Source organism: Panthera tigris, chromosome A2 (genome assembly GCF_018350195.1).
Source record: "Panthera tigris isolate Pti1 chromosome A2, P.tigris_Pti1_mat1.1, whole genome shotgun sequence".
Taxonomy (NCBI): Eukaryota; Metazoa; Chordata; class Mammalia; order Carnivora; family Felidae; genus Panthera; species Panthera tigris.
This window is the reverse complement of record NC_056661.1, coordinates 4,520,378-4,658,955: the sequence shown is the minus strand read 5'-3', so window position 1 is coordinate 4,658,955 and position 138,578 is coordinate 4,520,378. Positions and strand designations below refer to the sequence as shown.

Here is a 138,578-nt window from a genome sequence, read left to right as displayed (position 1 = left end):
TGAAATGAAAAAAAAAAAAAAAAACAAAAACAAACTTTTGAACAGTTTCTGGCAGATTGTAGGCACTCAGTTACTGTGTGACTTATTCCTCCTAACTTGTGAAATATGTTCTCGGTGAATAAGTCCATATAAGTAGGTGGTAAGGAGTGAGGGATGGAGGGAGGGAGGAATGTTTTGACACTTGGCTATAAAATCAGTCCGTCCCACTGGTTTTAGGTTATTACTCTGTGGTCAAAGAGAAGCTCTAAACACTGTTACCTGTTCTTTGATGTATGCAAAACAGGCCTATTGAAATGGATAGAAATTGAAAATTAAGAAAAGAAATGGAAAACCCGGGGCTGAAGAGGCCGTGGGTAGATGGATACCCCCATAAACAGCTCACACACAGACATTGCTACACTTCTCTGGAAAGCAAGTTGATACCCTATTTCAGACTCCCATAGTCCACTTCCAGTTACTCATTTGTAGGAAATGACCAAAGGTGAGCACCAGGATTTGGCCCAGGGTTGTTTATGGCCGAACTGTTTATAACTGTTCTGACTGTTGTTTCAGTTAGCTAGTGCTGCGTGACAAATCAGCCCATACACCTAGGGCTTTCAAACAGCCGTGGCTTATTCTCACAATTTGGGAATCTGGATTGGGCTCCTCTGATTGTCCTGTACACAGGGTTTGCTGGGGCTGGAATATCCACCGTGAACATCCTGCAGACACACATCTGGAGCCTCACCCCTGCCAGGGAGGCATCTCTTTCTCCCCATGTGGCTGCTTGGGCTTCCTCACAGTATGGTGGTTTTTAGGTCTCACCTGACAACTGGCTCCCAAGAGAGGAAGCAGAATTTACTTGTCTTCTTCTTTAAAAAAAAAAAAAAAAAAAAAAGTTTATTTATTTATTTTTGAGAGGGTTGGGGGAAGGGCAGGGAGAGGGAGAGGGAGACAGAGAATCTCAAGCAGGCTCCACATTGTCAGCACAGAGCCCGACGCGCGGCTCAGTTTCCCTAACTGGAGATCATGACCTGAGCTGAGATCCAGAGTCAGATGCTTAACCACCTGAGCCTCCCGGGCGCCCCTGAAGCTACCTGTCTTCTTAAAAGCTTGGCCCACACATCACATGGCAGCTCCTTTGCCACCGTCTGTCAGTCAGAGGAAGCCACATGGCCAAACCAAGATGCAAGGAGAAGGAAAGGGGAAATGACTCTTGGTGTGGGACGTGGCAGGGACGCATGGGATGGAAAGAATTGATGGTGGCCGTCTTCGGAGACAAGTCTAAAACACTTACATTAGCAAAGAATTGGAAATGAGTGTTCAGAAAGGGGCTGATTAAATCATATAAAATGTTAAGTTACAACAATTATCAACATTGCCTCCTCTGATCCAGGGTTTATTAGTTAGGCATGACTGTGAGTGCCAGTGACTTAGACCAGATAGAAATGTCTTTCCATCCAAGTGATAGTCTGGAGGTTGGCACTCAGGATGGGCAGGGTGGCTCTTGTACCATGGCGTCTCCAGAAGCCTGCTCCTCAGCCATTTCTAGGGCGGGGCTTTCCCTGTTTCGAAATCGAAATTGGGGCTTCAGCTGGCACATTTCCATTCCAAGAAGCTGGATGGAGGTTGAGAGGAAAAAAAACAGGCAAAAGACGCATGTCAGTCTTTTTTTTTTTTTTTTTCATATAATTTATTGTCAAATTGGCTAACATACAGTGTGTAAAGTGTGCTCTTGGTTCTTGGGGGTAGATTCCCGTGGTTCATCGCTTCCCTACAGAACCCAGTGCTCATCCAACAGTGCCCTCCTCAGTGCCCATCACGCACTTTCCCCTCCCCCCACCCCCCATCAACCCTCGGTTCTCTGTATTTAAGAGTCTCTTATGGTTTGCCTCCCTCCCTCTCTGTTTGTAACTATTTTTCCCCTTCCCCTCCCCCATGGTCTTCTGTTAAGTTTCTCAAGATCCACATAGGAGTGAAAACATATGATATCTGTCTTTCTCTGACTGATTTAACTCATTCAGCATAATACCCTCCAGTTCCATCCACATTGCGCATGTCAATCAGTCTTGAAGGAGGGCCGCCACCCCCCCCTCCACTTTTTTTGGCTACATAGCATTCCATGGATTCCATTATGTATGTATATATACATATATATATATATATATATATATATATATATATATATACACATATACGTATGTATATATAATATATATAAATATGTGTATATGTATGTATATATATGCACACATGTAAATATATCAGCATAGGGGCACTTGGCTCCTATGAGGGTGGCTCAGTCGGTTAAGTGTCCAGCTCTTGATCTCAGCTCAGGTCATGATTTCACAGTTGGTGACTTTGAGCCCCGCATCAGGCTGATGGTGTGGCGCCTGCTTGGGATTCTGTCTCTCCTCTCTGCCCCTCCCCTGCTTGTATGCTCTCTCTTTCTCTCTCTTAAAGTAAGCATAAAAAATTTTAAATATATATATATATATGAGTATATATATTTACTATATATTATTCATATATAATTAATAAATCAATTATATTTAATTTTAATTATTAGATTATTTTATAAGCATATATTATACAATAGAAATGTGAAATTATATATGATACAACTGTAATTAATATATTAATGATTATATAATTAGCATATATTATATATAATATTTAATATATTCATTATATGTATATTTAACCTGTTCCTTGCTGATGGATATCTTCACTGCGATGAAATACATTTTTCTCCTATCAGATTTGTCTTTTATGTTTTTTTAATGTTTATTTATTTGTTTTTGAAAGAGAGACAGAGTGTGAGCAGGGGAGGGGCAGAGAGAGGGGGAGACACAGAATCCGAAGCAGGCTCCAGGCTCCGAGCTGTGGGCACGGAGCCCCACGTGGAGCTCAGACTCACAAACCGTGAGATCGTGACCTGAGCTGAAGTCGGACGTTCAACCGGACTGAGCCACCGGGGCGCCCCTCAGATTTATCTTTTAAAGAGACTCCAGCCTGGGAGACGCCTTCTTTATCCACACTCCCTCAGGAAGCCCCTTGGGGCTCTTGGCCTTAAATACCCGCGTATCTGATGCTTCCTAGGTTCGTCTCTCCCACCCACGTATCTCTCCCAAGCTCCAGACCTCCCTCCCTCTCATCTCCCCTTGGATGCCTGATTAGGCACCGAAATGAACACGTCTGAGAAGAACTACTGATCTTATCCCCCACCCAAAGCACTGCCCCTTCCACCTGCCCCTGCTTGGAGCTGTTCTTCATTTCTGTCGCTTCACGGCCCAGAAGCTGTTGGCCAATCCAGCGGGCTCAACCCTGCACGTCTGCCCAGAGCTCAGCACCTCCCCCCTGGTTGGACCCGCCATCACCTCTCACCCAGACAGTTGTAGACGTTACCTCGTCCTATGTATCCCAGCCCCCACTCCTGCTCCCTTGTAAATTCTGTTCCCTTCAGTGGCTGGAGGAATCGTTTTAGTTTTTATTTTGGTTTTCTTTTTTAATGTGTATTTATTTATTTTGAGAGGGAGAGAGAGCATGAGCAGGGGAGGGGCAGAGGGAGAGAGAATCCCATGCAGGCTCCGTGCCATCAGCACAGGAGCCCAACGCAGGGATCAATCTCCCGACAGTGAGACGACGACCTGAGCCAAAATCAAGAGTCAGAGGCTTAACCAACTGAGCCACCCCGGGCACCCCCACCCCCGGCTTTTTTTTTTTTTTTTTCTTGATGGGTAACTTATGAGCATAGCACCTCCCTACTCAGAGTATGCTTTATGGACCAACAGTGTCGGCATCATCTGGAATCTTGCTCAAAATGCAGACTCCTAGGGGCGCCCGGCTGGCTCAGTCGGTAGAGCATGCAATTCTCGGTCTTGGGGTTGCGAGTTTGAGCCTCATGTTAAGTGTAGGGATTACTTAAAAACCAAACCTTAAATAAAATGTAGAGTCTTAGGGTCCACCCCAAACCTACTGAACAGGAACTTGCATTTTCACAAGATCCCCGGGTGATCCATATGCACACAGAAGCTTGAAAATGCTCCCATGTGATACATTTACTGCTTATTTTGTTTACTGTCTGTCTCCGCTGGTACAATGTAAGCCCTCCGGAGCAAGGGGTTTTCTCTATTTTTTTTTTTTTTCACTGCTATACTTTCATCACCCAGAACAGTATTTGGCACATGGTAGATACTCAGCACACATTTATTGAATCAATGAAGGAATGGCTAATGGCTGGAGAATGGACTGTATGAGGCAATGGTCCAGACGGATGTGCCAGTCAGCATTGCTGGTTGAAAGCAACAGAAATTGTCTTAAGCACAAAGAGAATCTTGTAGATTACTGGAGGTTTTCCAGCATGGGTGACAGTCTGGAATATCCACTTGGAAAAAAATAGACAGAAGGATCCGGAGATCGAGCGTTAGGGACAATTGGCCGAGGAGGTCACAGCCACCTCTGGATGAGCACGAAGTTCCCACTCCCAAAAGAAATGCTTGGATGTTGGAAAGCAAAACAAACAAGCAGACAAACCAATAAGATGAAAAGACACGACGAACGTCTTCTACAAAGGGAGACCTGTGAGGGGATAGGTGTAGCCATTCAGAGGAGAAATGTGGCAGCTTGTGTGAGTAGAATCTAGAGGAGGAGACGGACTTATGAAGTGTTCGTAGGAGGACGTAGAACAGACAGAGCTTGCAGGTTGCAGAATAAATTGTCTTCTAAAAGTCATGCTTCTCCTTTGTAACAGTTATCTATTGCTGCATAACAAATTAACCCAGAATTTAGTAGCTGAAAACAATAACAATAGCTTTAAACATTATCCATAACTTGGGGCGTCTGGTTGGTTCTGTCAGTAGAGCATGAGACTCTTGATCTTGGGGTTGTGAGTTCGAGCCCCATATTGGGTGTAGAGATTACTTAAAATAAGATCTTAAAAAAACATCATCAATAACAATAAACATTATCTCACATAATTTCTGTGGGTCAGGAATCTAGGGGCAACTTGGCTGAGTGTTGTCACTCGGGGTCTTTCATAATGGTGGCCTCAAAATGTCAACCAGAGCTGTAGTCCTATCCAAAGGCTTAACCAGAGTTGAAGGATCCCCTTCTAAGATTCCTCACTCACATAACTCATTCACAAGTTGGATGCTGGACAGACTGGATGTGTAGATACACACGGACTTTTTGATTAGTTGAATGTCCTTACAATATGGTGACTGGCCTCCCGCTAGAGCAAATGATCCAAGAGGGCAAAGCGGAAGCTATAATGTCTTATGCAACGTAGCTTTGCCAGGCACACATTGTCACTTTCAAGGTATTCTAATGGTCACACATGATTCCATGTGGGGCAGGGGACTCTGCAAGGGGATAATACCAAGAGGTGAGCATCATTGAAGGCCATCTTGGAGGGTGGTCACCATATCCTTCCACCCTGAGACTACATCTCCCAGCATTCCTCGCATCTGATGAGCCATTTGATGAGTTTTCATTAATGGACCCTGCAAGGAAACGATGTGTGACACTTCTATGCCAGGGCGCCTTGGAAGCAACTGTGACTTCTCCACTCTTAATCTCCTCCCACAGGCTCTTGCAAAGAAATGAAGTGGCCTGATAAAGAGGGTGGAACCATAGAAGAAGCCCGGGAAGGGAGCCACCTGTCAATTAGGAACACTCCTTTTGGATTTGGATGAGTGAGCAACAAGGTTGCATCATATTTCAGTCATTAGACATTCTAAGGTTTGTTCATTGCAGCAGCTAGTTATTACCTAACTAATTCAGGAATGGATTGAATATGAATGACTGAATTCATTTTTTTTTTCAACGTTTTTTATTTATTTTTGGGACAGAGAGAGACAGAGCATGAACGGGGGAGGGGCAGAGAGAGGGAGACACAGAATCGGAAACAGGCTCCAGGCTCCGAGCCATCAGCCCAGAGCCTGATGCGGGGCTCGAACTCACAGACCGCGAGATCGTGACCTGGCTGAAGTCGGACGCTCAACCGACTGCGCCACCCAGGCGCCCTGAATTCATTTTTATGGGTAAATAAGGTTCACATGTTTCTGGCTAGAGCCATTGGGTGCATGAAAGTGCCTTTTACAGAGACATAGGTTTGGGGGGAAGATAATGAGCTAGTTTAGGGCAGGGTTTCTCCACTATAGCACTCTTGACATTTAGGTTCTGTGTGGTATGGGGTCATCCTGTGCATTGTAGCATAGTAGCTCAGTAGCATCCCTAGCCTCTATTCCCTAGACGCCGGTAGTGTTCCCCAATATGTCAGCCAAGAATGTCTCTAGACATTACTCAGTGTCCCCACTTGAGAGCCATTGGGTTACGACCTGGTAAGTTTGTGCAGCCCATAAATATCCAATTGGAGATTTCCAGGAAGCTGATGATTCTGTAATTCTGGCACCCAGGGAGTATGGAGCAGGTGAGATCTTCCCTCCCCCACCCCGTCCCAAGAATGGGTTGAAGTGAGAGAAGAGGAAGGAGGGCCGGCCAGTCAGAGAAGTAGGAGGGGACCCGCGTGTGGGGAGGCAGCCACAGGTGCAAGGAAGATAATGGATCAAGTAGGGCAAGTCTGGCAGGGGCATAGGCTGTTGAGATCTGGCATCAGTTTCAGAAGCGTCAGATGCTTCGGGGGGCCATTTTAGTGGAGCGGGGGTCATTTAAATGGGGTGTCAGTCATAAAAATGATATTGTGCATTCATTTTGTTGACATGAAAAGACTTCCATGGTGTAACTTTAAAAAATTACTGGAGTTTAAGATACACTCAGTAAAGTGCATACATCTTAACTGTATAGGTCAATGAATTGTTTTTCACATGGTCTACACCTGTGTCACCATACCATGTTCAAGATCTAGAAAGTTCCTTCATGCCCCTTCTCACTCAGTATAGCCTGGACTGTCCAAGATACCACCATGTTTATCCCCTTGATGTAATATCGAAGGGTCCAAAGACCACAGCCCTGTACACTTCTGTTTTTCTCCCCTCTCCTTCCCTGTCCATCTCGTTTTAAAGTCAACTCTACTGAAGTATATTTGTATAATAAAATATACCCATTTTAAGTGTACAGTTTGATGAGTTTTGATAAAGCCGTGTAATGACTACTACAGTCAACACAGAGAACATCTCCATGACCTCCAAAAGATCCCCTGGGTCCCTTTGTAATCAACCCCACCCCTTCCATCTTATCCCCGATCATTGGCCCAATTTTCCATCACTCCAGGTTAGATTTACCTTAACTAGAATTTCATATATGTGGAATCACATAATATATAGTCTTTGGTGACTGGATTCTTTCATTCCCCAATCATTGGTCCAATGATAGCTCACTGCATTTGGTATTCCTATCCAAACAATCCTTTAACTATGCCAGAATCTATAATCCGTGGATCCTTCCCTCCCTTTCCCCTGTCCCCTCACTCGGTTTAGAGCCATGGTCTTCTGTTACAATCGCTCCTTGACATATGTCCTCAACTCCCTCGTCTGCCTCTTCCTTCATCACATTTACGGGGTCAGACTTGGCCTGATTAAAGCCAGCCCTGTGTATACTCCTCACCTGCACCTGGGAAGCCTCATACACAGCCATGCCAACTGGTCTCCCTTGAGATTTTTGACCACCAATTTCCTGCCCAGCAGTCCTATGTGTCCTGGTCCATTCACTTATCCACTCTCTCATATGGTAACATCTCACCTTTCCTTCTCCCCTCAAGTCTTCCTCTTCCTCCTGAATCTCAGTTCTTGACGTTGCCTCCTATCTTCTGCAAAAACAAAGCCACAGAAGGGGACTTCCACAGCACATAGGCTGCCAACATTGCCTTCTTTCTTGTTATCATGACTCCCAGGCTCCCGGCCAAGGCCAACTCTCCCTACCTATATACTGGATTCCATTCCACCCAAGGTCATCACTCTTCTTAAGTGTCTACTTCCTTTTACTACGTCAGATGTTGCTTCTTTTCTTGATTATACCCATTAGCTTATAAACATGTACTAATAGCTCCCATCTTTAAAAAAGGTAGATGCATGATCCCACATTGTCCTCCAGTTATTACCCATTTATTCATTCTCCTTTACAGAAAAAAAAAAAACCAAAAAACAACTTTTAAGAGTTGGATCTCCTCTTGGTTTCTACTCCTCTTTTCATTGTCTCTTGAGCCCACTCTAATTGGGCTTCCCCCTCATGACTCCACTGAGACACCAGCTGTCAGTCAAGGTCATTAGTGGCTTCTAGATGGCCACATTCAAAGACCAGTTTCAATAGCTAAATTCAAAGGTCACACAAGGGAAAATAGAAAATGCTTTGAGATGAATGGAAATGAAGACATATCATCAAAACGTATTGGGGTGCAACTAAAGCAGGGCTTAGAGAAAGATTTATAGCTGTATATGCCTATATTAAAAAAGAAGAAAGATTGGGGTGACTTAGTGGCTCAGTCGGTTAAGCATCCGACTTCGGCTCAGGTCATGATCTCATGGTTCATGAGTTCGAGCCCATGTCAGGCTCTCTGCTGACAGCTCAGAGCCTGGAGTCTGCTTTGGATTCTGTGTCTCCCTCTCTCTCTGCCCCTCTCCTGCTCACACTTTGTCTCTGTCTCTCGTTCTCTCAAAAGTAAGTATTAAGAACATTTAAAAAAGAAGAAATTTTTAAAAATAAGAAATCAATGACCTAAAGTTACAACAAATTCAATGGTCAATCATCATTTCCTTGTGTTGTTTGTCCTAGTAGCAGCTTTTGACACAGTTTATCACTTCCTCTTTTTAAATTTTTATTATTATTTTTTTAAGCAGAGAACAAAGAACTTTATTCACTCACCTAAAATAGCCATTGTTAAAATTTCAAAAAATAAATAGAATTATACTGTTTTAAATCTTATTTTGGGGGGGCACCTGGGTGGCTCAGTTGGTTAAGTGACCGACTTCGGCTCAGGTCATGATCTCATGGTTTGTGGGTTCGAGCCGTGCATAGGGCTCTGTGCTGAACACTTGCTCAGAACCTGGAACCTGCTTCAGATTCTGTGTCTCCTTCTCTCTCTGCCCCTCCCCCTCTTGGGCTCTGTCTCACTCTGTCTCTCAAAAATAAATAAATGTAAAAAAATGTTTTTAATCTTATTTTTTCATTAGAGTAGTTTTGATTTTGTTTATGACATTGTTACTCTTCCATAGTATTTTATTTATTTGTTTATTTATTTATTTAATTTATTTTTTAATTTACATCCAAGTTAGTTAGCATACAGTGCAACAGTGATTTCAGGAGTAGATTCCTTAATGCCCCTTACCCATTTAGCCCATCCCCCCTCCCACAACCCCTCCAGTAACCCTCTGTTTGTTCTCCATATTTAAGAGTCTCTTATGTTTTGTCCTCCTCCCTGTTTTTATATTATTTTTGCTTCCCTTTCCCTATGTTCATCTGTTTTGTATCTTAAAGTCCTCGTGAGTGAAGTCCTATGATATTTGTCTTTCTCTGACTAATTTTGCTTAGCATAATACCCTCTAGTTCCATCCACATAGTTGCAAATGGCAAGATTTCATTCTTTTTGATTGCTGAGTAATACTCCATCACACACACACACACACACACACACACACACACACACCCCACATCTTCTTTATCCATCCATCCATCGATGGATGTTGGGGCTCTTTCCATACTTTGGCTATTGTTGATAGTGCTGCTATAAACACTGGGGTGCATGTGCCCCTTCGAAACAGCCCACCTGTATCCCGTGGATAAATACCTGGTAGTGCAATTGCTGGGTCATAGGGTAGTTCTATCTTCAGTTTTTGAGGAACCTCCAGACTGTTTTCCAGAGTGACTGCACCAGCTTGCATTCCCACCAACAATGCAAAAGAGATCCTCTTTCTCCACATCCTCACCAACATCTGTTGTTGCCTGAGTTGTTACTGTGAGCCATTCTGACAGGTGTGAGGTGGTATCTCATTGTGGTTTTGATTTGTATTTCCCTGATGATGAGTGATGTTGAGCATTTTTTCATGTGTCTGTCAGTCATCTGGATGTCTTTGGAAAAGGGTCTATTCATGTCTCTTGGCCATTTCTTCACTGGATTGGTTGTTTTTTGGGTGTTGAGTTTGATAAGTTCTTTATAGATTTTGGATACTAACCCTTGATCTGATATGTCGTTTGCAAATATCTTCTCCCATTCCACCAGTTGCCTTTTAGTTTTGCCAATTGTTTCCTTCACTGTGCAGAAGCTTTTTATAATAGTAGTTCATTTTTGCTTTGGTTTCCCTTGCCTCTGGAGACGTGTTGAGTAAGAAGCTGCTGCGGCCAAAGTCAGAGAGATTTTTGCCTGCTTTCTCCTTGAGGATTTTGATGGCTTCCTGTCTTATGCTTAGGTCTTTCATCCACTTTGAGTTTATTTTTGTGTGTGGTGTAAGAAAGTGGTCCAGGTTCGTTCTTCTGCATGTCACTGTCCAGTTTTCCCAGCACCATTTACTGAAGAGACTGTCTTTATTCCATTGGATATTCTCTCCTGCTTTGTCAAAGGTTAGTTGGCCATACGTTTGTGGGTCCATTTCTGGGTTCTCTATTCTGTTCCATTGATCTGAGTGTCTGTTCTTGTGCCAGTACCATACTGTCTTGATGATCGTAGCTTTGTAATACAGCTTGACGTGCACACTTCCTCTTTTTTTAAATTGCAGTAAAATATATATAACATGAAAGTTACCATTTTAACTATTTAAAAATTTTAATGTTTATTATTTTTTTTATATTAGAGAGAGAGAGAGAGAGAGAGCGTGAGCAGGGGAGGGGCAGAGAGACAGAGACAGATACAGAATCTGAAGCAAGCTCTAGGCTGCAACCTGTGAGCTGTCAGCATAAAGCCCAACCTGGGGCTTGAACTCACCAGCAGTGAGACCATGACCTGAGCGGAAGTTGGATGCTTAACCGGCTGAGCCACCCAGGTGCCCCTCATTTTATCCGTTTTTAAGTGTACAGTCTATGGCATTAAGTACACTGACATCATTGTGTAACCATTCCCACCACATTTCATTTCTTCATCTGTTGATAGACACTGGGACTGCTGCATCTTTTGGGTTATTGTGAATCATGTTGCTGTGAACACGGGTGTGCAAATGTCTTTGAGACCCTGCTTTCAGTTCTTTTGGATAAGTAGGAGTGAAGTTGCCCTGCATCATGGAGGAATTCTAATTTTAGCCTTTTTGAGGCAAACCATTTGGGGCACCAGGACGAGCAACCTCCCCGCTTTCCTGGGGCTTTTCTCAACACAGGGGATCTTCGCTGTCAAAAGTGGGAAAGCCCCGATCAGTTGAGGCTGGGTTGGCCACCCTACTGGGAACATTTTGTCCTGCTCTGCGCTCCGGGCAGCACTATCTCAACCCACCAAGTCAGTTTCGAGATGGAAACCCAAAATCTTCATGAGTTTTCTGGAGCTGCCAGAGCACCACAGACCGGGGGGTTTACACAACAGAACTGCATGGTCTCACAGTTCTGGAGGCTGGAAGTCTGGGATCAAAGTGTCAGTAGGGCCGTGCTCCCTCTGGAACCTGTAGGGGCGCATTCTTCCTTGCTTGTCCCAGCTTCTGGTGGGGTTTTTTGGCCATCGATGGTCTTGCTTGGCTTGTAGACCCATCCTGTCCCCACATGACATGCCCCCTGTGTCCTTTCATGGTCTCCTCCCTTTCTGTGGGTTTCTGTCTAAATTTCCTCTTTTTCTAAGGATGCCATATGGATTATGGCCCGTCCTGATGACTTCGTCTTAACCTCATCACCTCTGTAAAGACCTCGTCTCCAAATAAGGTCACATTCCAAGGTCCTGGGGAGTTGCGACTTCAACATACTTTTTTTTTTTTTATATAACCGGTATAATCTGATCCATAACTTAGACTTTGAGAGGGGGTGTTCTCCTCCCTCCCTTTGAAAGAGAAGGAACAGGCAGAGTCTCTCCCTTTGGACCACAGTGATCTTGGCTGTGATATTGGAGAGAAACGTTGAATTTCAGGGCTAAACTTGCAAGCCTAAATCCTCTGAACCTTAAAATCTGGCAGAAATCCCAGTTGGCAATATGTCTCCCAAAGTGTCAGTATTCCCCTACAGGTGAATACCAGGAGAAAAAGCAAAAGGTGAGCCTCAGAATAACCATCGAGGGTTATTGGATCTCAGAAGTGGAGGCGGTGAACGGTACATTTTGTGAAACTCTCTTATGGGAGGGAGGAAAAAGGTGAGGGGTCTGGTGAAGGAAAAGCTTCCAAAATGGGGTTGTCAGATTGAGCAAATAAAAATACAGGAGGCCCATTTAAATTTGAATTTCAGATGCACGAGGAATACTTTTTCAGCAGTTTCAGTCCATCCCACGCAATATTGAGGACACACTTGTGCTAAAAATTATTCATGGTTTGTCTTATCTGAAATTCAAATGTAACTGGGTGTCCTGTATTTTATCTGACAATGCTTCTGCAAATAAGTAATGGAGTTAAGCCACATTAGAAGGCAGTGGTGATGGATTTCTTGAAGCCTTGAGGCCACTTAGGGATGTGTCGGAAGCAGGAACAGTTCACATGGCTCTGAGGATGGCTTCTAATGGGGCTTAATGATATCTTCCCTTTGTTGTCCTGGAGTATTGGGATGTAAACAGGAAGGAGACACACTGACCCCAGTGAAAACCCGTGTGGGGCTCTTAGTGGATACATAGTCTCCCCTGATCCTCCCACTGAGATGACCACCCTTCTGGATTTGGTATTCACGATCCCTTTGCTTTTTTTTTTTTTTTAAGACATTTAAAAAAATCATATATGCCTGTCTCCCTAAACCCAAGGCAATATTAAAAATAGTTATGGATCTTAACCCATTAGCTGCTGGGTCGTGAAGAAGTCTATAGGGTCATAGGGACAGTCAGGGTGGTCAGGGATCCACCGGAGTGAGGGAGCCTTGAAGCAGCAGCTAGGTACCAACCAATACTGCAATATTTTAACAACAGATACATCCACACACGTGTGTGAGGCTAGCAGCCCCACCCCAAATATCATTTATTTAATGTAGCCTGATTTTTGCCATTCTATGAATAGATGTACTGCCTTGTGAGATTTTTTTTTTTTTTTTGGTCCAGCATTATCTTGTTGGGAGTCACTCATGTGGATGCATGTCCCTGCTGTTCACTTATGTGTATTCCACTGAATGAAAATGCCATCGTTCATTTATCGAGTCTGCCTTTCGTGAGTATTCAGACTTCCAGGGTTTCAAGCAGCTCTGAATAATCTTGTGCACGAGTCCTGAGTCCATGTGCGAGAGTTTCTCCGAGGAATGTGAACCCAGGAGGGATGTTCCCAGTCACAGGGTATGTTCGTTTACAGCTTTGCTGGATGTGGCAGAGGCAGCCTGCTCCGTGACAAAGATTCAGGCTCCCTTTCCACAGGGTAGAGTTTTCACAGAGGAGCCACTGCTCTGCCAGAAACTACATTTCCCAGCTCCCCTTGCGGCTGGTTGAGGTCACGTGGACTCATTGTGACCAATAGGAAGTATGCTAAAGGGAGGGGAATCCTCCTGGGCTGAGGCGGTTAAGAATCCAACGTGTCTTCCATAGGCTCTCTTTTTCCTACTTGGCGGGGTGGGGGTGGGGGGGGCACCCTGACAACTTCATGCTGGGGATGGAAGTCACATGGTGTGGGGATGGAACGTCACAAGATGGAAAGAGCCTGGGCCACTTAACAGACCGGCAGACGGACAGACAGACAGCCTTCCAGGGCAGAGGCACACAACGCACTTTATGTCTTAAGACATTGAGATTTGATGTATTGTCTTATTCTAGCAATTGGCCTGGTCTGCTCAATAACACACTAGGCAATGTCATATCGTTTTCCAAAGTGGTTGACCATCTCACATTTCCACCAGTCAGGGATAAGAGGATGCTCTCCCCATCCTCATCAATACTTTTGATGAGCCAACATATTTTTTTTTCTTTTTCTTTTGAAATATTTCTGTTGCAACAGAAAAATTGCAAGAATACATTGAACCATGTACCTTTCACCCAAATTCCCCAATCACTTGTATTTTGCCATATTCTCTCCCTCCCCCCTTCCTTCTCTCATCTCTCCCCCCATTTTTGCTATTTCAGGGCAAGTTGTGGACATCATGTCCCTTCACCCTTAAATATTGAAGGATGTGTCTCCTAGGACACTCTCATACATAACTGCAACTCATGTATCAAATTCAAAAATCGTATTGTCATACAATACTATTTCAATATACGGTCAATATTCAAATTTCACCAACTGTTCAATCACGTCCTTTACAACCCTGGGAGTTTTCACATTTTAAACTTTGTCCAACTGTATCTGCAGCCATTACTTACTTAAACGTTGTTTTCAAATGAACTCATTTTTCAAAAGTGTTAATACACACGTTTATTCCCAAAGGCAATTCTACAGTGCTGCCCTAAATGGAGAGCTAGAAAAGTAGATCAACTAGAAAGCAGTAAATAGAAGGCAAGATAAATACAAAGATAAATAGAAAGCAACAATATAGGTCTGTTTATTATCTGGATTTTGGTGGTGGTTTCAAAGGTGTGTGCATATGTCCAGATGTATTGAATGAGAATACTTTAAACATACGAAGTTTATTCTATGTCAATTACACCTCAATAAAGCTGTCTAAAAATCAATACAGAGAAGCCAAAAGGTGAAATTCTAGCCCAGAAGGGGAGACCAGGAATTGATAGAGAGGCTCTGAAGGTACCGGAACACCCAACGGAGGCTCTCTCATTGACCAAAAACAACCGGGAAGAGAAATCAAGAGACTGACTTTCTCACAATAGGATCCAACGCTATTTAAGACCATAAAGAGGTCCCCACCCTTTGAGAAACAGTGTCCCCTCATTGTGTGTGACTCTGGGAGAGATCACTTGAACTTCTGAGAGCCTCTGTTTTCTCCTCCATAAGATCACCCCATGAGGCGAGGTGGGGGGTGCTGTCTTAGCGACTAAGCTACAGAAACAGTTTTACTTCCATATCCTGGGGCTTCTGCGGTATCTGGGGCAATGAAAGGAGATAATGGTAGCACAGTGCTTGGTACTTCCCGACAACATCATTAGTCCAGTCCCACCCAGTGGAAATCTTATGTGAGCCACATATGGGACTTACAGTTTTTTTTCATTATATTTTTTATTTATTTTAAATCCAGGTTAGTTAACATATAGTGTAATAATGATTTCAGCAATAGAATTTAGTGATTCATCACTTACGTATAACACCCAGTGCTCATCCCAACAAGTGCCTTCCTTAATACCCATCACCCATTTAGCCCATCCCCGCCTCCCCTCCCATCCAGCAACCCTCAGTTTGTTCTCTGTATTTAAGAGTCTCGTATGCTTTGCCTCCCTCTCTGTTTTTATCTTATTTTTCCTTCCCTTCCCCTTTGTTCATCTGTTTTATTTCTTAAATTCCACATATGAGTGAAATCATATGATGTTTGTCTTTCTCTGACTTATTTCACTTAGCATAATACACTCTAGTTCCATCCACATTGTTGCCAATGGCAAGACATCATTAATTTTTTAAAATGTTTATTCATTTTTTTTTTTTGAGAGAGAGAGAGACAGAATGTGAGTGGGGGAAGGACAGAGAGAGAAAGGGAGACACAGAATCTAAAGCAGGCTCCAGGCTCTGAGCTGTCAGTGCAGAGCATGATGTGGGCTCAAACTCACGAACCGTGAGATCATGACCTGAGCTGAAGTTGGACACTCAACGACTGAGCCACCCGGGTGCCCCAAGACTTCATTCTTTTTGATTGCTGAGTAATATTCCATTGTATATACATATACTACATCCTTTTTATCCATTCATCAGTCAATGGACATTTGGGCTCTTTCCATACTTTGGCTATTGTCAAGAACACTGCTATAAACATTGGGGTGCATGTGCCCCTTCAAATCAGCATTTTTTTTATCCTTTGGATAAATACCTAGTAGTGCAATTGCTGGGTCTTAGGGTAGTTCTATTTTTTTTAATCAAAAATTTTGAAAATATTTACTTATTTTTGAGAGAGAGAGAGAGAGAGAGAGAGAGAGAGAGAGAGAGAGAGAGAGAGTGTGTGAGCAGGGGAAGGGCAGACAGAGAGGAAGACAGAATCCAAAGCAGACTCCAGGCTCTGAGCTATCAGCACAGAGCCTGCTGCAGGGCTTGAACTCATGAACTGCGAGATCATGACCTGAGCCAAAGTCAGATGCTTAACTGACTGAGCCACCCAGGCGCCCCAAGGTAGTTCTATTTTTAATTTTTTGAGGAACCTCCATCCTGTTTTCCAGAGTGGCTACAGCAGTTTGCATTGCAAAGGGTTCGTCTTTCTCTGCATCCTTGCCAACATCTGTTGTTTCCTGAGTTGTTAATTTTAGCCATTCTGACTGTGTGAGGTGGTATCTCATTGTGGTTTTGATTTGTATTTCCCTGATGATGAGTGATGTTGAGCATTTTTTAGTATGTCGGTTGGCCATCTGGATGTCTTCTTTGGAGAAGTGTCTGTTCATGTCTTTTGCCCATTTCTTCACTGGATTATTTGTTATTTGGGTGTTGAGTTTGATAAGTTCTCTATAGATTTTGGATACTAACCCTTTATCCGACATGTCATCTGCAAATATCTTCTCTCATTCTGTCGGTTGCCTTTTAGTTTTGCTGATAGTTTCCTTCACTGTGCAGAAGCTTTTTATTTGGATGAGGTCCCAATAGTTCATTTTTGCTTTTGTTTCCCTTGCCTCTGGAGGAGTGTTGAGTAAGAAGTTGCTGCGGCCAAAGTCAAAGAGGTTTTTGCCTGCTTTCTCCTTGAGGATTTTGATGGCTTCCTGTCTTACGCTTAGGTCTTTCATCCATTTTGAGTTTATTTTTGTGTGTGGTGTAAGAAGGTGGTCCAGGTTCATTCTTCTGCATGTCGCTGTCCAGTTTTCTCAGCACCATTTGCTGAAGAGACTGTCTTTATTCCATTGGATATTCTTTTCTGCTTTGTCAAAGGTTAGTTGGCCATACGTTTGTAGGAACTTAAAATTTTCTAGTAGCCACATTTGGGAAAGAAAAACAGAACAGCTGACATGATTTCTAATAATATCCTTTATTTAACCCAATATCCAAGACACTATTATTTTAACACATGGCACTTAGCCCCATTTCAAGGGCTTAGCCTTGTGACCAGAGCCTACCATATTGGATAGAGAAGCGTTAGACTTTATTATTATTTGTTGCTTGAAGATTAAGCCTTCTGAGACGTTCACTGTAACATTATTTATAACAGAAAAAGAAAAGAAAATGATAGTGAAGCACCCATTGTGATGCTTCATTTTATGTATCAATTTGACTGATGCCCAGGTAACTGGTAAAACATTTCTTCTGGGCGTGTCTGTGAGAGTGTTTCTAAAAGACATTAGCATTTGAATCAGTGGACTCTGTGAACAGGATGCCCTTACCAGTGCAGATGGACACCATCCCAGCCACGGAGGGCCCAAATAGAAGAAAAGAGTGGAGGAAGGGGAACTTTGCTCTATGCCTGAGAGAGATGCTTTTCCTGCCCTTGGACATGGGTGTTTCTGGCTCTTTGGCCTTCAGACTCAGACTGGAACTCATAGAAGGTCCCTAGAGGAGTGACATCCATAGAGACAGAAAGTCGATGGTGGGTGCTGGGGCTGGGGGAGGGGGTGCGGAGTCGTATTTCTTAGGAACAGAGTCTTGTTTGGGAAGATGAAAGTTCTGGAGACAGATGGTGGGGGTGGTTGCACAAAAATGTGAGTATGCTTGATGCCCCCGAGCTGTGAACTTAAAGATGGTTACGATGATGGGGCGCCTGGGTGGCTCAGTCAGTTAAGCATCAGACTCTTGATTTCAGCTCAGGTCGTGATCTCATGGTTCATGGGTTCAAGCCCCACCTCGGGCTCCGCCCTGATAGTGTGGAGCCTGCTTGGGATTCTCTCTCCCTTCCACCCGCTGTCCTTTCCCCACTCTCTATAAATAGATAGATAGAGGCTAAGATGGTAAGTTTTATGTCGTATGTGGTTTTCTATATGCTTTGAACTATGGAAGGGTATTAATGACACTTAGAGTGAAAAAATTCAGTAACAAACATACATATACCCAAATCTTTGTTAAAAAAATATATAAACAATTTTTTAAGCTGAAAATATCTCAATATTTACAGCACTTACGATGTCCAGACTGTAAAATGATCAGGGGGTTTAATTTTCTCTTTGCTGACTTGTGTTTTCTGTGACGCGCACCTGTTGTGTGATGCTTATGAGAACACGGATAAGAAGAAATCCGTCCCTTTCCTATTGAGGCTCATGGTGGGGGTGAGAGGAGTTAACAGTGGCCTTGCAACTGAGCAGCATGGCGGGGCTGGGATGCCTGATGGTCTTTGTGACCAGTTACCTGGACCAGGTGCGCACTGGCAGTTGACAGAAGCCAAGGACAGACCCCAGCTTCAAACCTGGGGAGGGTGTTGAAGGGAGGGAGAAGAAGAGTGGAAGAGACCTCCCCCCCAATAAGAGCACGTGAGACCTTTGCCCGGGTGAGGGGAGTGGGAGGGATGCCCTTGTCCACCAGAGACAGAGTCCCAGCCCCACCCACAGGCCCACACTGGCCCCTTTCCATCCCCAGCACCTCGATCTCCAATTCTGCCATAAACCCCTGACCTCTTCTCCAACCCCAACCCAGTCTCCAGCCCCTTCCCAAACCCCTCTACACCCCATCGCCCTGTCCACTCCCCAGCCCCGTGCCCATTCTCATCCCCAATTCTGTGCACATATCCAGCTAGCCCGAATTTATTTCACCCCTCTTCTCAGCCCCCAATGCCGCTACCTCCAGACCCTCCTCCTTCCCCCTGTGGTGAGTAGATTAGCGTTTCTCCCCAATACCCACATCCTTGGTACTGAAACTTGGGAATGTTACCTGCAAAGAGACTCTGCAGGATTGTCCTGGTGGTCCCTGTGTCATCCCAGTGTCCTTGGAAGAGGGTCACAGTCAGAGAGAGGGAGGTGTAATGATGGAATCCAAAAGGGAGCAGCATGCATTGAAATGGAGGATGCCCCCCCCCCCCACCGAGCCAAAGAATGTGGGAAGCTTCTAGAAGCTGGAAAAGGCAAGGAATGGATTCTCCTCTAGAGCCTCCAGGAGGAACCAGCCCAGTGGACACCTTGATTTTAGCCCTATAAGACTCATTTCAAACTCCTGATCTGTAGAACTGTAGCATAATATGTGTGTCTTGTTTTAAGCCACTGTCTTAATTTGTAAGCAGCCCCCAGCACTCATACACCCCTTCTCCCAGGCTCTGGCCCTTTGCACACGCTAGCCTCCATCTCTCTCCCTAGCAGAGAGAGAAATCACACACTTATCTGGCTGTGCTGTTTTCCTAGTCGGCTCTGTGCAGGATGATTTCCCAAACTCTCCAGGCTGGACCGGACGTGGGCACCTGTCACCACCTTGCTTCCTGCTGCTAAACCCTTCACTGAGGTCCCTGATGGCCAGATCCCGACAGTTGTACCCTGCCCTGGATTTGAACAGGGAGGGGCCTCAGAGTGCTCAGCACCCCGCCCCCTGCACCTCGCCCCCCCCCCCCCCCCCCCCAGGGACTCAGGCTCTCCGCGTTCAGCTGGGCTGGGAGAGGTGGGGTTGGTATATGTTTGCTCTCCTGGCCCACCTGGGGAGGGGATTTGGGGGCCAGGGCTATGGCTAGACGGTGGGATTCCAGCTGCTCTGGGAGAGTAGAGAGCCACTCGGGCAGCACTTTTAATTCAGGCTCTGGGAACTTATCTCATCTCCAAACCTGGCATCTTTCCCGTCTTCCCAGAGGATCTGGAAGGCAGCTCTCTGGGCACCTGGCAGGGGGTGGAAAATGGAAGCTCTGACAAGATGTGGATAATAATAACAACAAGGAGTATACCAGTGACAGCAGCCACGTTAGGCTCTGGGCTGGGCCCTGAGCACGCACCTCAGTAGTCCCCAAATTTCTGACTTTCACAGACCACCCTCAAGATTTTCATGTTATCTACCTTCTGCCTGAACTCTTATTTATTGATGTTTTATCAGACAAAACCCCCTTTAGAAACCTAAACCATTGGCTTTTTAAAACTGTGGTGTGGGCGCCTGGGTGGCTCAGTCGGTTAAGCGTCCGACTTCGGCTCAGGTCGTGATCTCACAGTTCGTGGGTTCGAGCCCCGCGTCGGGCTCTGGGCTGATGGCTCAGAGCCTGGAGCCTGCTTCCGATTCTGTGTCTCCCTCTCTCTCTGCCCCTCCCCCGTTCATGCTCTGTCTCTCTCTGTCTCAAAAATAAATAAAAACATTTAAAAAAATTAAAAAATAAATAAATAAAACTGTGGTGAAATATGCACAACTTAAAGTTGACCATCTGAACCATTTTGAAACGGTTTGCATGGCTAAGCTGTGGCATAAAGGACTTCCATATAATGGTGCGGCCCTGCCCACCATCCGTCTCCAGAACTTTCACCTCCCCAGACTGAGACTCTGTCCCCATGAAACACGGACTCCCCACCCCCTGCCTCACCCCTGGCTCCCACCATCCGCTCTCTGTCTCTGTGGACGGGACGCCTCTAGGGACACCAGACAGTGTTTGTTGTTTTGTGTCTGGTTTATTTCATTGAACACAACATCCTCAAAGTTCATCCACGTTGTAGCAGGTGCCAGGATTTCCTTCCTTTATAAGGCAGGCTCCTTTATATTCCATCGTATTGATATACCACAGTCTGCTGATCCGTTCTTCCTCCAACTGAAAACCTAAATCAGTTAATGAAAAAGAAGCACAACTCTTTTATTTTGGAATAATTGTACACTCGCAAGAAGTTGCAAAAATTTCACAGAGAGGTCTCCTGTACCCTATATCCAGTTTTCTCCAGTGGTACAGTTTCAAAATCAGGACGTTTACATCGATTAATCTATAGAACTGATTCAGATCTCAACACCTGCTATATTCGTTCCTGTGTGTGTGTGTGTGTGTGTGCGCGCAATTTCTTCACATGTATAGATTTATGTAACCACCCCCAGAATTATAAAGCTTAAATCAATTTATTTCCCTGCCACGAATGGGAAGTGGGTGCCACCAGCAGTTAAGGCAAACTTTGCACAGCAGCTCTGAGAGGCACTGTTATTCCCATCTTACACACGAGGGAAGTGTGGATCTAGTCTCTCACTACTTTTTAGCTGTGTGACCTTGAGTAAATCACTTAACTTCTCTGGGCTTCCGTTTCTTTGCCAGTGACCTGGAGATGGTAAGTCTCTCCTCGAGCTGCCAAGAACATTCAATGAAATAATACTGAGTGCTAAGCACTTAGGAAAGAGCCTGGCACCAGTAAGTACTCAGTAAAATGTGCCACTGTTATTATTATTCCCACAGGTTGCCTTAAAGTTCGAGATCGGCTACAATAAGAAAACCCATTTTGCCATTTCTCTTGGGCCCACATTGGGCCAGGCACCGAGCTAAGCTCTTGACTGGCTTTATCTCGGTGTGCCTTTATAAAGACACCTGGGCCTACCGCCACCCTCCTCGTGTTACAGATGAGCAAACTGAGGCTCAGAGAGGTGGATTCACTTGCCCGGGAGGTCACACAGCTTAGGAAGGGGAGGAACTCAGAATTCAAACTCAGGCCTTGCTGACTCGAAAACCAGAGCTTGCCACAGCCCTTGGAAGCCAGGCCCAGGGACCCCCAGACTTGGAGCTCTGCAGATCCCTCCCTTCATGGGGGTTTTGCAGGTGGCCCCTGGTAGAAGCTGGGACACTCTGGGCGTAGTTTTGACCACCCGAGAGAAATGGCTTCAATCCAGCCCCGCCTTCCCATAGCACAAACAGGAAGACCGAGGCCCCCGGAGGAGAAATGATAGGGCAAGGTTACACAGCCAAGGACGACAAGGGAGCTGAGCCAAGCCCCTGGGGCTGGGTGTGCTGCCCTTGCCCCCGGTGTGGCGAGTAGCAGCACAGAGCTTTGACAGCGTGGACATAGTTCAGCCTAATGGGTAAGAGCCTAGAGTCTGGACTCAGCTGTCTGTTTCCACGTCGTGGCGTTTTCACCTTGCGTGCCTTCGGCAGGTGGCTTCGCTCTCTCTGCCTCCGTCTGCCCACCTCCAAAGCAGGGGTAGCCAGGGTACTCATCTCCAGGGGCTCTTTAATATTTTAAATCGGCATTCTCGTACCAGACCCCTAACTCCCACTCCGCGTGGGTAGGGACGGGAGGCCCATGATCTGGCCCTCCCGTGCCCTGCCTGGATGGTGCCAGCCCCTCGGCTTCTGCCCAGGGCAGCTGCCACCTCCACCGCACAGGTAGGCCGTCCTGGTGCAACCGGGGAGCGGTTCGGCAGGTTTTTCCTCCCTGCTGTGGAGCAACAGCTGCCCTCTGCCCGTCTCACCCGGCCCGGCCCATCTAGGCTCTCATGCTGCTCGCCGCCAGACCCAGCCAGTGGGCAGCGGGCGCCACATCAGGATGCCCAGCATCTTCGCCTACCAGAGCTCCGAGGTGGACTGGTGCGAGAGTAACTTCCAGCACTCGGAGCTGGTGGCCGAGTTCTACAACACGGTGAGAGGGCTGGGGGCAGCGGTCTCGCCGGACGGGGGGGTTCAAACCCCGGCTTCTCCACACGGCCGCTGGAGAATCCTGCTGGAGCGTTCACCTCTCTGAGCTTTCGTCCGTCTGTTAGGCAAGGGGTGCTGGCCTTTGTTCACTCATGGGGCATCTGTGGTAGGTTTTGGAAATGCAGCAGTGACCAGGAAAATAGCCAGGCTCCCTGTTCCCCTGGAGCGGAGGACACGCATGTGACTCCAGGCATTCACAAGCCAGGGTGATGGTGCTCTAATGGGAGGTGCGGGGGCAGCCCTGGGGAGCGGGGAGGGCAGAGGTGATCCATGAGCCAGTGGCAGAGGGATGGATCAGGAAGGGCTTCCTGGAGGAGACGGCTGTGTCTATTTTGTTCTCAGCTGTACCCCCAGCTTAGGTTGACCAACTCATTCCAGTTTGCTGGGGACTATCCTGGTTTCAGCATCGGAAGTCTCATGTCCCGGGGACCCCTCAGTTCTGGGCACAGTAGTCCTCTTTCCCCCCATCCATGGTATGAGGCCATATCGGAAGGGCTCAAAATGCCTGGATGGCAGTGGCATTTCAGGGAATCTTAGAAGACGCAAGCGGCCAAAGATTCATGTGGCCGTGCTTCTCCTCCTGCGGGGTGCTGGGGAGACTGCGGTGAATAAGGCAGGCTGCCCTTGTCCCTGGAGCTTCTGGGACGGTCGGTGGGTGGTGCAGGCAACGTGCTTTGCTCTGTGCCCTGCGCATACTGAGGGCGCTCAAAGGGGAGGCGAAAGATATGCCCAGGGTCACCGTGGCACTTAGAGCTAGGATTTGAACTTGGTGGGTCCAGGAGATGTTTTGGGGGCTTGGGGATTGGAAGCTCAGTCCCAGATGCCTCCCTCACTCTTGCCCTGTTACTTTGACCCCACCGCTTTCCAGAGCCGGGGGGAGGGGCACGGAAGTTTGAGATTCAGGGCTTCTCTGTGGTCTCCCTGTTTCTTGCTCCTCCTGGACAGAGATACTGACTCTGGTCCTCAGTGCTCTTGCCTGAAAAACAGGAGGGGGCTGAACGTGCCGATCTCTGAGGTGGAGAAGAGGTTTGGGGGTCTGGGACCCTTCTCCCTGGAGTCCCTGGCAGTCCACCCTGAGGTGGGGGCCCCAGAGAAGGCACCGAGAAAGGGCTGCCGTAGGGCTGGGCTGAGACCCCAGTCTAGCCGCACATGCCTACGCGAAACGCTCCTCTGTGCGTGGATTCGGGGAGGAGCGTTCAGGGAGCCTCCCTTCAGCCTGCCTCTAAATGCAGCCAATTGAGTGAGTGGGGGACACTCCCAGGGTGCAGGAGACATGGCTATGACACACACCAGATTTCCACAGCGTCATCACCGGGTACCTGCATTTCCAGGTACTTATCAAACGGAAACAAAAGTTTCACAAAATAGTAGCTACCTTTCCCTGGTGTGAACATACTTGGATATTTTCTCTTCTATCACAAAGGCTCTGGCAGGGGCACGTGGGGGGTTCAGTCGGTTAAAGCGCCCAGCTTTGGCTCAGGTCATGATCTCACAGTCCTTGAGTTCGAGCCGCGCTTTGGGCTCTGGGCTGACAGCTCGGAGCCTGGAGCCTGCTTCCGATTCGGTGTCTCCCTCTCTCGCTGCCCCTCCCTGCTTGCACTCTGTCTCTCTCTCTCTCTCTCTCTGTCTCTCTGTCTCTCAAAAATAAATAAACATTAAAAAAATTAAAAAGAAAAGAAAAGGCTCTGGCAAAACCGCCAGAACTTAAGGAATTGAATGCAGATTAGGTTATAAAGGGTCTCCCCAAGATTCTCTCCTCTAAAACACTTCTGAGTAGCCTGAACCCATCACCAGAGCTAATCAGTCATATAGGTCAGGGGTTGGCAAACGTCTGCTGTAGAGGCCAGATGTTAAATATGTTTGGCTTTGGGGGCCATACGATCCCTGTGGAAAGGACTCCGCTCTGCCATTGTACCTGGAAAGCAGCCACAGACGGCATATAAACAAATGAGGGGGGCCGTGTGGCAATAAAACTCTATCTGTGGACACTGAAATGTGCATTTCATGTAACTTTCACGTGTCACAAGATACTCTTCTTGTTTTATTTTTTTTTAACCATTTAAAAGCACAAATGTCATTCTCAGCTCGCAAGCCATGCAACAGAAGACATTGGGTAGAATTGATACAGGGCCATGGTTTGCCAGCTTCTGATAGAATTGTATATGCATATTGTATATAATATACGTACACAATATATAATATTTTATATTATACAATAATATATTTATTATGTGGTATATGATATACACACATATATAATATTCATAAGATAGAATAATGTATTTATTACATATTGTGTATTATGTGCTGCATATAATATGGTATATCTTATATGATGTAACAATAATTGTTACATATACATAAATAATAAGCAGCCAACTAGAAACTAATAAGATCTTTTCTTTTTTGGCTTCGCAAATCAGTAATTAAAACCGAGTTTGTTTTGCAGCAAATGCAGGCACGCTCCTATTTCGCAGCTTCCCGTGTGCAAGGTGTCAACTTGTGTTGAGATGTAGACGTACCTCTAGCACCTTCACCGCCCCCACTCGGTCACTGAACCTCCAGGAACTTGCATCACAGAGAGAGTTCCAATGGTGAACAGAATTTACGTACAAAGTCCTGTCTGAGTCATTTGCAATTGCAATAAATGAATGAATAAATAAAAAGGAAGCCATAACACTTTCACCAACCTGTGAGGGCTCAGCACGTTCTGGCGAAATACCACCAAGCTCTTTAAAAGCATGTGTTTGCTCGAGGTCTATAAGTGAAGACGAAATATGTAGCAATATATTTTTTTTGTTATTTTTGTGATTCTGAAGTTAGCCAACATACGGTATAGTGTTGGCTTCAGGAAATAGAACCCAATGACCCATCACTTACATGCAACACCCAGTACTCATCCCAACAAGTGCCCTCCTTCATGCCCATCACCCACTTTCCCCTCTCCCCCGCCCCCCCATCAACCCCCCAGTCTGTTCTCTATATTTAAGAGTCTCTTGTGGTGGCTTCCCTCTGTGTTTTTATCTTATTTTTCCTTCCCTTCCCTCAGGATCATCTGTTAAGTTTCTCAAATTCCACATGTGAGTGAAATCATATGGTATTTGTCTTTCTCTGACTGACTTATTTCTCTTAGCATAATACCCTTTAGTTCCATCCATGTTGTTGCAAATGGCCAGATTTCATTCTTTTTCATTGCCAAGTAGTATTCCATTGTATATGTAAACCACATTTTCTTTATGCATTCGTCAGTTGATGGACATTTAGGCTCTTTCCATCGTTTGGCTACTGTTGAAAGTGCTGCTATAAACATTGGGGTACAAGTGCCCCTATGCATCAGCACTCCTGTGTCCTTTGGATAAATTCCTAGTAGTACAATTGCTGGGTCGTAAGGTAGTTCTATTTTTAATTTTTTGAGGGACCTCCGCGCTGTTTTCCAGAGTGGCCGCACCGGTTTGCATTCCCACCAACAGTAGCAAGAGTTTTTTTAAAAGTTTATTTATTTATTTTGAGAGAGAGAGAGAGAGCACACGCACGAGTGGGGGAGGGACAAAGAGAGAGGAAGGGAGAGAGAAACTCCCAAGCATATTCCGCAGAGCCCGATGCGGGACTCGATCTCACAAAGCGTGAGATCACGATCTGAGCCCAAATCAAGAGTTGGACACTCAACCGACTGAGCCACCCAGGCACCTCTGAAGGATATTTTGCTTTCTCATTGCACTGCTCGCAGGGTTGGCTGAATCTGGGGCAAAACCCAGGGCCACATGATCAGGGAATAGAAGCAGGAAGGAGGAACCACTGGAGGACTCATCCCGCGTGTTGGCAAGTTTCACAGAGGAGGACACCTGGGAATCGGGTTTGAAAGATGAGCAGGAAGTTTTGCCAAGCAGGGTGGGAGTCAAGGAAAAGGGAGGAGAGGAGAGAAGGATGTACTGAGTTCTGGACATGAAAGGGGCTGCACAGTTAGGGAAGGGTAGGAGTGTTTCCGTGGCTAGAATATGAGAAGAAATGCTGAGTCGGAGTGTTTGAACTACGTCCCACATTTGCTGATAGACTCGCTGGGCTCATGCATTCGTCCAACAAGAACGCCATAAACCAATGCGTGCTGATTGATCCCGGGGTCCCAGAGATGCTATGTGCTCCCGGGCTAAGGAAGTGGGGGGTCCAGGGTCAGATCTGCCCCGCCCCATGGTTAGCTTGTGGCAGAGGGAGGGCCAAGGGACCAGAGGGAGCAGAGGGGAGCCATGGGGATGACCCACTAGGACTGTGCCTGCTGAATGTGGAGGGGATCTCAATGCTTGAAGAATGAGTAAGTGTCTCCAAGGCATACAGACCAAATGGGCCAGCAGAAGCAGAGGTCTTGAGGCGAGAGAGAACAGCATCTCAAGACACAGTTGGTTTAAAGCCAGAGCCCAGGCTGCCGGTGGGGGAGGAACCGAGGGCTGAGGGAAAGGTGGGTGAGGTTTCCAGGTGCCAAAGGAGGAATGCCAAGCAGAGGAGTGTGGGCTCCATGGTGAGGGCACCCGGGAGCCATGGATGACTTTTGAACAGCGAAGAGTCAATGATGTGGGGAGCGGCTGGGACACCTGCTTGCCCGCCATAGATGGGCCCCGGAGAGACAGGACAGCAGATCCAACAGGAATAGAGGTCAAGGGTGTGGGAGGGCCTGGATTGGGTGGGGCGGGGGAGAAGTCAAGGTGTGGGCCGCTTCAGTCTGCTTCTGTTGGCATTAGCCTGGTGGCCTCCAGGTGTGGCCTCCTTCTGGGCTGCTGACAACTTAGGAGAGTTTCAAGTGGCGGGAGAGGAAGTTTCAAGCCCTCCCCGCCCCCCCCCCCCCGCCAGCTCTGAGAAGCAGCTGTCTTGCTGAATTTCTTTCTTGGGGTCCTGCCAAAGCTTCAGAAGCTCTGCGTCTCATCCTTTCCAGAAAGCTCCCTCTCAGATGCTTGGGTACAGGACAAAGGGAGGGGATGGCTGGACGGGGTTGTGGGGAGGGTTGGATAGGCAGGGGTGCAGGGGTGGGAATGAGTGGGAAGAGTATGGGGGTGGGTACAATGGAAGGCACAGAGCGATCCGAGTGGGAGCCTGCAGTGCCCACGCCTCCTACCTCTTTCTGCAACTGAGCGTTTCTGCTGCTGGCCTTTGCAGGGCGAGGGCTTCAGCCCCTCTTCTCTGAATGCTGTGTGGTGCAGGGGGAGACCTGTCCCTCTCTGAGCCCCTGGCTGTGAGTAGCAGGTCCCATGAGTTTTATTTTATTATTTTATTTAAAAGTTTTTTTTTTAAATGTTTATTTATTTTTGAAGGAGAGAGAGACGGAGCATGAGCAGGGGAGGAGCAGAGAGAGAGAGAGAGAGAGAGAGAGAGAGAGAATCCGAAGCAGGCTCCAGGCTCTGAGCTGTCAGCACAGAGCCCGATGCGGGGCTCGAACTCATGAGCCGTGAGATCATGACCTGAGCCGAAGTCGGACGCTTAACCGACTGAGCCACCCGGGTGCCCCTGTTTTTTGTTTTTTGTTTTTTTTTTTACTGCTTGTTTATTCATTTAAGAGAGAGCAGGCAAGCAGGGGAGGGGCATACAGAGGGAGGGGGGAGAGAGAGAATCCCAAGGCGGCTCTGCACCTTTGGCATGGAGGCCAATGTGGGGCTTGAACTCACCAACCTCGAGATCATGACCTGAGCTGAAATCAAGGGTCAGATGCTTAACTGAGACACCCAGGTGCCCCCCGTGAGTTTTAAACCATACCTCCCTCTTCTGTATTCCTTCTCATCGAATTCACAGCAAAAGCATTTGTGCCAGCCACCCCGCTCCCGGAAAACGAGGAGGGGCATGGTTCCTGCTCTCAGGGAGGGCAGACACTATTAACTGAATAATTTCACACAATGGTGATCATGCCCATGACACATGCTGGCCCAGACTCGATAGGTCCTTCTGGACCTCTTTTCTGCTTCAGAAAAAGCCTTCTGGGGGGTGACAGAGGGGTCCAACTCAAAGAGATAACGGCCCCTCCATTTTGTGCATGATTCAGCAAGAATTGGGACAGCCACTGTTCCAAGCTCTGGGGGCACAGAGATGACCAACGCAAACCAAAATGCCTCCCCTTATGGGGCTGGTGTCCTGGGTATGGAGGAGACAAAAAATAAACAGAAGTCAAGGGTACAGCATGCCAGGTGGTACTGGGAAGAAAGAAAGACTCCTTTCCTTCCTTCCTCCCTTCTCCTTCCTTCCTTCTTCCCTTCCTTCCTCCCTCCTTCCCTCCCTTCCTTCCTTCTTCCCTTCCTTCCTTCCTTATTCCCTCCTCCTTCCTTCCTTCCTTCCTTCTTTCCTTCCTTCCTCCCTCCTTCCCTCCCTTCCTTCCTTCTTCCCTTCCTTCCTTATTCCCTCCTCCTTCCTTCCTTCTTCCCTTCCTTCTTCCCTTCCTTCCTTCCTTCCTTCCTTTGCCCCTCCCTCCCTGCCTTCGTTCCTTCCTTCTTCCCTTCCTTCCTTCCTCCCTCCCTCCCTTCGTTCCTTCCTTCTTCCCTTCCTTCCTTCTTCCCTTCTTCCCTTCCTTCCTTCCTCCTTCCTCCTTCCTTCCTTCTTCCCTTCCTTCTTCCCTTCCTTCCTCCCTTCCTTCTTCCCTTCCTTCTTCCCTTCCTTCCTTCTTCCCTTCCTTCCTTCCTTCCTTCCTCCCTCCCTCCCTTCCTTCTTCCCTTCCTTCCTTCCTCCCTCCCTTCCTTCCTTCTTCCCTTCCTTCCTTCTTTCCTTCTTCCCTCCCTTCCTTCCTCCTTCCTTCTTTCCTTCCTTCCTCCCTCCTCCTTCCTTCCTTCCTTATTCCCTCCTCCTTCCTTCCTCCTTTCCTTCCTTCCTCCCTTCCTATTTATTCAGCAAATATTCGCTGAGTTCTTATTCAGAAAGGGAGCAGCTGTGGGGTACTAATAGTAATTAACTCACAGGACCATGGAGAGGACGAAGCAACTGCTGGGCATCCCAAATGCTCGTCCACACAATGGACTACTCAGCCATAAACAGGAGGGAGGCGCTGATGCCACAACATGGATGAACCCTGGAAACAGGACGTGCCGTGAGAAGCCAGCCACCAAAGGCCACGTTTGGTAGGATTCCATCCACGTGAAATGCCCAGAAGAGTCAAATCTGCAGAGCCGAAGGGGCAGATTCGTGGTTGCTGGGGGGCGGGGGGAGGAGGGAGTGCTCATGGATACAGGGTTTCCTTCCGGGGAGGTGAGAATGTTCTAGAACTAGAGAGTGGTGATGGTTGCACAACCTCATGAATAGTAGAGTAAAGCCACAGACTTGCACGCTTTATATATTTATTTTTAAAGGTAATTTATTTATTTCTGAGAGAGAGAGAGAGAGCCCATGTGTGTGCGTGCACGAGCTGGGGAGGGGCAGAGAGAGAGGAGAGAGAGCATCCCCAGCAGGTTCCACGCTGCCAGCACAGAGCCCAATGCGGGGCTCGATCTCGTGAACTGTGAAATCATGACCTGAGCTGAAACCAAGAATCGGGTGCTTAACGGACTGAGCCACCCAGGCGCCCCCGGGCTTCACACGTTAGAAGAGCGAATTTGAGCATATGTGATTTATACCTCCATTTGGAAAAAAAAAAAAAACAGATCTAAAAAAATTTACAGTTCTTGGTACATCCCAAGCATTGAATAAAGTTATTACTATTAGAAGGTAAACATGGCCAGAGATGCGGAAGTGTTAGTGTATTACCTTCGCTTAACAGGTGGCACTTCCCGTATAACCCCCAGAGCAATTCTAAGAAGTAGGGACTCTTTATTCTCCACATTTTACAAGTGGGGGGTAAAGGCTCAGAGAGTGTACGTTTCTTCCCCAGGGTTGCACAGCAGGTAAATAGCACGGGCACAAAAGCTGCGTCTGCCCACCTGGTCCCAGAGTCTCTCACTTAATTAACCACCGCATCGCGAGGCCGCTCAGTTACTGTGTGATTAAGAATTAATTATGTGTTTCTTAATTCATGCAAGTAAGTCCCGTTCAGGGAGGGTCTGTGACTGCTGCTTTAGCTGCACACCCCCAGCCCTGCCCCCACATTCACGCGCATTGGTTGAGTGGATGCGGAGGGGGGTCCTCGACAGGTGACAGAGCCAGGTGTGGGTGGTGGGAGTTTGAGCTTTGGCGGTGGGGAGAAAGAGCTTGGGGGTGTTTCGTTGATGTGATTGATTCGGCGGCTTTTTTTCTTGAGCGCCCGGTGGGTGTTGGGGACACAGCCAGGGGTCGAATAGTTGTGTATTGTCCTCACGGAGGTCACCGTCAAGGTTGAATCGGTGGAACCCACAAATGAAACGACGGGTGGGAGAGAAGCCGTTTGTGGGGGGCGGGAGGGGCAGCTTGGGTGGCCGGGGTAAGTGAGAAAGGGGTTCCCCCACTGCCTTTTCCCAAGGCCGAGGTGGGCAGTCAATTCTGGTCTGTCTGCCGCCCTCCCTTCTCCCCGCCTTTCTTCTCTCACTTCCTTCTTCCCTCCCTCTCTTCTCCCCCCCTGCCCTTCCCTCCTTTCCTTCTTCCAGACCTGAGGCACCCAGCCACATCTATTTGCCAGAGACCCTGCAGGGTACCGGTGATCAAAAAAGCAAATTATTCCAGAATCAAAGCAACACAGCAGCCACGATAACACCCGGGCCAGGCACATGGCTACGTTATTGACGTGTGTTCTCTGCACACATCATTGTCTACAAAAACTTTCTGAGCACCGCTGTGTGTGAGGCACCGCTCTAGACCGTGGAATTTCACAGCAGTGAGCAAAACTGGCCCCAGAGCCCTTGGTTCTCTAATCCCCACTGCGGCGCTCGGAGGTAGAGAAGGCAAATGAGGCCTGCAATGTGTCCCAAACCCCGACTGGATGCACCCGTGAAGGCAGATTGTGTCTGGGGGCTCCGTTGTGGCATTTGAACAACATAGTAGGTATGAAGGAATGGCTGGTAAGCAAACAATGAATGAGTGAGTGAGTGAGTGAGTGAATGAATGAATGACTATGAAGACACCTGCTGGGGCTGGGGCCCAGAGAGTCCAGCTCTTGGTCCTGGGCAGGTGCGTCTCCAGCCTCACAGAGTCTGGGTGGGGCCAGGGGTTGGGAAACGGGCTGGCCCCAGGCAGGGAGGCAGGCCCTGGCAGAGGGCAGTCTCTGATGCTATCAGAGACTCCGGAACCAGTTGGAGCCCATTAATCAGAGGCTCCGCCCATTGCTTTGGCCTCATTCTGCACGCTCGGGGGCGTTCTCGGAAACTTCAGTCTTGGGTTCTGCTGGCCCCCAAACCTGGAGCAAGGAAACCAAGGATAAGCCTGTTACTATTATCTCCCACAACAACAACAGCCGCAGCAGGCCCTTGCTCTTCATCGAGCTAGGACCACATCCCTGGCAATGCAGTCTTTCGGTGCCTGGCCTCACACGTCCCCCTCCAACAGCTTCCACAGTAGCGTTCATTATGCTCCCCCATTTTACTGATGCAGGAAAGGGAAACCCAGAGACATTACGTCACGCAGCCAGGGAGCAGGGACGCTCCCTCTTAATCATTGCCACCCGTCTAGGCCTCTTGTCTCTTAAGGCAGGGGGTAAAAGCAAACTCTGGAGTCCCCCAGAGCTGTGAGACCTCAGGGAAGTCACTCCACCTCTCTGAGATCCAGTTTTCTCATTGCCAGAAAAAGGACTAGAAAGCCACACGTTGGGGGGATGGGGAGGCGGAGCAGGGGGATGCGAGGATTAAAAGCAATGTCTACAAAACCATGATGTCAACAGGTGAGAAAGTGACAGTCCTAACGCCTTCCATCCAGAATGTTCCAGGCACAAGACATTCTTCTGCCAAGTGTTTTCACGTATGTGACTGGTGATCCGTGTAAACCTGTTTTGAGGTCCAGTCAACAGGAAATATTTCCTGAATGGGGAGGACACAGCCCCTGTTCTGAGAGCCGTCTAGTGGGACAGCGAGACAGTTCCAGACTGGCGGACAAACGTTAGGACAGAGGGACGTAGCACAGCGGGAGGCCACCTGACCCTGCCTTGGGGAATTGGGAAGGCTTTATCGGAAAGTGATGCCCAGGTGACAGGTGGAGGTGTAGTTGGCCTGGCCAAGAGGGGTAAGTGGGGACAAGGGATGTTCCAGGCAGTACGGACGGCACGTGCAAACTTCTGGAGGTTAAGGGGTGAGAGAAAGCATGGCTCATTTGGAAGAAGTGGGTCATCCCTCACACCTAGATGATAAAGTTGAAGGTGGAGAGAGATGAGTCATGGAGGGAGTTTGTAAGTCAAGTTTAACAGTTTGCATTTTATTTATGGGAGTCACAGATGTGTTTTAAATGGAGGGTTTAGAGTTTGGGAAACTGGTTGGTTCAGCATCTCTGGCCACGCTCGATACACCCTAAGGGCTGGTGTTTGAAGGCAGAGGGAACGTAGGATTTGTTTGGGATTTTGCCCGTATTCAGTATCCATGGCCCCATTTTCCCTATGACCCCCTAGCTGCCCTTCTCCAACTGGTTATGGTCTCAGTGGGGTGGTCAGTCAAGGAGCTCCCCCTCCTCTGGCCAAGGGTGGGTGTGGTCTCGGCAACATTCCAGAATTTGATGAATCTCGGGCCCGGATAGAACAGCTACAAAGTTGCCCAAAAGCTGCCTCCTGAAGAGACTGTCCATTCAAGGCTCAGAGCTGTTGTGGTTTCTGGTTTTCCTTGTCTTCCGCAATTCTTTTGATTAATGAGTTCACCATAATAAATGACTGAATGATAACTAATTTAATGAGTAATTACATACACACATATTTATATTTGTGGTAAAAGTTCACCAAATTCATTTCCTGTTGCTTGCTACCGAAGAACCCTAGCTAATATACCAATGGTGTTGATTTTGCTGGATTGAAGAAATAGAAAGCTAGCTTAAGCAAAAAAAAAAAAAACCCAAAAACCCAAAGAGGAAAAATGCATTGGCTAGGTACTGGGGTATCTCAAAATGGAAAGATGAGTTGCTTGGGAAGGCTGGGATCCAAGGCAGGTCTGGAGGATTTAGCTCAAAGGCAGACTCCCCGTGGCCTCAGTCTTGTCTGTTTGTGGTGGCAAGACGGCTGACATATCTTAAACATCGAGACGATATCCCCAGATCTTAGGGAACTGACAATGGCATGACACAATCTTGGTGATTCCCAGGCTTTGCGTTCGCTCCAAGTTTCAAATTCCCGAGAAAATCTGATTGGCCCAGTTTGGGATAGGCGTCTACTCCAGTGGGGGGAGGGGGGCAGGGCTCATGATTCAGACACACCAAGTGTGTAGTCACTGTGAGCTAGGTGGCCATGCCAGACATGTGTTTGACTTGTCCGTTGGTGGGCATCAGACACCTTGGCGTGGAAAACAAGGACATGGAAAACGAGTGGAACCAGACCAGTTCCACTCGTGCCAAACCAGTTTTCCAAGGGTCCTCATGGTGGCTTTTGAGCTGGTTTGCCATCACCCAAGGAGAGCCATGGGCTTCCCTAGAATCAGAAGGACGCCTGCCTTGGGACACCTGCCTGGTGCCCAGGACCTAGGCTCCTAGAGGGTGGCCTTGGACCAGGTAAATCATTTCCCTATACCCACCACCACGCTCTGTAGTTTTTTTTATTGAAGTGTAGTTGACACACAATATTATATTAGTTTTATTTGTCAATTACATATGTTCCACAATGCTCACCACGGTGAGTATAGTTACCGTCTGTCACAACGCAAGGTCATTACAATATTCTTGACTGTACTCCCTGTGCTGTACTTTTCAGCCCTGTGACTTATTTATTTTGCAACTGGAAGCTTGTATCTCTTCGCATAATCTGCCTACCCCTCCCCCCCTCCCCTCTGGCAACACCCAGATCCTTCTCTGTATTTATGAATTTGTTCTCTTTGTTTGTTCGTTTGTTTTTAAGATTCCACATAAAAGTGAAATCACACAGCATTTGTCTTTCTCTGTCTTATTGAACTTAGCATGATACTCTCTAGGTCCATCCATTTGTCACAAATGGCAAGATTTTATGCTATTTTACAGCTGAGTAGTATTCCGATGTATGTATAGACCACATCCTCTTTATAGGTTTTAAAGATTTTGGGGGTGCCTGGGTGGCTCAGTCGGTTAAGTGTCCAACTTCAGCTCAGGTCATGATCTCACAGTTGGTGGGTTCGAGTCCTGCGTCAAGCGCTGGGCTGACAGCTCAGAGCCTGGAGCCTGCTTCGGATTCTGTGTCTCCCTCTCTTCCAAATTAGCGTTTTTGTGTTTTGGGGCGTAAATGCTCAGCAGCAAAATAACCGCTCATGTGGTATTTCTATTTTTAATTTTTTGAGGGGCCTCCACAGCGGCTGCACAATTTGCTTTCCCACCCACAGTGCACAAGGGTTTCCCTTTCTCCACATCCTCCCCGACATTTGTTATTTCTTCTTCTTCCCTTGTTTAATACTCGCCATTCTGACTGGTGTGGGGTGATAGCTCATTGCTTTTGACTTGCGCCCTAGTCTTCAGGACGTTGAGAAATAACGGAGTGCCCTAGTTAACAGGGCACTGTTTCTTCACTTTCTAAGATGGGATTCAGGCAACGAAAGAGACCTTTACAAGAGGAAGATTTTATTGGGGAGAGAAGGCTGCGAATGAGTGAGCAAGCAGGCTGACCTCACGTTTTTTTCTTTTCTTTTCTTTTTTTAATATGTTTTTTATTTATTTTTGAGACAGAGAAAGACAGAGCATGAGCAGGGGAGGACCAGAGAGAGGGAGAGACACAGAAGCTGAAGCAGGCTCCAGGCTCCGAGCTGTCAGCACAGAGCCCGATGCGGGGCTTGAACCCACGGACCGTGAGATCATGGCCTGAGTGGATGTCTGACGCTCAACCGACTGAGTCATCCACGCACCCCCCCTTTTTTTTTTAATATATGTGAGAACACCTTTTTTTCTGAGCTCATGTGAGATACTCTCTGTGGCCCAGACATATCTGGGGGAAACTTTGAAGTCCTGTATCAGCAGTCAGGGACTCTGAACCCTTGGAATTCTGGTGAAAACGTTCTTGTCACCTTAATTGTACTCATAGACTAGTGAGACCTGGGGACCTCTGGGTCAAGGACACAAAGAGGGAGCGATAATGCAGATGTCAGAAATGCAGACATGGAAGGTTAGAACATTGATTTTACCTCCTCCTAGTTAGTGGGTGGGGGGAGTGTGGATCCAATCCCACGTCACTTGGACCCAGAATCCCAGGAACTGGTATTCTTTGGTTTCAAATGAAACAGCCCACTAAAAACAGCTTAACTAGAAAGGATCATATCTGATTATTTTTTTGAAATGGAAGTCTGGAGGTAGATGGTTCTGGAATAGCTGAATTCAGCAACTCGACGTTATCAAGCCCTTTGGCTCTGCCATTCACAGGGAAATGGTTCTCAAAACAGCGTCCAGGGACACTGTGGGGTCTCTAGAGCTTTCAGAGGTTCCTCGAGATGAAAATTATTTTCATAATAACATGAAGATTTTATCTGCCTTTTTCACTCTAATTATCTCACCAGGGTACCATAGAATCTTCTAGGGGCTTTGTGATGAGTGATGACATCATCTCTCAAATGGCCAAGGGAATGTGTGCTGGTGTAGTCCTGCATTTTGAAAATTTCTCAGTTTCACTTCCTAATGTTTATTTTTATTTTTTTTGACAGAGAGAGAGAGAGAGAGAGAGAGAGAGAGAGAGAATGAGCGGGGGAGGGGCAGAGAGAAAGGGAGACACAGAATCCGAAGCAGGCTCCAGGCTCTGAGCTGTCAGCACAGAGCCCGATGCGGGGCTCGAACTCACACACCGTGAGATCATGACCTGAGCCGAAGTCAGCCGCTTAACCGACTGAGCCACCCAGGCGCCCCCCTCAGTTTCACTTTCTAATTCAGTAAATCCTGATAAATGTAGCTCACATTAATGAAAAAAAAAAAAGTAATAGATTCATTTGCATTCGTATCCCATTGGTCAGACCAAGTCACAAGGGCTCAGCGAGTTGCAAGGAAGGCTGGGAAATGTAGTCTTTAGTTGCGTCGCTGTGTCTTAAAGTTGGGGATCTTATTTCTAGAAGGAAAAGGGGGAGAATGTATGCTGCAGAAAGTCAGTAGATAGACTTTGCCACATTCGTTGAGTGAATGAGTGAATGAACTCATAGAAAAACAGACGGAGTGACGAATGTACTGATGACTGGTTGACTGCCAATATCAACCGACCGATTGCCAGAGTCTGGGTTCCTTAACTGCCTGAAAGAGGGCAGATGACCAATGGCTAAGGACTGAGGGTTTCCTCCTCTGCCTCCGCTTCTGACGACCCCCTCCCCACGTCCTCCTCTTTTCCAGTTCAGCAATGTCACCTTCTTCATCTTTGGGCCTCTCATGATGTTTCTGATGTACCCCTATGCCCAGAAACGCTCCCGCTGCATTTATATCACTTGGATCCTCTTTATGGTCATAGGTAGGTGGGGGTCTGTGACACTGGGGTGGCGGGGGTTGGGGGGACAGCCCTCTTGACCACCTACCTTTGTCTCTTGCTCCAGGCCTATTCTCCATGTATTTCCACATGACGCTTAGCCTCCTGGGCCAGCTGCTGGATGAGATTGCTATCCTGTGGCTGCTGGCCAGTAGTTACAGCATATGGATGCCTCGCTGTTACTTCCCCACTTTCCTAGGAGAGAACAGGTGGGGCTGGGGCCGGTCCTCTGTGGGTCCCATCAGAGCCCATCTGAGTTCCTTGGAATCCCTCCCCCGACCAGCCGGATCAGGGCTTTCTCCCGACCTTATCTGACTTAACTCCCCCTCCGGAAATCCTCCCCTGATCCTACCTGGATAGTTTGGTACCTTCTCCAGAATGTGTCTAAACCCACCAAACCCATACTTAAGCTTACCTGGGCCCCAGGGACCTCTCCCATGAGCCTATCACCTGGGCTCCCCGGAACTTTCCTTGGATCCTCCTGGGCCCCTCTCTTGACCCGAGACCCCTCTGAATCTCTCTCCTGATGCTATTTGACCCACCTGAGGCTCCCTGGACCCCTCTTCTGATAGTGTCTGGGACCAACGTAATTCCTTCCTTAATCCTACCTGACTTCCCTTAACCCCTTGTCTGGCCTGGGCCCTGGCACTCTCTGCTGAGCTGACTAAGCCCTTTGAGCTTCCCTGAGACCCTCTCGTCACCCTATCCACCCCCTTCAGACCCTGCCTCGACCCTTCTTGGGACGCTCTGCTGAGCCCACCCGGGAGCCTCAAGATCTTTTTCTGAGTTCAGTTGGGCTCCCTAGAACCCCTTCCCTTTGCTCATCTACCTCTGCCGCGAGATCTCCTGACCCTGCCTGACCCCCCCCCCCCCCCGCCGGACCCTTCCAGTCACCCTCCCACAGCTGAGTCCTTCTTCCCTCAGGCCCCGGTTCACCTGTCTGGTCCTCATCACCACGGTGGTCAGCACCTTCCTGTCCTTCCTGAGACCTGTGATCAACGCATACGCTCTCAACAGCATCGCTGTGCACATCCTCTACATCGTGTTCCAGGAGTATAAGAAGTGGGTAGTGGCCGCAGGTGCCTGCCCGGGGAGGTGGCTCCCATCACCCTCCAGGCACCCCCCTCCCCTGCTTACTCATTGAGTCCCAGCCCCAGAGTGCTCATCGACTCCAGGCTCAAGGAGAGGATATGCTTTCCCCAAGATCATCTACTAACAAGGAGTACTGTTGGGATTGGAACCTAAGGCTGTCTGATGGCAGAACTTGTCCTTTGCATCATGAAAACCCCAAACATACGTACAAGCAGAGACTATTGCACCATAAACCTCCGTGTGCCCACTAACCAGCCTCGACAACTCTCAGCGTTTGCGTTATGCATTCCCCCAGATTCCATACACTGGCACCTATGAACTTTTCAGGATTTAACCCTCCTAATTAAGAGGGTTTTTTTTTTTTAACCCATACTAGACCTTGACAGGATAGAGGTGGGGGGGGGGACTCTCAAATGGGGCAATTTGAGGAGAGCTGAATAAAAGGCTTATTTACAAAGGAGATGGCAGGTGTAGGAAAATCACCAGGGAATTTAGAACGCCTGTGCTAATAAGCGTGGGCTCCTATGACCATCAGGATACCTGGGTGGGGGTAATGGGAGGGAGTGATTACAAGAGTCCGGAAGGAGAGAGCCCTGTGGAGAGGGCCTCCTTAGCAAGAAATGTCACCTCCAGTTGCTGGTTGCAGCTAGCCTGAGTCAACCCCACATGGAGGAGGCCAGAGAAACAAATATTCTAACTGTACTCTCCCCGTATCCTTTGGTTTCTCGCTGGGGTGCTCCATTGGCCAACCCAGCTGGAAACCACTGGCTACTCCAACTGGAAACCATTGGCCAACTCAACTGGAAACCATTAGCTAATCTAACTGGAAGCATTCAGTCCACACAACTCAGCATCCCACCTCCCTGGGGCATAGGGCAGACCGGAGAGCGTCAGGGAAGGATCTAGAGGGACAAATGTTAGATATGGCGCACACAGTGCTAACCAAGTTGACAATACCCAGATTGAAGTGATGTTGCCTCAGTTTCTCAAGATGTCTTCTTACAACTAGTCATGTTGAAAGCGGGATGCAAACACAGTCTCTTAGGTTTTCTTTTTTTTTTCAACGTTTTTTTTTTTTTGGGGGACAGAGAGAGACAGAGCATGAACGGGGGAGGGGCAGAGAGAGAGGGAGACACAGAATCGGAAACAGGCTCCAGGCTCCGAGCCATCAGCCCAGAGCCTGACGCGGGGCTCGAACTCACGGACCGCGAGATCGTGACCTGGCTGAAGTCGGACGCTTAACCGACTGCGCCACCCAGGCGCCCCATCTTAGGTTTTCTTTATATCATAGCAGTCTCTGCCTCCCTCCCCTGTCTTCCTGCCTCTGATTTGATAACAGAAAAACTTCATCATTTTGTCCTGTAGAATATTCTAGATGTAGCTGTCTGCTTCCTGTGTGGTGTCTTTCGTTGTGTTTATAGATATAGATATAGAATAGATACAGATATAGATAGATATAGATATAGAGATAGAGATATAGATAGATATAGACACATATTTGGTATTTCCTGAAAATTAACATTTAGATCTGGATTTAGGTTTACATGTTTTTAGGCTAGAATGTGTCATGTGTGGTTCTGGGTGCTTCTTTTTCCATCCCATTAGGCCCCCATAATGAGTGGTTATTCCACATCTAGTGCTATTAAGATTGATCAGGCCCATAATTCCTCCTGCAGTGATTATCTGGAGTTCCTCCTTTAAGAAGGACTTTCACTCATCAACCTTGAAATACGCTTTGCACAGGAATGATAGGACTGATCATTGAGTGTTTCCTTTAACTGATCCATTTCTAGCGTAATGAGTTGGGGCCTTACCTGAGTAGGGACCCCGGAAAGTTTTTAAAAAGTATTATTATGAATGCACGGATGTTTACGTCCTAGAGGTGTTTCGATCCATTGCAATCACCGTGCTGTATTTTTAACTTTTTATTTTGAAGTGATTGCAGACTCCTGGCAAGTTTCAAAAATAGTACAGAGTTTTGTGTCTCCTTTCCCCCAGCTCCCCCCAGCCTCTCCAATGGAGTGTCTTGTGTAACCATAGTACAGCCTCAAAAGGAGGAAATTGACGATGGTATTAACTAGACCTCAGACTCTGTTCAGATTTCACCAGTGCTTCCTCACTGTTCTTTTTCTCGGGTGACGTTCACACTGTCCCGTTTTAGACTAGGGGGCAGGGCCCGCACTGTAAACCATAAAGGAGTCGTTGCCTCATCACACTCCCTCATATGCTCTTTCCTGAAGGACACGGGGACAGCTTTGCTGCTGGGGAAACAGATTCTGAGCATGAGTCGTCCCAAGAGACGTGGCCTCCAGGGAATTTACCCTCCCACATATGGACATGCACGTTCTCATAGCCACACGGACAGGAATTCTCCTGCACTGACTCACGGTTGTGCACACACACAGAGCCCCAAACTCACAAACAGGGAAGGGCTAGTTGATTAAGAAATCTGCAGTCTGACAAGCCTGGCTCAGCCCCCAGCTCCACTTGCTGGCTGTGTAACCTTGGGTGCGGTCAGAGCGATACCTTAATCTCGCACACCTGCTCTCTCGTCTACGAAACGAGAATCATAGCGTTGCTGTCAGGGCCGAGTTTTGATCTGAAGGACTTTTATTATTGTTTTTTAAGTCTATTTATGTTGTGTGTGACAGGCAGAGAAAGAGCGTGCGTGCAGGAGAGCTCGGGAGGGGCAGAGAGAGGGAGGGAGAGAGAGACAATCCCAGGCAGGATCTGCACTGTCAGCACAGGGCCCGATGTGGGGCTTGAACTCACGAACCGTGACAGCATGACCCGGGATGAAATCAAGAGTCAGAAGCTTAACCAACTGAGGCACCCAGGCGCCCCTGACCCGAAGGACTTTCAGAACTGTACCTGGCATCCTACAAGTGCTCAGCAAACGTTAACAACAAGCACAAATTGGGCCCCCTCCCCCTTGTACTCTTGGTCATTCCCTGCTCCCGGCCTCATCTCCTTGGATGGAGGAATTTCCCATCAGCCCCTCAGGCTCTGCTATCTGAGCCAGGCTCTGATCTTCCTCCTTCTCTCCCTAGGACCAACAACAAGGAGCTTCGGCACATAATGGAGATGTCTGTAGTGTTATGGGCTTTCGCGCTGACCAGCTGGATCAGTGACCGCTTGCTTTGCAGTTTCTGGCAACGGATTAACTTCTTTTACCTGCACAGCATCTGGTAAGGACCTGCCCTGGAGGTACGGAGCCCCAGAACCAGAAAATCTCAAGATGCCAGAGCTTGGAGCAGGAGCCTGGGGGCAGAGAGGGGAGGCACGGATACTGGGAGTGCCTGTGTGTGTGTGGGGGGGGGAGGGGGTGCTGGTTTCAGTCAAGGGTCAAGTCCAGAAGGTCCCTTTGGAAGGTCAGAACCCGTGAGAGGTCAGGACCCATGAGAAGTAAGGAGAGAAGCAAGGAGGGGGCATCGGGCTAGCTCGGGGACATCCTGTGCCCTCACCACCTCCTCCCTGCACCCCACAGGCATGTGCTTATCAGCATCACCTTCCCTTATGGCATGGTTACCATGGCCTTGGTGGACGCCAGGTATGAGATGCCAGGTCACACCCTCAAAGTCCGCTACTGGCCTCGGGACACGTGGCCCGTGGGGCTCCCCTACGTGGAAGTCCGTGATGACAAGAACTGCTGATGTCTGCCAGCTTCTTGACCAGCCAACCACCTGCCAAGTCAAGTCCCCAGTGTCTTGAGGAAGGAGGACTGGATCAGGAGTCTGAGAGACACTCACGGTTCTTTCCTCCAGCTCCCTTTCCCCTTCCTCCTCGTCCTGCACGGCCCCACCCCAAGACAGGGGACCTCGCGACCCTTCCGTGCAGTAGTCTGATGACCTGGGGGAGCTGCCCGGCATAGGTCCACTCCACGACCCGCCCTTATTCTCTTTCAGTTCCTCTTTTCTGTTCACTTTGTGAGGCTGGGTCACCACGGGCTGCGATCACCCGGCATCCACTGCGAACGGCCTCAGGCTGGGGCTTGGTCCCCGGGGCATCTCATAGATAGCGGTGGTCACTGCTGGACCTGTCCTTGGCCATGCAATGAGCTCGCGGTTTGTGAGTTCGAGCCCCGCGTCGGGCTCTGTGCTGACAGCTCGGAGCCTGTTTCCGATTCTGCGTCTCCCTCTCTCTCTGCCCCTCCCCCGCTCGTGCTCTGTCTCTCAAAAATAAATAAACATTTAAAAGAAATATAAAGAGCACCAGGCTCGGCGTCGGGCAGAGCTAAGCTTGAATCCTGCTCCGTGATTTCCTAGTCGTCTCATCTGGGGGAAGTGATTTTTCCTACCTTTGAAACGGAAGCATCTTGTCTGTAGTATGAAAATGTGCTTTGCATCTGTTTTCCCGTTCATTCATTCACCTCTTCGACAAATGCGCGTGGAGTTGGACAGATGCCCATTGCTGATACCAGACAGCAAAGACATACGACGTCCCTGCTGTCACGCGGAGACACCTGTTGGACAAATACAAAGACACAGAAGGCATTTCCAGACACTAATGGGTGCTGCCACGGGGATGAAGCAGGTGATGTTTCAGAGAATCGTGAGGTGGGGAAGCAGCCCTTTCAAGTGGGTGCTCGGGGTGGGGGTGGGGGGGTGCGCTTTCCGGATGAACTTCCATGACCAGAGGAGACCAGCCATCCTGGAGAACTTGGCAAGGCCGTGCTGGGGAGAGAGAGCGGCAGGTGTGTGACTGCCGGGGTGTGGGTGAACTGGAGGTTAGGAAATGGCAAGAAATTCGTAACCGGAGGGCCCGGGCTGGGTTTGGTACCCACGGGCCACTTGACATTCTTCGCAAAGGAAGATTGTCTGGCATCTAGGCCATCGCTCACTCCCAGAGGAGTAGAGGCTAGCCCATCGGGCCTCTGGCCTGCTGGAGAGCTGGGCTAGCCTCCGCTCTAATTGAAAGCCTCTACTCTACTCACGTTTATTGAGTACCGTGTGCTATATGCCCAGGACACACATCATCGAACCTAACCCCCCTCCCACAGCCCTTCAGACAGACACAAACATTCTCGTTTTATAGATGTGTCTCAGAGAGGGCAAGCAACTTGCCCAGGACCACACAGCCCGGATGTGAACCCGGTCTGTCCTTCCCCCAAAGTCCCTCGCCCCGCAGTTAGTCAGCTGGACGATCGAATCGGGATCTCAGGCCCACTGCCTCCAGAGCCCTGTGGGATTTCTCGTTCTAGAAGCCTGAGGTTCTTCACCTCTGGTCCCAGGATGGATGGTGGTAGGAAGAGAGGGGCAGAGAGGGGAGGGTGTTTCTGCCAACCTGCAAAATTGTCTGCAAAATGTCGCCTCGGCGTTTTCGGTGGGGGAGAGGAGCTGTGCTCGCGAGAGAGTCTCTAGAGGGACGTGAAGAACCTTCGTTCAAAACTTTGAGTGGAGGTAAATCTGTTCCCGTCCCTCCCACCCAAGCCTCTGTCCCTAAGTGCATGGCAACAGTGTGTCCCCAGCCTCTACCTCCTGGCCCCTGCCGACCCCTCCTCACAGCCTCCTCTTGGGGCATAGAGGCAGCGGGCGGGTAGGAGGCCTGGACACTGGGCTCGTCTAACCTGAAGTAGCTGTGTGATCTTGGCAAGTCCCGGGCACCATCAGGGAGGACTCTTTGTAGCAAAGGATAAAGCGTTCCACTCCAGCTGGCTGAACTGACAAAAGGACAATCAGCATATAAACATTTGAAGTGAAGAAGCAAGCTGCAGATACGGCCGGGTCCAGGCTTCTGAGTGACATCACCAGGGTCGGTCTCCCTCCACCCCTCTGATCTACCTCATGGGGGGGGGGGGGGGCGGTGGGAAGCGGCTTTCAGCAGTGCTAGGCTTCACATCCTTCCAAATCGAAAAGTACATACTGAAGCTCCGAGGGGACATGCTCAATGTCATTAGAGAAATGTAAATCAAAGCCATGAGATGCCATTTCGTATCTATGAAGTTGGTCATAAATAAATTAAAAAAAAAAAACAGAAAAATGAATGTGGAGAAAATGGGACACTTGCACGTTGCTGATAGAAATGTAAATTGATGGGGCACTTGGGTGGCTCAGTCGGTGAAGCGTTCGACTTCGGCTCAGGTCACGATCTCACGGTTCATGAGTTCGAGCCCGGCGTCAGGCTCTCTGCTGACAGCTCGGAGCCTGGAGCTGCTTCGGATTCTGTGTCTCCCTCGCTCTCGTGTCTATCGGGGGATGAATGGATAAACCAAATGTGGTGTGACCATACAGTGGAATATTATTCTGCTATAAAAAGGGGTGAAGCACTGAACACACGATGCTCTGAGACAGAAGCCAGACACAAAAGGCCACATGGTTTGTGATTTCACTGATATGAAATGTCCAGAACAGGCAAAGCCACAGACACAGGAAGCGGATGCGTGGGTGCCAGGAGCTGAGAGGAGGGAACGGGGAGTGACAGCTAATGGGGATGAGTTTCCTTTTGGGGTAAAGAGTATGTTTTGGAGCTAGCTACGGATGGTGGTCGCAATGCCACTGAATTGTATATATTCTTTAACATCATTAACGGTTGGTTTTATGTTATGTGAGTTTCTCCACAACTAAAATTTGTGAGCGGCTCCCAGAGCCGCTCTCAGCCGGTCTTAGGTCATGCCCGACCCCACTAAACCAGTCCCGGGAGCCAGAGAGTCACGGTCCTTTGATTGGCTAGGTTGGGACCTGTGCTTCCTCTTGCCAGGAGGGAGCCCCACTCTAACTGGCGTCTGAGAGGGGCAGGTGGGGGCGAGTGGGGGTTGGGGGTTGAAGTTCCCCCTCAAGTCATATGCCCTGTCATGGGTTGGCATTCTCCCGGAAGGGCTGCCATTTAAAAATTCACACTTACAGGCTCATATTGGCTCTGGCTCAGGGATTGTTTCACAGTGAAAATAGCAGACGTCCGCTGTGCTGCCCTTTCCCGGGGAAATACTTTGTTGCACCTACTCTGGGTCTGCTCTCATACCATTCACGGCTCCCCATTGTCTATGGGATAAGGGACACAGGCTTCAATGTGATATAGAAGACCCGCTCCGAGATGAAGTTCATCTAAGATGGGACTCCAACTGGCCACTGGGCTGTGCTCCAGCTTGGTCATGTTCAGTATGCTGGCTGTGTGTGCATTTGTGGCTGGCAAGAAACTGGTAGGTACAGGGAACATGCTGGAGATCAGATAAGAGGATTCCCCCCAAATTGTGAAGGGCTGAGCTGTCTATTAGGTGAAAGGTAGGCCAGTAAATAAAGGCCAAGCCCTCCCCTTGGGAGCAAATAAACGAGACCACTAGGCGGCAATAGACACCTAACGTTCAGCAGCAGAGGGCAAACTGGATTCCCTAGGTTCAAAATGTTACTTTCTAGCTGTGGGACTGGGGCCACTTGAAGCCTCTCTGTGGCTCAATTTCATTGTTTGCAACACTGAGATAACATGTATCAATCATGCATTTTGCCAAAAGCTCAAGTTACTATTTGCTTTATGTCTTTCTTTAAATCTACTCCCTTTTCTCCGGCTGTGTTCAAATAGGAAACATTGTTACCACTTTAAGAAGTCATTTGCCCTAGATAAAAACAACCAGAAAACTCGATACAGTAACAACAAAAAGTGTGATTAACTATAGCTCAGTGATTCTTAACCCAGTCTACACATTAGAATCAGCAGTTGAACTTAAAAAAAAAAAGTGTGTGTTTGTGTGTGTGTGTGGGGGTGGGGTGGGGGGGGGGAGGGTGTCTTAAGTCCAGACTCATGATACCAGAGTCTCTGAAGGTGGGATTTTTTTAAGGCTGCTGGCACTGGCATTTTTAAAAGACCCTCAAAATATTTCAATGTCCAGACACCAGATAGGATCGTCTGTCCTGGGATCTGAACTCTAGGACTGTCCTCTTGTCATTAAGGTAGGTGAGTGAGTGATAGAGAGGAGCTTAAAGACACCTGAGCACCAAGCCAAGGCTTTCTTGAAGGAATTGGAAAGACTGAAGACAAATGAAGAGGAACTAATCTTCTCATTGGGTGATTCAGTATTTCAGGTCGTGCGACAAATATTTTTTGAACGCCCTCTTTGTGGCCGGCACTGTGCCCAGGATACGTCAGTGAATAAGAGAAAGATCCCTGCTCTCTTGGAGCTTTCATTCTATCTAGGGGAGACAGACGACAGACTTCATAAGTGAATATGCATATATTAGGACGTGTTAAGTGCTGTGGATAAAGGAAAAACTAGAACAGGGTCAGGTGGGTTGGGGAGCTATGGTGGTGGGGGGGAGAATTAGATGGGGTGGTCAGGGTGGGTCTCATTGAGAAGGTCCCCGGCTCTGCCATATACTCACCATGCAACTTTGGGCAACTCACCCACCCCTTCTGAGCCTCAGTTTCCTCATCTCTAAAATGGGGGCAGTAACATCTACTTCTCAGCATTATGGATGAAATGAGATAATATGAGTTTGCACCTAGCAGGTGTTGGATATGACATGGCCACCTCCAATGAGAAAATGGGGCAGCCCTCTGTTTACCTCTTAAAGGAAAGAATACCGTGGTTCTATTTCAGGCACAGGATGCATTTTTTTAAATTTGCTTTCTATTATAGAAATTTCACACATATAGATGAGTATAAAGAACAGTTTGATGAACTCCCAAACACCCATCATCTAGATTAAACAACGCTTAATGTTTGCCATTTTTGCTTTATCTATTTTTTTTATTAATGTATTTTAAACGCAATGAGCATGCTGGCATTTCACCCCTATGCATCTCTAGAAAATAAGGACATTTTCCTACACAGCCATGATCTCATTATCACTGCTAACCCGATACATTTTCAAGTATCACCTACAATTATCCATATTCATATTTCTCTGGCTGACAGCTCGTTTGATCTAAACCCAAGGTCCAATGACAGACGCCCACATCGAAGCTGGTCGTGATGCCATCTCCTGTAACTCTGGACAGTCACCTTGTCTCTCTCATCCCCTCCTGTTCACTCTAGGAAGCCAGGCTGTTGAGAGATTTCACCTTCTAGATTTGTGTGACTGCTTCTCATGGTGTCAATCGTTTCCGTTTGTCGATATTTCCGCGTTTCTCCTATAAACTTGGAAGTTAGGACTACAGGGGGGATCAGATTCAAGTTAAACATTTTGGGCATGAACTTTCTTTTTGGTGCCAGGTTCTTGCTGTCGCCCCTAGCAGGAGCCCACCAGTCTGCTTGACCCACTCCTTTTGCTGCTAAGAGGGGTCACTGTATGAAGGTGGTGACGGCATGAAGCATCCATGGTAAAGTTACTTTTTTCCTCTTTGCACCAAGCAGGAAATCTGAGGGAAGATCTTGGGTGAACTCGAGACTATCCAGTCCCCCCACCCCCCCGGCCCCCTGCCCCGTAACCTCTCAATGAATGGTTTTAGCATTCACCTGTGACTTGTCCGCAATGGCTGTTTCATTAGTGGTTTCAAAATAGTGATTTCGCTATCATCCTTTCAATATCATCAGCTGGTGTTTTCCTGTGAAAAGTGCTTTTCCTCATCAACCGGGGCTGGTTTCCTGCCATAAAGGCATGGTAAATAAGGAGTGGGTGCAGTTGTCATTTTCAAAGGTGATGAATGAGTTCTGCTGATGTTGTTTTTAAATGTTTGTTTGTTTGTTTGTTTTGAGAGAGAGCACGTAGGGGAGGGGCAGGAAGGAGGGGGACAAAGGCTCTGAAGCGGGATCTGTGCTGACAGCAGAGAACCTCATGCAGGGCTTGAACTCACTGACCGCGAGATCATGACCTGAGCAGAAGTCAGGAGCTTAACAGACTGAGCCACCCAGGCGCCCCTATAGGAAATTAAAAATAACTGTACAATGGTCCCCAAGTTGCAGGCAGAAGTCCTATTGTCCGAGAGACAAATGGCTCACATGATCCTGAAAAAGATGGAGCATTATGTCTATATCTCATCTAAACAAGGTTTACAAATTGTGAAATTACACGACGACGGGTAAATTTAAAAATCGGTTTTAGAGGGATTGGCTTTATAGATTTCATGGATTAAATGAGAGTTTCTTGGTCATTTTAATGCAGCAGGTTTCAAATGTGTTATCATTCAAATCGGCCTGACCTAGCGTTACATGGTACTGAGTGTCCCCTTTTCCCAGATGTGCAAACTAAGACTCAGGGGGAGGAGCGAGTCGCCCAGGCTTTCCCTGAAGCAGATCCAGCTTTGGAAAATTAATTTACAGTTCGAGAGCCCAGAGCCCATTCCATGACACCGGTAGTAACACGTGGCTAGGAAACAAAAGTGGTCCTGATGCGCCCACCCCAGAGCTCGCACGGCCACCTAGCCGGACTAGGTTAGGCTCAGGCCCCGGGAGCTCCGGCCACGAGGCAGCGCCCCCTGCGGGCCGCAGTGCGCAGGCGCGGCGCGCCCGTCCCGCCCCCGCCCCCCTCCACGTGCGGCGCACACCTCGCGCTCCCCTCCGCAGGGCTCGCCTCGCGCCTCCCTCCCTCCCTCCCACCGCCCCTCCGGTTCGGGCTTCCCATTGGCTGCGGGCTTCGTCCCTCCGACCGCAGCCCGGCAGGCCCCCGCCAGGAAGGAAGTCCCGCCCCACGAGCGGCCGTCCGCGCTGCCGATTGGCCCGGGAGGCTGCCAGTCGGGGCGGCGGGCCAGAGTCGGCGGCGGGGGCCCGCGGTCGGTGCGCGACCCGAACTGGCGGTGGTTTCCGGTTCCGCGGGGCTGGCGGGCGGGCGGGCAGCCGGGAGCGGCGGCGGCGGCGGTGCCTGACAGACAATGAGGGCGGCGGGGCGGCGCTGAGCGGCGGCGGCGGCGAGCGACGCGGGGCCCGGGGGCGGGGCGGGGCGCCAGCCATGGACAATCAGGTGAGGAGCGGCCGCGCCGCCCCAGCGCAGCCCGCCGCCCGCCCGGTCCCCTCCCTCCCTCCCACGACCCGCCCGCCCGGCCCTCCTTGGTCCCGGCCTCCCCGCCCACACTCGGCTCCCGCCCGCCCCGCTTTGTGCTCGCCCGCCGCTCCCCCGGCCTTTATGTGGGGCGGGGGCGCCCCTCCCCCATCCCGACCCCGGCCCGGCCAGGGCGCCTCGGACTTCTATGAGGACCCCGGCCTGGCCCAGCCCAGAGCCCCCTGAGACGCCCCTCGGATCCCCAGTGCAGCCCAGGCCCCCCCGGGATGCCCCCTTGTGATCCCAGGCAAGCCCAGAACGCTCTGGGACGCTCTTCGGGACCCCGACCCAGGCCAGGGTCTCCACAGGCGGCTCAGACTCTCCTAGGACTCCCCCTGGGAGTCCAGTCCAGCCCAGCACCCTTTGGGACGCTCCTCGGGCCCCTGAACCAGCCTAGAGCCCCCACTGGTGGCCCAGAAACCCCTGGGATGCCTTTTGGGACCCCAGCGCGGCCCAGAACCCCGTGGGGACCCCAACCCCCGCCAGAGTCCCACAGGCACCCCTGGGGACACCGGCCCAGTCCAGAGAGCCCCACAGCTGTCCCCGGGACCCTTCAGATTTGTCAGATCTGGCCCTGTAACCACCCTTCTTTGGATCCAGGGCCTGTCTCCTTTTCTCTCTGGACTCTTGGCCCTGAGTCCCTTCAAACTCCTTGAGCCCGCAGCCTAATGCTGCTGCTTCCTTAGACCCTTGCTGGGGTTTGAAATCCCCCTCCTCCCAGCCCCGCAGAACCCCCAGAACCTTGGTGCAGCCCCCTGCTTCCTCTAACCTAGGCCCACCCTAAGCCTTTTTATCCCTCGTTTTCTTCCGGGGCCGAGCCTTTGCTCCCCCTTGCTCCTGCCACTGCCTTAGCCTGAGTGACCGTGTCCCCTCGACCTCTGGCTAGGATCTGGGTTTTTCACACAAGGACCCAGACCTGCGTTGAGCCCACCCCATCACCCCCACTTTGGATTTGGGCTTGCTTTCTCCGCTCCCTCTGGTTTCAGGCCCTGCTCAGTCCCTCGGCCCCTAGTGTCTGAGGGGCTCTCTTTCAGCCTTCAGACCAGGCCCGGGGGCATTTTCTGCTCCGACCTGGAGCCCCCCAAGCCCTCTAGACACCAAATGCCTCGCTCCCCTCAGCTTGGGTCCTCTTTGCCCCTGCAACCCTGATTTACACTTGCCCGCATTTTCCCCCAGTCCAGGTCTCAGTCTGCCCATTCCGAGCTCAGCTGGCTTCCCTTCACAGACCTGCGGTTTCCCCGGCCCCCCTGTACCTCTCTCCTTGAATTCAGGGTTTCCCACTTCCCTCCAGCATCCCCCAGCCTGATGTGTTGGCTTTCATTCCCCTCCCCTCAGCATGCCCCATGTCCCTTCCCTCCCCAGCATCTTGGAGCCTTCACTGGGAGCCTTGCTTCAAACCCAGGGTGGCTCCCCAGATTCCATACGCTTTCCCCATGGCCCCCCTTGCCCTTCTGTCTGGAAACCCGGAGACAATTGTGTCAGTTGAAATAAACCCCAGGCCGTTCAGGCCCCTGGGGCCCCCTTCACCAGCTCTGCACTGTCTCCTCTTCAGTACCCAAGCCCCTAACCCTCTTCGGGACTGTTGCGGCCCCCGACCTGGGGTCGTTTATTTCTTCATCCTTCCCCAGTGCCCGTGGCTTCCAGGGGCACGGGGCCAGGAGAGGCGGCAGTGTGGGGCGACGAGGGTGGCAGCTGAGATCTCTGCAGTCAGTCGGGGCAGGTTGGGGCGTCCCTGGCGGCTGGCGCCACCGAGGCGGTGCTGTCTGGTAAGGCGCTGTGTGGCTGGGAGGTGTGCAGGCAGGAGACCGCCCCTTGCCCATCCCGGTCGACTGTGGGGTACAGGATCGCTGAGGCTTGTGCTCGTGGGACCTTCTCACCACGATCTCTCTTTCGTCTTTGGCGTTGCTACCTTTCTCTTGAGAGGTGGGCTGGAGAGGTGGATCGTGGCAGCGGGCGTGAGTTCCCTTCTGCAGGGACAGAGCCTAGTACCTCCAGTCTGTACTGAGTTACAAAAACAAAACAGAATATACCTTCAGGGTCCGCTTGGAATGGAACCCAGCCGTGGGAGAGTCGTGTTGGGTCCCGCTCAGGCATAGGATGTGGCTCCTGCCTGTCACCCCACCAGCCAGTCAGTCCCCCAGGGAGGTGTCTTAGGCCCAAGTGTGTTTATTCCCCTGTGACTTGCTGGGCCCTGGCGGTCTGGGTGGTTGTCATTTATGTAAGTGGAAGGGTGAGGGTGGGCGGCATTCTTGGCCTGTGACAGAGCGAGAGAACGGTCTTGCTTCGGTGGACTGGTGAGCTCTGCGGGGCTGGTCGGTGAGAGCCCCACGCCCGGTGTGTAGCCACTAGGACTTGTGGCTTTTTACGTGGCAACGAACCAAAGTGGAAAAAGTCGATTTCTGCGTGGCACCAGCCACGTCTTAAGGGCCCACTCACTGTCACGAGCGAGCCGCTGGCCACCTTAAGGCACGGCTCCGAGAGACATTTCCCTCATGGCAGAAAGTTCCATAGCACCATAGGTGCTAGCCTAACTCCTTGCAGAAGTATTTGCAAGTGAACCCGATCCCACGGGAAAGTGTGTGGCATTCCGTAGTCTGATTCTTTATCCCTGGCTGTGTTTCTGCAAGTTTGGGAGAGGCCCAGGAGCTCTGTCCCTTCTTTACAGAGAGAGCAGTCTCTGGGAAGACAGGAGAGAATGGTGTCCTCTACCCAAGTGGGTGAGTTGGCTGTGAGCATCCTAGGACTTGGGTGCGGGGCAAATGCTTTGAACCCAGCAGAATCTCAGCTTTCCCTCTCTCCCCTGAGTTGCCCCAAACCTGTAAATGCCTCAGTCCGATGGGGAACAACAGGACTTTCCCCCAAGGGCCTGCTTGCTTCGGGAGGCTTTGATTCTCCTTACCTTCCTGTTGTGTTCTCTAGAACTTTCCAGCTGAGAAGGGGGATCCTGCGCTTTGCTCTGCGCTCCCAACTTCTCAGCATTGAAATCCTTTCCCCGTGGCCAGGAAAAGTCCTTCTGGTTTCCTTTGCCCTGACTGTTACCCACCTATTTGATTCTGCCAGCCACCCTAGTCCATACTTACAGGTCCATTGTGTGTGGGGGTTGCGTTTCTTTAGGGGGGAAGAGTGGTGCATGGGGGGAGGCTTGTGATTTATCTCCGAGGATGGAGGGGAAGGAGTGGGTGTGGGTGAAGGCTGAGCAGACGGTAAAAGGATGGAGAAAGGGCGATGGGGGAGGGTCTCTGGTCACAGGGGTTGTCTAGGGGGATCTAGAAGTCTGGGTTCTCTCAAGGACCAGGGAGTCCTCCCTTCACAGAAGCATTGGGCCTGTTACCCGAGGAGGGCCGCCGACCCGTTGAATCACCCAGTTGAGTTGATATTTGCTGCTTCTCCCAAGTTTGAATTTGGGATCCGCCTGCTGTTGACCATCCTCCATTGTTCCAGAAGAGGAGGTTGGTTTTTGACCGCGATGGCCCATTTTACAGACATGGACATGATGGAGCCTCAGGACGGCCCCGGGAGGTGTCAGGGCCAGATGGGATTCCTAGGTAACTGTCCTTTTCCCAAACCTTGCCGAGAAACGCTCAGACTTGTGCAGAGCACTATTCTCCGCCACCCTGCTCTGAAACTGTCACCGGGAAAGTTGACGTGCCAAGTGGTTTGTCCTAAAGTTAATACCCTGCACAGTACTTGAGGTGGGGACCAGAGTTCTGTTCGCCTTTGCATCCATCATAGTTTCTAACACAAAGTCTCGCAGTTAGCTTTGCCAGCCGTCGGTTGAAAAAGCAACTAGGGATCAGTCCTTTTGTAACGAGGCCCGTCTGACCTGGTGACGGATGCCTTTATTGGGGTTGTGCTCGTTAAGAAATCTCCCAGCACTGCTTCCCACAGAACTTTGGTGACAGCCGGTTCTCCATCTACGTGTCTGCGGGCATCTCAAATGGATGTAATATAAACCCTGTCCCAGGCCTCCCTGGCAGGCTGGTAAGGGCATTCTTCCTGGCACCTGAAAACCAGGGATTGGGGGTGTCCTCGAGTATCTTCACTGTCTACACACTTATCCTTAGTTTTCAAAGAGACATTCACTGAGCTCCTTCCTTCTTGTCCCTTCGTCATTAACTTTGTGCCCTGGGCCAAAGGGACGAGGCCCGATGAGTGCCGTTGTTGGCCACCAGCCCCCTGTGCATCCCCAGTTCGAAGACCAAGGCCTGATGCAGGTGTTAGGGGAGGTCCCCTGCCCTCGGCTCTGTCCCGCCTCTGTGTGGGCAGTCTTCTGCTTGAGAGGATTGTCCCCGAGGGATAACCGTCATGTCCCCATTTTTCTCACCTTCTGATCCAGTGGCTGCTCCTGAGAGCCCCCAGCTGGGTCTGGGGGAGAAAGTTCTGCCAAGAGTATCTTATTTGGTCTGTGTTGCTGTCACTCTATGAGGGCCAGCACCTTTTCCCATTTCTGTGGTGTGGACCGGGTTGCTGGCAGCCCTGCCGGATCCAGCCGGACTTGGCACGGTCAGTCTAGGCTGATGAGGGGAGAAGGCTCTTCGGTGTTCCTTCTCCTGGGAGGGGAGGGGAGGGGACTGTTGTATCTGAGGGAATTGCATGCAGTAGCCAAACTCCAGGCATAATTATACCACTTGGTAAAGTACGAATTCCCTGAGGAAAGGGCATCATCTGTTGAAGAGAATTCCCACCAGGAAATCAGGGGCAGTCTTCCAGATAAACTCTTTAAAGACCTGCCTTCTGGGGCCGAGGCTGAAGGCAGGGTTAGTGGGATGTGGGAAGAATCTGATGAGGAAAGGCCTTGGAAGCAGGGGAGCTGTTGGAACTGGGCCGGTTAGCCCTCTTTGCCAGGCATTGGCCATTTGAGTCCACGCTTGGAGGGACCTATACTCTTCAGTGACGTGCCTGGGAAGCCGCCCTCCAGGATCTGTTCGCCTGGTTTGCAGGACTTAGCATTATGGCCCTTGGGTTCCAGTTGATCTGGAGGGAGGACAGTGCCCTGCCGAGGCCCTTAGCCCAAGCCTAGCTGTCCCCATACGGCCTTCAGAGCCCTTGAGCTGCTCTGTCTCCATCTACAGGCCTTCCAGATGATCTCCCAGAAGTAAAATGGTCAACTCTTTCCAGGACAGGCCTGGAACGTTCCCCCCTTTGTTCCCAGCTTTTGTCAGGGGAGTGGGTGGCAAAACAGTTCCCGGGTGCTGGGACATGGCAGGAACTGAGGCCGGGTCCCCTGGTCCCCAGGGGCCAGGTCGCACAGAGCACCTCCAAGAACAGGCAGGACACATGAGATTCATTCCTTCCAAGACCGTTGAGAGCTTAACCTAACCGGTAGTTAACCTCTTTAGCCAGGCACCCTTCGTGGAGAAAGAGCTAACTGTGTTTCAGTTCTCTGGTTCTCATGCATGGGGCAGGAGTCCAGGTGGAGTAAGGCAGGAGGGGGACAGAACCTTGAAGGCGGAATTGGCTTAGTTGTGTTAATAAATTATCATGACTTGACAAGTCAGAGCAGTTGGCCGGGCTCAGTGTCTTGCTTGCCTCCAGTGCGAGTAGCACGAATGTCTTACTGAATCGGATTTCTTCTCTAAGATAGTGGCCCAGAGGTTGTGTTATTCCCCTGTCTTTATTCGGGGGAGCGTTCCTCCCCTCAGTGCACCAGCATGTGCTGTCGTTGGCACCTCAAGGCTGGGGGGTGTCCAGGCTGAGTTGGTGCCAGCCCCCGGGGCCTAGATGCTGCCCGGGCAGAGCTTTGGGCATGGTCTGCCAGCGACAGAGATCATCCAGTGCCGCTTCGGAACCTTCCTGTTTACTTTGGCCTCTGGAGCGTTCTTTTGGCACTTTGTTCCCCCTCCGACGGGACTGTGGCCTTCCATTCTTTCTCAATAGCTGCCCTGCCCCTTGTGTGCCCCGGGTAGGAGCCCCAGCTCATCAGAAATGCTGAGAAGGCAGCCAAAGTTGGAGCGGCCCGATTGGTGGATTGCAGAATCTGAGGCGACATCGCCTTGCGTAGGAGTTAACTCCGAAGAACCAAAAGCCAAAGTCGTTTGCCAGTGTATTGTTAAGATGGTATGTGTTCAGTTCACCTGTAACCCTCCCCGCAGTCCAGAGAATGTCTCCCGATTTCTCTGTGAGGACACACCGGCGAGAGGGGCAGAGTTTCTGTCATGCGTGTAAGGGCATCTGGGGATTACAGCCCATCGGGGTAACGGAAACACTGCTTGGGTTCGTTGAACGTGGCCCATGTGCAGTGCTCTGCAGAGGGAGGCTGGTTGATTTGAGCATTGCTTGTTTATCTAGACGTTTAGTCTCTCGCATCTAGCTTTTGGTGTGTTTCCCCTTGAATATCCCCTGTCGCCTGTCCCCCTCCCCCACCACCCCCTCCACTGCCTGGCAGGACCCCAGTGCCCTGGGTCTTGGGGTTGAGCTGCCTCGTGTCCCCTCCATCCACTCTTTTGCTTTTAATTTTAAGTTCGTTTGTTTATTTATTATTTGAGTAATCTCTGTACCCAGCGTGGGGCTTGAACTCATGACCCTGAGATCAAGAGTTGCATGCTCTTCTGGGGCGCCTGGGTGGCTCAGTCAGTTGAGCGTCCGACTCTTGATTTTGGCTCAGGTCGTGATCTCATGGTTGGTGAGATCGAGCCCTGTGTCCGGCTCTGTGCTGACAGTGTGGAGCCTCCTTGAGATTCTCTCCCTCTCTCTGCCTTTCCCCCATGCGTGCACATTCACTCTCTCAAAATAAATAAATATGGAAAAAAAAAAAAAAAAGAGTTGCATGCTCTTCTCACTGAGCCAGCCAGGCATCCCTCCGTCCAGCCTTAAGTCCTACCAGTTCTCCCCTTTCAGACTCGACTAAATCCCCTTTTCCAGCCACTCCCTCTGGTTGCTTCCTAGCAGGCTTGTTGTTTGTCTGTCTGTCTGTCCTTTTCTGCCTTCAGCGCAGACTGTACACAATTGCCGGGGAACTTTGACTCAGATACCGTTTCCTCGCATCCATCATCTGCATACGGTTGGCTGCCATTCCTGCTGCGTGGAATCTAAATGCTCCACCCCGACCCTCACTCCTCCCTCCTGTGGCCCCAGACCCTGCAAGTCCCTGCGCTTTTCCCTGTGGAGCCCTGCAGTGACCGGCAGCCTGTGCGGGGGGTACCCCTGCTCTGTGGTCGACAGCTGGCTCACTCCGCGCCCGGGGCCTCCCGCCAGCCCCTCCCTCACTGGGCCTGCCCTGTCCTTCCCAGTGTCCTTACTGGTTCCTCCCCTTGGGAGAGCACCACTTAGAATTTGCTGATCTAGGAAGGCTCTTTAGTGTAAATGCTCTGGTGTCATCGATGCCCCGCGTGCTCCCGAGGTGGATGTGAAAGGGCGGGCTAGATGGGGTCTCTGCGGAGGCAGCAGTGAGCAGCCAGGGAGCCGGCATGGGGTGAGGTGGGCGCGGCGGAATTGGCGCACAGACTGCCGTGGACCCTCTAAGGCACGCCGCCAGCTTAGGGCCAGTTCCTGTGTTTGTGTGTGCACGCACACACCTCGACCCGTAAAACTTCCGTGTAGATGGCAAGACGTACTCAGACCTGAAAAAGCTTTAAAAAGCGGGGGGTCACCTGGGTAGCTCGGTTGAGTGTCCGACTTCGGCTCAGGTCACGATCCCCGGTTTGTGGGTTTGAGCCTCGCATCGGGCTCTCTGCTGTCAGAGCAGAGTCTGCTGCAGATCCTCTGTCCCCCCCCCCCTCTGCCCCTCCCCCGCTTGCGCTCTTCCCCAAATAAATCATAATTTTTAAACAGCTTAAAAGGGGAAAAATAACGGGCGTCTTGGGCCTGAGGAAACACACCAGTGGGAGACGGGAGGTGTGCTGAGGCCTTTGGACCTTATTCGAGGGAGTGGCGAGCCATTGAAAGCTGAACCGGCAAAGCGACAGTTTGTGTCTGTCCTGCTTTCCTGGCCTGGCAGCCACTGAGAGGGCGCGGAGGGAGGGGGCCGCTGGCATTGGCAGCGGGATCTGCCCGGGTGGAGGGATCCCAGAGAAGAGGCAGGAGGTCACATGAGGTCAGCTGGGGAGAAAGGGGGTCCAGAGTCCAGAGCAGGAGGTCTCCAGTCGGGGAGGAGGGTGGTTCCCTGGGGAGAGGGCACAGGGGGCGGGTGGGAGGTGGCTCGGCTGGGGAAGCGTGGTTGCCCGCTACCCGCCACCGGACAACTTTCTCCTGGCTGTCCTTAGCACTTAGGAACAAGTGTCCTCTTGGCCTCTGGTTTCTTTGTAACATTCTTGCATCTGATACTAGGCGTCAGGCTGTATCTCCCTGCAGACTGGGGAGGATCTCACACACCAGAGTGCGTGTTTACAGTGGGTTCCCCATCAGTGCTCTTGGCCCACCGAGGGGTGTGAGTGCTTCAAAAGTTTTGTGGTTTTGTGTTCGGTGGAGTGGAACCGGCAGGAGCTACCTTACATTTCAGGCACAGTGTCGCACACACGCAGAGAGCCTGACTGCCGAGGTCCCCAGATCCCCGGGGGCTTCCTCCTGGCCCCCTCCATTCCAGCTGTGAACCACCATTCTGCTTTTAACACTGACAGCCGATGCTTTTGTGGACTCAGGTGACCCCGAGGGTCTCTGTTCCCCAGAGGCATCCTGTGGGGCGGAGGAGAGTGAAAACGCTTTAATCAAGGAGCTTGGGTGACTTGAGCAGGGAGGCAAGACGGCAGGGGCTAAGGGAGTGGGCCCTTGGGGGACGCACCCCTGTGCTTGAGTCTGGGCCCCGCTCCCTGCCAGCTGACTGTGTGCAGCTTAGCAGCTCCATCTCAGAACCTTGTTTTCCTCATCTGTTTTCCTCATGAGGTAATTGCACTCTGGGTCACACTGAGGGTTGTATTCAGGGAGCTCTTGGTGAGGATTCCAGCTCTGGACAAGGAGGCAGCCCCAAGAGTCAGCAGGTGTTCGAGCAGAGCCAGCAGCTTGTTAGCAAGATGAGCTCCAATAGTGACAGATGCTGAGAATGTACAATGTGACACAGGGTGATGGGGGTGGTGGTGGGTGCTTTCAGACTGGGTGGCCCGGGGTGGGGGGGGGGTCTTCCCAGAGAAGGTAACATTCAAGCCGAGACCTCAGTGACAAGAGGGAGCCAGCCATGGCCTAGGGAAAGAGCGTCCAAGGCAGAGGGAACCGCAGGTGCCAAGGCCCTGAGACAGGAATGAGCAAGACTTGGAGGAACAGTGGGGAGGTTGTCCTGCTGGGGTGGGGGGTGAGGGTTAGAAGGAGGAAGCACAGGGCCTCCAGGGGGCGGGCTGGAGAAAGAGGGCCCGCAGGGCCGCTCGCACAGTGCCTGGTTCACTGTAAGCCCCAGGAGGCTCTTTGCACTCTCGTTGTGGGTTGGGAAGCCCGTGGCAGTGCCCAGGGGTCTTTGCGGCTCCCGTGGCCGGTGCTGGCCACGCTCTGTAGGTGATGGGGTGGGAATCTTGCCGTCCCCTGCCCTGGGCTCATCACTGACCCGTGCCCGCCTCTTTCTCCCTCCAGTGCACTGTCCAGGTCAAGTTAGAGCTGGGACACCGTGCCCAACTGCGCAAGAAGCCCACAACGGAGGGGTTCACCCACGATTGGATGGTGTTTGTCCGTGGCCCCGAGCAATGTGAAATCCAGCACTTCGTGGAGAAAGTGGTCTTCCGGCTGCATGACAGCTTCCCCAAGCCCAAGCGCGGTGAGTGCCTCCAGCCCGGCTGGGCAGCCCTGCGGGGCTCAGGGCTGGGCCACCGCCCGTGTGTCATCGCTCCTTGGAGGGCTTGTCTCCATCCTCTCCCCAGGAGCAACAGGGCCCACACTCTGGGAGCTTCTGGCTTGCCCCCCTCGCCGTGTTGGAGAGAAGGTGCCCAGCCAAGATGTGGCCCTTCTCCGACCTTAGAATGGCCCTCCTCCCTCCTGCCTGCCTTTCCTTCAGCTGATGAATTCATTGTAGGGAAAAGCCAAAGGAGGTGGTGACTGTGTCTTGTGTCATTATTTAGACTCGGTCTCTGAGAAGCATCCAGAGAACGTAGCCGAAGGCCAGTGGGTGGGAAGGGCGACTTACACCCACCTGGTGAGTAATCAGGAAATTGCTTATTGGGCCTACAGTTGATGAGAGATGCCATTTTAAGGATTTCATGATATTTGGGGCAAAGATCTCATTTTACTGCTGTCTTATGTGTCTTCCTTCTCTGCTTCACCCCTTCACACTCAGACTGCCGTTTCTTGGGCAGAAGTAAGTGCCTCATTCATGCATTCTGCACAGATCTTGATTGTCTGTGGCCCTGTAGTCTGATGAGGCAGAGAAACGGGAACTCAGCTTATGGGGCTCAGAGAACACTCCTGGGGAATGAAGTTGTTGGCTGTCTTGTCAGCTCTGTGGGGGCCGGGGCCGTGTCTGCTCTCACTATGGAGCCCCCTGGGTGAGGTGTGGTACATCACAGGGGTCCAGTACATGGTTTCTTGAATGGATGTGTTGACAGAGGAGAGAAGGACCTCTTGCTGGAAGAATAGTTCAGCGTGGTGAGAGCCCCTGCTGAGCCCTCCGTCCCAAGTGCCAGGGGCCATGGGGCCAAGCCATAAGCAGGCATGGATGGCCTCAGGCTGAAGCAGGAGCACGTTGTAGGATCCCCTGGGGTCCTGGACCTGTGCCGGCAAGTGACTTGTGGTCTATTGGGGAAGTGATGTATGTTACACGTGTAGAAAGTTCTGGTTCACAAGGGAAGGCAGCTGGAGAGTCCTAGTGGTGTGGTAGCCAGTTTTTATTTCTTCTGGTTTCTTCTGTTGGCTCTCATTTATTCCCTTCCCTCATTTCTGCTTCCCTGGGTCCTCACCTTGTCTCCTTTTCCTTCTTTCTGAGCATCCTGGAGGAGAGTGGATCTGGTTCCTACAGCAGCAGCTGTCTATAAAGCATCTTCAGTAGTAATAAACCATGGCGCTTCCTGGGCACTTTCTGCTAAGCTCTTTTCCTGTGCGGGGTCTCTGTTCAGTCTCCCCACAACCCCCTTACAGATGGGGGGCAGGTGCAAGCGGGCCGGCTACACAGCCTGTGCTTTAAAGCAGGGTCTGCACACAGGCCCACGGGCTGGGTCAGTGCCGCAGCGTGTTACCGGCGGCCGGTACGCCCATTCGCTCAGGTTGTGCCTGTGCTGGCAGCAGAGTGCCGTCTGTGGCTGCCAGCCTTCTGGCCTGGGCCCTCCGTGCTTCCTTGGGCTGCCTCCTCTCCAGTTCTCCTTCACCATTGCCCTCCCCTCTCTTCTCCCTTTCTCTCTGGGGTGGCCCCAGGGTGCCGTGCATCCACCTGTAAGCTGCGTGTTTCATCTCTGTCCCCACCGGGCCAGTAAGCAAGCAGCCACCAGGAGTAATGTTAACGGCAGTCTGTGTTTATCATGCCCTTGCTCTGCGCCATGGGCCACGACAGCCCGGCGACGTGGGGCCTCCCAGAGTCCCTGCAAGGTAGATGTGTCCACTGAGGTTCGGAGAGGCCCAGGGGGCCGCTGTGGTCACATGGAAGCGGCACGGCCTCTGAGCTCCAGGAACTTGGGAAGTGGGGTGATGAGCGGGGTGCGCCCTCTGAGCGCATCAAGGGAAGAGGTGTAATCAGCAGCTGAGTCGTGCTGGTTGCGAAGTCTGCCTGCGAGTGCGGACGGACGGATGCCCACACACAGCGGCTGCATCAAATGTATCAGATGATAAACGCCCAGTTCCCTGTGTGTTGTGTGGACAGAACTCACCTTGCCAGTTGTCAGCGCAACGTGGATCAGGTTAAAGAGAATTTGGGGCAGGGCTCTCTGAAATTACACTTGATGGGCTTTAAAAGTGTTTTTCAAATCGAATACGTGCTCATAACAAACCCAACAGAGGTGTGCAGGGCGCGAAGTTCCCCTTACTGTCCCACACCTGTCACCCCTCCCGGGGGCACTCTGGCCCTTCCTGGGTTTGTCCTCCCCTCGCATCTTAGAGCAGTAGCGTTGAGTTTGCTGCTTGCTTCTTGATCTTCCACACCGAAGCCCTGTCTCTGACTTACCAGCTCCAGCCCAAACCCCCGCCCTTCCTCCAGCGTCTCCTCCAATGTTGTGCGGGTAAGTGACTCGTTTTCAGTGGTCATCTCTGTGAGTCCTGTGACCTTGAGTGAGGAGTCCAACCTGCTCACCATTTGCATCCTCCGCAGGGGCTGCAGTCACCGTTTTGGAAAGAGCTCTGGCTGCTGGGCCGAACTCATGGTTTCTTTCTTTAACCACCCACACGGCCACACGCTTCTTAGCCTTCTTCTGTTTTCTCCCCTCTTTAGCCACCTTAACAGAGAGTACATATCACTTGTATTTTCCACCTTCCCTCCTCCCCCAAGGCAGAGGCTTGTGTTTTGCTTTAGTTTGCTGCCGTGACCCCGGTGCTGAAAGGTATCGTAGGCGCTTACTATTTACCGAGCGAGCGAATGGCTTCTTCAGCCCTGTCAGCTTTTGTCAGCGCTTTCTGACTCTGTATCTGGGAAGAGAAACACGTGAGCATCCCTGTCTTCCCTTGAACCTTATACCCCTCCTTTTGGGAGCCACACTTGACCTCGTTAAGGCTGTTGAACTGAAATGGGCACTTCTGCTCCCAGATTAGGGGTTAATTCTAGACTCTGGAAACCACACACCGTCGTGACTTTATTGAGTCTGTTCACTGCTAGGCTGGTCGGGTTGCCAGGATGCCACTCATCCGCTGAGCCCTGGGCCACTCCAAGGAGACCACTCAAGGTCATGTCAAGGTCAGATGAGTTCTTTTTATCATTCTTAGTGAAAACATAGCCCTGTTTACTTTGCCTCATGTTTGGGCTGTAACTTCGTGAAAAATTTGCTTCTCCCTTTTTTCCCCTTGCCTTGTGTCTTCATCAGAAGAGCCGCATTTTTTTTGTATTCTGTCCATCTCTTCCTTTATCTGGTGGCGTGTCTTCCCCCTCCTGGATATTCCGATCTGGTTCTCTTTGTCTTCCTTCTTTAATGAGGACTGGCAGCTCTCAAGGCCACCTCTGTAGCTATTACCCCAGGATTTTACTGTTCTCTTCCAGGGATTTATTTATTACCTGGTGTTTTGCCTTGTTTTACTGGAGTAATTTCTAATGAGTAATGTCCTAAGAGACTAATTACTTAAACAGTTTCTAAAGAAAGGTGTGTGGGAAATAAACTCTGACTCCTGGGATATTCGAAAGTGCTAGCTGTTCTGTTGTCATACATGACTGATAGTTTGGTTGGGTATAATATTTTAATTTGAGAATCACTATCACTTAGAGCTTTTAAAGTACTGCTTCTTTGTCTTCTGAGGAGTCTGTTGCTATCAGGGTCTCATGCTATTGCAGAGGACCTGTTTTGTTTGTTTGCTTTTCTCTAGAAACATTTAAAATATTTTTTATAGCATTATTTCTAGGCTCTTCTTGTTGTTCTTAGCGTTGGATGTTTGGTGTTCTTCATTTTTAGCTCAGAAAACTTTTCTTCTACTTCTTTGACAATGTCTATTTTCTCTTTCTTCTTCCTGGGATGCTTCTTTACCTAACTTCTCTATGCTCAAATATTTTCCTGTGTAGAACAGAAACAATTGTATTTGTGTCACAAGGTTTTCTTAAGGATTAAATGAGCTAATATGTATAGAATAGTGCTAAGAATAGTGCCTGGCACACAGTAGGTACTTTATAAATATCAGTTGCTATTAGTATTTGTTTAATCTGAATTGTTTTCTTATATCTCACCCTTTAAAAATGTGTCTTTTTGTTCTACAGTCTCAACTTTGTCTTTCCATTGAATTATAAAATTGCAAGTGGTATATTTGTAACATCTAGGAGCCCTTTCCTACTCTCTAATTGTCCCTTTTTAGATGTCTTGTTTTTATCTGTTGGGCATATCTGGGATCTAAGGACGTTGGCTCTAGTTTGTTGGTTTAAATTTTTTTTTTTTTTAATTTTCCCCAAGTTCTCCTGTAGTCTCCAAATTTTTCCTGTTTCTTTGGGCTCTTCGCTGCAGGTGGATGGGAACTGTTATTGACAGCTCTTTGTAAGTCAGGGTGGGTTCTGTTGACCAGCAGGCTTCTGGTTAGGGAGTGCCCCCCCCCCCCCCCCAGTTTCAAAATGAGGTCATTAGAAGGAAGTGATCCATGATGTGAGAGGGTCACTGTGGCTGGGTCTTAGGGGACCCGAGGCCAGGCTGATGAGAGGTGAGGCTGGAGGTGACAAAACACCTTGCAGCCCCGTGGAGGGGCTTGAAGTTGGTCCTGAGGGCAGTGGGGTGCCATCAGGGGACCCGGTCCGGTTCACACTTCAGAATGATCGTTACAGCTGCCTGTGCAGAAGATCCTGGGAGTGAGCCCGAGGCAGAACAGCTAGTGTGCTGGCGGTAACCCATGTGAGAGAGGCAGGGTGCCTGGGCTGGAGCAGTGGTGCAGGACGCTGGGGCGGTGGGGTACATTCTAGAGTGTTTTGGAGGCAGACATGATAGCACTTGGGTGACCTTGGGAGAGGGAGGAGTCGGGCTGACCGTGCGGCCTTGGGTGAGTGGTGGGCAGCTCGCGTCCTGAGCGTGGATGCTGGGCGATACAGGTTTAAGGGGGAGATAAAGAGGTGTCTTGGGGTCGGCTACACCTGAGCTTCCCATCCAGCACCTACAGGAGGACATCCGAGGAGCAGAAGGAGACTGGCTGGAATAGAGATTTGTTGCTGAGCTCACCCGTGACAGTGTCCCAGGCTACCAGGGTCACCGCCTGTTGTCCTGGGGGCAGGGCTGCTCCATACTTCTAGGTGGGCTAACTGTCAGACAGAGGGTGGTGACACCCAGAGTAACCCGCGACGGACCAGAGACGTTCTCATGGCCTCTGTCATCATCCCAGCACCTGACGGTGCCCGACGCAAATGGTGTAGAGTACACGAATGAATGCAGTCACTGCTGTGTTTGGTGGCAGTAATGATTCAGGTGTAGACCCTGGTGTCAGTGACAGTGTTCAGGGTGCAGGGTTCAGAGGCAGCCAGGGCTACTGCTGGCCTCCAGGAGGCTGTGCTGTGCGCTGTGGCATGTGCTGGGACTGTTCAGGGAGCCCCCTTCCCCGACACCACTGGGGAGGCCAGTCCAGTTGAGTAAGCCTCGTCTACCAGCCATGTGCTTTTCCTACGGCGGGGAGTGGGGACTGGCACCCAGAGTGCCGAGTGAGCACACTGCTGGGGAGACGGTAGCCGGCCTCATAGGGAGGGTGGGATGGGGTGGAGGGCGCCAAGGCCAGCTCTTACCCCTCAGCTGTCCTTGTAGCTCCAGACTGCTCTCCGTGAGGCCTGAGCCACGAACCCCTCCCCTGCTCCCCTGTGGTTTGGAACCCGGGGTCCCATGCAAGGCTGCCCTGCCTATGATGGCCTCTGCCTGTTCCAAATCTACCCCATTGGCCAGTTTTTGGGTTAGGTGAGACTCATGAGATGTTTGAGGTCTGATACTTGATGATTTGAGAGCTTAAGAGATTTTTTTAAGAGAAAAATCTTACAATGTTTTCATTTTAAAAAGCCCGCTTTCATTTTTTTCCATGCACTGTTTTTTCCAGCAATTTCTGGCCCACTTAAGAATTACCTGACCGGGGCAGAGGTGTGCATAATTTTTTCTCACGATTGACGGGATGTTTTCCTGCCTTCCAATAGTGATTGCCTCTGGAGAGGGAGGGGTGGAGGACCAGGAGATTTGACCTGTACTGTGCTGGTTTTTGTTAAAAGCGGGAGAACGGTATTTTCATGACAGCATGCATGTCAAAACATTGAGGCTTGTTCCGGAGGGTAAGATTGCTGGAGGTCATTTTGCTTGTACTTTGCTGTTCTTTTTAGTTTCAGCTTTTTTTTCTTTTCAGCCTCCGAGGTTAACGAATCTCTGTCCAGTCTCTTGGGAATGCCTTTGTTCAGCACTAAAATAGAACCCAGGAGAGTCCCAGCTCAGACCCACCATCACCGTCTCCCATCTCCCCGCGCCTGGGCCTCGGTTCACGGGTGTGAGGGAGCAGCGGAAGGTGGTGGACACCGCCCTGCCTGGGATGCTGGGGCCCCAGGGGGTTGGCACCTCACCCACGTTACGCTCACTGCCCTGATTCGGCTGGACTTGAGCGGCCTGTGGCCGGCAGTGGCTCCTCCGTCTCACTGGTGTCGCGCCCCTTCCCGTGCCCCTCTGCTGCTCTACTTCCGCGATGGGGTCACCTTTCTCCCGCTCTGCTCCTCCTGTGCCCTGTGATGCTTCGAATTCCATGGGATTTGACACTCCCCGGGGAGCTGGCCTCCCGGAAAGCCCCGCAGTCCCGTGAGGCCGGCTGAGCCCCGGAGGGGAGGTGTGGAGGGGCTGCGTGCTTACCGCCGCCTGCGGCCGGGCTTTTGGATGTGCGGGAAGCTGATGATGCGTTCCCCTTTCTTTTTAGTGTGCAAGGAGCCCCCTTACAAAGTGGAAGAGTCGGGTTACGCTGGCTTCATCATGCCCATCGAGGTGTACTTCAAAAACAAGGTAGGATCCGGGGACGGCAGTGACAAGGACACACAGTTCACCAAAGAGGAGGTGGAACCGGTGACGCACGCGCGGCGGGGTGTTGGAAGCCCTGGGAGCGGACGCCCGAGTCCGAGCGCTGGCACGTCCATCTCGCGTGGGAGGCGGGGGCTGGGGGCGCAGGTGCACGTGGCCTTCTTGGGGAGCGGCCGGGCCACGTCCCGTTCAGCTGCCCTGAAGGTGCGTGCGGCCCCCGAGTCGGCAGTGACATGCCGTGACGGGGCCAGAGTTCGTGCGTGGTCTTGGAGGGTTGGTAACTGGGCCGTGAGCAGGGGCCGGCATGCGAAGTCACCTGACTGTCCGACGGTAGGCGACTGGGCGGATGTGCTTTCGGTGCCTCTTAGCGGAGGCTTCAGTGACCTGCTGGGATGAGGAAGGTGTTGAATATTGTTGGGTGAAAAAAGCAAGTTTATGTGTGGTATTTCTAGACAAAAGGAATGAAGTTGATCAGAAGTGTTCAAAATGGTGTTCTGGGTGGAAGGATTGTAAAGGGTCGTCGTTTTCTTTCCCTCCATGTGTATTTTCTAGACCATTTTCTATGGGTGTATGTATTTTTATAGTTTTATTCCGTTTGTGCTGCTGTAACTAAATATCACAGCCTGGATGGCTCATAAACAACAGAAATTTACCGTTGACCGTTCTGGGGGCTGGAAGTCCAAGATCACGGTGGCCACTCGGTCAGGGGGGGCCTTCTCCTGGGTCCCAGACTTCTCGCCATGTCCTCATGTGGATGGCACAAGGGGTCCGTGGGGTCTCCTTTATGAGAACACTCATCCCATTCGTGAGGGTGGGTCCCACCTCCTCAGTCTGTCACCTTTGGGGCTTAGGACTCGACGTAGGAGTTTTGGGGAGACACATTCAGATCATAGCTTTTTTTTTTTTTTTTTTTTTTGAGCCCAGTAATTAAAAAGAGCCTTCCTGGCAGCCTGCCTCTGCTCCTCACAGGCACCACCAAGAGGCCATGGTGAGCTTTAGCTAGACTGGCTGCTGGCAGCTCTGCCTTCCTTCAGGAAGGAGATCTCCCTGGGAAGCCACCACTTGCTTAGTGGGCCCCTTGCTTGTACCTGGCTGTTCTGCAATCCACCAGGCATCAAGGACTCTGGGAACGGTGCTCAGGTGTGCTGGCCTGCCAGGAGCCAAGTGCCATTTCAGCGGGCGTGACTCGGTGGGACTGGGCTGCGGGCCCTCCTGGGCCCCGGTCATAGTAGCCTGGGTCGTCCTGAGGCTTTCAGGGAATCAAGACCCGAGAGGCCCGGTGACCGGCCACTCTAGAGAGAAGAGGCCAGCCTGTCTGCATGGGCAGAGGCTCCGTGTCTGTTCAGCAGGGGCTGAGGCAGGGGATAGGGGCGCGATGCCACCCGGCTCTGGCTGGGCCGTGCAGCAAGCCGCAGGGCGGTCTTCCGACGTCGTGCGTCAGGAGGCCTCTCGCTGCTCCGGGAGTGTGGAGAAGGGGCGGGGACTGATGCCAGGGTGAGTCTCTGGGCAGGTGTCGTTGGCCTCTCAGCTCCCTGGGGGAAGCCTGTGTGTAGGGGATGATGATAGCCGCCCGCTGACTGGCTGGGGAGACTGCGTCCATCTGCAGAAAGCTCTTGGCATTTGTGCACACTGGTTATTCTGCAGGGTGGGTGGTATGGGAGCCCCGTGGCCAGTTAAATCTCTGGGTTGCGCGGATTAGTTCCTTTGAGGTTCAGAAGCAGTCTGGGGTCCCACCGTCCAGCAAGGCTTTTGTGTTCCCTGAAACTGACCTGTCTGCTATCTGGTCCCTGACACGCACACCCTCCCCTCCTTACCGGGAGCTGTGTTTGCAGCCACCTGCACCCTGGTGGTGCCCGCTCAGCCTGCCAGTGCCCCCAAGGTTCTGCCAGGAGGCTGGGGCTTGGCCCGGGGGAGGGGGTCCCACCCAGAGGCTGTACGTTGCTGTGTCAGTGGCACTGGCTCGCGGAGCTCTCTCCCCTGGCCCGGGGACCCTTGCTGCTCTCCAGGTTTTCTTGGCGAGAGACAAACGTTGGCGAGAGACAGGGGTGCGTGGTGCTTGTGCCTCAGCTGGCACTTCTCCTGTGGTGGCTTTTGCCGCCTCTGTTAGCGCCCTTCGCTGCCCCAGGCCTCTCCTGCCGGGTGTGGGGACACTGCTCGGTACCCACGCAGCCCCAGAGAAGGTTTGGCAGCTGGGAGGGGCCGCAAGGGCCATCCAGATCTGTTCCAGCTTCTTGGTGAGCCGAGTGGAGCCTTCCCCAGTGGCTCGCCCCCTGGAGGAGGGGTGGTTGCTCAGCATTTGTGACCCCAGCCCTCACTGTCTCCCCCACCGGGCTCTCGGCTGCTTCCTGCCCTCACCGGGAGCTGCGCTAGCCCACGGTCCCACGCAAGGACTGCTCCCTGGGGCTGCCGATTACTGCGGGACCCAGAAGCACTTTCTTTTCTTCAGCTTCACTGAGGTATAACTGACGAATGAAATTGTAAGACATTTGAGTGCACCACGTGATGATTTGGCATCCGCACAGTTGTGAGAAGATTTTCCCCGTTGACTTAACACATTCGTCACCTTACATGCTCTGTTTTTTTTTGGAGTGAGAACTTTTAAGTTCTACTCTTAGCAAATTTGAGCTAATGCTGGCGTTGTCAGCCTTCGTCACCGCATCACACCCAGGTCCCCGGACCCTGTTCATCTTACAATTGAACGTCTGTACCCTTTGATCGACCATCTCCCCACTCCCCGCCCCCCAGCCCCTGATAACTACTTTCTACTCTGTTCCTATGATTTCCTCGTCTTTTCAGGTTCCACATACAAGTGATACCGTGTGGGATTTGTCTTTCCCTGTCTGGCTTATTTCGCTTCACATACTCTCTCCAGGTTCATCCATGAAGGATTTCCTTCCTCTTTAAACCCAAATAACATTGCTCTGTGTGTGTGTGTGTGTGTGTGTGTGTGTGTGTGTGTGTGTGTATCCACGTGCGCGCACACACCCTGTGTTTTCTTGACCCATTCACCCATCGACGGACGCTTGGGTTGTTTCTCTCAGAAGCATTTTTTTTTCCGGTTTTGAGGCTGCAGTCAGACCCCTTTGTCTCCCTCGAGACCATTGAGGACTCTGAGGCCCGGAGAGGGTGTCTTGTGTTGCAGCTTGCACAGGAGGTTGGTGCAGAGCCGAGATGACCCAGTGTTTTCTCCCCTCTGGCACGTCCACCACTGGGGATTGCGTGAAGTTCACGGCAGAACGGCAGGAGATCATTTAAGAACACTTGTCCCAGAGAAGAGCCACATCTGTCCCTTCTGACGTTTTGGTCTGCGTAAGGACTGCATTCCAGAGAGTCCCTCCAGGCCGAGTGGTCACCCTGCATTTGTGGAATGTCAGACCACGTATGGGAGGGCAGCTAGGGAGCGCTCGGAGGGAGGATCAAGTGCCTGGCCTTTGCAGTGCCCTGGCTCAGCAGGTGGCTTTGTGGGGCTGGCTGCATGTCTGGGGGTGTTGGGGCAGGGCAGAGCAGGGTTGGTGCTTTTGTTCAGCCCTGCTTCTCAGCCTCATGCGGCACAGTGGGGGAGACCTAGGCCGGCCCCAAGCCGAAGCCCCAGGTGCTCCGAAACCCAGACTGAGCAGGTGCGACCTGCCCACCCGCATAAGGGCCACAGAGAGGTCCGCCCTGTGGGTCACTGCCTCTGCCGTATCTCGTGGTACACGAGCCTTGAGCTCACGTATCTCAAGTGAGCCTTGCGTCCAGACTTCCTGGACTGGGTTCCCCGAGGTATTCCCGGTGACCCTGTGGCCACAGGACTTGTCCCTCCCGGGCACAGCACCCTCGGCTACATCGGGGCATTGAGGAAGCAGAGAGGACCTCTCTGAGGGTGTCCTGCATCCCCGCGTGCTCTTTCGGGATCCCTAGGCTTTCTTATTTGGGGTGGGCGGGTGTGTGTGTGCGCGTGCTCCCGTGTGTCTTACAAGGGCGGGGCGGGACCCCGGCTCCTGGAGCGTCCATTCCCAGTTCCTTTGCCCCGCCCTGCATGTCGCCACGTCCCCAGATGCCCCTTTAGAGGGCGCACATGTGCAGCTCACTGCCCCTGGGCCTCCAGCAAGCCAGGGCAGCCTCTGGTTTCAGGTTAAGAGTTTTTGTTCGAGTCCGGTTCCTTGAGGTATGATTTACTTACGGTATGATTCTCTCATTATAGGTATAGTAGGTTTTTCAAGTTTGGGCTCGTGTTTTCCTTTGAACTCCGTTTTTGTGCGGCTAGTTTTTTCTGTTAAAAAAAAAAAAAAAAAAAAAGGGAAGGTCCTGTTCCTAGGGGTTCCTCGTCTGACCAATTCCTGCAGAGGCTTGTGTGCCCGGGGCAGAAGGGCCGCTGTGAGCCTGTTAGAAGTGCAGCTTGTTCTGCTCAGGACGGATGCTGGTCTCCTCTGTTCCTGGAGGAGGTTTTGTCCCCAGAGCTCTAGAGGGCAGCCCTGCACTGAGAAAACCCAGGAATCGAGGCCCACTGTGGGAGGGGCCTGGGGACAAGCCCAGTTACAGGTCCCCTGAGGCGTGCGCCCTGGGCCAGGTGCTCTGCACAGCAGGTACTTCCTGAGTCTCCAGATGGGTCACGGAGGAAGGTCATCGCCGCCCCAGTCTCTGGATGAAGGGGCTCCTGGGTACGCAGTCATGTGGTGAAGGCCACGCGGTAATTGGCAGAGCTGGGATTGAGCCAGCAAGCCTGTGATCATGGATGTACACGCGTTGCATAAATACCCAAGACAGGCATGACCTAGGATGTCCACTGTTCACAAATCCCGCTGGTTGCTTACATCTGTGCGACGGGGACAGGGTTTTATGTATTGTGTTCTGCAGATATCCGAACATAGGTCTCTGCTTTAGTAGCTTTGTGAAGATCAGACGGTTGTGGGAAAGTAGACGCCGGTTAACCCTGAAAGGAGCTCCCGTAGGTTCGGAGTACTGGTTGAAGCAGGGTGGTTGTGAGCGGGTGTCCTGATGGCTTTTCCGCCCTGATGTAGGCAAGGGTTGCGTTTGGTTCCTCCTCAGCTGCAGGTGTGGTGAGTTGATCTTTGAGATAGCAAGCAGAGGGGGAGTGGACAGGTCCCCTCCCTGGGCCTCAGTTTCTCCGTCCGCTCGATGGGGCTCCTAGTTGTGCCTGCCTCTCAGGGCTGGTAGGGAGATTCGGAGATGGAAGGCAAGTGCTCGGCCCAGCGCCCAGCACACGCCGAGCATTTCCAAGTGCGCGTCGTTACTGCCGCTGGTGAGGTGGTGTCCTCGCCTTCTGGTTGATCTGTGTAAGAAAGGCGGGTTGAGAAAGCAGCCTCTGAGACCCACCCGCCCGGAGGGAGTCACCGGTCCAGAGATGAAGAAAGATGGCGATTGAGGGAAGGGCACTTTGTCAGGCACAGGACACTTTCTTGTGTAAGCGTGAGGGGTTTTAGCCACGCGTGACCCCGAATGTATGGCGTTGTCGGTGAAGTGAAGGCGTTCTACTTTATGTGGGGTTTGGCACTGGCACTCAGGCGAGGCCACATGCTGTTTGACCTGTTAGCGGTGTGTTCTTTCGCAGATAAAGCACTCCTTTCCCGAAAGGGGAAAAAATGGTGCCGTGGGGTGGGCGAGGTGGGGAGGTTTGTCTTAGCGCAAAAGTGAGATCTCTGCACTGTTGAGCATTTTTACTAACGCCACTTCTGACCCAAACGACAGTGGTCCTTTCCAACACCGCTTCTCCAGCTCCGATTCTCCGGACACCGGTTGGGTGTCCTGCAGTTCGATTCAACTGTGACGCTACCTACTCTGAGCTCGTAGAGGCCCCCAGGTTAAGGACTTGGTCCCGTGGGACTGCCCCCACTCCAAATGCCAGTTGAAGCATCCGTCTCCCATACTTCAGACTGGCGGGTGCCCATGACGCCCCTCCTCAGGTTCCATGATTTGCTAGAACGGCTCAGAAAACTCTGATAAACTGTTTTACTGACTGTTGCCAGCTTATTGTAAGGGATACAATTCAGGAACAGCCAGCTGGAAGAGGTGTATAGGGTGGGGGCGCAGGGTTTCCTTGCCCTCCCAGGACGCGCCACCCTCCTGGCACCTCCTGTGCTTTCCAAACCCCATTGGTTATGGGTTTTTATGGAGGTTTCAGCATGCAGGCATGATTGATTAACATCATTGGCCGTTTGTGACTAACTCAGCCTTCGGCCCCTCACCCTTCTCTGGAGATTGGGGTGGGGCTGAAAGATCCAAGTGTCTAATCAAGGCTTGGCCTTTCTGGTAACCAGCCCCATCCAGCCAACCCCGTCTAGGGGCCACCAAGAGTTGTCTCATGAGAATCAAAGATGCCTCTGTCACTCAGGACATTCCAAGGGTTTTGGAGATCTGTGCCAGGAACAAAGACCAAATGTGATACCACGTTTGTCAAAGAAAATTTGTTTTTGTTGTGGTTAATTTTTTTTTTAACGTTTATTCAATTTTGACAGACAGAGAGAGACAGGGCATGAGCGGGGAAGGGGCAGAGAGAGAGGGAGGGAGACACAGAATCTGAAGCAGGCTCCGGGCTCTGAGCTGTGAGCACAGAACCCGCCGCTGGGATCGAACTCACGGACTGCGAGATCATGACCTGAGCCGAAGTCGGATGCTCAACCGACTGAGCCACCCAGGTGCCCCCCAAAAAAAAATTTTTTGAGGTGAAATTCACATACAGTTAATCCCAACTTTTCATCTCCTCATTCTCCCCTTCTCTAACCTGCTTTCTCTTCGCTGGGTTTACCCATTCCAGCCACTTCATATGAAAGAAATCCTGTAATAAGCGTCCTCTCATTTCTGGCTTCTTTTGGTTAGTGTTACGTTTTTGAGGTTCGTCCATGTTGTCGTATGTCCATGCTTCATTCCTTGTTATGACTGGATAACAGTCCAGCCTGTGGGTGTACAGTTCATTTTCGTTTTCTCAATGGTTGTGTTCTGTAAGGTCACCCCCAATCGAATTAGGGAAAACGGAGCAGTGTTGGAAGGGGGAGGGGAATATAGGGTTGGGTGCCTGAAGCCTGTGGTCGCAACACGTTCACCAACTGATTGACACATAGCCTTGTGTTGGGTGTGGTGTCTGCATGCACCTTATTTCACGTACACCGTGGATTCATTAACATTGAACTCCGCCAACTGCCTGAGCCAAGCTTCATCTAACGAATGTATTTTCTTTGTAAGGCACGTCCCAGCCTTCCTGTGCTTAGGCCCGGCACCGCACTTCGGCATCATGCTTGGGGCTCTTTCAGATAGTAAAATCGCCAACAGAGAGCACAAAGATGCGAAAACCATGGCGCTAAATATACCACAAGAAGGATACCTGTTTGCACCCTGACAGCTGAGCCCAGAAGGCAGAGCCTCACCTTGCTCTGCATCAGCTGAGAACAAGTGCGTCAGGAAACTCGCAACTCAAAACTTTTCACCACTCTGTGCGTGTCTGTGAATGAATGCGAAAGCCACGAGTGGTGACTTTCGGTGTATAAATACATTATAGTGAGTGGCCAGATTCATAAATATGGAACGCATGAACAGTGAAGGTCAGCTGTCCTGTAATTTGTTTATTCGTTCATCTGTCGGTAGACATTTGGGCTGTTCCCACTTGCTCACTACTGTGACTCATGCTGCTGTGAGCATCCTTGTACATGTACATGTTTGAGTTCCAGTTTTGATTTCCTCTGGGTGTGTACCTAGGAGTGGAATTGCTGGGTCACGTGGTAATTCTGCCTTTAACTTTCATGAGGAACTGCCAAACCGTTTGCTACGTTGGCCGCCCCATTTTATATTCCCACCAGCAATGTATGGGGGCTCTTATTTTCCACACCCTCATCAATGCTTGTTAGTTTCCATTAAAAACGTTTTTTTTTTTAATGTTTATTTTCAGAGAGAGGGTGTGTGTGCAGAGAGAGAGGGAGAGAGAGAATCCCAAGCAGGCTCCGTGCTGACAGTGCGGAGCCTAACGCAGGGCTCGATCCCGTGAACTGTGAGATCATGACCTGAGCCAAAATCAAGAGTCAGATGCTCAACCAACTGAGGCACCCAAGTGGCCCCCAATTTTTTTTATTATAGCTTTCCTAGTGGGTATGAGATGGTATCTCATTGAGGTTTTGATTTGCATTTCCTTAAAGACCAGTGATGTTGAACATCTCATGTGCTTATTGGCCATTTGTATATGTTATTTAGAGAAATGTCTATATACATCCTTTGTCCATTTTTTAATTGGATTGTCTGTGTTTTTGCTGTGGAGTTGTAAGAGTTCTTCATATGTTCTGCATGGTAAACCCTTACTAGATATATGATTTACAAATCTTTTCTCCCATCCCGTACGTTGTTTTATCATATTCTGATAATGTCCTTTTATGTGTAAAAGGTTTTGGTTTTTATGAAGTTCAAATTAATCTATTTTTATTTGTTACTCACAGAGTACAAAATCTCAGACTCCAGGGGCGCCTGGTTGGCTCAGTCGGTTAGGCATCCGACTTCAGCTCAGGTCATGATCTCGCGGTCCGTGAGTTCGAGCCCCGCGTCGAGCTCTGTGCTGACAGCTCAGAGCCTGGAGCCTGCTTCGGATCCTGTGTCTCCCTCTCTCTCTGCCCCTCCCCCACTTGCACTCTGTCTCTCTCAAAAATAAATGAACATTAAAAATTGTTAAAAAAATCTCAGACTCCATTGCCAAATCTGAGGTTGTGAAGGTTTATCCCTATGCGTACTTATATTACGTGTATAGTTTTACATCTTACATCTAGACAGTTGATTCGAGTCAATTTCTGTATATGCCATGAGGCCGGGTCCAATTCTTTCTTTTGAATGTGATTATTCATTTGTCCTAGCACCATTTGTCTAAGAGACTGTTGAGTTATCGCAGCCGTAGGTGTTTGGGTTTCTTTCTGGACTCTCACTTGTACTTCATTGGTTTTTGTGTCCTTCTACTGGTGCCATTCGGTTTGGATTGTTGTAGCTTTGTGGGAAGTTTTGACATTAGGAAATGACAGTCCTCGAACTCTGTGGGGGGTTTGTTTATTTTCAAAAATTTTTCAACTTTTTTTTTTTTTTTTTTTTTTTTGAAAGACTGAGCACAAGAAGGGGAGGGGAAGAGAGCGAGGGAGACAGAATCCGTAGCGGGCTCCAGGCTCTATGCTGTCAGCACAGAGCCTGACACGGGGCTTAAACCTACGAACTATGATGTGAAGTCAGACACTTAACCATCTGAGCCACCCAGGCTCCTCTTGTTTGCTTATTTTTTAACGTGGTTTTCGTTATTTGGGGCTTCTGCGGTTCTATATGAATTTGATACCTGGCTTTCCATTTTTGTAAAAAAGACCACGAGAATTTTGAGAAGGAGTGCATTGAATCTGTAAGTCACTTTGGAGGTGTTACCTTTTTTTTTTTTTTTTAATGTTATTAAGTCTTCCAAATGATGAATATGGGAAACCTTTCCATTTAATTAGATTTTTTTTCATTTCTTTTAGCCATGTTTTGCACTTTTCCGTATACGGTCCTTTACCTTCTTGGTCGAATTTATTCCTAGGTATTTTATGCTTTTGCATATACTGTCGCCAGTGGAGTTGTTTTCCTAATTTTCTTTTTGGATTGTTTATCGATGGTATATAGAAACAACTGATTTTTGTGTGTTGATCTTGTACCCTGCAACTTTACTGAATCTGTTTATCCTTGTGTGTGTGTGTGGCTTCTTTGGGATTTTCTGTGTGTAAGAGATCAACAGACAGAGATAATTTTACTTCTTCCTTTCTCATTTGGAAACCTACCTCCTTTTTTCCCCTTTTTCTTGCCTTGTTGCTCTGACTAGGACTTGCCATTACAGTGTTGAAAGTAATGATGAAAGTGGTCATCCTTACCTTGTTCCTGATCTTACGTTTTAACACTTATGAGTAAGTTTCCAGTCTTTTGCTGTTGACTATGCTGTTAGTGGTGGGTTTTTCATAAATGTCCTTTCCGGGTTTAGGAAGTCCCCTTCTATTCCTAATTTACTGAGTGTTTTCATCATGAAAGGACATTACATTTTTTCCAACACTTTTTCTGTCTCTGCTGAGATAATGATGTGGGGTTGTTGTTTTTTTCCTTTGTTTTATTAATATGGCATATTACATTTTGATTGGTTTTCTGACATTAAACTGCCCTTGCATTCCTGGGATAAAAACCGTTTGGTTTATGTGTATAATCTTTTAAATGTGACACTGTGTGCTAGTGGAAACTCCTTTGAGGATTTTATATTCACAAGGAATTTTGGTCTATAGTTTTCTTGTGGTGTCTTTGTCTGTCTTTGGTATCAGAGTAATGCTGGCTTCATAGAATATGTTAGGAAGTATTCCTTCCTCTTCTATTTTTGGAAGAGTTTGAGTGGAATTAGTGTTAATTCTTGGAATGTTTGGTAGAGTTTACCAGTAAAACCATCTGGTTCCAGACTTTTCCCTAATGACTAAAGGCATTGAGCATGTTTTCATATGCTTACTTCTCATTCCTCTAATGAGGTGTCTGTTCAAAGCATCTGCCATTTTTATAAATGTTGGCTTGTCTGTTTTCTTACTGAGTTTCTGGGATTTCTTTATATTTCTGGATATCGTTCCTTTATGATACTTTCATTTGCAGATATTTTTCCATCTGTGGCTTGCTTTCTCAGTCTTTCACCAGCGTCGTGCAAAGAGTAGAAGGTCTTGATTTTGATGAAGCCATTTTATTGATTTTGTCTTTTCTGGTTTATGGTGTGTGTGTGTGTCTGCATCTGTGAAATAATATTGACCATTTTAACCATTTTTATTAAGAAAAATTTTTTTAACATTTATTTTTGAGAGAGACAGAGCGTGAGCTGGGGAGGGGCTGAGAGAGAGGGAGACACAGAATCTGAAGCAGGCTGCAGGCTCTGAGCTGTCAGCACGGAGCCTGATGCGGGACCCAATCTCACGAACTGCAGATCATGACCTGAGCCGAAGTCTGCCGCTTAACCGACTGAGCCACCCGGGCGCCCCTAACCGTTTTTAAGTGCACAATTCGATGGCATGAGATACATGTACAATGCCGTGCAGCCATTACTACTATTTCCAGAGCTTTCTGAGCATCGCAAATAAAACTGTCTCTGTGAAATGATCTCTTCTCCCCCCTTCCCGGCCCCTGGCGACCTCTGTTCTACTTTCGGTCCATGAACTTGCCTGTTGTAGGTTCCTCATACAAGTAGACTCATCGAGCATTGGTCCTTCGGTGTTTGGCTCTCTTCACTGAGGATCGTGTTTTCAGGGTTCATCCACGTTGCAGTGTGTGACCGTGCCTCATTCCTTTGTACAGCTAAATAGCGTTATATCGTGTGGATACACCTGCCACATTGTGCTTATCCGTTTGTCTATCTGCAGACACTTGGGGTCCTTCCACATTTTAGCTGCTCTGAATGCTGCTGCGAGGAACAGGAGTATAGAAATATCTCTTTGAGATCCTGCCTTCGGTTCCTTTGGGTACATATCCAGAAGCGCAATTACTGACACATGGTAAATCTATTTTTAATATTTTGAGGAAACACCATGCTGTCTTCCACAACAGCTGTACTGTGGCGAGGTCGTCGAGTGCAACAGCCAAGAAAGGATTCTTGAGATGCTGTAGGTGCAACTTAGTAAGTTTATGCAAGTCGCCCCGGGGTAGGAGCCGTGGGCCGACAGAGCCGCGCTTTTGTTGTGGGAAGCTGTGGTTGTCGCTCAGTGCTCAGGGGGAGGGGACGTACAGGGAGTGTTAGGTCATAAGTGTTTTCTTCGACTTTCTACCTGCAAAACTACTTTCGCAAGATTTCTCTGGTGCTTATCGTTCAGTTCGACATTAACTGTTGGTGAGATATACAGGCAGTCATGAGACCCTTTAAGAATGTAGCAACCGGCACGCATTTGATCCTTATCAGAACTATGCAGGCTAGAGGTTAGCCTGCCCGGCTAAAGGTGAACGTTTTCGTGCTGCCGTGCCCCGTCAGTACTGAGATTTTAACAATTCAAGTCTTGCAGTCCACGAGCACGGATGTCTTTACTCTTAGGTCTTCAAGTTCTTTGAGCAGTGGCTTGTAGTTTTTATTGTACAAATCTTTTACCTCCTCGGCTAAGTTAATTCCTAAGTGTTTTAATTTTTTTTTGATGCTATTTTAAGTGGATTTGTTTTCTTCATTTTGTTTACAGATTGTTCGTTGTTAGTGTATAGAAAGGCAGCTGGTTTTTTTGTGTTTGTTGATTTTGTATCCCTTGACTTTGCTAATTCATTTATTCTGACGGGTTTCTTGGGGGGGGGTTGTGGAATCGTAGGGTTTTCTGCATTTGAGTGTATCATCTGCCAACAGCGGAGTTAACTTTTTCCTTTCCAATTAGGACGACTTTGTTTTTTGTTTCTGTTGCCTCGTGCTCTGGCTACAACTTGCAGCAGCGTGTTAAATGAAGTGGTGAAAGCAGGCTTCCTTGCCTTGTGACCTAAGAGGGAAAGCTCTCAGTCTTTCACCATTGACTGTGATGTTGGCTGTGGGTCTTCCATATGCGGCTTTTATCGTGTTGAGGTAGTTTCCTTCTGTTTCTGGTTTGCGGAGGTTTTTGTTTTTGTTTTAATCACAGAAGGGTGTGGAATCGTCAAATACTCTTCCTGCATTTGGTGAGATGATCATGTGATTTGGGTTTTTTAGAGTATTGCTACCCCTCGGGTGATTTTATCCCTAGGAAAACAAGTATTTAATGATAACCTAGGCCAGAAGGCTGTGTTGGGCATTTTACACAGTAGCTCCCGTGATCCTCGCACAGCCCCGCGAAGGGGGAGGTCCCGTTTTACAGGCAGGAGAATGAGAGATGAGCGATGAGAGAAGTTAACCTGCTCGGGGTTCCCCAGTGAGGACGTGGGAGAGCCGGAGCCCTCTGCTCTCATCTTCCTCTGAGTTCGGGCTTCCCTCCTGGCCTTTCTCCTGGTTCACTGTTCTTCCGCTTTTCCGTGGTCCTCAACTGCCTGCGTTTATGTGTCTGATGTCTGTCTCCGCCACTGGAATGTGAGCTCTTGAGGGCGGGGCCCCGTCGGTCGTGTTCTCTGCTGTGTGTCGGCCTCCAGCACGGCGATGGCTCTGGGTCAGCGCTTGTGGAATGAGTGACCGAACGGACGGGTCAGACTGATTCTGGAGGGTGGCAAGACGCCTCGTGACGTGAGCAGTGAGTGTGTTGTGCGCCCCCCTACCTTTTCCAAAACCGAAGTGAAAGTCACAGAATGTAAAATCAGCCACTTGTAAGGGAACAGTTGAGTGGTGACCAGGGAATTCGGTGTTACGCAGCAGCAGCCATCGCCATGCGCTCCCGAAACATTGTCTTCAGCCCAAACCGAAAACCTGTGTGCGTTTCCCATTTGTTCCTCACGTGACCCTTCGTGCCTGGCCTCCTTCACTTAGAGTGCCATTTATGAGCTCATCCGCATTGTACCGCGTGTCAGAATGTCGTGCTTTTTCACGGCTGAATAACTTTCCGCAGCATGGCGCTGTCCATCCATTCTTCTGCTCATGGGCATTTGAGCTGTTTCCGCCTCGTGGCCGCCGCGAATCGCCTGCTGCCACGAACACGTGTGTGTGCGCTTCTTCGGTCACCGGTTTCCGGTTCCTTCGGAATCTACCCAGGAGTGGAATTGCTGGGTCAGACCGTGTTTCTGTGTTTGATTTTTTTTTCTTGGTTTTTCCCTCTCTCCTTTTCTTAAAGTTCTCTCCACGCCCGACGTCGGGCTTGAACACACAACCCTGGGATCAAGAGTCACATGTTGGGGCGCCTGGGTGGCGCAGTCGGCTAAGCGTCCGACTTCAGCCAGGTCACGATCTCGCGGTCCGGTCCGTGAGTTCGAGCCCCGCGTCAGGCTCTGGGCTGACGGCTCGGACCCTGGAGCCTGTTTCCGATTCTGTGTCTCCCTCTCTCTCTGCCCCTCCCCCGTTCATGCTCTGTCTCTCTCTGTGCCAAAAATAAATAAAAAACGTTGAAAAAAAAAATTAAAAAAAAAAAAAAAAGAGTCACATGCTCTTCCAGCCAAGCCAGCCAGGCAGCGCTCAATGCTCAGCTGTTTAAGGGACCACCAAACCGCTCTGTGCAGTGGCTGAATGGTTTTACGTTCCCACCAGCAGTGTATGAGGGTCCCACTTCTCCCTGCACCCTTGCTGCCACGGCCTTCCTTCTTTTTTTTCCGCTTATTAATCTTTTCCATCCTAGCCACCCTAGAGGGTGTGAAGTGGCATCTCGTGGTTGCTTTGAGTTGCGTTTCCCAGGTGACGAGCGATGCCAAGCATCTTTTCATGCGCTCGTTGGCCACTTGCCTATTTTTTGAAGAAACATCTACCCAAGTCTTTTTGCTCATTTTTTAATTGGGTAGTTTGTCTTTTTGTTGTTGAGTTGTGAGAATTTTGTGTGAATTCTGGATAGGCCCCTGTTTTTAAATGCCAACAGTGGAAGCACATTATGGGGCAGAGTGAATGGGTGACCTGAGTTCCCTGAGTTGGGAGCTTAAGTGATCCAGGGGGATCCAGATGGTTGCCCTCTGATCACATGTTGATCCAGAAGCCATTGGGAGATTGGGAGCTGCGGTTGGTTTATTCCTTTGGAAAGTCAACTAGAGTGTTGGTTGTGGCCCAAGAGAACGTGCTAGTGCTGCCCCAGGACAGGGGACCTGGTTCAGACAGGGAAATCGGTTCCTAAGTGTCCTAGGGATCAAGAGAGTGGAGTTTTGCTGAAATGCTCCCTTTGCATCTGCATGAAGCCCTTCTTGTCTCAGTGAGTGAATTACGTCCTGTACTCTGGCTGTGCAGTAAAATATTTAAGCCACCCATGTAGTTAAATCGTTTTTAGTAGCCACATTAAAAAAGGCCAAAAGAGAAATGGGTGAAATTAATTTTGACAATGTATCTTAGCCCACTATATCTAAAACATCATCTCAACACGCGATCAGTATTCTTTGTTTTGTTTTGTCTTTTAAGGTTTGTTTATTTTTGAGAGAGTGCGAGTAGGGAAGGGGCAGAGAGAAGGGGGGTGGGTGGACGGCAGATCTGAAGTGGGCTCTGTGCTGGCATCAGCGAGCCCAATGTGGGTCTTGAACTCATGAGCTGTGAGATCATAACCCGAGCCGAAGTGTGACAGTCAACTGACTGAGCCACCCAGTCACCCCAAACACATAATCAGTATTCTTAAATCCCTGAGATATTTTGTATTCTTTTTTCATACAACCCTTTAAAATTTGGTGTGTGTATTACAGTTACTGAATCATCTCAATTTGGACGCTCAATTTTATCAGAAAGATTTTTTAAAATAGTTTATTTATTTTAAGAGAGAGTGTGCATGTGCACGAGCGGGGAAGGGGCAGAGAAAGAGGGAGAGAGAAAATCCCAGCCAGGCTCCATGCTGTCAGCGCAGAGCCCACCACGGAGCTCAATCCCACGAACTGTGAGATCACGGCCTGAGCCGAAATCTAGAATCGAACGCTCACCCGACTGAGCCACGCAGGTGCCCCTATTCAGAAAGATTTGGTCTGTATTTAGATTCCATAAAATTCACATTCAAAGAAAGAAGCAGATTCACAAACTCAGGTTGCTCCAAACATACGTAAAGACCTTTCACTAACAAGCGAGCAGGGACTGTCTCATCATCCGGATTTTTTTTATATAACTTTTAATTTTGAAGTAATTTGCAGAGTTGCAGAGGTTGTACAAAGAGTTCTCATGTACCTCACACCCAGCTTCCCCTCATATTAACATTTTCCACGACCATGGCACACAATATTAATTTGAATTTACAGACTTTTATTAACAGAGTTTATTTGGATTTCCCCATTTCCTAGTGTTCTTTTTCTGTTCTAGAATCTATTCAGGATCCTACGTTGCATTTAGCATCATGCCTCTTTTTCTCCTTCATTCTGTGACAAGTCCTCTGCTTTTGCTGGTCTTTTATGATCTTGACATTTTAATAATATTAAATTCTATTCAAAAATTAAAAATAAATAAAAAATAAAAATATGCTAGCCTAGCATTTTGAAGAGTGCCCCTCAGCTTGGCTTGTGTGGTGTTTCCTCGTGATTAGGTGGGGTTGCATACTCTGCTACTTATTAGAAGCAAGTCCAGTCCAGGCCACACTCAGGCGGAGAGAAATTCAGCTTGGTATCCTGGCGGTGGTGGTTCAGACCACCGTAGTAACATTGTTACAGCTGTTTGGGGGAGATTCTTTGCAACTGTGCGGATAACCTGTTTCTTTTCCAAGTGTCATCCCAACCTTTTCAAGTTCAGCATCCATCAGGGGTGTTCTGTGGGGATTTCTGTTTCCTTTATTTCTGAATTTATTAATTGGAATTCTTCTGTAAGGAAGAGTTGTCCCTTATCCCCCATTTACAGATTTATTCACTCATTCATTTATTTCAGTGTGGATTCGTGGATATTTGGTTTTTTCCTTTGGATTATAATCGAGTCCCATTGTTATTCAAACTGTTCTTGTGGCCACTGGGACCTCCCTCAGGCGGGCCCCTGTGCCCTTTCATTATGTTCCCATCATGGTTTTTGGGGTGCTTTCTCACTTTCGGGCACCACAGGCTCATCCTGGGTCTCCCTGCCCCAGCCCTAGAATCAGCCATCTCTAAAGGAGTCCTGGTCCCTTTTATTAAAGAATGGTATGTAAAAGCCAAGATCTGGGAGTGAAGTGTGCTTTTTGCTGCTGTGATATCACTGTGTTTGGGCCTCTCCAGGGACAGAGCTGGGAAATGCATGCATTTTACAGTTGACCCTTGAACAGCACGGGTTTGAACTGTGTGGGTCCACTTCTATGTGGATTGTTTTTAATAAATAACAGTACCGTAAATGTGTTTTTTAATGATTTTTTAAATAACATTTTCATTTTCTAACTTAATTTATTGTTAAAGAATATAGTATATGGGACGCCTGAGTGGCTCAGTCGGTTGGGTGTCCCACTTGATTTCAGCTCAGGTTATGCTCTCACAGTTGATGAGTTCGGGCCCTGTGTCGGGCTCTGTGCTGGCAGCATGGAGCCTACTTGGGATTCTCTCTCTCTTCCTCCTTCTCTCTCTCTGCCCCTTCCCCATTTGCTCTGTCTCTTAAAATAAATAAACATCAAAAAATAAAGAATACAGGATATAATAATACAGCATACAAAATATGTGTTTATCCTCCTTATATTATTGATAAGGCTCCCATCAACAGTAGACTGTTGGTAGTTAAGTTTAGGGGGAGTCAAAAGTTCCTAGGCAGGTTTTTGACTGCTGGGGGGGGGGGGTGGGAGGAGTTCGGCGCCCCGACCCCCGCATTGTTCAAGGGTCACCTGTGCTCACCACCCCTGCCTGCGTCATTTCTGCGTCTGTGTGATATCACAGCGAACCTCGGTTCATACCGGGGCCTTCACCTCCAGTCCCGCACCAACAAGTTTCTTCTAGCATTCCTCCATTGCTAATTCTAACTTTCTCCGAAGGGAGAAACCCGACCCTCATTATCTACCATATATTTGCTTATTGTTGAACTCCAGTGGGCTGGGAAAGCAGTTTCCGAATTGCTGACCAGGACTCCTGGAAGAAGTACATTTACCAGCTTGAGTACAGTGTTTGTGTGTAATTCTTCCTGTCTTCGGCCTTCTGCTGCGTGGCTCAAACACACTGCTGCTTCCCACATCCTCGCCGATGCGGTTCTGTCGTACGTTTGGAATACGGCAAGGCTCGTTGGTCACAGCCTATGTTGCACCTTGGGCCCCCTGCCCCTGCCCAGCTGTCCATCCTTATTGTTTCGGTTTGTTTTCGGTGAAATTCACACCGGGTCTTGACATGCAGCCATCATCTACCGGAACAGTGCAGAACGGTGCCGTCCTCCCCCGTGGCCCCCCATGCCACCCCTCTGAAGTCAGCCCCCTGCCCCCACAGTCCCTTGTGACCACTCATCCGTTTCGCATCCCTGTAGTTTTGCCTTTTCCAGATTGCCGTGTAAACAGAACCGTCCAGTACGTAGCCCTTGGTGTCTGGGTTCCGTCACTTTGCAGAACTTAAGATTCACCCGCGTCATTGCCTGAGTGAGCGGCTCGTTCCTTTTTACCATGTGGACGCCCTGTGGTCCGCTTACCCGTCTGCCAGGTGAAGGACGTCTCGGTTGTTCCCGGTTCTGGGTGATCGTGAGCAAGGTCTCCCTGAACGTTTGCGTCCAGGTTTTTGTGTGAACATAGGTTTTGGGCGCACGGGGGTCATGGTCCCAGCTCACGTGCGACGGCTGGTCGCACAGAGCAGGCGTGTCTCGGGGCTCCAGCGGTGCCCTCGCCTGGGCTGAGCATGGGCGCTAGTCTCTGCTTTCCGCGTGGATGGTGCCGTCCTGTCTCTCTTTTTAAGACATAGCTTTATGGATTTATAATTCACAAAGCATACAATCCATCGCTTTAAAGTGTACACGGCATTGCTTTTAGCGTTTGCGGAGTAGTGCAGCCGTCACCACTAATTCCAGAACACTCCATCCAAAAAGAAACTCCGTCACTCCCCATCCTCCCTCCCTCCTTGGCAAACATTGGTTTACTTTGTTGCCTGTTTGGGACCTTGCTTGGGAGTGGAGTCACGCGGTCTGTGGCCTCTTCTGACTGGCATCTTTTATCCGGCCTGTTCTCGGAGCTCATCCCCACTGTAGCGCACCTCAGTGCCTCAGTCCTTACGGCTGGACGTACTCCACTGTATGGATGGACTAGGTTTTGTTTATCTGTTTGCACTGTTAGCAATTCTGTGCACAAGTTTTTGCACAGATAAATGTTTGCACTTCTCTGGGGCATATACGTAGGAGTAGAATTGCCGGATCTTAAGGTGATTCTGTTTAATTTTTTTAAATGTATTTTAAGTTTATTTATTTTGAGAGAGAGAGAGAGCAGGGGAGGGGCAGAGAGAGAGAGAGAATCCCAAGCAGGCTCTGCACTGTCAGCGCAGAGCCTGAGGCAGGGCCGATCCCACGACCCTGGGATCATGACCCGAGCCGAAATCCAGAGTCGGATGCGCAACTGACTGAACCGTCCAGGCGCCCCTCTGTGTAATGTTTTGAGGACCCGCCATGTCTTTTTCCGCAGCAACCGCACCAGCTTACGTTCCCACCAGAGATGAATGGAGTCCTAGTTTCTCCCCATCCTCACCGACACCTCCTGTCGTTTTGGTTCCGGCCATCCTAGTGGGTGTAAACTAGTAAGTTCTCATTAAGTGTCGGTTTGCACTTGCCTGCTGGCTGATGACACCGAGCATCTTTTCATGTGTTTGCAATTCATATAGTTCCCATGGTGAAGTGTTTTGAACTTTAGAGGGGCTTTTTAAAAAATTGGGTTAGTTTCATTATTGTTGAGTTTTAAGGGTTCTTAATGTGCTCTGGATACAAGTGTCTTTATCTTAATACTGCGAGGGCATTACGGCAGACTCGGTCAGAGAGAGCTGGGGGATGCGTAGGGAAAGGCTTCCCTTAGGAAGCCAGACTCCTCTGAGGCTTGTGAGTGGGTAGGAGTCAGTGGGGTGGAAAGGACCGGGAGACCCCCTTCCAGGCTGAAAGTGGCGGCGCGGTGGGGTGGAGCGTCAGGGGCACTTGGGTTCGGAGGGGAGTCTGGGGTCAACTCAACCCGGGTACACTGGGGAGCCACTGGAGTGTGCCAGCCGGGAGTAGGAGGTGTCACTTGCTTATACAAAGGCCTCCCAGGCCTTTAGGGAGTGGGTGTGCCATCAGGGCCTCAGTGAAGCGTCAGTCCTTCCGATCCCTCTGGCCACGGCTCCAGAATCCCCAGCAAAGTGCCCGTCTCATGCCCGTTCCGGACTGTTTTGTGGCGGCACAGTCACGTTACAAAGCAGATGTGGTCCAACCTTTCCCGGAAGTAATTCAGTGGCTGCCAAACAGGAAGTACTTGTCTTCGTCCCAGAGGCAGGCGTTGGGGGCAGAGGGCGGACACCTGCAGTGTCTACGTGGGAGGGAGGCTCCGGGGCTTGGTCGTGGGCATGATGAGCAGGTGCTGGGGTGGGACTTGGGGGGCTGCTGCCCCTCCCTGAGCACGTGGCCCTTGAGGACGTGGCCTGTGCCCTTCCCTCATACCCCTTCCTCTCTGGGCTAGGGCCAGCTCTCGCGGGTTCCTTCAGCTGTGCCAGTTGGTGACCCTGCAGTGTGCCTGCTCATGTCCGAGGCAGATCGACCTTGGCGTGGAGTTGTTTTGGTTTGGTTCTGAGTCATCAGCTGAGGCCAGCATTAGCTGGACCCTAGCTGTTCTAGATTTAAGGCATCGTTTGATGTGCTTTCATTTTCCTTGGGAATTGTCTTAGAGCTGGTTTTTCCGTTTTCAAATTCAAGCTGGTTCCTATTGGCAAAACTGAGAGGAGAGAAGAGAATTCAGTTGTGAAATGGGAGCGAGTTTTCCTACGCCCAAAGCCACTGCTCTTTTCATTTCTCAAGCTCCACCCGCGTGGGGCCCGCCTGCGCCCTGTGGGTGTTTGTCAGGGAGGGAACACTGGCCCGGACGCATTTGGGTTTTGAACGTGCAGCTCCACCGTTTCGTGGTGAGATGTCCCGTCACTGTGATCACACTCTCTGGTCCGGGAGGAGGAAAAGAAACGTACTAGGTGTGTGTGCTGACTGGTGGAGAAAGCCCGATTTTCAGAAGTGGTCAAGTGCGAGCGAGTTCATTTTGGTTACTGGCTGCTACGGCTACACATCCTCCCTGCCCTCGTCTCCACCCCCACCCCCACAACAGGCTATTATTGGACAGTGAGTCCTGGCCTTCCCTGACCCTCCTGGGCTTTACTCAGATGCTAGTATCTGAGGTCACAGGAAGGGCATTTTGGTACATTTTATTAGGGAGTTTGTGCGGCTTTATTTGGAAGGGTTTGTTTTCTTTTAAAGTAAGTTAAAACAGTGCTTGCCAGCTTCCGTGTAAGCCCTCAGAGGCATCTTCCTGGACACATCCTGGCCGACTTCTGTTTTGGGGCGACAGCTCTGTAGGCACTATGGTAGGACTGGCGACGAGCTGGCGGGCAGTCCCAGGGCCAACGAGTCCTGTGCTCTCCCGCCCCTCCCCGCCTCTGGAGTGGAAAGGGCCCTGGCCTGCAAACGCCCTCTCGCGTAGGGCCAGGCTCGGCTTTGCCCACCTGCCCTGTTTCAGTTGAGACTTGGTGGGCGAAAGTGTGCCTTGAGTGATTGGGTGGGGAACCCACATGCTCCCCACCCGGCTTGCCCCTTCTAGAGTCGCCACCGTCTTGGCCCCTTGGCCACGCCTGGGTGGGCTTTCGGGGGCTCCCCAGGGCTCCCCAGAGCCCCCTGTGGAGCTGGCTGCTGGTGGCTCCTCTGCAGGGGGACAGTTGGTTGGTTGATGCAGCCGAGGGGGCTGACCCTCACTGGGGGATCGCTGAGGAGCCAGAACGGGAGGGACGTTGTGCCGGGAGACCTGGGGAAAGGTCAGGGGGCTGCTGAGTTGTGACAGGCCGCATGGATGCCAGCTGTGCGACTTGGGTTGTCGTTCCCTGCAGCATCCTTCTGTTCCTCCGTGTGGGACCCCAGAAACACCTGTATTTCCTAGAGGGCGGTGTCTGGAGAGGGGCAGAGAAGCACCTCAGAAGAGCAGATGTGCTTAAGAAAAGGCTCAGCCTTACCCTGGGTCACCAGGAGGGACAGTCGACCCTCCTACTTGGCTCTCCCACCAGTGCCTTCTCCTGGGCTCCTGGAGAAGGGAGTGGAAGAATCGGCCTGGGGTCAGCTTCCCCCAGAATCTCTCCTGACTGATTAATGTGTTTCCTGTGAAGATGGGAGTCACATAACTGAGTCACTTGTGCTGCCGCCCCCCCAAAGTGAGGGTCGGGCACAGATGAGTAGGGTGGGACAGGCCGTAATGTCAACATTAGCACAGTCCTGCGCTCGCTCAGGGCCAAGCTGTGGGCTCCCCCAGCCTCGGTTCTGACTGAGACAGGTTGTCCTGTGTTAGTCGTGGCTGAGCAGTTCGGGGGAGGGTGGGCGGGGTCCCGGACTGGCGAGAGCCACGGTCATTTCTCCCTCCTTTGTGCATCCAGAACCCTGTGGTGTTCTTTCCTCCTCTCATCGATGCTCAGAGAGGTGGGGTGGCTTGTCCAGGGTCACACAGGAAGTCAGAGCTGCTTTGGCATGCAGGAGGTCTTGGGCCTAGAAGTCCATGGTTTTCAGCCCTCATTGCACTGTTTTCCTTAAGCCTTTTAAAGTCATTTTTCTGCATCTTACTGCAGGGAGGATGTGTGTAGCGGGCTAGGAATTGGGAGTCCTCTCTCCAGTCCGTTCCCTTGAAGTTACCAACGTAAGCAATTAGTGAAGTCCTTCCAAAAACAGTTTTTTTTCTATGGGGTGTGTGCGTGTGCATGTGTGTGTGTGTGTGAGTGTGTGTGTGTGAGAGAGAGAGAGAGAGAGAGGGAGGGAAGAAATCTCTGTGGACTTCCCACATCAGTACCCATAGCTTGACCTCATTCTTTACGACAGCTGTGTGGCATTCCCCTTAGCTTAGACCGGCCATAATGTCCCTGACTTTTCCTGTTGAGGGACACCGGGCATCTCTAGGCCTCTCACTTCAGGAATGCCTCAATGACCCTCCTTGAACATCTGGAATCTTGGAAGTGGACTTCTAGGTCTGGTGGTGTTTGCTTTCCAACATAGGTTCTCCACGGCGCCTCCCTGGCTGTCTTTACTGGACAGTGGGCAGTGTCTCCTGTCGCCCTGGCAGCAGTCCCTGTGGGCTCACCATGGGGAACCAAGGGCTGGGCGTGGTGGAGCTGCGTCCACAGGAAGATGCCAGAGGCTGTGATGCATGGACTCGAGCGCCTGACCTTTGTGGGTTCCGTGTGGCCTTGGCAAATGATTAAAGGCCACTAAAGCTCAGTTTCCTGTCCTGACGTATGGCGAGAGCAGTGGCTCACTCCCGGAGCATTTGTGAGGATGACAGAAGGTGCTGGGTAAAGCCTGTGGTGCTGCGCCTGGCCCCAGGGAGGACTCGCTGAGTCGTGCCGCTGGCCGCCTGAAGCAGAGAGCGGGGCATTCACCCGGTGGTCAAAGAGGACCCCAGGGGTGGAGGGGTACGTTGGTATTCTCTGTGCTCCGTGAGGGGCCCTGTCTGTATGCTAAAGTCTTTTAATACTGGGGCGCCTGGGGGGGCTCAGTTGGCTAAACGTCCGACCTCGGCTCAGGTCATGTCTCGCCATTCGTGGTTCGAGCCCCGCGTCAGGCTCTGTGCTAACAGCCCGGAGCCCGGAGCCTGCGTTGGATTCTGCGTCTCCCTCTCCCTCTGCCCCTCCCCCCACTCACGCTGTCTCTCTTTCTCAAAAATAAATAAACATTAAAAAAAAGTCTCAGTACAGGAAACTTAAAATATATGCGGAAGTGGAGAGTAGCGAACCGCCCCACACCAGCACTTACTTGAGTACAGTGCCCGTTTCGTCTTTGGCCGTGGGATTATTTTTTGAACAAAAATTTTTTTTAACGTTTATTTATTTTTGAGACAGAGCATGAACGGGGGAGGGTCAGAGAGCGAGGGAGACACAGAATCAGAAGCAGGCTCCAGGCTCCGAGCCGTCAGCACAGAGCCCGACGCGGGGCTCGAACTCACGAACTGCGAGATCATGACCTGAGCCGAAGTTGGTCGCTCGACCGACTGAGCCCCCCAGGTGCCCCGGGATTATTTTGAAACAAGTCCACGACATCCTCTCTTTTAATTCGAAAGTATTTCAGTCTGTGTGTATGAAAGATAAGAGTCTTGTAAAAGTGACCTAACTGTGGTATCATCACGTTGGAAATTAATAAATTAATAATTCTCAATATCAAGTATCCGATGTCAGAGCTTTCGTGTGATCACACATATATATATTTTAATAATTTGTTCACATCAGGATTCAGACAAGGTCGGTGCCTCGCAATTGGTTGCTGCATTTCTTAAGCTTCTTTAAGTCTTTTCTTTCTCTGCCTTGCCAAGCATTCTGCACAGCTGTATGGTTTGCCCCGTTGGGATGTTGCTGACAGCAGCCCTATAAACTGGCAGTTAGATACAGGGCCACGATCAGATTCAGGTTTAACTGTGTTTGAATCCAGGGCCTTCTAACAGGGAGGTGGCAGGCAGACCCCTAGAAGGAAGTGTGGGCAGGGCCAAGATGACAAGGACTTGCCCCGAGGTCGTCCTCAGCTAGTGAGTTCTGGAACCCCGGGGGAGTGAGGGCCAGCTCCTCTTCTGGTCGCACACAGGGTCCTCCAGGGCTAGCTCTGCCGGCTGCAGAAGAGGGCGGGGCCCTGGAGACAGCTCTGGGGAGGGTCCCGGGTGCTGGAGAGGCAGCAGCAGAAGCCGCAGGCGTGGGCGGCTGGCCCCAGGACTGTGGGCCCATGCCCCCAGGGCTCCTGTGACCTGGACTGCCCAAAAGCTGTGGACAGGTCCACGCGCCATCAGCTCTGGGCGCTGGCACCAGTTTGGCCAGTTCTTCTGGGTCTTAGTTTGCTGAGTCTGGAGAAAGACGCTGGCCTGCGGCCAGTATCCTGGGCGGTGGGTGGCCGCCCGTGGCCTGGGCCGAGACCATTTGGGGCCGGCTTCAGCTGCCTTTGCTGAGAGAGACCCTCCACACGTAGGCAGGGTCTGGCTGGAAGGACAGGGATGTTACTCCTGGGACTGTGGGCCCAGCACACCTTGAACTTGGCTACTCCTCACTGAACATGCTGCTGGCTCTTGGAGGCATTTCCTCGCTGCCTGTGCCTCCCGAGAAGCAGGCTGGTTTCCCGGGGAGGGGGCGTCACCCTTTTGGAAGTTCCTAAGCTGCAGCGGGCTGAGGTCTTACCAGAGGGAGCTCTGATCAGCCGTCGTCAGCGTGCTGTGACGTACACGTCAGCTGCCAGCCGCCGATCCCAGGTCAGTAGAGCAGGACACCCTCTGGGCACTCGGGGGAGGGCCCCTGCCCAGCCCAGATGCTGCGTGCCCAGCTCTGGGGAGTCGTAAGCGTCCCTCCCGCTTTCCTCCGAGGGCCACGGGTTCCAGAGAGTACTGCCCACCCTGAGTGAGTCCTGCCAGCCGCGTGGCACCAAGCAGGTTACCTGCGTTTCAGCTTCTTCATCTGTGAAATGGGGCCAGTGAGAGAACTTGTGCTTCGGGCTGGGACACAGTTGTACATGTCAAGTGCTTAGAAAAAGTGCCCGGCCGTGATAAATGTCGGGCACCCCCGCTCGGCACCAGGCCTTTGTCTTCTCTCCACGCCTTGAGTGCAGGATACGGGGCAGCCTTTCAGTGTGCCTGGGAGCTCCCATTTTCCTGCTGGGGAGTCCTGTGGCTTCAGTTACCGTCTGTCTGTGGGTGTCCCAGGTGACCTCTTGCAGCCTGGATCTCTTTCTGATAAAAGCAACAGCTTCCCTGATCACTGAGACAATCAGCTGCTGCTTTGTCTCATCAAATACTCCCCCTCGTAGTTGAACAAACCGAGGCTTAGGAGGACAGGCCTTGTGACCAAGGCCACGTGGCCAGTGAGAAGCGAGCCCCCGGCCCAGTCTGACCCTGTGCTCGCAGGGTCGTCCGAAGGTTGCTCACCTCCTGCTGGTGACCCGGAGGCCCCAAGCCATCCTCCCCTCCCTGACACGTCGTTCCCTTCGCCGAGTTCCTCCGCCAAGCGCGTGGCTTCGTGGCACTGTGTCCACTCACAGAAATTTCAGGAAACGACGAGACATCTATCGAGGTAGTCGGAGTGCTGTGGCAAGCCCCGCCGTGGCCATCCCCTGGTTCCAGCACTTACCACCTCTGACCTGCCACTTTCCTGCCTGTGTCATTTTGGAGCACGCCCCACACATTGTCACTTCCCGTGTCACTGTTTCAGAACGTGTCTCTAAGAGATGGGGACTGCTTTTCAATAAAATATCAGTGTCAGAACCTACACGTTGACCATCCCTTCACACCCGAGGGATTTTGTGAAAAGTTTGTTTCTCCGTTTGAATCGGGATGTAGACACGACCACCGTGTTGCGGCTCACGTGTTGGTAAGGGGCGGAGACGGGGAGTCTCCCTCGCCCGTTGCTCTTTTCTGCAGTTGACTTGTTGAGGAAACCAGGCCATTTGCCCTGTGGAGTTGGTATCGCCGGCGTTTTGTGGCTTTCGGGCCGCGGCGTTCGTTATTGAGCAGCATCCTCCGCTGCGTCTATTCCCCGGGTTCACTCGAACCGGCATCTGGAGGTGAAGCCCTCCCCGGAAGGTGACGCATCGGTCTCATCTGTGGCCTGTGTGATGCTGGCCACAGTTGACGGACGGCTCCCCAGTCACTGACCCGCTAGGAGGCACAGAGCAGTGGTGCCCACGTCAGCTGGAGTGACCCACGTGGTCTGCCTCTCGTAGCTTCTGTGTTGACCTAGTGGAACAGGACAGATGTCTGATACGGTTTTCTTGTTTTGTTTTGTTTTGTTTTGTTTTGTTTTGTTTTGTTTTGTTTTGTTTTGTTTTTTGGCTTCCTTTATCTGCCAGGTTCAAATCTCGCCCCCAGTGGTGGTGTCCTGCAGGCCAGAGGGTGTTGGCTTCCTGGGATGCAGATCTGGGCTCACTCTTTCTTTCTTTCTTTCTTTTTTTCTTTCTTTCTTTCTTTCTTTCTTTCTTTCTTTCTTTCTTTCTTTCTTTCTCCCTCTTTCTTTTTTTCTCTTCCTTCCTTCCTTCCCCTTCCTTCCTTCCTTCCTTCCTTCCTTCCTTCCTTCCTTTCTCTTTTAAGTTTATTTATTTTGAGAGAGACAGCATGAGTGGGAGAGGGGCAGAGAGAGGGAGAGACAGAATCCCCAGCAGGCTCCATGCTGCCAGTGCAGAGCCTGATGTGGGGCTCAAACCCACAAAGCCGTGAGAGCGTGACCTGAGCTGAAACCAAGAGCCAGACACTTAACCAATTGAGCCACCCGGGTGCCCGTGGGCTCGCTCTTGCTGAGCCCAGAACCCCCTGTAGATACCTCTGCCCCCAGGATGTGGCCAAGGTCCATCTTTCCGGTCACCTACTGCCACCACGGTCCCCCCTCCCCTCCCAGCTGTGGCCATGTGGACTCGCAGGGCTCCGGAAGGACACTGTGGCCTGTGGGGCTTCTCCTCACCCCCTTCCTTCCCTGATCAACTCATAGCCACTCTCCACATCTGGCACAGCCTCCCCGGGGCCTTCCCGACCCCTCCCCACCCACACTGTTGGGTCACACCCCACTCTTGTCCATCTTAGTGTTTCAGTCTTTTGACAGAAATGGAGGGTCTTCCCTAGGCCAGCACCTGAGTGCGGGACCAGGGTCCCCACAGCCCCTGCCTCCAGTGGGTTCCCAGTTTGGTGGGGAGACATACCCACTGTGACAAGTGCCTCCGTTAGGTTGGGCACAAAACAGTGCAGGCACAGAGGAGGGGGTCAGCTGCATTTGGGGGCTTTATGGGGGCCCTTTCTCTTCTTCAACAAGACGTCGGAAAGCAGCCGGCCGGTGTTCGTGGCCCAGAGATCCTCGCGGCTTCCCTGCATGCTCTTCCGGGATTGCTGAGCTCCCGACTAGGTAGGGAGAAGAGATGCTGGGCCTTTTCTCTTGTGCTTCGTGTGTGACTTGGGAAGGAAAGCTGTCCCTAGGCTGCCCTCCACTCCACCTCATCACTCAGAGCAGGTCACGTGTCTGCCTCGGGCCAGGAGAAGGCTTGCCAGGTGTGGTTTAGATGGGACCATCCGGGGTAGAAACCACTCTCGCTGACCCCAAGGGCTGCTGGGGAGGAGGGGCGAGGCCAGTGTCCCCTCCCTGGTTGGCACTGGCTTGGGAAGGCCTGTTTGCTTGTCTTCCCTGCACCAGGCTCAAGGCTCCCAAAAGGCAGCGTCTGCAACTCTTTTACTTGACAGGTGTGCCTTCTACCTTTGTGGCCTGAACGCAGGGCACAGCGGGGCCCCACTGGTGTCCCCTCTGTCCAGAAGCAGGCTCGGGGCCGGTCAGGTCCCCACTCCCACGCGCTGCCCGTTCATCAGAGCTCAGAAAGGCCCACAGGGCTCACATGGCTCCTATAAACCATGGCGCTGGCTGTGGAGACTGAGGGGGAAGGTGGGGTGGCCCGGGGCCCTGGCTGCAGTTGGAGCGGGGGGCATGTAGGCTCAGCCCCCGTCTCTGCCCCCTTCTCTCCCGGGGCTGTGGCCCGGCCGGTCTGGGTGGAAGGAAGAGGGCATGTGCACGGAGCCCCCCTTCTTCACACCCCTGACTGCCGTGTCCTGGGTCTCCTCCCAGCTGCCGAGAGCTCCTCACCAGCAACCTGCACCCCTGGGCTTCTCTCCTGCTGGAGGGCTTGTAAAGCAATTGCGTATAATTCACATACCAGGAAATTCCCTTTGAAAGCATACAAATTCAGTGGTTTTAGGATATTCACAGTGTTGTGCAGCCATCACAGTTTTCTAATTCTAGAACATTCCCTGTTCCCAGGAAGCAACTGTGTCCCCATCAGTAGTCTTCCCCCAGGCCTCAGCACCCACGAACCCCCTTCCTGTCCGTGGATGAGCCTGTTCTGGACGTTTCACCCACGCGGACTCACACCCTGCGTGGCCTCTCGTGTCTGGTTCCCTCCCTGAGCGTCGCGTGTTCAGGGTCCGTCCGCGGGGCGGCGGGTGTGGGTGCCGGGGTCCTGCCCGCGGCTGTGATACTGCATTGTGTGGAGGGACCTCACTGTGTGTGTCCCTTCATCTGTTGGACACTTGGATCGCTTCCAGTTTTGAGTCTAGAGTAATGCTGTTCTGTGGACATAGACGTACAAGTGTTTGCGTGAATGTATGTTTTCACTTCTCGGCCGTATGTGAGGAGGGATACGTGGGTCGCATAGTTACTCAGTGTTGGATGTCTTGAGGAACCCCTGGACAGCTTTCCAGAGTGACCGCATCGGCAGTTGTGCGTTCCAGCCGCCGTGCCCAAGGGCACCATTTTCTCCTCACTACCACTTGCCGTTTTCCATTTTTAAAGTAATTGCTGGCCTCGTAGGTGTGAGGGGCTATGTTGTGGTTTTGATTTGCGGCTCCCTAGTCATTAGTGATGTTGAACATCTCTTCGTGTGCTTGCTGGCCATGTGGATGTCTCTGGAGACATTTCCCTTCCAGGAAGGGAGCAGGGGCTGGAGGCCCTAGAATCAGGGGCCTCAGAGTCGGATGAGATCTTAGCACTGCCACCCGGCAGTGTCTTCAGGCCTCAGTCTCTCCGTTTGTTGACGGGGGCCACGAGGGTTGCAGGGGAAGGTGTGCGCCAGGCTGCACGTGCCATCAGCAGGAATGTTTCCATTGACCGTCTGAGAACATCATTCTCGATCTGTGCTTCTGTTGTGGAGGCTGCTTTGCTGGGTCCAGTGCAAATAGGAAGTTGACTTCTTTCGGATAACGGAATGGATGAGAAGGAGGCACACGAGAGGGAAGCAGATAAGGGACCGGGAGAGAGAAACGGAGGCCTCGCGGAGGGCAAAGAAGGGCAGGGGCCGGTGGCGGGGAGCGTGCCTCGTGGCTGTCCCTGCAGCCTCCTGCCCGCCCTTCTGCGTGGCTGTGAGATGAACTTCCTTGTTTTCTTTGTTTAAGGAGGAGCCCAGGAAGGTTTGCTTCACCTATGACCTGTTCCTGAACCTGGAGGGCAACCCGCCCGTGAACCACCTGCGCTGTGAGAAGCTCACCTTCAACAATCCCACCATCGAGTTCCGGTACAAGCTCCTGATGGCTGGCGGGGTGAGTGTGCCCCCGCGCAGATGGATGCTGGGGACGCGCTGGCTGCTCGGTCGTGGCTCCCACGTGGCTCCTGACGTTGAGCAGCTTGGTGCCGGGGGTACCTCGGGGTCTTCCGGGCGCGTGTCTCCGGCCTTGGCCGGGTGCCCGAGACTCAGAGGTGCAGTTTGCGTCGGTGGCACCCGGCAGCACCGTGGGACCCGGGTGCCCCGAGCCTGTGCTGGGGCGTTGTCGCTGTGAGTGACCGGTCGCTAGTTATCCCCATAGTTTCCTGGTTGACTGTGGTTAATTAGCATCTTCCTTCATGGGAAGGAGGGGTGGGAGGAGTGGGCGTGAGGCCAGTCTGTCAGCGTGGCGAGGCGTGGGAGCCAGCTGTTAACCGGATTGGCAAGGCTGTGCCGGGGCTGCGTCATCGGGGGGAACAGCAGTGGCTCTCCGTGGGGTTCCCTGATGATGCGCGTGGCCTGGCAGTTTTGTCCTCGTGAAGCCAGACAAGTGGCAGCTCTCCAAGCCTGGGCCTCTTAGTGAGTGCGCGTGTGGCGGCCGAGCGCCGGGAGCACAGTGCAGAGCCGGAGGAGGGGTGCCTGAGGTGGAGGAGGAGGGGTGCTCGGCTGTAGGCTGGACTGTGTGTGCCGTGTGGCCGAAGGAGGGCCAGGCCAAGGACACGGGACATCCCAGAGCCACGTTTTAGTGACCCAGAATCACTGAGCATTTGCCTGGCTGCCGGCAGGGAGGATTCGGGTCAGGAGGCCCACCTGCCCAGTGCACACGGAGTTTGGGCTGAGCTGCTGCTTTCGGCCTCTGAAGCAGTCCTTCGTCATTTATTCAGTTGGGTCTTCTGTAAGCTTTATTTAAAAAAAAAAGAAGGGAATCAGTTATTCATTGCAGAAAATTTGACTAAGTTCTATCGTGTTCCTACTAACAGATGAGCCTATGATTATAGTCTAGCATGTGCTGGCTGATGGGAACAAACAGGCAGGCCTTGGAAGCAGTCTGCAGAGACATTTGTCCTGAACTTCGCCTGGGAGTTCTGGAAGGGGGAGGGGGTGCCTGGGTCGACAGTCTCCCCCAGCCCTGCTCGTCCACCTTCTTTCTGCTGCCAAACGTTTCCCCAAGCCCTTGCCACCCAGGGGTCCCACAGACAGCATTTCTGTGGGAGACAGACACGCAGGTCACATCCCACGGGCCTCCCAGAGCTCCAGGACCAAGGGGCCGTCCCCCTCCGTCCCCTGCGTAAGGAGCTTTTCTTTGCTAAGAAGAGATGAAGGTTCAGTGTGCATCACCAAAACATATAAAACTGGAGGGCGGAGGCGGTGGCAGGGGGAGAGGTTGGGAGCGCAGGTCTGGCTGGCCGTTTGGGAAGAAGGGCCGGTCCTGGAGGGAGGAGGGAGAGCGAGGCCCGTGTGCCACAGCACGGTGGCTTCTGCCAGGGGCTCTTCCCCCTTGTGGGGGCTGCCCAGAGAGCCGGTGGGCTGGTCAGGAACCTTCTCACCCTTGGGAGGCTGTGGGCTTCTGGGGCTTGCCCTGGGCTGACGGCAAAGCAGTGATCTCTGGTCTTAGGAGCAGCCTGGGACTCTTGGGGTCCTCGTGTGCTCTCCTGGAGTTGAGCGTCCCCAGTGGGGCCGGCATCTGCCGTCTTGCGGCAGATGACCGCAGACCCGCCCAGTCGTGGGTCGATGAGACCGGCCTTCCGTGCTGCGCCCCCACCGCGGTCACCGGAACTGATTACCCGCCTGAGCGCCAGGCCCCTCCTCGGCGGGGACCCGACGGCCAGAGGCCAGCCTTGAGGAGGCGGCCGCCCGTCCCCTCGGCACTGGGTCTCATCCGGTGCCCCGTCGGCAGTTGAGCTGCGCAGAAAGGAGCTCCTTCTGCGGCCGAGGGTCTGTATTTCCACCGGGTGTGCTGGGTCCTCGTGAAGCGCCGCGGCGGAGGAGGAAGCCAGGAGCCGCGTCAGGCCAGGAGGTGAACCTGAAGGGAGAGAAGGGACCTGAACACGAGGGAGAGGGAGGAAACGAGAGTGAAGGAGCCCAGACCCGCGTGTGCTCCTGGCTCAGGGCGTCAGTCGCCTTTCTCTCTCACACGCGTCCTCGCGAGCCCGAGACCCGGGCTACTCAGCTGGGCTCTGGGCACCGTGGGTCATAGTGTTGCGGTCGGACAGGCTCTGAGGAGGAGCTCAGGCCTCGGGCTGGGCTGCCTCGGGGTCGGGGGGCTGTGGGAGGGGATCACCCCGTGTTCTCTGACACCAGCCTCCTCAGAGGAGAGGTTTGGCTCATCAGGGAATCAGTCCCAGGCGTTCAAGGTTATTAATGGTGCTCGTGATACTGAGCTGAATGCTTTTTCCCCCCTTGCTTCATGATTATTTTTTTTAACGTGTGCTGCGTTCTTCTGTTCTGTCTCGTCGCTCTCTGGGAGGCTGCCTCTGAGTGTCTGGCTGCTAGCAGTGTTAAGGTGCAGTGTGTCAGTATTTGGACAACTTGCCCCCAAGCCTTCTCTCCTTCAGCAGGTGCGGCAGGAGCCCGGGATCCCGGGAGCACCTTCTGGCAGGACTCCAGGCCCTTCCTCCTCGCAGTTGGCTAACAGAGTGGGGCACTCGCTGCCCTCCCCCGCAGGCTCGTGCTGCGCCCACCCCCGTGCGGTTCTCTCCTGCCTCTGCCTCCCATGCTGCCAGTTCAGTCACCTTCTACCTGCTTGACCGTGGAGGAGGGCTCGTCTCCCCACCCCCACCCCCCACCCCCCACCCCGGAAACGCGGGACCCTGTGAAGTCCCCCGTACGCACGCCCATCAGAAGTTGCTCTCTCTGCCGCGCGGCTGCCCAGTGTGCGTATCTGGCTGGCCCCTCGCCTTTCCAAACCATGCTTCTGGTCCTTCCAAACCGCAGCGTGCCGGTCAGCTTGGGCCACGGTTGCCTTCTCGTGCTTCTCGGCACACTCCGCCGGTCTTCCTGGCCTCGCCCTCTGTCCACCGCGCTCGGGGCTCTCCTCCCAGAGGCCACGCGGCCACACCTGGGCCCAGCCATCCTGGGACCCCAGCTTCTCTTCACTCGCCACCTTGAGCCCGCTTTGCTCCGACCACTCAGCACCCAGCCTCTCGCGGAGGAAACGCCTTTGATTCTTTTGGACAAGTGACGCTCAGTTCCCCCTTGCCCTTGTCCCAGAAGGCAGCTCCCCCAGCCTCTGGCCGGACTCCTGCAGGCACACTTCCTCTTGCCTCCTTGCTCACTGATAACATCTGTCTCTTCTTTATCACTAGGTGATGGTAATGCCCGAAGGAGCAGAAACGGTGTCCAGGCCCAGCCCCGACTACCCCATGTTACCCACAATTCCACTCTCTGCCTTCTCTGACCCCAAGAAGACCAAACCGTCCCACGGCTCCAAGGTTAGTGAGGCGGAAGGCCCAGTCACATGGGAGCACTGGGGCCCAGTGGTGGGTCCTGGGCTCAGGGCGCCCCCTCTGCAGAGCTGGGCCTTCTGTTCCCAGACTTGCTCCCTTGGCATCTTCCTCTTAGAGCTCTTCGCTCCGCCTGGCGGCTCCCTGCCACTCAGGAGGGTCGGTCCCTGCTGGATTGCACGAGCAGCCGAGAAATTGTAGGCTCTTCACCCTCTTCCTTTCAAGGCCAGAGAGCCTCTGCCCCGTCCTCACTGCTGCCACTGCGTCAGTGGGCCTTAGGGCTCCCTCCGAAGACAGGACCCTGAGAGTCTTGCACGGCTGGGGCCCATGGACGCAGTATTTCTGCCACAGCCTTGACTGCCCAACTCCCAGGCCTCCTGAGCGTGGCCGGGACACCCCATCCGCCAGGGCTGGGTGCCCCCCCGACCCCCGGCCTGGGCTGTTCCAGGCTTGGCTTCTTTCTTTGGGAACAGCTCTCAGCACAGAAGGCTTATTTGGGGGAAGCGCCCAGTGGGACGATGTGGTGAGAAGGCTCATTTTTCCCCGAGAAGGAATGTTTTTGTCCTCTTGTCTCAGTCCTGTTGGGCGGGTGGCACTCTGCCTTCCTGTGACTTCTCTCTGAACTGTTCAGGACTGGTCACCGGAGCTCTTCAGATGGTGTCCTGATGTCCATATAAACTCATGAGCGTGCGTCCTGTTCCCTTGAAGCCGCCCACACAGTCCCGTGTCCCGGAGGCCAAGCTCATCTGGCTCTCAGGGTGGCTGCTTATCCTCCCGTCTCCGACCCCACAAGCTTATCTATTTCTCATCTTTGCGTGTTTCTTGCTTCATTCACCTGTTGGGTGTTGTGGACCTGGGGCACCCCAGGCGGGACAGGTTGAACTCTCAGGCCGTCTTCCAGCTTTACTCTTCAGCAACACTGGAGGAGAGCCACATCGCCCAGGCAGGGTCTTTCTGGCACTTTCCACAAGGTCAGTGGGTGTCTGATATCCCCGGATTTGTCTGACTTAAGTTCTCCAGATGTGTGTGGTCAGAGTCCAGGTATGGAGTGTGGCTCTTGGGATCTTCCCCATGCTGGCCTCCTGGGCCTGTCCTTCCCTGAACCACATGGAGGTTAAATGGAAGGAAGATGCTTGCTAGAGATCTTGGTGGTTTCTGTCTCAGCCATCTACGGTTTTTCGGGACTTTCTGCAGAACAGAAAGAGTAGGAGTTGCTATCTCTTCTGTACGTGTCATCTGCGAGCCACCCAAAACGTCTCAAAGAAATGCCCTCCCCCCCCCCCCGGGTGGTAAGGACACCCTGGTGGCCGGCAAGACTGCATCTGTGGCTGCTCGCAGCATCTGTCGCCAGCGTCTTTGAGATTCCTGGGAGCAAGCCCCCGAGCCAGAAGAGTGTATCTACCAGGTCCGGGAGGCTGGGGCAGGCAGGATTCCGTCCCCCTCCCTGCCCCAGGGTCTCTCTCCAGCCCCCCAGGCAGCGTGACTTAGGAGGCGCCTGCACGGGTTTCTCAGGCAGCGAACGGCAGGTTCTTCTCTGCTGACGGTCCTCAAAGAAACCCTTCCGCTTCTGAGCCGTCAGTCCCTCTCGGCTCTCCTTGGACGGCACCGCCTGTGCGCCAGCCGCTTCCTCCAGCTGAGCACCTTCCTTTGGGCACCCACATTGGTTCTCTGGCAGCCTGGAGCCAGAAGGTCTGATTGGCCAGGCCACCTGCGCCAGGCAGAGGGGCCAGGAGGGAAGGGCTATGTCCTTGCAGGGCCTTGACCATGGGAGCCCCGGGCCTGGGGGCCGGTGGCGAGTCTGGCTGCCACAGCCCTCGGTAGATCAGTCCCTGATGGTTCTGTCCCAGAGGGTGCAGTGGTGGTCGGGAACTGGAGGCTCCCACCCCGGTAATGGTTGGCCCCGTTGGCCCCTCTTCCTGAACTGTACTCTCGTAGCTCCAGGGGCACCCTGCTTCTCTGTCTGATGTCAGCCACTTGGCTTGGTTGACTTTTCTCTAAAACTTGGTTCTTAGGCACTTTTGGGTCATTAACGCTTTGAGAATACGACTGGGAGGAGTCCTTATCCCTGGGAATATCTACCTTATGCTCACGTCAGCGTGTGATTTCAGAGGGCTCGCGGTCTGGGAGCCCCGGGCAGACCCTGGTGAGGAGCTGCAGCTCCGAAGGCCGTTGCTGCTTGTGCAGGCCCTGGGCAGCCGTGGAGGCTCGCTTGGCCCTAGGACTCGGCGGGTAGGGGGCATGGTAGGAACTGCATTGGAGGCATTGGCCAGCGTGCCTCTTGGTGCTTGGACCCATTCCTGCGACCTAAGTGGGCACACGGACGCTGCGAGAAGAGGCCGGAATTACACGTGGAATTTGCTTCTGGCCTCCTTCCTCAGGAGACCAGCTTGCTGGGGAGTGGAGCCCCATTCTGCAAGCCAGTCCCCAGGGGGGCTGCCCCCTTAGACCGTGTGCTGGGGACTCGTGGCGTGAGCATCCCTTCCCCTGGCCCCAGTGATAAAGAGCTGGGGCCAGGGCACCCAGCGATGTTTCTCCAGGGAGGCGGCGGTGAGCCTCGGCCATGTGGGGCTGTCCCCGAACCCTTGGCACTAACATGGGGTATGGATTTGCAAGAAGACGGCGACCGGAGTGGATCAGAGGTGTTCAGGGCTGCACTGTCTGTCCCTGGGTCCCTTTGCCAGGAAAGCTCCATGGTGGGCTGTGAGGGCAGCAGGGGCCTTGCTGCTGGGCCTTTTCTTGCTTTGCCTACCCTCCTCGACATGCTCCAGTCTGTCCTCTCGGCACTTGGGGTGAGCTGCCTCAGAGGAGCCCCTACCTTCGTGGTGCGGGTCACCCTCCGGTCTGGCTCTCTTGGCTTCCTGGTGAGCTTTGTCTCGAGAGCCTCTGGGCCCGGCTGTGTACCTGGCCTGCCGAGTGGGACCAGAGCCCTTGGCAGCCAAGCACGGCAGGCACCTGTCCGGTTTACCTGGATATACGGGGTGACGACGGGGTGTCGATAGAAAGGAGGTCCAAATGAGGCGTCAGATGGGGCTCCCACCTGCAGGGTGTGCCAGCCGCATAGGGGTGGGTGGCAGTGGCTGCAGCCCCCCTTGGTTGAGTGCTTGCTGCCTGCCAGGCCCTGCACCACTACCCAGTGAGGTAGGTGGTCCTGCCCTTGTTTGGAGATAGCACAGGCACGCAGGGGCCTTCCCAGCAGCCTGGGCGCAGGGCCCCTCTCTGCCTCTGTCTCCACCAGGAGCTCCGTGACCTGCCTGGCCAGCACTAGCTTCTGGGCTCCACCCTCAACCCTCCGAATTCCCAAGGTGGAGACCCAAGAATCGTGTGTGTTTTAGAAATGCTGCCTAGGTGGCTTTGATCGCGAGAGGGCGAGGGGTCTAAGGAGCTGTTTCTGCACAGCACCTGGGAGCCCAGCAGGTGCTCAGTAAATGCTGGCTGTGGGGACCAAAGAAGAGCTGTGCTGGGCGTGCACTGGGACCAGGTGGGGGGGGGCCCGCCTGCCGGTGCCCCTCAGCTCCCCCACCCCCCCTGCGCCGCACGCAGCCTCTGCTCCCCCGGGCCAGCGGGAAGCAGCGAGTTTGGAGCGGGAGTGGGTACGTGTGGCCTGCCTGTCTCGTGTCTGACTCACCGTGTGCTCTTCTTGAATCCCTCAGGGAATATGTCAGTTCAATTCAGAGGGGCATCTTAGCCTGCAGTCGCCCGGGACCTGCTGACACTTCCCAGTAGTTTAAAGGGACAGCTCCATTTAAAACTCTCACCTGCTGCCTTACTTTTTCGCTTTATGGAAGATTTTCTCTAGCTGAGTCTGAATCAGGTGGATTATACTTTGTAGGGGTCGGGGGAGGCGGAGCAGGGCGACCCCGAGATGCCACTTGACCGTGTCTCTCCCCCTCCTGCCCCGGCATTTCAGGACGCCAGCAGGGACAGCAGCAAGGCCTGCAAGACCCATAAGACGGCCAAGGAGCACCGGGAGCGGCCACGGAAGGACTCCGAGGGCAAGGCCCCCTCCAAGGAGCCGGAGCGCGAGCAGGCCAGGAGCACCAAGGACGCCACGCGGAAGCCAGGCGAAGGCCGGCCGCCCAAGGAAGAGAAGGCCCCGCCGGCCAAGGCCGCTTTCAAGGAACCCAAGATGGCCCTGAAGGAGACCAAACTGGAGAGCATGTCCCCCAAGGGCGGGCCCCCGCCCCCACCCCCGCCCAAGTCTTCCAGCAAGCGGCCGGCTGCCGCCGACTCACCCAAGCCCAGCGCCAAAAAGCAGAAGAAGAGTAGCTCCAAGGGGTCCAGGAGCGCCCCCAGCACCTCGCCCCGCACCTCGTCTTCCTCCTTCTCGGACAAAAAGCCGGCCAAGGACAAGGGCAGCGGCAAAGGGGAGAAAGTCAAGGCCGAGAGCGAGCCCAGGGAGATCAAAAAACCCCCGGAGGTGGAGGAGTCCAACTCGGAGGATGAGGCGTCCTTCAAGACGGAGGTGAGGCGGCCCTTCCCCCACCGGCCCCCTTGCCTTGCCCTTTCTCTGCTGGCTCTGAGCCGTTCGGGGCCTTGTTGGCCCAAAGGTTAGACGAGGAGGCTGGCGTCTGGGGTCCCCCATTTGCTCTCTGTAGCTTCGGGCAAACCTGCACACCTTGCTAAGCCTCAGTTTCTCCTTCTGTTGGGAAACTCTGGACACAGGGCTTAGGGGAAGACGGTTCTGGTCGAGCATGATAGTTTTGTCCTTGAGTTCACGGCTGTCTTCCTTGGGCAGCCCCCTGCACGGGCCAGGGTCCCGGAGGCCGATCGCGTGTCACCGTTGCCCCTTTCCTGGCCGCTGCTGGGTCAGTGCCATCGGGGACTCCCTCCCGGTGCCAGTGGGGCGTCCCTGAGCGTCTTCGTCCCGCTCTTTGGCCATCGAGCCTCGGTGGGTTCCGAGGCCTCCCCATACCTCCCACCACCCCCTCCTGTGCACACAGTTTGGATGTTTTCTAAGCACTGGCTGGAGCCCCTCTCTGGGAGCTAGGTCCTGGCACCGTGGGAGGCTCGGGACTCCTGCCATGTCAGCGTTTCTAGGCGGTTCTTGAGGTCACCATCAGAGATGGCTTGAACCACAAAGCAGCCAGTAGGCAGACCGTTGCCTGCAGAGCCAGACCTCACCGGGGTCTCGGGTGGCAGCCCCATCTCCGAGTGCTGTTTGGCTCAAGGGGTCAGAGAACAGGTGCTTGGATGGATGGCAGGGGTGGGGGGGCTGAGTATCACCAGCTCCAGCCCACAGTGCCCTTTTGTGTTTCTTTTTTTTTTTTCCTTTCCTTTTCTTTTTTTTTCTTTTCTCTCTTTCTTTCTCTTTCTTTCTTTCTTTCTTTCTTTCTCTCTTTCTTTCTTTCTTCCTTCCTTCCTTCCTTTTTCTTTCTCTTTTTCTTTGTTTCTTTCTTTCTTTGTTTCTTTGTTTCTTTCTTATTCTTTCTTCCTTCCTTCCTTCCTTCCTTTCTCTTTTTCTTTGTTTCCTTTTTTTCTTTTCTTTCTTTCTCTTTCTTTCTTTCTTTTTCTTTCTTTCTTCCTTCCTTTCTCTTTCTCTCTCTTTCTTTCTTTCTTTCTTTCTTTCTTTCTTTCTTTCTCTTTCTTCCTTCCTTTCTCTTTCTCTCTCTTTTTCTTTCTTTCTTTCTTTCTTTCTTTTTCTTTCTTCCTTCCTTCCTTTCTCTTTCTCTTTTTCTTTCTTTCTTTCTTTCTTTCTTTCTTTCCTTTTTTTCTTTTCTTTCTTTCTTTCTTTCTTTTTTTCTTTCTTTCTTTCTTTCTTTCTTTCCTTGTTTCTTTCTTTTTCTTTCTTTCTTCCTTCCTTCCTTCCTTCCTTTCTTTTTCTTTCTTTCTTTCTTTTTCTTTCTTTCTTTCTTTCCTTTTCTTTCTTTCTTTTTCTTTCTTTCTTTCTTTCCTTTTCTTTCTTTCTTTTCTTTCTTTCTTTCCTTGTTTCTTTCTTTTTCTTCCTTCCTTCCTTCCTTCCTTTCTTTTTCTTTCTTTCTTTCTTTCTTTCTTTCTTTCTTTCTTTCTCTCTTTTCTTTCTCTCCTTTCTTTCTTTCTTTCTTTCTTTCTTTCTTTCTTTTCTTTTCTTTTCTTTCTTTCCTTCCTTCCTTCCTTCCTTCCTTCCTTTCTGAAATTTATTGTCAAATTGGTTTCCACACCACCCAGGGCTCATCCCAACAGGTGCCCTCCTTAATGCCCATCACCCACCCTCTCCTCCCTCCCACCCCCCATCAACCCTCCATTTATTCTCAGTTTTCAAGAGTCTCTTATGCTTTGGCTCCCTCCCTCTCTAACCTTTTTGTTTTGTTCTGTTTTCCTTCCCTCCCCCATGGTCTTCTGTTAAGTTTCTCAGGATCCACATAAGAGTAAAAACAATATGGTGTCTATCTTTCCCTGTATGACTTATTTCACTTAGCATAATACCCTCCAGTTCCATCCACATTGCTACAAAAGGCCAAATTTCATTCTTTCTCATTGCCAAGTAGTATTCTATTGTGTATATAAACCACGATTTTTTTTATCAGTTCATCAGTTGATGGACTTTTAGGCTCTTTCCATAATTTGGCTATTGTTGAAAGTGCTGCTATAAACATTGGGGTACAAGTGCCCCTCTGCATCAGCACTCCTGTGTCCCTTGGGTCAATTCCTAGCAGTGTTGTTGCTGGGTCATAGGGTAGATCTATTTTTAATCTTTTGAGGAACCTCCACACTGTCCCTTTTGTGTTTATGAATCCCCATTCACTCTCAGGAGCAGAAGGCTTGCCTTCCAGTGTGGCTTTTCAGGGCTCCACAGGGACTTTGACAGTGGCTCCCAGAGACGAAGCCATGGGTGGATGGTGTCAGCAGCACCGATGTCTTGAGCGTGTGGCTTCCAGGGGCAGAGGCTGTGGAGGCGATGATTGAGCCTGTGGGTAACAGTGCGTCCCACCAGCTTAGGGACACACACACACACATACACACACAGGACTGGCAGTGCCGTGTGCCCAGCACTTGTCACACCCAGAAGGCACTGTCCCTCTTTTCTACCCCAGGCGCTTTTAAGCGAGGCCGTTCTGCACCCGGGGCTGGCGGACCTGCATTGGGAAGAGGCGGGGGCCTCCCCCGGCACCCCACCTGAGCTGCATGGTGTGTCCTGCCCCAGTGACCGCACTGCCATCCTGGTGTGGTCGTCGTGAGCACCTGGGGGCTTCTGCTCAGAGTGGGCTGGCTGGACGCCCAGAGTGGCCCTGGGCTGTGTATCCTGGGAGACTTCTGAATGACAAGGCTTAGCCACTTGAGGTCCACGTAGGCGTGAGACCCAGCCACCAACAGGATGCCGGATCGTGACTGGCTGCCATTGGACAACCCTGGGGTCTCAGTGAGGCACAGATGTCTGGTGGAGGCGGCGAGATAGCCTTCCAGACTCGGGCCTCCTGGGCCTCTCTCGACTGTCTCAGGCCATCGACCCTGGAGTCCACATGGGACGCCACCACCGGAAAGCTCTGACCAGTGTGTGGACCCTGAGTCGCCTCTCCCCTTAGCCCTCAGAGGTAGCTGGGCAGCTCCTTGTCTGAGTCCCAGCGGCTCTTCTGTGGTCTCTTTGGTCCATGGGGTTCCTGAGCCAGTGGCTCCCATCCAGTCACGGCCCAGGAGGCCCTCTGTCCTCCCTCTGGACACTCCGTGTGGCCTGAGCACCAGGACGCTTTGCAGCGCTCACAGTGACCTCCTGTGCACTTCTGACCCACACCTGCTCTGGGCTGTCTTAGCTGAAACCATTTCTGGGCTCCCTTTCCCTGCCCTCTGGGCTAGCGTGGGAGGAGGAGGGACAGGTCCTTCTGAGAAGCACGTCCGACTGCTCGGCAGGGACACCACCAGCGCTCGCCTGTTCTGACGCAGGGTCCAGGCTGGCCTCTTGGGGGCTCCCCGTGTCCAGAGTCTGCCGACCTGTCTCCCCACCGGGCGCTGCCGCCACCCCTGGTCTAGCACGTGGCCCTGCTGTTCTGTGCCCGCCCCACAGCCCCTGCTGCTCTCACGTCCCTGGCCCAGTCCTGCCCGAGGCCTGTGCCCCAGAGGTCCGTTGGCACAGTTGGCGTTGACCTTCATGTGCTAGCATCCGGCACACACACACCTGTACACACTGAGCAGAGGCCGGCACACTCGCTCTTTCACAGATCGGGAAACTGAGGCTTAAAACTGGGGATGCTGGTGACAAAGCTGGGGTCAGAATGCAGCACCCCTGGGCCAGAATAAGAACTCAGGGGTCTATATGCTGGAGGCGCCTTGCGGCTCCAGGCCCAGCTGGGCCCCTTGCTGGGGGTCGTGGGGTCATGCTGGTCTGGATGGCCCCTCTTCAGTGGTCAGTGCTTGATGGCAGTCCAGGCCAGGTTTCCCCAGGGAGGGCTTCCCAGAGAACATCGTTGGCCAGTGTGAAGGTGGGTGAGTAGGGGACATCAGTAGGGGTGCGTCGGGAAGGTGGGAGTGGGTTCTGGAAGACTGCGGTAAACCCTGGAGGACTCACTCCTTTAACTCATCAGGTGCAAAGTATTCTGTCCCTGGGGCAGCCTGGATCACTCATGGGTCTGTAGAGGAGGAGACTTGTGCCTTCCTAGGGCCCCTTGCATGGGCTGGGGCCCGCCCCTGGTCCACAGACCATCTAGAGGGGCTGTCCTCTGCCCCAACAGGGCAGGGGCTCTTCTGGGCTCTTCTCTCCCGAGACACCTGCGCAGACGCCGCTGGGTGCCTCTGCCTGTCTCCCGGCCCCCTCCCTCCTCTTGACAAGGGGAGGTGCTTGATCCCAGGTGCTGAAGCTGTCATTTCCTTCAGAGGATCCTGAGGCCAGAGGGCTGGATAGCCCGTCCCGAGGACAGCCTTGCTGGTCTCAGGCAGCACCCCCCCCATGCATTGGGGGCACTCCGGGCCAAGGCAGACCTTCTGAGCTCTAGACTATGCTCTTATGCCCTTTGGGGCCTGTGCGCCCTGGCCCACGCTTACCACGCTGCCCCTTTGGAGTAGCTTGTTGGCAGAAAGCAAGGGCCTGGGAACAGACGCTGCCCCTGTTCTGGCTCAGCACTCTGTGTGGCACGGCCGGAGGCCCCTGCCACGAGCATGCATGCGTCTGAAGCAAATGGTCCCTATCCAGGTCCCTGTCCACCAAGAGAGGCGCAACCCCCAGGCATCTTAACCACCCCCCCACCTCCCATCCTATCTGCCATCTAGTGTCCTCTTGTGGCTTTTACTGCCCCCTGGTGGCTGAGTGTGGGGTGGCTGGCTGCAAAAAGGAAAGAGGAAGAAGGGGTGTGACTGGCCGGCTCTGCGCGTGACAGGCCACCGTGTCCTCACCTGCTGGTCATGTGCACACATGCTCGTCATGACCTCAGGTGCCCGGTGGATGACAGCACGTGGCAGGAAGACGCCTTTTGATCATGCGTCAGCCTTGGGATGGGCTGTGAGGAACGGGCAGGATGAGAAGGGGGTCTCTGCACCCACCTTTCTTGTCCAGACCCTTCAGCCGTGCCCTGTGGCGGCACCACCACCGCCCACACCAGCTGGGGCATGCTGTCACCAGAGGAGGGCCCACAAACAGAGGAGCGCCCCCTGCCCTGCATCAACGGCTTGTCTAGTTCCTTGTCCCCCTGCCCAGGCAGGTGTGATCTGGAGCTTCTCCTGGAACTGCTAGAAATTTCAAGTCCCTCAGTGGGAAAAGAAAAGTCCTGCGTTGCATTTTGAATGCTAACCGGCGTCCCGGGGCTGAGGGGGGAGCCGGGAGCTGGGCCATCCGTGGAGCCCAGCTCATGTGTGCCTTAGGCAGGGGGTGCCGGGGTCTGGCGCCTCGGCGAGCTTTGGAGTGGGGGTCTGGGCCGAGACTCGGTGAAGGCCAGAGGCATTCATCGCCTGCTCGTTCCCCTCGGACTGAAAGAGTCTCCTTGTCTCCTCTCCCACTGTCCCGCCCGTCCCTGTTGTCGCGGGTGAAGTCTGCCCAGTCGAGCCCGTCCAACTCCAGCTCCAGCTCCGACTCCAGCTCCGACTCGGATTTCGAGCCGTCTCAGAACCACAGTCAAGGTGCGTGGTGCACGAGGAAGGGAATTTTCTTGTGCAAAGGCAGCTGCCGCCCACCTGGAGCCAGGGGGGCGCTGGGTTTGGACTGAATCCGAGGGGTTTGCGACGGTCTCCTCCACGTGACCGACTCACATGGGGGCTCATCCCCGCCTGAGCATCGGCACGCCCGTGTCTCAACGCTGCTACCCCTGCCATGAAAGTTCACTGACAGCTTCCTGGGAGCGGGGATGGTGGGAAAGGGTGGGGGAGCCCTACACCTGGGCTGCCCTTGCCCTGGACTGTTCCAGGAATGGCCCCCGGAGATCCGCAGACCTGGGTTTTTGGAAGCTCAGGGGATCCATATGAAAGAACAAAACAGAAGCAGGTCCCCTGACCACCAGCCAGGTGTGAGATGCGGCCCTTTCTGGTGGTCTTTCGTCTTTGGGGTCAGTCTCCGGGGCCCGCGGGTCTGCCCGGCTGTGTGACAAAGGCTTGGAGCCTTGCTGATGAGGTGCTGCTGCTGGTGGGCCTCTGGAGGAGGGTCCCTTTCCCTCCCTCCCTCCCTCCCTTCCTTCCTTCCTTCCTTCCTTCCTTCCTTCCTTCCTTCCTTCCTTCCTTCCTTTCTTTGAGCTGCCCATCCCAGATAGACCACTGTTTCCTCTGCCCCCCCATCCCCATCCTCCCCCTCCCCCATCCCTGTCCTCACCCCACCCCTGCCCCAGTCCTCACCCCTCCCCATTCCTGTCCGCACCCCACCCCTGCCCCAGTCTTCACCCCCACCCCTCCCCCATCCCTATCCTCACCCCACCCCTGCCCCAATCCTCACCCCTCCCCATCCCTGTCCGCACCCCACCCCTGCCCCAGTCTTCACCCCCACCCCTCCCCCATCCCTATCCTCACCCCACCCCTGCCCCAGTCCTCACCCCTCCCCATCCCTGTCCGCACCCCACCCCTGCCCCAGTCTTCACCCCCATCCTTACGCTACCCCTGCTCCCATTCTCTCCCCCACCCCAGCAAAGCTCTCCGTGGATGGGGCAGGATAGGTTCTGCTCTTGCTGCATAATTCGGCTGATACTCAGGCTCAGACCCCAGCAGTCTGCATTTCTGTCTTCCCTCATGCCTTCGGGGAGGCTTGGTGGAAGAGGGCATAAGGCCCACTTGGCTGCCCCAGAGCAGGGAGGGCCTTCCTTGGGTGCAGGGTGGGTCTCGGGGCCCCAGCCCACACACAGGGTGCTGAGGTGAGGGCAGCAAGGAGCCCACCCTCAAACTGGAACCATTACTTCTGGTGAACTGAGCCAAGATTTTCCTGCCCCCACAGCCTAGAATCCTTTTTTCAAGGGTTGGGGAGAGCTGGGGAGTGGATCGTGGGGGGGGGGTGGGGTAGGGTATGGCCTGCCTGGAATTCAGACTTGCAGTCGCTGAGGGGAATGGGGGATGGGATGCTCAAAGCCCACACTCGCTCCAAGGGTTCTTATCTATGGGGAAGGGAGGGGGAACCTGCCCGAGCGGGATCATGTGACCAAGGTAATTGAGGGCTTTGTGTCCCTCTGTTGCCTTGGTAACAGGAATATAAACCAAGATGCCGTCTGTAGGGGACTGGAACTGTGGGCCTCTGGAGAGAGGAGCGGACGGTTGGCCCAGAGCAGCGGAGGGGGTTGCCGAGGGGCTGGGCAGGCCGGCGTAGGGGCGCGGGCTGCCCGGGAGGGTTCTGTGGCCCCCGGCTCTGGCTGCCTTGCCCTCCCAGGCCGGGGCTGGCTTGCCGTGACTCCGGGCAGAGGCTGTGCTCCCCACACCCGGAGCAGAGGAGGGCTGCCCCTCAGCCTGGGCGATGGAGGGGCCCTGCAGTCCCGCTGCAGGCCAGGGGCCAGAGGCCTGCGAGCAGGGCCAGGGGCCAGAAGCCTGCGAGCAGGGCCAGGAAGGTAGGGGGTGGGGAGCCAGGGGGTCCCTCAGGAAGGGGGTGGCCACGGGGGTAGCTCTTGGAGGCGGGTGGCAGACCTCAGGTGGCCAGAGGGACCTCCGAGGCAGGTTTGTGTGGGTGTGTTTGGGGGTCACGGTTTCGAGAAGGGCCGCGTGGTCCCGGGCGTGCAGGGGAACCTGTGGAGTGCAGGCAGAGCCCTGATCCTGCTTCTGTCCCCTTGCCTGCCTCCCCTGCTGCCCTCCCCAGGCCCCCTGCGCTCCATGGTGGAGGACCTGCAGTCGGAGGAATCCGACGAAGACGACTCTTCGTCGGGCGAGGAGGCCTCTGGGAAGACCAATGCTGGGAGGGACTCCAGGTGCCTGGGCCCTCGGGGAGCGAGCAGGGCGGGTGAGGGGGCGAGGAGGCGGGGCCGGGCTGAGCGTGTCCCCGGAGCACCCCACCCGAGGCACCCCCGGGGGCTGCGTGCTCTCTCAGTTCCACCAAGCTGCGGCTCCTGAGGTGCCTGCTGGGCAGGGAGGGCAGGGAGGGCAGGGAGGGCAGGGAGGGCAGGGAGGGAGGCCCGGTCACCAGCCGAGAGGGGAGTGAGGCAGCGCACAGCAGCCTGACGGCCGGTTCAGGGTGTAGGGGGAGGCTCGTTCCTCTGCTTTCGGGCCAGGGGGCCGCTTCCCCCTCACCCTTCTGCCCCTGCGTGGCCCGGGGTGAGGGCGGCCCGGAAACCGTCCTGGGACCGGCACACACCCCAGCGTGGGGAGCTGCTGTGGCTGCCTGCTGGCTCAGGGAGGGTGACACCTGTCCTTTCCTCAGAGCGGGGTGAGCTGAGGCTCCTCCTTTGGGCGCCCCCGGACCCTTGGAGCGGGCCCACCTCAGGGATGGCTGTGTGTTCTTAGCCTGCAGCCCAGAGCAAATGCCGGCCTCGGCGCCAGGCCTGCAGAACGGGCAGACCCGGGAGCCAGCGGCCCTGTCTTGATATAGTCCCTCCTGCCTGGGAGGCCAAGACCTCGCGACCTCAGTGGCTCATCTTTCAGATGGGCTGGGCATTGGGTCTGCACCCAGCGGGCTCAGGGACGCCCAACGGGTGCTTGCCGTGGCGCTGTTAGTCATGCCGGTTAAGCCCGCCGCCCAGAGTTGCGTCCGAGAGAGTCCTTAAACGGGCTCTTGCGTTTGCCGGCACCCTCCAGGTAAGGGAAACTGGGGCGCGGGCCGGGGGGATGACGGGAATGACCGCCCGGTGTGCTGGCAGTGCACGGCACTGGGAGCGGGATGCTGAGAGCTCTAACACGTGTCAGTCCGGTCCTGAGGGGCTCCCGGCACAGCACGGGGACCGGATGTGCAGAAGGGCCTTTAGTGTCCTTTTCAGGGGCTTCCTGGGGCTCCAGGGAAGGGGTCACGCTGGCACTGTGGCTGCTTGGGGTGAGCTGACACAGCCCCACCTTATTCCCTCTGCTTTCTCGGGAGGTGCTACCTGGTGGGCCCGCAGGCATGGGGGACACTATAGTGCCACCTGGGCAACGAGGAGACCTCCCGCCGGCCTGTTCCCACCCCCCCCCTCCCCGCCCACGGCAGACCTGCAGCTGCAGGAGTCTGGGAGAGAGCAGGCCCTGGGCCCCCCGAGAACAGCAGGGCCCTGGGGGCTGGTGCTTCTTGTGGGAGAAGCCCCTCTGAGGACAGGACAGCCGTGACCTTGGAGGAGTGAGGCCAGAGCCTCCAGGGCCAAGGTTCTGGCCACCGTGTACCCGGGTACTTCGTGTGCTGCGTTCTGTGGGGAGGCCTGTTTCAGGCAGAAGGAGAAAGCAGCAGGTGGATGTGCCATGTGGTAGATGTTGGCAGGCCTGGGGGACTCCTCCTGACTATGGCAAGGCCGGGGTGTCCCCAGGGACTGGGGGTCCCGGACGGAGACTCTTCCCACGGATGAGTTCCCTCCACACCTGCTCACTATGCTTCGAGAGACTCTGGAGAGGGCTAAAGGCGACGGACGGGCCTACATATTTTGTGTGAAGAGATGTAGTGAGAGAGACGGGGCTATAGGTTCATGCGTGCTGGGGATTGTGACCCCGAGCCGCCACACCCTTCCCCTGAGACAGCCTGAATGCTTATTCCCGGGCACAGGGTGCCTGACGTCCCTGCCAGAAGCCTGCCGTCCAGAGGGGGTCAGCTCAGGTGGGAGCCGAGGTTTCACCCTGGGCAGATTGCCGCAGGTGGCTCTGCCTGCAGGGTCACCAGCAGCAGAGCTGAGCTCAGGAGTGAGACCGGCAGACCGACACTGGGCTGTGTGCTGGCCCTGGAGCCCCACGTAGCCCCTCAGAGTGCCAGCGTGCTGCTCTGGGGCTCTGTGCCGAGTGAGGCTGGTCTCCTGGGGTCTAGCGGAGCGCCGAACCAAGAACGAGGGGCAGGATCCGGGAGCGCAGGTCCCCAGAGCAGCAGGTGGTGGGGGCCTGACAGGGTGCTGTGTCCTGTGTTCAGGTTGAGCTTCAGTGACAGTGAAAGTGACAACAGTGCCGACTCCTGCCTGCCCAGCCGGGAGCCCCCTCCCTCCAAGAAGCCACCCCCACCCAACAGCAAGGTAAGCTGGGGGATGCCCAGGTGGCCCCCACTCAGAGGAAGAGGAGGAGGAGGAGGAGGTGGTCTGTTGGGCGAGCAGGTCTCTGCTTCAGCCCTCATGTCCTGGAGGCAGGGCTGCGGGATGTGGACTGTAGTCTCCAAGGAATGGAGACTGAGGGTGGGGGCAGAGGGAGGCTTGGTTCCCCCCAGACCCCAGAGATCTATCTGTTGCCCATGGTTGGCTGCCTTTAGAGTCAGGGTCAGAAGAAGGAGGACAGGAGCCAGCCCCAGGTTCCAGGCAGGCTCTGGAGGGGGGTGGGAGAGCCTCCAGCGGGCTGGGGGAGGAGGTGAGTGAGGGCAAGAGCTCAGCAGATCTGGGTTTGCCCTGCAGGCGTCAGGCCGGAGGAGCCCAGAGTCCTGCAGCAAGCCCGAGAAGATCCTCAAGAGGGGCACCTACGACAAGGTGGACGACTGGCCCGGCGGGTGGTGGGAGGGAAGTTCTGGGCCCCCGGAGCTGGACAGACTCCTCTGGCCTGTGCCCTGTCCCAGCCTCACCCAGGGGTGCCTGAGGCCTTCCTCTTTCCCGTGCCCTGGGCCCAGATGGGTGGGACTGTGGGCAGGGTGGGGCTGCGGCCACCGGCTGAGCGCCCCTCCGTCACCCCCAGGCCTACACGGATGAGCTGGTGGAGCTGCACCGGAGGCTGATGGCCCTGAGGGAGCGCAACGTGCTGCAACAGGTGCGGGGACCCCCCCCCCCCCCCCCCCCGCCGCGGTTCTCTCAGATGCGTCTGGGGCAGGGGGTGCCCTGGAGGCGTGCATGCTGCGGGACATTCCCGGGGAGCCCTTCTCCTCCTCTTCTCCCTCAGAGCCTGACAGGGGGTGGGGTGAGGGGTGAGGGCCACCCCAGCCCCAGACCAGCCTCCTGCTCTCTTAAGCCGCCTGCCCTGCCCCATCTTCCAGATCGTAAACCTGATTGAGGAGACCGGCCACTTCAACGTCACCAACACCACCTTCGACTTTGATCTCTTCTCCCTGGACGAGACTACCGTGCGTAAGCTGCAGAGCTACCTGGAGGCCGTGGCCACATGACCCTGGGCCGGGTGCCGGGCCCTCTTCACCGGGGGCCCCGGGAGGCCACGCCCAGGCCCCGCCTTCCTTCTTCTCTCTCGACTCACCCACCCGCAGCACTGCCTTAGTGACCGCCCTGTCCTCGGCCCGCACGGCCAGCTGCACTTTCCTCGTCGGCTCCCGGCCCCCCCTCCCCACCACCGGATCGGGAGCCCTGAGGCTGAGGGGGGGCAGGCCGGCGCCGCTGCTCCCCAACACTCAGGGGCCGTCACCTGGGCCCCCCTCGGGAAGCAGCTTGTGTTGAAGGCAGCACCAGGCCTCACTTCAGGAGGGGAGGAAACGTGGCCCGCGGTGGGGGCCCCGCTCCGCCGCAGGACACATGGCATGGTTTCGCTGCCCTGGCCTCTCTGAGCAGCCGGGGCACTGCCTCCAGCCTCCCCCAACGGTTCCCACACACCCACCGTGCCCCAGGGCCGCGCCAGGCCGGGTGCAGTCCCCCGCGGGCTCTCACTGTGCTGGGACTCTGTCTGTACAGTTCTCTCTCTAGTGTATGTGTATGCACTGTAGGTACCAGAGCGGTTTCCGGGTGTGCGTTTCCGTGGCAGCAGTGCACGTGGGGGGTGGGGGGTGAGTACGGCGGGACTTTTAGGTTAAGACGTTCCCACTGGTCTTGTCGCGGGGCCGGAGGCCCAGCTGGAGCGGCGCCTCTAAGAGGCGAGGGGAGGACTCGCCCTTCGCGGCTCCAAGGATGTCTCGTCCTCCCGTGGCCCGGAGGACCCAGCCGAGGGCCGGCGAACACTACGACGGGGCAGCGGGGCCTCGGCACCCAGGGGCCTCCGCGCACTTGGCGCCTGGTCAGACCGGCGGCCGCCTCCAGGAGCAGACCTCCTGGCCTCCACCAGCCACGGGCCATGTCGTGTGTTGCCCCCCACGGCTCGTCTTCTTCCTCCTTCCATGGGTCCTCTTCCTCCTTTCTGTCGTTGGAGTCTTCGAACTTTGAAAAAATGAGCTTTTGCCAAATAAGACGAGATAGTTTGTGGAGTTTTTTGAGGAGCGTCAGGACTTAGAGCCAGCCCCTCGAGCCGGGGCCCAGCCGGCAGCAGGCCCTCCCGGGCACCCCTCTCTTGGTTCGGGCCTGGCCGTCCCACCCCTTCGAGTCCACGCCAGTCCAGAGGCCTGACTCCTCGCATGCCTGAGACTCTCCGAGGGCCAGGCTGGCTCCCCACCCTCTCAGCCACAATGCCCTCATGGGGTTAGCCCACCCTGGGTGGGGCTCCTGGGGGCTGGGGTCCTGTTTGCTCAGCCTCTAATCCCCCGGTGCCCCCGCCCTGACTTGTGTGGGGGGAAAGGACCAGGGCCCCGAGGTGGGCTCACCCCCTCTCCCCAGCCCACCCTCCGAGGGCCTCTCCTCCCTGCCTGTCGGGAGCTCCGATGCGGGGAGTGCCAAGCTCCGCTTCCCTGTGGGTCCCGACTAGTGTGTCCCCGATTCCGTCTGTCAGGCAGACCCTAAACACTCCCTGGGGAGACCTGCCTCCAAGGTTTCCCCAAATTTCAGCCTCCCTGGTGAAATCCCCAGAACTTGCCGGGAAGGCCCGAGAACTTTCAGAGGAAACCGCCACGACTCCTCGCCACCTGCTCTGATTCTCTCCTGACCCCACTGCCTTGAGGGATTAGGAAGAGGGCGGGCCTGTGTGGCAGGCTCCGTCACGGTCCCCTTCCCCAGGCAGGCCAACAATACTCCAAAGTGGGGCACCTCTCTCCTCTGGAAACTCTAAGACAGTGGACAGAAGGAACTAGCCTGACGTGGGCTACGTGAAAGGCAGCAGCTGCCCGGCCCTCTGCACAGAGGCTGCTGGGGGCCATGGCCGGGAGCCTGAGCCCCAGGGCGCCAGGCCTTCCCCTTCCGGAGCATCTCCTGGGAAGGGCCACAGGCCCTCCCGGGCTCCACACCGGACTCGGGCAGCGTTCTTGTCTGGAGCCGGGCTGTCCCCAGGAAGCAGCTGGAGGAAGGCCGGGCTTCGGCCTGCCCTCAGTAGCAGCAGCGTCTGGCCCCTCCTGCTGTTTCTGGGGCCTTCAGAAGCACCAACCCGTTTCTCAGTTACCTCCTCTGGCCAGAAGGCCCCAGTGCTGTCCCCCAGAGCTGCTCTGGGTCCAGTGCTGGCCCCGTGATCACCTGATGGACGTGCCAGGCAACCAGGGCCTTGACCGCAGCCTTCCCAGCTGCCCCCCTCCCCGGCCCACCCCCAGCTGCCCGGCAGCTGGGCCCACAAGGGCTCTGGGGACGCTTCCATAGGAAGGGGCCGGCACTTTGTGACTGCCGCGTGTTTAGTGTTAAGTCCCCTGCCCCCAGTGCAAATCCCTGTGTTTTGCTATCTCCTGAACAAAATGTAAACCGACACCTGAAAGCAAAAGGTATCGAATACCTTTCTTACCCATAAGGGTTTTTACAAAGAATGTGTCTCACTAGGAACTAGGACGCTCATCGGCCTGAGACCAACTCCTGGGTAAAAGGAATAAAGGAGAATCGTGTTTGTAATAAGTCACAGGATTGTTTCTGTCCTGAATTTTAAACTTTTTGTTAAATTGTGAAATTATGGAGGAGTTTTATAGAAAAAAAAAGTGAAATAAAGTCAGATGGGAAAGCAGACTTGCGCGCAGAGCCTTATGCGTCCGCTTCATTCCCCCTGGTACAACCGGGAAGAGGACAGAGGGCTGGCATCCAGCCTGGGCGGCAGGAGCGGGGATGGGGGAGGGGGGTGGTGAGCAAGGTTAGCATCCCGGAGGGACAGTCGGAACTACTGGAAATCCAAGAGGGGAATGGCGGTGGAAAATGTGGCCTCGGGTCCGGCTTTTGACGTGTGTTCTTTTCCTTGGGGGAAGGGGCACGGTTGGGGTTGAAAGACAAGCCTGACTTCACAGGATGGGAGGATGGGTGGACAGCTAGGTGATAGAGGGTGAGATAGGTAGAAAAATGTGGGTAAAGACCACCTCTGCTGAGAGCTGGGGTGCCTGTCTGCTGGTTTGCCCACGGTGGGCTTTGCCTAGGGCCCCGTGTGGCAGAGCTGAGTGAGCCCCGAGGAGACTGAGCTCTTGCGGGGTCCCACGTAAGCAGCCCGGCCACTGTGAAAGTTCCACCCCGCTCTCGGCAGGTGCAAGGGAGACGGCTGGCCATACCGGAACCTCAGGAGCCTTTCTTCTTGGCGGTAGCCAAAATTTCTACTTCCAGCATCAGGGCAATGGCCTCCCCTGCCCTATCTTTCCTATCGGAGAAAGATGCTGCGAGTCTTCTGGGACAGTTTCTGATCAGAGCTCCCGAAGCAGGATCTGGAGTGGCTCCCACGGCTCCCAGCCCCCACGACGCAGTGAAGGACGACTTGGGGGTGAGAATGCAGCAGGGCTTGCCACAGGCCAGGCGTCGCAAGCACTGGGTGGTGTGGGTGCTGCTGACAGAGTCCCCACGGGCAGGTGAGGCAGCCCTGGAGAGTCCGCCTCCCTGTGGGATGGCACGTAGGTGCATTTCTGAGACTCAAGCCCAGGCACGTGCTCCTGCAAGTGCGGACGTGTGTCTACGCCCTGTAGCGTCCTCCTCCTTCCCGTGGGTCCATCTGGGATCACGGTCCTTGAGCCTGAGGAATTAGCAGCAGCAGTGAATTCCCTCGGCTTCTGCTCGTGCAAAAAAGACCTCTCCGTTTCACCCTTAGTTCCTAAAGGTGTTTCCTCCGAGTGCAGTTGAGGGTGGGCAGGGGTGTGGCTGTCTGCCTCCCGCCTTTTCTGTTGAGAAGCCAGCACTTTGGTCTCTTGTCTCTTTGAGTCTGGTCTCTGGTGCCTTTAAAGTTTTCTTTTTGTCTTTTAGTGAAAAGTTTCCATACATTTTGGGGATCTTTTTTCAAGTTCATTTTGAGAGAGAGAGAGAGAGAGAGAGAGTCCCAAGCAGGTTCTGCACTGTCACCACAGAGCCCGACCTGGGGCTCCAACTCACAAACCCCGAGATCGTGACCTGAGCCGAAATCCAGAGCCAGACGCTCAACCGACTGAGCCACCCAGGCGCCCCGTGATGTGTTTCTTTCATCCGTCAGTATGACACCTTTGTCCCTTTTGAAAGCTCTTGCCTTGGATATTTTCAAATCCTACATTTTAAGTTTGAATTTTAGTGATGCAAACTCAAGACCAGTCCGAAGGCTCCAAGGGCACGTGCAGAGTGAGCAGTGACCCTCATTCCTGGCTTTTCCGTGTCCACTTTCTTACATGTCCCTGGAGAGCCATCGTCCGCTCACGACCAAGACAGAACCCCTACACCCGCACGCTTTTCCCCCAGGGTATCTGAGCACTCCTTCATTTGGCCGGCCTTCCCCGGTCCCCTGCCGTGACTGCGCATAGCCACCCCCCCGCCTCCCCGTGCACGGGTGCCACCGGGTCTCCAGCCTCCCGGGGCACCCGCCTCGCCCACCCCCCGCCTTCTGCCGGCGTGCGTAGGCACCTGCGTGCTTGTGTGTCTGCGAGTCGTTTCCGGGAGCCCCTCGTGGAGCACGACACTAGCTCTCGGCAGCGCGTTCTGTCCCCCCGCCCACCGCTTGCCTGTACGACCCGGCGCGCGGCGTCCCTGCCACGCCCACGCCTTGCGTTTACATCAAGCTTTTCCCCCAGTGGCTTCGGGGTGGTTGTTCCGTGGGGAGGTTACAGGTCTTCGCTCTCCCCTGGTTTCTTCCAGCGACTTCTTGTCTTTCCCCCTTTCCCTCCCTCCCTCCCTCCCTCCGTCCGTCCTTCACCCTTCAGTTTGTCCCATCTGGAATTCGTTTCACCATGAGGGAGGGCCCCGGAAGTGATGCGAGGCGCTCCGTCCCCAGCGGCGGACTGACGGTGCTTCCTTCACCCGCACCTGCCAGAGACGCCGTTTCTGGTGCATTCCTCCGCCCCTGCACGCGCTGCTGTCTGAGCCGGGCTTCCCCTCCTCTGCAGATGTCAGTTACGACCCATCCCTGAGCTTTTAATTACGGCTGCTTTGTAATTTATTTATTCTCTGGTAGGACTAGCGCCCCCCCACCCCCCCCCCCCCCGCCCCGGCTTCGTTAATTATTCTTCCCTTTTCAGAGTTTCCCCGCACAGGCTTGCATGCTCGCTTTCCTCACGGAACTAATCAGCCTGAGCTTCAGAGCGTTTTCTTTACCTTGCTGTTCTGAAGTTTCCTGTTAGCATTTTGGTTGCAACGGTAACTGTCGAGCGCGTGTTGCCCTGGCGTTTGGTGGGTTCCCGGCGAGGCCTCGGCCCTTCTCTCCAGGTGACTAGGTGACTGCAGACAGCGGTGGGGGGCTGGGGGCTGGGATGTTCCTGCACCAGCTCTCGAGATGTTTACCGGGCGGTGCAGCGGGATCGGCTTCTCAGGTAGACCGTGCAGATTCTCAGAGTGGAGAAAGAAACCTAGCAGCTTTATCAGCCCTGTTTTTGACTTTTCCAGAGCCTTCCGTTCGCAGCCCCTCACCTACCTAGGCACAACGGACCTTTTGTGGCCAGGCAGTTTTTCCTGGTGTGGGGGGCTCCCCTGTGCACTGTGGGCTGTGGGGCAACAGCCCTGACTGGCCTCCCCCCACCGAGCGCCCCTAGCACCTGCCTGCCTAGTTGGGACAAACCCAAAATGTCCCCTAGACGTCGCCACACATGTTCTGGGGGTGCAGGACCACCCCGGGTAAACACCACTGCTTTGACGAAACCACTTTCATCGTCCTTTTACCTTTGAATCTGAAACACTGCCCCAGAGGGGTGGCTTAGCGAAAACCGGGGAGGGGTAGCGGGCATCGCTGGGGGCTTCCCTCCCACCGGAAGGTGGCTCTGTGATCATCCAATGGGGGACGGAGGAGGCCCACGGCAGGCGGTCTCCTGAGGCAGCAGGAAGCCCCCCCCCACCCCACCCCCCCCCACTGCTAGTATTCATTCTTCTCCGAGTAAAACCTTTCAATCTCAGGCTGGTACATCTTGCCCACGTTGGCCCTCTTCAGTTTGGCGGTTGCCCCTGAAACAGAATCACGTCCAAGGTGGGGCCTCCACCCCCCCCCACCCCCTGCAGGATGAGGTGTCGGTGAGCCAGATCTGTCCTAAGGACACAGAGGGGTGACTGGATCGAGGGGCCCGGGGAAGAGGGGTCCGAGAGGCCTGTCTCCGAATGCCCTGTGCCCACCCTGCCTGGGGACCACCGCGGGCAACCGCCTGCCAGATTCCTCAGAGGTGCTGGTTAAAAATGCAGGTGCCAGGGATCCCAGCCCGGGAGATGGTGGCACTTTAATGAGCACCCCAGTGCCTTGGCTGTGAGCGACCGCACCCGGACCCCTTCCCCGGCCCGTGCCCACTCACCCAGCTGCCCTCCGGCCATGGAGAAGTCCGTCTCAAGGATGGTCCACTTGACGATCTTGGCGCTGTTGGAGGTGACCTCTGCATTGGCAGCATCGATCCCCTGACTGATGAACTCTGTGACCACCGGGTCTCTGTCACAAACGATGTCCGACAGCCTGGTGGACTGGCTCTTGAGCTGCCGGCAGAAAGCGACCGCCTCGCTGGTCAGCGCGTTCCGAGGCTCCCCCGTGTCCGTGTTGATCTGGCACTGTCGTTCGGGGAAGGCGGGTCAGGTGGCTCTCACACGGCCCCCGAGCCTGGCTCCCCGTGCCGGGGCTCGCGCTCATGGTCCCGACCCTGGGAGGGCCAGGTCCCCGCCCCCATTGTACAAATGAGGAAGCGGGCTCAGCCTGGGACACCTGCCCAGCACTTCCCCGCTTCCTGGGGGCTGGGTGGGCTGGGCTCAAGTCCCTCTGCCATTTTTCTGGAAACAGGCCAGGAGCTTCTCCCCTACAGGCACAGCCAATGCCCCAGGCCCACGACATGGGGAGCTGGCACTGAGCAACCAACCCACTGCCTCTCCTCTCCCAGCCTCGGTCTCCCCATCTTTTTTTTTTTTTTTATGTTTGTTTATTTTTGAGAGAGACAGAGACAGAGTGTGAGTGGGTGAGGGGCAGAGAGAGAGGAGACACAGAATCTGAAACAGGCTCCAGGCTCCGAGCTGTCAGCACAGAGCCCGAGGCGGGGCTTGGACCCACAAACCGTGAGATCGTGACCTGAGCCGAAGTCAGACACTCAACCGACGGAGCCAGGCAGGTGCCCTCCCCCCCCTCTTTTTTTAAGTTTATTTTGAGAGAGGGTGCACACTCATGGGTAGGGGAGGGGCAGAGAGAGAGAGAGGGAGAGGGAGAGAATCCCAAGCAGGCTCCGCACTGTCAGCACAGAGCCTGATGCAGAGCTTGAACTCACAAACCGCGAGATCATGACCTGAGCGGAAACCAAGAGTCAGACGCTTCACCGACTGAACCCCCCCCCCCGCCAGGCGCCCCAGTCTCCCCATCTTGAAACCAGGATCCAGCCAACACCCCAGACTTGCCACGAGGCTCAAAACCAGCGGAGGTACCTTGAGCGTGAGCAGCGCACAGAGGTATGGGGCGTCCTGGCCCACCAGCACGACGTAGCGGACAATGGGAATGTGCCTCTTCACCCGCTCCTCGATGGGGTTCGGGTTGATCTTCTCACCTGAACTGAGGGTGATGAGATCTGCAGGCAGAGAGAGAGGAGGGTTGTGGTCCTGAAAAGCTACATCAAGTCAGCTGTCCTGGAGCCCAGAGCCACCCCTGGATGCTCAGAAACAACGGAGATAGAGATAGACAGCATACAAAGGGTGCCCCTTCCTCCAAGCTGGACTTCAGTCGTCCCTCATCATCGTGCTGTGTGCAACCTGCACCACCGTCCGCAGCAGCCCCGTGGGGCCTGGTCAGAGGCAGAGAGCACCCTGCAGCCTGGTCTTGCTCACCCCTTTCGTTGCCCGTGACGTAGAGGAATTCATCATCGTCCAAAAAGCCCAGGTCCCCCGTGCGCAGCCAGCCATGGAGATCAATCTTCTCCTGGGTTTTCTCCTCATCGTCGAGGTACCCCATGAAGATGTTCCGGCCCCAAATGTGGATGTCCCCAATGCCATCGTCATCCTCTTTCTGGGTCTTGGTGCGGGTGCTGGGGAGGGACTTCCCACAGCTGGGGACAGTGGGCAGGGAGGGGGTGATTATAGACACCAGATACAGATCCCCACTGGCTTAGGGGTGCCCCCTGCTCGCTGCCCCTCTGCCCCCAGGCACACAGGTGTCAGATCCCAGGCCTCTTCTGCCTGCCTGGCTGCTAGAGTCCCATAGATCCAAAGTAGGGGACAGATGGAGAAGGGAAACAGGGTGCGGTCCCCCAGGGAGGGAAGGCTTGGCCCACCCTGACTCAGAGCCAAGCTTGCAGGGCACGTGGACGCACGACACCCGGCCCCCGGCCCCTGGGGAACCCACAGGTAAGTACGGGGGACCAGGCAAGGGACAGGTAAACTCAAGACACCATCTGGGTGGAATTGGTTGCTGGGAGGGAGAGGAAGCCATGATCCAGGCGAGAATGAGGCAGCTTACCACCTGCTTATCTCCTTGGAAATGGGGGCCGGGGGAAGATGCTTTTGCTTCACCTCTCAAAGTTCGAGGGTTGCTGTCCTGGCACCTAGACCCCCGTCCTTGCCCTGCTTCCCCCAGGCTGTCTGGAGACTCAGGGCAGGGCCTCCAAGCTGGCCCAGCCGACACCCAGGATGCACCCTGCCCGGACTGAATCACCCTCAAATTCCTAACCCCCAACGGGGTGGTATTTGGAGGCGATTAGGTTTAGATGAGGCGCTGAGGGTGGGGCCTTCGTGATGAGTCTGATGTCCTTCACGAAGAGACACCAGAGTGAGCTTGCTAGGCCTCTCCCACCGCGCAAAGACACCGAGAGGAGACGGCCGTCCCCAAGCCAGAGAGAGGCCCTCCCCCAGAACCGAATCCACGGCACCTTGATCCTGGGCTTGCAGCCTCCAGAACTGACAGTAAATCTCTGTGGTTTAAGCCCCCCACCCCCTCCGGTCTGGGGCGCTCCGTTACGCCAGCCCCGAGCTAAGACACACCCCATGAGGGCCGACGCCCAGGCCCCAGGGCAGCGCGAGCTCCGAGTTCAGGTTCAGACCCTCCCTGGATGCGCAAACTGCCCAAAAGGAATGAATGGAAGCTGAGAGCCTTCAGTGAGCGGCCCCTGTTGTGACTTCACGTCTGCGAACACCACTTACCGCGGGCCGCTTTACGGCTTGTGTGGAATGATCTGGAAGAATCAAGGGCTGTCTCTGGCTGCCTAGACTGCAAGCCCCACACCCCGCGTGGGAGGGATTCTGTGACGCCTGGTGTCCCCGCTGTAACCCTAGGGGTGTGACACAGGCCTAGCAGCTACCTAGGAAGCATCGCTGGGGCCCGGACCAGAAACTCCCAAAACCACCTCCCAGCGGCCGAGTAACCTCCCCTTCCTTCAGCCTCCCTGCCTGACCCCCTTTCTGCCCTGCCTCTCTGGGTTTGGGGGTCGAGGTGAGTAAGTGCTTCGTGACTGGCTCTGTGTCCTGTCTCTGCTGAAAGTTGATCCCACCTCCCCCAAAGCCAAGGTGCACCAAGGGTGGTGAGTCTCTCCTTGACCAAACTCTGGTCGGGCTCCTCTGAGCCCTCTTCTCGCTGGGTCCTAGCCTTGCCGTCTAAGAGCCGCAGGCTCTGTGCTCGAACGATTGCATCCACTCCCACACGGGAAGACCTGAGAACACATTCGCGTTTCTGAAAGCGCGGGCCCCATCCCCAGGATGACTCCATCCCCCTGCCCCCCGCATTCCTGCCCGAGAAAACCCCGAGCTGCCAGGAGAATTTCCCAGATGGCCGCTTAAACCTCCCCCCTGTAGACTAGCTCCTTTAAAAAGCTTGCGAATAAGTCCTTTCTCCGCCCTTTGAGATGCAAATCTACTCCCCAGAACGGTCTCCTCCCTTTGAAATGCAAACATTCGGGAGATAAACTCTGGCTCTCTCCTCCAGCTCTTGTGGGAGGTAACGGGCCCCACCGCGGAGGGGCGGCAGGCACTGACCTACACCATCGCCTCCTTCCAGAAACGCGCGAGGAGTTTATTTCTCTCTAGAGCGGCGCCGGTCTGCGGACCCCAGATGAGTTACTGAACCCCCTCCCTTCTTGCTTTTTGTGTGTGCGCGACTGCCATTTCCCAGACCACTCAAGCCCCCACCAGCCTCCCCTACCCCACAGACTCTAAGATGTCCGGTCCCCTCGGCCCAAATGGAAATGGAGGTCCGATCGTACTGGACCCTCCTCGCGGCCGCGGTCGTACTGCGTAAAACCTGCCCCTGTCGCTTTAAGTAGCGTCTGGTTTTATCTTTGAAAACGGTCCCCGTTGGAGAGGTGAGCCCCAGGTGAGGAAGATCCAGGACAGGAGAGAAAGCCGGCGCACCAGAAGGGCCGTGACTCTCGCCCCGGTCGCCTGTTCTGTCCCGTTCTTCTTTCAACTCGGCACGAATCCTCCGGGAAGCATGCGGGGGACCCCCAACTAGATCGGAGGCTGCAGTAGCCGGCCTCCTGGGTGGCTCCCAAAGATCCCTTTGCCCACCCAGAATCCACACCCTCCCACCCTGGATGGGGCTGATCTGCAAGACCCGTCAGAAGCGGCAGAAATAACGAAGGGCCACTTCTGAGGTGAGGCCGTGATAGGGTTGCCAGATCAAATGGGAGGAACCCCGTAAGATGTCTATTTCAATTACAAGTTCAGTCGCTCCCTGGTGGTCTAGTGGTTAGGATTAGGCGCTCTCGATTACAAGATTTGGGGTTAGTACAAGGACGTCCTAGATATCGTAGGGGGCTATACCGATACTTTAAAATAATCCGAAAGGTGTTGTTTATCTGAAATTTCAAACGTCCCCGGGTGTCCCGTACATTTATTTATTTGCTGTCCCGAAGGAGAGGGTGGTGTCCACCTTGCTCTCTCGGGGGTCTCTCGTATGAGGGGGGCGGATGCCGTGGTAGGAGGACCCCCAACTGAGGAACTGGGGCCAGCAGCTCGACCTCGTCAGGGACCCAGAACCACACAGCTACAAAGCAGCGCCCCTAAATTCCCAGCCGCCGCCCCCACCCCCACCCCCACCCCCGGGGACCAGGAAATAACGTTTGTTGCAGCCTTTACAACAGCAGTGAATGTGTTCTCTCCCAAGGTGCCGGGGGGGGGGTGGGGGGGTGGGGTGGGGTGGGGGGGGGTGGGGGTGGGGTTGGGGGGGGGGGACAGGGCCGGGTGATAGCGGGCACCCACCTGGTCCGGGAGCGAGCGGGGGGGGGGGGGGGGGGGGGAGGGGGGGTTCAAGGCCAGCCCCGCCCGTCCCCCCGCCCACACCCACACCCACCTCAGCAGCCGGAAGCCCTCCTGCCTGGACAGCGTGTGGACGCCCGTGCTCTCCGACAGGCCGTAGAGCTCACAGATGGGCATGTTGAGGCTGAGGAAGTACTCCGTGGTGGCTCCGGAGAGCCCCGTGCCCAGGTTGAAGTACTGGCGACAACGCTGCAGGCCCAGGAACCTCCGTGCTTGGTTGAAGGTCAGCCTCTTGGCCAGGCTGAAGCACACGGGGGTGCGGGTCTGCCTTGAGGAGCAGACGCAGCCTCCGGACTCCGCCCCCGGCCCCGACGCGCCCCCCCCACCCCCCCCCACCACCCCGGGCGGCCCTGAGACCCAGCCTCACCCCAACATCCGCCTTTTGTTGGTCCTGAGCCCCAGACACATGGCCCACTTGTCGAGCCTCCTCCGGAACGGGGTGGAGGCCAGCTGGCTGGTCTTCAGGCTGTCCAGCAATCTGTCCCAGACCCACGGGACGCCGTAGAACATGGTGGGCTTGACCTCCTGCAGCGTGTCTATCAGGGAGCCCTGCACCACACGGCACAGTGGGCACCCCGCCAAGCCCCCCCCTCCCCCCCCCCGCCACGGGCACCCTGGGCCCTCGGCCGCCCCCCCCCCGCCCCGCGGCAGGGCCAGGTGCTGGAAGTCCTTCCCGCCGCCCCGGCCGGGAGCCGTGTGGTGAGTGGGGCAGGGGGGCAGTTAACAGCCGCGGCCAGAGCTCCGGCGGGGATGGCGGGGACCATCTGCTCCCAACTGCCCCCATCAGCGGGACACGCAGGATCCGTGTCCTTCCCCAGGTGGCTCAACGCGCCCTTGGCTGTCTCTGTGGTCCTGTCCACCCTCTCCCAGAACCCCTGAGTCGGGGTGAAGGGGTGCGTGGAGAAGAGCCGGGAAGGGAAGGTGCGGATACAGAGACCCCCAGAGATGGAGGGAGGGAGAGACGAGACGAGATACAGAGGGAGGGATGGGGGTCGGAAGGAGAGAACAGGAGAAAGTAGGGCACGGGGACGGACAAACTCCGCCCTTGTCACTCTTTCCAGACCTCCTTCCAGGTGCCGGGAAAGGTCCCCACAGCGAGACCACCACCGAAACATTGACCCTGAACGCTGGCGAGTGAAATCTGTACCAAGCGAGGCAAATCCCACCGCGCCCGCCCGAGCCAGCCTTTCTACCGGCCAGGACAGGGATGGCAGAGGCCAGCCCCAGAGCCGAGATGGCTTGGACGTTATGAAAAGGCCTCTCAGGAGTTCCGGGAGGGAAACTGTTTTGTGACGCGTGAAAGCACGAAACCGAAACTTTGGTCGTCCGTAAAGTTTTCCGGTTTGGGCCGCGGGGAACCTGCAGGTACGTGGTCTCTCCCTGGGAACGTACACGATGTAGGGAAGCCTAGATCACTTACTGCCTGGCCCTTCGCAGGAAAAGCCTTCGAGCCCCTTGGCTGAGGGAGTCCTAAGGATCCGGGCAACGATGTCAGTGTTCGTTCCCCCCTAATTCCTGTCTTGATGGGAATTTTGTGTTTTTCTACATTCGGAGAGTGACTGATGTTTCGTGATGTATGTCAGTGACCTCGTGTGCTTTTTTTTTTTTTCAACTGGAAGTAAAATTCGCCAAACACCATTTTCACCACCTCTAAGCGCACAGCTCAGGGGCATCAACGGCACTCGCTGTCGTGCAGCCGCCCCCGCCCTCTGCCTCCAGAACTTTCCATCTCCCCAGACTGAGACTCTGTCCCCATGAAGCACGGACTCCCCACCCCTGGCTCCCACCATCCACTCTCTTTCTCTGTGGACGGGACTCCTCTGGGGACCCCCTGTGAGTGTGGTCACGCGGGACGTGTCCTTCTGTGTCCGGCTCCTGTCACCGTGCACGGTGTCCTCCGGGTCTGTCCACGCGGTGACGGGCGGCAGGAAGTCCTCCCTTCCTAAGGCTGGATCACATTCTATTGTACGGACGGAACTCATTTCTTTATCCATCTATCTGTTGATGGGCCCTTGGGTTGTTTCCACTAATATGCTTTTAATGGCTCAGTTAAGCTTCCTGCACTGGGAATTTTCTCGCTGCGAGAGGAGCCAGATACACGCTCCCATCCTGCACAACACTAGCTCCTGTCCGCTCACCCCCTTTGCTTTACAGTTGGGGAAACTGAGGCGCAGGGAGGCGAAGGACCAAGGTCGCACAGCCACCGGCGGGGCACCGGGTGGGGATCCCAGTGCTGGGGTGAGCCCCTCCCCTGCTCAGGGTGACCACCCCCCCCAGCCCGGCCGGCCTCCCCCACCACCCCTGCACCCACCGCGGCAGGGGACCCAGGAGCTCTGCCTCACCCTCAGAGCATCCGGCTGGGCAAAGTAGAGGGCTCCGGCGACAGAGATGGAGACCCACACGTCGAAGAGCTGGGCCGTCAGGTAGCTGAGCGGGAGGTAGCTCACCAGGACCTCCTGTTCCTCCGGGGGGCACTTATAAGACAGGGTCTGGGCAGCGGTCTCCGTGGTCCACGTGATCTGCAAGGCACCTTAGCTGTCTCCCGTGGGCCATTCTGCCCGCGACCCCCGGGAGCACGCGCTCGTCCACCACGCGAGGCCGGGAGCCCCAGCCTGCCGGCTCCGGGCGGGACGCTCACGTTGTCGTGGCTGAGCATCACGGGCTTTGGGGGGCCGGCGACCGACACGCTGTAGAGCAGGGCGCAGCACTGGTTGGGCTTCTGGGAGTCGATGACCTGGTTTAGCGTGTCTTCCGAGACGCCGTCTGCCAGGTCCAGGAAGCCCCTCCACTGCGGAGAGGGTGCCGCGTGGGCTCACGGGGGTGGTGGTGGGTGGGGCCTGTGACCTCCACCCCCGGGGCCGAGCCTCCCCCCCCCCACCCCCACCCCCGGCTCCCGGTGAGGACCTACAGAATACAGGTTCTGCAGCCGGGTCCGGATCTCCTCCTTGTACTGGACGATGGCCTTGAGGTGCTTCAAGTAGCCCTGGATCTGCCGGATACCGCGGGGCTCAGCAGGCGCAGGGCTTGAGAGCCGGCGACAGCTCAGCCCCGAGCCCCAGCGCTTCCTACCACGGGCGGCCAGGGCGCTCCCCGCCTTCCCTTTTATTGTGTCAAAAGGCACATGAATTTGCCATTGTAACCATGTCAGAGCGGGCGATGCAGCGGCGCTTAGCACCGCTAAATTCACGTCATGCGACCGTCACCCTCTGTCCGGTTCCAGAACATTCCATCTCCCCGAAAGGGAAGCCGGGGCCCATCAGCGGTGACTCCCTTCCTCCGTCCTCCAGCCCTTGGAAACCACGGATCCGCTCTGCCTCCTCGGACGTGCCGGTTCCAGAGGTTTCGGACACGTGGAATCCCACGCTATGTGCCGCTTTCCCCGAGCGTCACGTTTTCGAGATCCATCCACGTGCAAGCGCCTCACTCCTCCTGCGGCTGAACGACCGCTCCGGTGTGTGGATGGGTCGCAGTTTGCTTGTCCGTTCACGGGGTGGTGGGCAGCTGGGCCATCCCCATGCTTTGGCTGCTGTGGACGTCTGTGCACGGGTTTTTGTGTGCACACTTGTGCCCCATTCTCTTGGGGGGACACCTGGGAGCAGGATCGCTGGGTCACGGGATCATTCTACGTTTGGCTTTGTAAGGAGCCGCCAGAGTTTTCCAGCTTGTTCCACATCCTGACATTTGTCACCCGCTTTTCTTTTTTTAATTTCTTTTTTAAATTAATTTATTTTTTTTGAGAGAGAGAGAGAGAGAAAGCAGGGGAGGGGCAGAGAGAGAGGGAGACACAGATCCCAAAGCGGGCTCCAGGCTCCGAGCTGTCAGCACAGAGCCCGACGCGGGGCTCGAACCCACGAACCGCGAGATCATGACCTGAGCCGAAGTCGGACGCTCAACCGACTGAGCCACCCAGACGCCCCTCTGCTTTTCTGATAATAACTGGCTTCGTGGGCGCAAAGGGGTGTTTCGTGGCTTCACTCTGCGTTTTTCCCCGATGACGTTAAGTGTTGGGCATCTTTTCACCGGCTCATCGGCCTCTTCGTTTCTTCTCTAGAGAGAGGTACTTAAGTCCTTGGCCCGGTTTTTGAATTGGGACTTTAGTTGTGGTGGTTGTGTTTTGATTTTGATGTTGGGGGGTCCTGGGCACATTCTGAAGGCAGACTGCACTAATTTCCTACGGCTGATAGGGGCCACTAAGGTACCACATATTGCGTGATTTGGTCAGGTCTCTGCTTAGAGTCTCATAATCCCCAAATCCAGGTGTGGGTGCTGGGTCCCTTTCTGGAGGCTCCACGGAGGATTGTTCATTGGGACCCTGGCTCATTTGAGTTGTTGGCAGAATTCAGATCCTTGCAGATGTAGGACCGAGGTCTGCCTGTCTCCCTCCTGGCTGTCAGCTGAAGGCCATTCTCGGCTTCTAGATAGCGCCATATCCCCTAGCTCGTGGTCCCTTCCTCCATTTTCAAAGCCAGAAACAGGGTGGGGTGCGTTCCTCTCCTGCTTTGAATCTCTCTGCCGTCCCTTCTGCCTCACGTCTCCCGTCTCCAGCTGGAGAAAGTTCTGTGCTTTGAGGGGCTCGTGTGATTATAGGAGACCCACCCGGATAATCCAGGATCATCTCCCATCTGAAGGGCCTTACTCTTAATCCTAAGAGCAAAATGCCTTTTAGCCACGGGAGGCGCCCGGATCACAGGCTCCGGGAATTAGGACGTGGACGTCTTCGGCCATCATTCTGCTGATCCCCCAGAGCCAACAGGATTTCCTGAGAGAGGGGACCCGGGAATCTGGAGGGAGGAAGTACCCGCCACCTGAGACAGGAAACTCGGAGGGAAGGTGCAGGTTGTGGGCGGGAAGATCGGGAGGTTAGGTCTGGATAGGCTGCGTCTGAGATGCTTCTTAGGCGTCCCAGTGCAACCATTGGGAAAGCTGGAGATGAAAACGTGGGACATGTCAGCAAATAGGTATCACCTGGGGGGAAAGTACAGGACCCAGAGCAGCCATCTGCTGTCCCAGACGTGGCCCTCTAACTGAGGTTCAAACAAGACGAATGGCAAAGAGCAGAGGTCAGTGAGGACAGCCGAGCAGTGTAAGTTTCACTATTTACATCTTGCACTGGCCCCTTAGCATCTGAGTTTGCGACCCCACCTTCGCAGGGGCTCACCTTCCAGGTGGCTAATGACCCAGGCTGCACATACCTTGTCACCTGCACAGACCCTGTCTTGGGTTTATTTACTTATTTAATAGACATAGAAAATTAGAATCGTGGTAAAAATAATACACAACAAAGTTTAACACCTTAACTACTTTTAAGCATATAGTTGGTGGTGTTAATTATATCTGCATTCATGTGAAACAGAACCCCAAAACTTTCTCATCTCCCCCAAACTGAGACTCTGTCCCCATGAAGCATGGACTCCTCACCCCCTTGCCCCAGCCCTGGCTCCCACCATCTACTCTCTGTCTCTGTGGACGGGACTCCTCCGGGGACCTCCTGCGAGTGGGGTCGTGCAGGACGTGTCCTTCTGTGTCCGGCTTCTGTCACTGAGCACAGTATCTTCAAGGTCCATCTGTATTGTAGCAGGTGTAGAAATGTCCCTTCCTGGGGCACCTGAGTGGCTCAGACAGCTAAGCGTCCAACTTCGCCTCGGGTCATGATCTCACGGGTTCGTGGGTTTGAGCCCCGCGTCGGGTTCTGTGCTAACAGCTCCGAGCCTGGAGCCTGCTTCGGATTCTGTGTCTCCCTGTCTCTCTGCCCTCCCCCACCCTCCCTCTGTCTCTCTCTCTCTCTCTCTCTCAAAAGTAAACATTTAAAAAATAAATAAACGTTTTTAAAAAAGGAATGCCCTTCCTTCCTTCCTAAGGCTGGATAATATTCCATTGTTTGGATGGACCACATTGTGTTTGTCCATTCATCCATCAGCGGACACTGGGTTATTTCTACATTTTGACTTCTGTGAATACTACTGCTGTGCACTTGAGCGAACAAATAATATCTTCGGGGGGGGGGGCCTGGGTGGCTCAGTTGGTTAAGCGTCTGACTCTTGATGTCGGCTCAGGTCATGATCTCACTCACAGCTTGTGGGATCGAGCCCTGTGTCAGGCTCCGTGCAGACAGCCTGGGATTCTCTCTCTCCCTCTCTCTCCGCCCCTCCCCTGCTCTCTCTCTCTCTCTCACACACACAAGATGAATAAATAAGCTTAAAAAAAACAATCTTCGAGATCTTTCCTTCACTTCTTTTGGGTATGTAGCCAGCAGTGAGATTGCCGGTAACTCTGAAGCTTTGAGGAAACGTCGTGTTGTGTCCTACAGTGGCTACGCCATTTTACGTTCTCACCAAGACCAAGAGAGGATGGAATTTATTGAGGAATAATTTCCGTGCAGTAAAAGTCGCCTCTTTAGGCGCACGGTTTCGTACGCGTTGACCAACTTAGAGCGGTGTGACCACCGCCTTCATCAAGCTGTAGAATGTTTACGTCACCCCCTACAGTGTCCCCGGGCCCCGTGTTGGTCAATTTTCCTCCTTTGCATCTGGCAACCACGGATCGAGATTTCTGTCCCGTAGCTTTGCTCTTTCTGGGGCTTCCTATGTACGCAAATCACACGGAGTCTATAGCCTTCCCTCCGGCTTCCTCCATTCAGCACGTTCGAGAGGCAGCCATGTGATTTCACACGTCAGGAGACCAGCCGTCGCTGTTGTTCGTCCGAATCATAGAAAAACAGCTGCGTCCTGGTCCGTGGGCTGTTTCCAGTTCCTGGCGATCGCGCACAGAACAGCCACGGACACTGACACGCAGTGGAGACACCCGTTCTCATTGCTCTTGGGTGCATATCCGGGGGTGAACGGGCTGCACCACATAGTAGGTGTTTATCTAACATGAAACTGTCAAACCTCTTCCCAGGGTGGCAGGTACCATCTTACAGTGAAGGTCCTCATCAGCGCTCGGTATTACCCGTTTTAAAATCGGAGTCATCCTGGGGCGCCTGGGTGGCTCGGTCGGTTGAGCGTCCGACTTCGGCTCAGGTCATGACCTCGCGGTTCGTGAGTTCGAGCCCCACGTCGGGCTCTGTGCTGACAGCATAGAGCCTGGAGCCCGCTTCCGATTCTGTGTCTCCCTCTCTCTCTGCCCCTCCCTCACTCTCTCTCTTTCAAATATAAATAAACATTAAAAATTTAAAAAATTTTTTTGAGTCATCCTAGTGGGTGTTTCATGGTGGTGGTCTTTGCCTACTTACCTCTGTCTGCTTGTCATGGTCCTCTTAGCGTCCCCATGTCACAGGGAGTTGCTTTGAACCATCGCGCCCACGCCCAGAACCACCTCACTCGGATCAGCCCCGGACCCAGGGAAATTCAGGGTTCCCCCCAAATAGGACGTGTTGTACCATCCCAATAAGATGAAACATCCAGAACAGGCAAGTCCACAGAGACAGAAAGTGGGTTGCCAGGGGCTGGGGCCAGGGGAATGAGGAGTCCCCACTAATAGGCACAGGGTTTCCTTTGCAGGTGATGGAATGTTCTGGAACCAGACAGAGGTCATGGTTCCACAATACTACGAACGTACTAAATGCCACAGAATTGTACACTAAAAAGGGTTAAGAGGGTAAATTGTACGTTGTGTGCATTTTACCGTAATAATTTTTGTTTTAAGTGGGAGGAGGGGATCTGCCTGCTCGCAGCAGGAAGGTGTAAGTCCCAGTTGGGAGTGCGTTGGGGGTTAGTGCCAGAACCCGCACCGGGTCAGAACATCACTCGCCTGGCACCCCATAGGGGCCCTGGGCCCATCCATCCGTGGAATCCGCGGTTCCCATCTCATGAGAGACCATGGATGGTGGGTCCATCGCTCATTGGGCTCCTTTTCTTTATTAGGCAAAGTTCGTGCCTTTGCACGAGTCACTAACCTGGATGATTTTCTGCAACTGTCTGTCATTATCCACCACAAAGATGTCCATCTCCGAGCTTTCGGCGATGACCTGGCAGGTTTTTGGAGAGTTGGTGGACAAGATGCCAACGGAGAAGCCTCTGGAAGCAGAACCCAAGGAGTGAGGACCCACTGGTGAATCGGAGGGCTCCCAGGAGGCCGGTTGTGTCACAGGAGAGACAGTCCCTTGGGTGGGGCGTAGAGTATGGCAGACATCCCCTGACACCCCCAATATGCCTTGTTTGAAGGTGGGACTCAGGGACAGCTTGGGCTTGGACCCTGCCTTCCAGGGGTCCCCCAACAGTCTGGACAGGTAGAGGGAGGTCTCAATGCTGGGGAGCCCTGGGGAGGCTTCTTGGAGGAGGGGTCATGGGAGCTGGGCTTCACAGGATGTGTTTGAGTTCGGCAGGTAGAGAGTGTCGGAAGGGCGAGCTGGCTGGTGCCCAGGGCTGGGCCCTTGACAAATCCCACTGAGCACAGACCAAGCAGGAGCCTTAGTTTGCTCCCTGAACTGGGGACTCTTCCGTGAGACCCCTATGGATTCAAGAGCGGGGGTGGGGGTGGAAGGAGGGGGGGAAGAGCCTTTGCTGGGCTGATGGCTTCCTGACTCCGTGTACCCCAGGGCGATACCCGGTACCTCTTACCCAGCCATGATAGCACCAATGCTCGCGATGACCCACTCCTCGGAGTTTAACCCCATGATCCCCACGCTGTGGAAGCGTTGCAGGCCCAGCTGGGAAAGGAGGCCCTTGTGAGGCACAGGGGGCTCACCGGCCACTTGCCCCCACGTGCCCAGGAGCCTCAGGCTGAGAACCTTGGGCTCTCTTTTCTCTGTTGACCATTGGTGCTTCTGTTTGCTAATAGAATAGCCCATCCCCCCCCCCCCCCATTACGAGCTACCATATATATTCACGTGGAGCGGGGGTTCTCCAGGTGACATTGGGCAACGTCTGGAGACATGTTTGGGGAAGGGGATGGTGCTGACATGGAGTGGGCGGGCACTGGGGTTGCTAAGAAACATTGTCTCACGTACAGGACAGACCCCTCCTCCACGAAAGAATGATCCAGCCCCAAATGCTGATAGATGGAGATTGAAAAACACTGAGAAAAGACAAACAAAATGCCCACCCCTGACATTTTTATGAATAAATACTTGACAAAATCTGGGCAGTACTTATCCCTATATGATCATAACCCACCATTGTTCATAAAACCATGCATCCTATTTCCCCAGCCTTTATTTATTTTTTTTAAACATTTTATTTATTTTTGAGACAGGGAGAGATAGAGCATGAACAGGGGAGGGTCGGAGAGAGGGAGACACAGAATCTGAAACAGGCTCCAGGCTCTGAGCCGTCAGCCCAGAGCCCGACGCGGGGCTCGAACTCACGGACCTCGAGATCGTGACCTGAGCCGAAGTCGGACGCTTAACGGACTGACCCACCCAGGTGCCCCTCCCCAGCCTTTAAATATTTCTCTATGGTATCAGATATAACACCTCTATGATATTGTATTGTACAGAAATGTCATAATTTAGCGACTGCCTCCCCACCCCGCTTTACTGGTTGATACTTAAGTAAGATCCTTTCTCCCCTCTACTTTTATTAGATACAATATTGGGGTGAACATCTGCATGGCTCAAGCTCTGGATTCCCACGTGATCACTTGTGCTGACATCTGGATTGACTTAAACATTCAAGATGATACACATTCACCCATCCTGGCAGGACCAGGTGACGCCATCCCCAGGTGGGTCGTTCCCGTCCACTCCAAACTCTTGGGCACCACTGCCCACTCCTAGTGTCCTCGTCAGGCAGGCACGACACACCCAACACGGCCCAAACAAAATTGCTGACGTTACCCACCCCCTCTGCCGGCCCCGCCCTCCACAATCTCAGTCAGTAGCAGTCCCTCCAACTTGCACTGGCCGGAAATCTTGATTATCCTCAGTGCCTTTCATTCTCTCTGACACCCAATCCGTCAAGAAATGATGTTGGCTCTGCCTTCAGAATCTGACCACCTCCTATCCCCTCCCCGGGTACCACACAGGTCTCCAAACCGCCTTCATCTCAACCTCCACGGGTCTCTCTTTTTCCACGCAGCCTGTAAGCAGCCAACTCTGGGCGCATCCCTCCTCTCACAGCCCTCCATGGCTCCCACCTCACTCCTGGTAAAAGCCCCACAAGACCCAGCAAGACCTGTCCCCGTTACCCGCTGCCCTCACCACCTCCCTCTCTCCTTTCCACTCATTCTGCTTCAGCCACATGGGCCTCTTTGGTATTCAGTCAACATGCATGGCACTGTTCTGCCCCAGGGCCTTTGCACATTTGTTCCCACTACCTGCAATGCTTATCCCCAGATACTCACTTGGCTCCCTGCCCCCCACCAAGTTGTTGAAGTCTTTGCGAAAATATCACTCTCAGAGAGGCTCTCACTGGCCACCATATGTTAAAATTTCCACCCCCACCCCTAGCTCATCTACCCCTTCCCTGCTTTAGTTTTCTCTGGACCACTGTCTACTTCACGCATCCTTGTTTATTACATTGACTGGAGAAGTCCCTTGAGGTCTCTTATCCTCTTTCCTAATCTGATAGATGGGCATTCATTCATTGAAGACATACCCAAGGGGCTGGTTCTGTTCTAGATTCTGGGGGCCTGCAATGAATGAGGCAGACTGGCCCCTTGCCCTCACAACTGACCAGCTAAACAAATAAATTATACAATCATACTACCAGGTGGCCATGAAAGCTGGGCAGAACATTTTCAAAGGAGCTGTGATAGAGATTAGTGTGTGTGTGGGGGGGGTGAGTTTGGGGACCCAGGGTGATCAGGGATGACCTTGCTCAAAAGATGAGACATTGGAGAAGAGACACATTAACAGTAACAACCATAAGAATAAATGCTGAGTAATGCTTCGTGCGAGCCAGGAGCTCTTTGATATGTGTCCGCTCACTGAATTCTTGTAGCAAACCTTTGTGCGGGGTGCTATGATGTTTTATTTTATGTATTTGCACACAAAGATCCTAATATAACAATGTTTTATACTAAATTCAATACAAATAAAGTATAAAATGGATATGGCCATATAGAACTTTCCTATTTTTAATATTATATATTTATTTATATATATTATATAATATATATATATAATATATATATGTTTATATATATTATATATATATATATTATATAATATATATATAAACAGATTCAGAACCCCATGTTACAGATGAGGAAACGAGGGCATGATGAGAATGAGTAATTTTTCAAAAACGTTAATTGAAATACAGCTGACACCTAATGTTACATTAGCTTCACGTGCACAACACCGTGATTCCGCAAGTCTACACGTGATGCTGTGCTCACCACAAGTGTAGCCTAAGTCATTGTTTAACGAAAGAGATCACAGGCACTGAAGGTACACCTCTCGAAGAGGGAGGTTAAGTGATTTAAGCAAGAACGCGCAGACGAGGGCAGAGCCAGGGGAAAGGATTCGCGCCCGCCCCGCAGAGGAGGAGCGGCGCGCAGGCGCAGTGGCGCGGGCGCCGCAGTGCGCAAGCGCGCAGAGGCGGGCGGCGCGCAGGCGCGGGAGGGCACGTGGTACCTTGAGGAAGGCCTTGGCGGCGCGCCGGCATTCCTCGTAGTACTCGATGTAGGTGAGCAGGTGCCAGCCGGTCTTGTGCTTGGAGCCGAGCGCGATGTAGTTGGCGTACTTGATGGCCGTGTTCATGACCATGTCGTGCACGGTGACGGGCGCCTGGCTGGCGAAGGCGTCCTCCTGCCGCAGGTGCACCTCGCCGTCGCGCCTTGATGTCCAGTAGCGGGGGCCTGTGGGCAGGCGGGGCCCGGGGGCCAGGAGACCCCAGGTAGGTGAAAGGGGGCAGGGCTGTGGCTCTGAAGGCGGCCCAGGCGGGGCGGAGGACGCAGGGGAGAGTCGGGGGCGAGAGGCAGGGCGGCGGGAGGGAGAAAGACACGGCCGCCAAGGGAGGAAGACAGAGGTGAATGGGGAGACGCAGAAAAGGGCACAGGGGCGGGCGGACAGACAGATGCACTGGCCCCCCTGCCAGCGAGCAGGCAGCTCAGTGACGGGCCCGCCACCCTCCCGTGCACTTACCAAGGACCGGGCACCTGCGACAAACTGCATCCACCTTCGTTCACAGCCTCCCTCCCCTGCTCCCAGCCAGCCCCACACGACCTCAAAGATCCCAGCGCTGGCTCAGCCACCCTTGGCCATCCCCGAGGGGCTTCTCTGGGAGCCCCACCTTCTCTAGGATGCCACACCCGGGGCCCAGGGAGTCCCCCACCTCTGGCTTTAGTTTCTGCTCGGTGATCTCTTTCCCTTGGACTCGGCTTGTTCGAGGACATGGTGTCCACAGTACCCTCGGCCTCTCTTCTTCTTACTGTCTGGGAGGCATCTGGTCTCCTGGGACTGAAGAGACATACGTTCATATAAACCCAGTGACAGTCCGTTGGAGGGCTGGGAGTGTCCAGCTGTGTGGAGGCACAGGGGTCCCACCTGGTCACGGGGGTGATTGGACAAGGCTACTCTAAATGGGGGGGGGGTACGGGGTGACCAGACAAAGAAGAGAGGGAGAAGGAATCTGAGAAAAGAGAGTAATGTGATGAAGCCCATCAGGGCTGGAGTATAAGGAAAAGTGGGGGCCGTAGAAGGAAATGAAGTGCGATGGGTGGTGAGGGCAGAATTGGCATAATGGGGTCTTGCCGGCTGTGTTACTAAAATATTGCTTTCTGGTGCCTTCTGTGCCCATCCCCCACCCAGTATGCAGACTGGTTCATCCCTGGCAGGAGCTGAAACATCTCAGCTCCCAACCCCTCCCTTCCACCCACAGCACATTTTTACCCTTCTCTGTCGTCAGGAAGGCAGTGCCCACTTCTGTCTCCAGCTTCTTTTTATCAGCTTTGGTCACCCCCTCCTCTGCTGTAGCCACAGGGGGGACAGCCGTCTCTAGACTGGATATCTAGAATGTTCCCGCCTGTGGCCAGCCTTTGTGACATCACTGTGGATTCCGTAGCCTGGATCCTCGATGGCGACGTGGCCTGTTGCTGCTTTGCAGAGGCCCGTCTTAGGAGACCGGGGTCTACCCAAGAAGGCCCTTCACTATCTGCACCCCACCCCCCGACCCCAGCCAGTGGTTCCCAAGGTGACAGCCCCCAGGGAGGAGGCAGCAGCAAAGTCTTGGGTTTCAGTCTGGCGGCTGGAGGGACTTTATAGTCTCTGCCCGGCTTTGTTACAGCTTTGAGTGAACGTGTTCACGAGGAGCCTGACAGGGAGTAGTGAGACAGAGGAGGCAGCCTGGAAGGCACTGGCAGCACGGAGGCTAAGGAAGCCGACTCTTTCAAAGAG

General features: G+C 53.4%; 3 protein-coding genes and 1 long non-coding RNA gene across 8 annotated transcripts; 2 read left to right on the top strand and 2 right to left on the bottom strand.

Moving 5' to 3' along the window:
* Positions 1–1,357: 1,357 nt before the first annotated feature.
* Positions 1,358–3,357, bottom strand: LOC122236364. Its single transcript, XR_006214432.1, has 2 exons — positions 3,229–3,357; positions 1,358–1,597 (listed from the first exon to the last, which is right to left on the bottom strand). It is a non-coding gene; the product is annotated as an uncharacterized LOC122236364 (long non-coding RNA).
* Positions 3,358–18,323: 14,966 nt separating this feature from the next.
* Positions 18,324–42,204, top strand: ACER1 (alkaline ceramidase 1). Its single transcript, XM_042963008.1, has 9 exons — positions 18,324–18,374; positions 22,168–22,263; positions 22,391–22,516; positions 23,540–23,687; positions 36,827–37,000; positions 37,083–37,224; positions 37,940–38,077; positions 41,158–41,295; positions 41,595–42,204. Exons 1-9 carry the CDS (start codon positions 18,324–18,326, stop codon positions 41,758–41,760), a joined length of 1,179 nt encoding a protein of 392 aa, XP_042818942.1. The 3' UTR covers positions 41,761–42,204.
* A 6,692-nt stretch (positions 42,205–48,896) lies between these two features.
* On the top strand, positions 48,897–116,689 carry MLLT1 (MLLT1 super elongation complex subunit). 4 transcript variants are annotated; one of them, XM_042977934.1, is made up of 12 exons: positions 48,897–48,933; positions 58,504–58,684; positions 65,389–65,471; positions 94,997–95,140; positions 98,388–98,513; positions 102,433–102,987; positions 108,455–108,542; positions 110,683–110,791; positions 112,897–112,996; positions 113,366–113,437; positions 113,640–113,711; positions 113,935–116,689. In XM_042977934.1, the coding sequence occupies exons 1-12, from the start codon at positions 48,922–48,924 to the stop codon at positions 114,061–114,063; spliced, it is 1,671 nt and encodes a 556-aa protein (XP_042833868.1). In that variant the 5' UTR covers positions 48,897–48,921; the 3' UTR covers positions 114,064–116,689. The 4 variants fall into 4 exon arrangements, with proteins under 4 accessions (XP_042833868.1, XP_042833870.1, XP_042833869.1 ...); XM_042977936.1 differs by lacking the exon at positions 48,897–48,933 and adding an exon at positions 52,401–52,556; XM_042977933.1 differs by lacking the exon at positions 48,897–48,933 and adding an exon at positions 53,926–55,068.
* Positions 116,690–119,746: 3,057 nt separating this feature from the next.
* Positions 119,747–138,202, bottom strand: LOC102953554 (long-chain-fatty-acid--CoA ligase ACSBG2-like). 2 transcript variants are annotated; one of them, XM_042977931.1, is made up of 14 exons: positions 138,075–138,202; positions 137,518–137,642; positions 136,818–137,041; positions 133,858–133,946; positions 133,194–133,314; positions 128,208–128,288; positions 127,938–128,087; positions 127,642–127,818; positions 125,667–125,848; positions 125,334–125,567; positions 121,883–122,100; positions 121,487–121,626; positions 120,385–120,631; positions 119,747–120,046 (listed from the first exon to the last, which is right to left on the bottom strand). In XM_042977931.1, exons 2-14 carry the CDS (start codon positions 137,576–137,578, stop codon positions 119,958–119,960), a joined length of 2,013 nt encoding a protein of 670 aa, XP_042833865.1. In that variant the 5' UTR covers positions 137,579–137,642; positions 138,075–138,202; the 3' UTR covers positions 119,747–119,957. The 2 variants fall into 2 exon arrangements, with proteins under 2 accessions (XP_042833865.1, XP_042833866.1); XM_042977932.1 differs by having other exon boundaries at positions 125,334–125,540; positions 138,075–138,201.
* Between the last annotated feature and the right edge of the window lie 376 nt (positions 138,203–138,578).

Coding starts and splice junctions, on each gene's coding strand:
- LOC102953554 (XM_042977931.1), bottom strand. CDS start 137,578: ATGTCCTCGAACAAGCCGAGTCCAAGGGAAAGAGATCACCGAGCAGAA. Junction 125,568..125,666: donor AACAAAAGGCGGATGTTGGG/GTGAGGCTGGGT, acceptor CTGCTCCTCAAG/GCAGACCCGCACCCCCGTGT. Junction 120,632..121,486: donor GTGCGCTGCTCACGCTCAAG/GTACCTCCGCTG, acceptor CCCGAACGACAG/TGCCAGATCAACACGGACAC.
- ACER1 (XM_042963008.1), top strand. CDS start 18,324: ATGGCGGGGCTGGGATGCCTGATGGTCTTTGTGACCAGTTACCTGGAC. Junction 23,688..36,826: donor GGCACCGAGAAAGGGCTGCC/GTAGGGCTGGGC, acceptor CTAAGGACTGAG/GGTTTCCTCCTCTGCCTCCG. Junction 37,225..37,939: donor ACTTTCCTAGGAGAGAACAG/GTGGGGCTGGGG, acceptor TTCTTCCCTCAG/GCCCCGGTTCACCTGTCTGG.
- MLLT1 (XM_042977933.1), top strand. CDS start 54,937: ATGCTGAGAAGGCAGCCAAAGTTGGAGCGGCCCGATTGGTGGATTGCA. Junction 95,141..98,387: donor AGCTCCTGATGGCTGGCGGG/GTGAGTGTGCCC, acceptor CTTTATCACTAG/GTGATGGTAATGCCCGAAGG. Junction 110,792..112,896: donor AATGCTGGGAGGGACTCCAG/GTGCCTGGGCCC, acceptor TCCTGTGTTCAG/GTTGAGCTTCAGTGACAGTG.